Consider the following 144,179-nt stretch of genomic DNA (forward strand, 5'->3'; position numbering starts at 1 on the left):
GATTTGGCGGATGGCTCCATACAGCTGAATACCCTACAGTCAGACAATAGTTTTCTCTGCAGAGCAATGTGGCAGCCAACACATTTGTTGTGCCATTGCCTACGCTTCATATAAATGAAAAAGGCTGAATTTTTAATTCCACTAGCCAAGGTGGAGGAATTTGGTGACTCTATGATACTCTTTTAACTCAAAGTGGCGATTGCCACATGGCAGAATTATTTTCCTGTTCAAACAACTCAAAGACAACCGGAACAACATGAGGCTACAGCAATCAATCTGGCTAGTATGAGTGAAATGTGGCATTGCTTAGCTTGATTTTGGGTCACTGAGAAGCCTTCCTTTGTGAATGTTTTATGAGAGTGGTCACATGCATGGTCACAGGACTGCTTCTCAAGTAGATTTCTTTCTAGAAAGGCAGCAAAATCAACTCAAATGGCTTGTGCCCTTGTGCACTACATGTTGCCATTCACTCTGATTTTTCAACAGAGAATGTGCTTTCCTTTGTTGTTTGCCTACTTCAAATGCAGAAAGGAGTATAAGTAGTGGACCCAAAACCCCAGACCTGAGATTTCTTCAAGATCTCTTCTAGAACCAAGAGGAACCTCTGCCAAGGAGAAAAGCTGAAGAGCTGAGGTGGAGTGCTGCCCCGGCCTGTGACTGTGCTTTGCTGGGCTATCCTGCATTTGCTCCTTCTGTCTGTGAAAGAGGACAAAGACTGAAGGTTGTGGTATATTCCTCCTTGTGAAGAATCTCCCAGGGCTTAAACTGAGCTTGCCTCCCGGTTTGAAGTCTCAGTGCCATCAACAACTTCCTCTGCTAACATCTGGACTCTCTGCTGAGACTCCTGTCCTTCAAAGTGGTGTCCTATCCAGTCCCTGGGCCCTTGAAATGTGAAGTCGGCAGACAAGAGCTGAAAATCCACGCACAGAATGCCGTGCGGGGACATTTTCAATGCACCATCTGCAACGTGGCTGAAAAACAACGTGCCGTTGGCCTCGCAGCTAAAATCAATGCTCCTTCTGCATCGTGGCTGGGAGGTCGACACATCACGGCTGGAGAAATGACAAGCAACACCCGCTTGCAGTTGCTGATAACGACGCAAACCCCACGCAGTGCGGTTTTCTCACACCGTGCAACAGGATTTTCCACGCGTCGTCCCTGGGCAACAAATTCAACCAGACTTTGGGGGTTATTCCAACTTTGGAGGAGGTGGTAATCCGTCCCAAATGTGACGGATTTACCACCAGCGGTATTACGAGTTCCATAGGATATAATGGACTTGTAATACGGCTGGTGGTATATCCGTCACTTTACCGTCACTTTTGGGACGGATTACCACTTCCTCCAAAGTTGGAATAACCCCCTTTGTGTGGGTCCAGAAATCAACATATCGCTCTCTTACGAGGGAGAAAAACATCACCAACCTGACTGGAAAAGAAACAACGCATGGCCTCCATTACGAGGAAGGAATTGTTGCATCCCTGCCTTTTCAGATGCATACTCGCCAGTTATTTGGGACTCTAAACAGGTACTTTGTGCAAAATCAACGTTTCAATTGCTTTCTATGGAGTACAACTCTTATTCTTTTGAAAATTCATTTTTCAACTTGTGTATGTTGGATTTTTGTCATTTTGGTCTTGTTTGATTTAGATAAATATTACCTATTTTTCTAATCTGGTGTGGTGTCCATTTTGTAGTATTTTCATTGTATTACTGTCTGTGTTGGTACAAATACTTCACACATTGCTTCTGAGATAAGCCTATCTGCTTGTGTGAAGCTTCAAAGGGGGTAAGCAAGGGTTAAATAAGTGTGTTTCTCCATTACCCTGACTAGAGGGAGGGTCCTTGCTTGGACAGGGGGTGACCTGACTGCCAACCATAGACCCAATTTCCAACAAAAAGCATTTAGAATGTTGTGGGTACATGATGAAACAAGTATTGGCAGTGCAATGGGTTTCACATTTGCTCGAGTTAGAGCTATAAACGTTGTAGAGTTCAAAATGGACTTTTCTTGCCAGATAAATTGAAATTGAAAAGTAAAACAGTTGACATAAGCGAGCCGATTCAAGGTTCCACGAACGCCATAATCATGAGCGTGAAGGAGAGACACAAAAGGAAAAAGAAGTTTGCTCACAGTCAAATGTATCATCAATTGTGCAATTATCCATGTAACAGGGTCGATTGCCAAGGCGGTAACAAAACTGTCCCTAGGAGGGACAAACATAATTCATTTACCAATCATAACAAAGAATGTTTGAGAGGCAAGCCCATGAATGAGTGATAGTGATGAGCTTGAGGTGGGCGTGGTTAAATGCCCACAGATAGATGTAAACAGGCCAGAGCGCTGGCGTGCTTACCCTAAAAATGAGGGTTTGAGACGCTGATAGTTTATTGGTTTAAATCAGAAGCTGATTGCTGTCATTTCATTACTTGCAACCCTTTTTAATTGGGCATCATTATATATTTTCTAGTGGTGCATGCTTTTCTGGTAATCATTTGGTAAAGATCACTGGAGAAGAAAATAGCTGAGAAGAGAAGATACTTACCTCTTGTTGACTCCTCTGATGAGGGAGTGAGTCATCAAAGGAGACCAAAATCAATGCATGCTATCCCCCTGCAGAGTCTGACTTTATGACTTATGTGCAGTTTGATGCTAGAGTAAGCAGTAGCAAATGCATTAGCAGCAGAGAGGTCTACACATCATCATCACAGTAAAGATCCGACTGCTGCTGTAAATTCTACTTTCTCTGATCAAAAAGTATGTTGCTCTTCTACCCATCGTAAAGTGTTCAGCATGTGGAAAGCTATCCTATTCTGCATTATTTAAGAAATAACATGGGTAGTGGTCAGCTTGAGGAATGATTCTGGTTTTTACTTTAGCTGGCAGTGTATTAGACTTTGAGATTCTGCGCCTTCTCTTCATGAGAAGATAGCATTACTTATTATGTGTGAATAGCAAATTTGAATCATTATACAATCCCTTGTTACATTCGGAAGATCATTATGTGGACAAAGTTGTCATAATTTAGCCACAGTTATTTATTTTCCCACACACACATTGTAATCATGACTTCGATCATAGTTGACTTTGTACACAGCTATACATACCATTAGGAAATGATTCAGAATGGAATATTCACAGAGAAAACTGTAAGCTGTTAACTATTGTTGTGCATAGTAATATCACTATGTGGGGAAGATTGTTTCGCAATTATAAGAAAGAAAAAATATTGGCAAAGGCTGAGATGAACGTGGAAACTTTTCAACGCTGACAAAAGGTGAAAATTGAGCACTTTTCAAAAGTCTGGTGGAGTAAAAAAAACTTTGCACACCCTTCGCAATCATGAGGTCTAAGTGTTATACAGTTGAGGAAGATTAATTCATTTTTTAACCCAGAACACAGGACTTCAGGATTTTGTGGATGGCTCCATACAGCTGAATACCCTACAGTCAGACAATAGCTTTCACTGCAGAGCAATGTGGCAGCCAACACATTTGTTATGCCATTGCCTAAGCTTCACATAAATTAAAAAGGCTGAATTTTTTATTCCGCTAGCCAAGGTGGAGGAATTTGGTGACTCTGTGTTACTCTTTTAACTCAAAGTGCCGATTGCCACATGGCAGAATTGTTTTCCTGTTCAAACAACTCAAAGACAACCGTAACAACATGAGGCTACACCAATCAATCTGGCTAGTATGAGTGAAATTTGGCATTGCTTAGCTTGATTTTGGGTCACTGAGAAGCCTTCCTTTGTGATTTTTTAATGAGAGTGGTCACACGCATGGTCACAGGACTGCTTCTCAAGTAGATTTCTCGAATGGCGCGTGCCCTTTTGCACTACGTGTTTCCATTCACTCTGATTTTTCAACATAGAATGTGCTTTCAATGCAAAATTGCAGTGCACGCAGCACCAACAAGCATTTTTTCCGCAATCGGTGGAACTCCACGGAATCTCACTGATTTTTTAGTAACTCAGTGGAATTTCATAAAGTGAAATTCCACTGAGTTCCACCCACTAGTAATACATATTATTTGTACTCCTATATTCAACTATGTTGTGTTCTAGGATCTTAGAGCATGACATCAGTGATGTTTAGAGATTAAGAAATATTTATAATGGTGCCTGAAACTTAGATAACATGCAGATATGAATTTATTTCCATATTGTTTGCTTTGATAATATCATTAGATTTGAGTTATCAGGGGATTGTAGTCTTTGGAAGACAGAGGTACATCTTCAAATTGGAAGGAGTTGAAATGGAGCAGGCTCCAATCTTTCTCATAGAGTTGCCAGAACTAGATTGTGTTGTTCTCCTAAGGATGGTGAGCAGAGTGGCATTGATTAATACTCAGTCCCAGGAAGGTGGCAGGTGCTAATCCTTGGGCTTTGTGACCTTGGAGTTTAAACCCTGACACAGAATCACCTCTGAAATTAGGCGGACATCTACATCAAGACCACCCTTAAAGACACGTTGAAGGTTTGGGAGTGGCAAACATGTCTCGTTCACAATGATATTGTATGACAGCCCCTCTAATTACAACTGCCACACACTGCTTTCCCATCCAACACCCACAGAACATGCACAGTTTGCTTATGTGACAGAATGAAATCTTTTTAAATGCATTGACTCAATTTGTTTTTTACGGTACCTTAAAGCAAAAAGACTAAGGCCCATATTTATACTTTATGGCACAAAACTGCACAAATGCAGTTTTGCATAAAAAAGTATAGCACCGGCTTGCGTCATTCCTGCGCCCTAGCTGGGTGCCAAATTGATGGAATCCCGCAAGCCGGCGCTAAGGGTGGGCTAGTATCTGGGGAAATGACATTAGCCGGGTGGGGGTGGTGTAATGAGGAAGGGGGTTTTGCCCCCCGAAAAATGATGCTAGGCTGGTTAGAGGCAAAAAATGCCTTTAACCAGCCTAGCGTCATTTCCTGATGCAAAACCATCCATACCACATGACTCCTGTCTTATAAAAGACAGGAGTCATGCCCACCACCCCAATGGCAAGCACAGGGGACAAGAATCCCCTGACCATGCTCATTGCACTCAGTGCCATGTAAGGGGACCCTCTACTTACCCTACTGACCTTACCTTATCAATAACGTTCATCTTTCATGTCTCATATGTACACCAAGGCATAATCTTCCTCATTGGGAAATGTTAATCTGTATGAGTGACAAGAGAACACAAAATTGCTGAATGCTATGCTGTTTTCACAGGTTTCCAAGACCTTGTAAAACTGAGAATGCGCCAAAAAGATACACCTCCCAGGAAAACGTATAGAGGAGAAATGTGTTTATTTATCATTGTTTTTTTTCTGTTTCTATGTTGCTGCATTCTGCAGCACACATAGAAAGCGGAAAAGGCCTCAGCAACCATTTCATTAAACACCAAACAAAAAACTACCATTCCTAGAAACACTTTGGAATGGAATAACAACAATAGCCAATCAGCTGTCAGCAGTTCCAACCAAGGGGCATATATTTACAAGGAATTGGCATAGGGCAGCGCTGCAAGCTTTTCCGCTGCACTGCCCTATGCCAATTCAAAAGGGCAGAAATGCACTTAGTTACAAGATAAAGTGCATTTCTGTCCTTTCCCTCGTCAGCGGTGCACAAATTGCACAAATTGCTGCCTAGCGCCAACGCAGGCACCCTTGCACCATGGTGCAAGGGTGCCTGCATTGTCAGCAGGGTTGTTCTTGTGCTGGACGGAGCATTTTACTGCACAATAACAATCCAAAGTAGTATTTTCCTATTCTATGTGTGGTGCAGAATGAAGCACACATGGAAAGAGGAAACATCTTCTCTGTGGAGGTGTGCAGTTTTCACACATTCCCAGGTTTACAGATTCTTGTAAATCTGGGAATGTGTCAAAACCCATAGGTGTTGCATGGGAACACCCACTGCAACACCAATGGTACTTCTCCCTGATGTAGTGTAAAGCAATGTAAGGCAACTCGCCCTGCATTGCCTTACACTGTATCTTTTAGGCCATGAAAAGCCACTCAAAGTGACTTTTTGTAGGTTTGTAGATATAGGTCTGGACTATGCACCACCAGTACATCACAAACATTGATGCTGCAGTGGCCCACAGGGCTTGTACATGTTTGTGTTGTTACTGCCTCTTTAATCGCTCAAGTCATGTGCATCGGTCATTGTGAATCCTGTTTACCAGCATCAGACCCTAGGAATGAAAGAGTCATCAGCCAAAGTTTCCAAATAAGGTCACATACATGAAGATAATTATAATTTCAAACATAAAAATTGTCATCCAATTCCACTTCAGCATCATTGTAAAGTATCATTAATAGAATGATCAGAAAAAGCTATACTTACAAGCCATGTTGAGGGACATTCAACAAAGATTCCCACTGAGTGGGATAACCTTTACTTCCAAGTCCTTAAAAGAATAGAAACTTTCTTTTAAAATAGCTAGGAAATCTTTTGTTCTATATCAGGAGCGGATGCAAGGATTATGCTGGTTTAAAGCTTGCTCACCACCAAATGAGCCATATACAGCACCAACTTAAAAAAGAATGGTTTAAAGTTGGAGTCCGAGGACCAGTCTGCTGCATATGTCCTTCAAATGGACACTTAAACTGAATGCCTTTGAAGCTATAGTCCCCATGCTGAATGTGCCCGAAAGACCTTAGGGTCGATGCCAGCCTCCCGTTTGACCCATCTAACCCAGTGGGCCATGGTAAGAGAAGAGACTGCCCTATATGGTTGACATAGCGCAATAAGGAGCTGTCATTTGCCCGGTGGCTGAAACTCTTCAGACATTTCCTTGTATGTCTTGAGGCACTGCATCTACTGACTGTAAAGGACACCCCGGATGGGGAAAACATTTGCAGGATAGCAGGCAGAAGAGCATGGCCAACTTGGCTGAAAGCTCTTTTTGAGTTAAAAACCTGTTAGGTTGCCAAGACAAGAATAAGTTCACTTTATTCACATCACAGAGCACTGAGTAGCATGGATCTGGGAGATGGGACATGTGAATCACCTAAGGAGGCAGTGCACACCATGGTGCTCACCCACTGGGAAAGCCCGCCACTGGGGAGTGCCCTGACAAGATGGCCAAAAGGAAGGTAATAATTGAGTGACACACCAAACCCTCTATTGCCAGACTGGCAAAAATATTGAGTACCTGTACTATATATTGGTGACCACAGGATCAGCACCCCATCACAGACACCAATGTGTCTATAATGTCCAAGCCAAGCTGTACTGCTTCACTCAATCAATCAATCCATCAAAGAAATTTGTAGAGCGTGCTACTCACCCGTGAGGGTCTCAAGGTGCTGTGGGGGGGAACCGGGGGGGGGGGGGGGCAGGGAGGGTCACTGGTCGAACAGCCAAGTCTTGAGGTTCTTTCTGAAGACCAGTAGGTCTTTGGTTTTGTGAAGGTCGGTGGGGAGGGAGTTCCAGGTTTTGGGGGCGAGGTAGGAGAAAGACCTGCCTCCTGTGGTGGTGTGCTGGATGTGGGGGACTGCGGCTAGGGTGAGGTCAGCTGATCGGAGGTTGCGTGTGGGAGTGTGGAAGTTTACTCTTTCATTGAGGTAGGTTGGGCCGGTGTTGTGGAGGGATTTGTGTGCGTGGATGAGGACCTTGAATGTGATTCTCTTGTCTATGGGGAGCCAGTGTAGGGATTTGAGGTGTGGTGAGATTTGTTCATGGCGGGGGAGGCCAAGGAAGAGGCGTGAGGCTGTGTTCTGGATTCTTTGGAGTTTGCGTTTAAGTGTGGTGCCGGCGTAGAGGGCGTTGCAGTAGTCCAGTCTGCTGCTGATGAGTGCGTGGGTGACTGTCTTTCTGGTTTCTGGGGGGATCCATTTGAAGTATTTTTTTAGGGTGTGGAGTGTGTGGAAGCAGGAGGAGTTTAGAGCATTGATTTGCTGTGTCATGTAGAGGGAGGGGTCGAGGATGATGCCGAGGTTGCGTGCGTGGGTTGCGGGGGTAGGTGCGGGGCCTAGGGCGGTGGGCCACCAGGAGTCATCCCATGTGGTTTTGTTGGGGCCGAAGATGATGACTTCGGTTTTTGTTTGAGTTGAGCTTGAGATGGTTAGTGGTCATCCAGTTGGCGGTGTCTAGGAGAGCGGCATGTAGGTTGGTTTTGGCGGTGGTGGGGTTGCGGGTGAGGGAGAGGATGAGTTGGGTGTCATCTGCATATGAGAGGATGGTGATTCCGTGTGCTCGGAGAATGTTGGCTAGGGGGATCATGTAGAAGTTGAAGAGTGTGGGGCTGAGGGAGGACCCTTGGGGGACTCCGCAGGTGATCTTGGTAGTGTTGGAGTGGAAGGGCGGGAGGCGGACTCTCTGGGTTCGGTCGGTGAGGGAATAGGGGAGCCAGTCTAAGGCTTTGTGATGGATTCCTATGTTGTGGAGGCGTGTGCGGAGTGTGTGATGGCAGACAGTGTCAAAAGCTGTGGATAGGTCTAGGAGGATGAGTGCGACGGTCTCGCCTTTGTCGACTTTGGTCCTGATGTCGTCAGTGCATGCGATGAGGGCGGTTTCTGTGCTGTGGTTCTTGCGGAACCCAGATTGTGAGGGGTCAAGGGTGTTGGTTGCTTCGAGGAAGTGGGATAGGCGAGTATTGACTAATTTCTCTGCAACCTTGGCGGGGAACGGGAGGAGGGAGATGGGGCGGTAGTTGGAGAGGTCGGCTTGTTTTTTTTTTAGGAGAGCATTAATTTCCGCATGCTTCCAGGGGTCTGGGTAGGTGGCGGAGTCGAAAGAGGAGTTGATTATGTTGTAGAGTATGGGGGCGATGGTAGGGCTAGCTTTATTGTAGATGCGGTGTGGACAGGGGTCGGAGGGGGAACCGGAGTGGATGGAGTTCATGTTTTCTTCGGTTTCTTCGTGTGTGGTAGGGGTCCATGTGGATAGTGTGGTGGGGGGGTCTTGCGTGGGGGTTGAGTTGGGTGAGAGAGGGGTATGTGTGGTGGGTGTGTGTGATATGAAGCTGTTGTGGATGTCCAGGATTTTGTGGAGGAAGTGGTTGGAAAGGGCGTCACATAGGGGCTGTGTGTGTGTGTGTGTGTGTGGGGTCTATGTTGCTGGCTTTGGGTTTGGCAAGTTCGTTGATGATGGTGAAAAGTTCTTTGCTGTTTTGGGAGTTGTTGTCAAGGCGTGTCTTGTAGTGATCTCTTTTGGCGGTGCGTATGAGTTGGTCATGGGTTTGAATGTTGGTTTTGAGGGTGGAGAAGTTGGTTGAGGAGGGTTCTAGTCTCCATAGGAAAAGTGGACGCAGCGGTGGTCTGTCCAGAGGAGTTCGGTGGTGTGGGTGTAGGCTATGTGTTGACTTGAGGTGAAGATTGCATCCAGCGTGTGTCCTGCTGAGTGGGTGGGTGCGGTGACCAGTTGCTTGAGTCCGAGGTTGTTGAGGTTGTCTATGAGAGAGGTAGTGTTGTGGTCTTGTGGGTTTTCTAAGTGAAAGTTGAAATCACCGAGGATGATGTAGTCTGTGGAGGTGAGGGCGTACGGGCTGATGCTGTCAGCGATGGTGTCGCAGAAGGCGGGGCGTAGTCCGGGTGGTCTGTAGATTAGTGTACCTCTGAGAGTGGAGTGGTTGTTGATGTTGATGAGGAAGTGCATGTGTTCAGTGTTGTCGATAGTGTCTTGGGAGATGGTGGTGACTTTGATGGTGTCTCTGTGTAGGATGGTGATGCCCCCGCCTGGCTTGTTGAGGCGGTCTTTGCATTGGAGTTTGTATTCCTTGGGGGTGGCTATGGCTATGTCGGGTTCTGAGGAGAGGTTGGTCCAGGTTTCCGTGAGGAAGGTGATGTCAGGTGAGTGTGAAGTGATGAGGTCCCACAGTTCTATGGCATTTTGTGAAGGGAGCGGATGTTGAGTAGCAGGCTGTTCAGGTGGTTGTGGTGGGTGGCGTTGGTGTGGTGCGTGAGGGTGTTGTTGCGGGGTGTGTTCTGGTTGTGGGCAGGTGTGTTGTGGGGTTGGTTCGTGGGGGCAGGGTGGGTGAGTTTTGTGTTGGGGTGTTGTGTTTGTTGAAGGTGGGGTCGCTATGGTTGGTGTGTGGTGTGAGGGATGATGAGCAGGAAAAGTGGCAGGTGTAGCAGGTGAAGGGGCCATGAGTGTGTGTGGGGCTAGATGTGGTGCATGTGGGGCGGGCGCCTGGGTTGAGAGAGTGGAGGGTGAGGGGGGAGTAGGTGTGTCTGGGAGCGCCAGGGGTTCTGGCACTGGGGACGGTCCAGGCGCGGACGGTCGCAGACGGGCTTGCCTTTGGTGCGCCAGAGGCGCAGCCGCGTCTGCCATAAGAGGAGGGGAGGGTGGGAGTGGCTACTAGGAGGCGTAAGGGCCTGTCCAATGAGAGGCCTGGGAGGTGGGGCCGCAGGGGACTCAGCGGCGGAGAAAGAAGCAAAGAGGAAAAAGATGAGAAAAGGAGGGGGGAGGTGGGAGGGACCGCAGGGGATACAGCGGCAGGGAAAGAAGCAAAGAGAGAACGGAAAAAGGAGGTGGCGCGGAAGGCGGAGTGGGGAGCGACCTACCTGCAAGCAGGGTCAAAGGTTGCTCCATGCTTGCACGTCGCGGCTGCCATAAGAGGAGGGGAGGATGGGAGTGGCAGCTGGGAGGTGGGAGGGCCTGTCCAATGAGAGGGCTGGGGGTGGGGCCGCAGGGGACTCAGCGGCGGGGAAAGAAGCAAAGAGGAACACAGTGAGAAAAGGAGTGGGGAGGTGGGAGGGGCCGCAGGGGACGCAGCGGCGCGGAAAGAAGCAAAGAGGAAAACAGTGAGAAAAGGAGGGGGGAGGTGGGAGGCGGGCGGGGCCGCAGGGGGCACAGCGGTGGGGAAAGAAGCAAAGAGAGAATGGGAAAAAGGAGGTGGCGCGGAAGGCGAAGCGGGGAGCGACCTACCTGCAAGCAGGGTCAAAGTTTGCTCCCTGCTAGCGCGCCGTGGCTGCCATAAGAGGAGGGGAGGGTGGGAGTGGCAGCTGGGAGGCAGGAGGGCCTGTCCAACGAGAGGGCTGGGGGGTGGGGCCGCAGGGGACTCAGAGGCGGGGAAAGAAGCAAAGAGGAAAACGGTGAGAAAAGGAGGAGGTAGGCGGAAGGGGAAAGAAGCAAAGAGGAAAAAAGTGAGAAAAGGAGGGGGGAGGCAGGAGGGGCCGCAGGGGACGCAGCGGCGGGGAACTCATTGAACTCATTGAACTCCCATAGGTTGATAAATGGCCATTCACCCCCATCTCTTTTGTCCACCAGAAAGAGGTTGCTGATAAAATCATTGTGATGTGGAACCGCTGGACACATAGCCCCTTTGTCCAGGAGTGCATCAACGTCTGCATCTATAAGCTCAGCTGCCTGAAGTGAGAATTGTATCAGGCATGGATGAAGATCCTGTTAAAGGGAGCCATAGAATTCGATCTGAAACACTTGAACTGTCTGCAAGACCCAGGCGTCTGCTGTTGTAGATTTCCACGTATGGAAAAAAAGGTCCAGACTGTCCCGTACTTTTCAGAAGGAAGAAAGTGGTTGCTGATCAAATCAATGGGATGTGAAACCACTGGACATATAGCCCCTTTGTCCAGGAGTGCATCAACTTCCACATCTAGGAATTCAGCTGCTGAAGCAAGAATTGTATCAGGCGTGGACGGGAATCCTGTTGAGGGGAGCCAGATAATTCAATCTGAAACACTTGAACTATCTGCAAGACCCACATGTCTACTGTTATAGACTTCCTATGCATGGAAACAATTTGCCAGCCTGCCCCCTACTTTTCTAATGGAAGAAGCGTGAACACTCACCAGTATTGGAGGTGGAGGTGCTGTGTGCTCTGAAGCCTCTGCTATGGAAAAGCTGACCGCTGGTCGGCTAGAAGTTCTTGTAGTGGGACTGATGTTGCCAATGGCCTCGCCTGGAATTTTACCCTCTAGAGGGGTATTAGAGAGGAGCATGGCCAGCCAAGCAACCCATGCCATGACCAGCTCCATGAAGTGAATGTGGCCACAAACTTGGTCAGTTCCTTGATAAAGGCCTCCCAAGAGAATCCACACTGGGCCACTGCCCCCTCCTCTTAGGTTGCGAGGTCCCCAAGCTTTGGGTCCACCTTAATAAGCATGCAACAGTGATATTCTATGGATCGCGCCCAGGGGACATTGCCCAGAAAGATAATTGTATGCTCCTAACTAAGAGGACTTCAGGGGACATAAGGGAGCCTGAAGACTTCAACCATGTTCAAAAAGCTTTGTAAGAGGCCTGATTGTATCAAACAACTTATTTTGGTATGACCTCCAGGATCTAACTATGCCCTTCTTGGTGTCTTTCATGAATTTGACCACAAAGATAGCCATGTTGGAATTGATGTCAGGGCAACCGTACCCTCCAAAGCAGGACTGGATTAAGCCCATAAGTGGCTGCAAGCCTTCTTTACCAGTGGTTTTCTAAGACAACATGCTACATCAGTTGCCACCTTCTCCATTAGGGCCCACACAGAAGACTGAGGGTGGAGGATGTCATCAGGGTCCAACATGTCTGGCTCCACATCTAGAGAGGAGGGCTCAATAAGGAAAGGGACTGGGGAAGGGCACCAAGGCTTGGAACACCTACCTCCTTGTCAGAGTCTACATAAGAATCATTATCGGGCATGGCGAGCCCAGCTGCAGGGGAACCGGGACAGGCCTAGCAGGTGCTGGGTGGGGGATAGAGGGAGGGGGGCCTGGGCCAGAAAGGGCCTTTTGAAATGTGCAAATGTGTCATGATCCACCCTGGCTTCATTGTGTCATTTTGGTGTGGTTTGAGGAGGACCAGAAGACCCGGGGCCCATGCAGGAACCAGGGAGACCTGACGCATTCACACATGATTTGCCTCACAAGGCATTGTTATACAGGTCCATAGACCTCTGAGACTGCCCTGTAGATAAACTCATCTACCGCCTCATAGAACTCATCATCCCATAGTAAGAAAGCCAAGGGATCCCCTTCCATATGTGTTCTGTCAGAGGTCTCCATGACTTGAGTACAAGGGACACAACAAGGAAAATACCAGTAGGAATAGCACTGAAGCTTTCGTACTGGATGGCCAATAAAGATATCTGTGTGGGTCAAGCTACAGTCTTTGAAAGACCTAAGACTGTGACAATCCCATGTGCAGTTATCTGTGGGGAAAAAGCCTGAGATTGTGTCCCCAACTTTGGCCTGAGTGGCCTCTTAATGTATACAGAGCTCATGGGGCGTCATAAAAATCAGGCAATACTGAGTCAAAAGGGCACACAACTATAACATGCAGTAGTTGCGCACAAATCTGAACCCGTCTTTCAGGAGAATCGAAAGCCTCGTATCATGGGCCATGAGCACTGCTGATTACAGTGCGACCTTGCAGGTGGAACCACGGTTTGCTTCAACATGGTGTGGTCAAGAAAACGAGCCACATAAAATAGCAATTGGGTTTCCATGGCCCACCACACAAACAAGGGCACTCAGGCAAACAAGAAAAGTAGCCCCAATAGCTCCAAACAGTTAAATCGGAATAAAAAACTTTATCAAAAAAGGAGGAAACAAAAATATGATTTATCTCTGTAGCGAGCAGCAAAGAAAGAGGCAGTACCAACCCAAACAACAGAGTCAGGACTGCTGACAGCTGATTGTCTTTTGTTGTTGTCCCATTCCCAAGTGCGTCTGGGTCTGGTAGGTTTTTGGTTAGTGTTTAATGGAATCGCTGCTGTACAAATAAAGTGAAGGAACAAAGCACAATCCTCACTTACAGTCCTGGCATTGAATTGATCATTTTATTTAACAGAGTTGCAATATAATATAACATCAGAATAAATATAAAATCGAAGTGCATCAGGCTCAAATTGAGCACATAGGAACTTATGTAAATTTACAATCTTCTTCGAACATTTATAAAGATAAATCTACACCAGCATTGTCTACCAATTTTTGATACTGATATTTAATAGAAAGCAAATAACTCAGCCTTTGTACTATGCCCTTAAATCTTGCTATAGTTGAAAAACGTTAGGAATTTATTCTAAGACTTCTTTTATGTTTATGGATATTCACTTTAAAATGCCAAATAGTTATCTATATGAAAGAAAAAGGTGACGTTGTAGCTGACCAATTCTTTCCTTAATTATTTCTCAAAGTCACCAAAAATATTTTGATTGATCCCTTATTTATTGATTGGTGAATTCTGCATTTAAGCCAAGTGCAATGCTATCCCTAATCCTAGTTTTGGCATTCATACCTGGGATATTATTGATCAGAGAAATATTTGTTAATGGTGTGAGTATCTTGAGTCTAGCTTGTTTATGATTATCGGGTAATTGTTGGAAGCACAGAAATCCTTTGTGTGAATCAGTTACGATGTGTATTCAATGTATTAAAAGAGATATTATATTTTCTAACATATTTAGCTTCTTATAGTAATTTAGGAAAATCCTTTTTATATGGTCACCTTTTGTAGTGTGTAAACCTGTACTCGGGTCTGTGACGTTCTGTACCACATTGTTGGAATGTCTTTTTTATCTAAATTTTCATAGCAGTCCTCCTGCAAATTTGTACTCTTCCTATCAGCATTGCTCATTTGCTGATGAGTTGACAATATTGTGCTGTATGTAATGATAAATCCTGTTTGGTGTAATTTGTTTTCAGATGACCTTACGTGGGTATAGTGCTACTTTCAATTTAGCAATGATGCTTCTATTTTAAAAGAACCTACTTCTTTTTGCTGATTGTGGCTGTAAATGCTTTACAATTCTGCATCTAAAATTGATTTAAAGGCCTCTTTGACAACTGATAGATTTGCTCACTTTTTGCTTCTTTTTGCATAATCACCATCATATTTGAGAACTGATGCTGCTTCTTTTTTGAACATGTGCATTGGGACTCTGCTAGCAAGGCCCAGTGCATGTGCTCTGACCCCTATAACATATTGAATTGACTAAATCCCTACTTGGCACACTCAACTTACCTAAAAGTCCCCATTATATGGTATCCCAAGTACCAAGGGCTTATAAGGTAACTGTCACTATTGGAGAGCAGCACTGATTTTGCAGCCACCACGTGACAAGATAAAGCATATATCCATGCCTGCTGCTCCCTGGTGGTGCAGTTTTAGTTTGACCAAAATAAACCTTTAAATAGGCCTAAACCTTCATTTTTAATACTTATAAGTCACTCCCAAGGTAGGTCTTAAATACTCATGGGACAGGGTGCATGGTATTTAAAAGCAGGACTTGTTAGTTGTAATGTTTTACCTGCCCTGGTAGTCAATCTCCAAATTGTTCCACTGTGGCAAGGCAGGCTCTTCCACAGGCTAACCTTAAGTTATACTAAGGCAAAGCCTGGTTTACACTATTACATTTAATAAGTGCTAAATTTAGTTTGAGAACAGCTGTAAAAATAATTGACTGAATCATTTTAATTGTTATTGAAAATGCAATTTAATAGTAAGGTCAGATTTATATTACTATAAATGAACGTACACTTTAAAAAAGTTATCTTCTTTTCTGCTCAAGGCTAAAAGTATTTCTTGCAAGTGTCCAGCTGTCACCTGATGGCTCCCCTAGAATGAGATTTGGATTGCATCCAGACATTGGACAAAGGGTTTTGGGTGTAGGGACGTGTCTTTCCTCCTTGAGCAGAACTGCCTGGGTCTGTCCCCAGGGAGGCCTACCCTATCAGTGACAGATGTATCTCACACCTAGGTCATCTCCCCCTTTTGTCATCCTAATCAGGCTGCCTCCAATCACAGTGCGAGCTGTGCAGGAACTAATTTAGTTTGAACTGTGGGGTGGGTAATTTTGCCCATTTCCACAGCCACACTTGTGGTAGGCAAAGGCTGCTCCCCACAGGGGAAGAAAGGTTCTACCAATTTGGCTCTGGGCATTGGCATTGTGGGATTGTTTGCTTCAGGCAAACACATGATGCTGCAAATTTGGGTAGGGTTAAACCTGGGAATTGTTTCCCTACTGCTTAGAGAGGGGACAGGAGTCAACCCAACCTACAAGCTTGTACCAGGCATAACTGTGGCATCCCTGGACACATTCTTCACTACACTACTGGACCTCTGGAAGACAAAGGACCACACCTTCTGTTGAGACGTGTGGGCATAACCTAAATGATAGAACTGCCTCCATTTGTACCCAGAACAAAGAAGTGGAATGGCAGTGTCAACAGCTGACCTCCCCCTCCAGTTAAGCTACAGAGATACAATAGCTTTAAGAAGCCCACTTCTCTGCAAAACCCAGCTAATCATTTTCAACTGGACCTGCTGAGGATCCTGTTGGTGCCTTCCACTGGAGTGAGTGTTGACCGCAAAATGCTGTTCAGAGGTCCTGGAACAATTGGATGCTGTCAGAGTGTAGTCTTCCTGTCTGATCCTAAAAGTAGAAACTTGGCAACCTTTTGGCAACGCTTTTTCAAGAGAACCCACATTGAGCTCCCCACTGGCTTCAGCGTACAGCCTCTGCTGAGGGAATGCCAATCTTCAGAAAAGCACTAAAGGCTGACTGCAGACAACCTCATTGGAATCAATGTGGACTGACACTTTCAGGTCATTTTTTAGGCTGTTAAGACCATTTTTGGTACAAATCATGAATTTCTTCTGTTCAGCACCTTCACCGGTTCATGAACAGCCACACTGACACTCCTATAACCTATTGCTCTGCTTCCATTTCAGCCTGCTATCTTTAACACTAGCAATATAATTGATGATCCAACAATGGCCAGAACTGTTTCTAAGAAACAAAGGTAACTCTGCTAAGGACTAACCCAGTTCCTGTATCAGTCCAGCAATTGCCGTCAGCCTAAACTTTTGACACACCCAGGTGTACTCAACCAGTTGCTCATGGTTGGCACCATCATTTTTATGTACAATTTTGAACATTCATATATTCGGGTCGCCTTATTGGCTTATTGCTGTTTTTGTGTCATTTTGTTCATTAAAATATTCCCTATTGTTAACCTTAGGAGTGGGATCCTTATTGTTAGTTGTTTTCAATTTTTTAAATGATTTGTTATTTCTAAATGCTTAGCACATTTTCGTAAGTTATGCCTGTCTTCTCCGAGCCACAGCTACTAGAGGATGAGCTCAGGTTTAAACTATTAAAACGTTTACTTGACCTAACACAAACAGTGTCATTATTTCCTGTGGTGGACTATAATCCACCCCAACAAATAATCCACTTTCTCAACTCACAATGTCTTGAAAAAAACAATAGGATAAACAAATTTATGGTTCCCTACAATTAACATAGTACAAGTTTGTCAAAGAGTCATCTCCATAAGATGATTGTAGGTTAGATGACACCAAATTGTAATTTGAGAGAGTGGGGCATTAAGAAATAATCTATTCTGGAGGCAGTGATATCTTTCCCCAATATAAATTTGTTATCTAAAGTATCACGATTATTTGGGCACCAAGAATCAATCAGGTCAAATACCTGCTTAAAATGTGTCATAGCCGTGGCTGCTCCTTTGCTTTGATTAGTGTCTTTTAGAACTGGAGGAGTCTAATTTGGGACCCTGAAAGTTGAGTGGCCCACCAGCATTTCTGTGCATCTTCTGAATGAGGCAATGTGCCTCTGACATCCACTAGGATCCCACTGGGAGCCCTAGTCAGGACTGCAGCCTTCACCGGACCACGGAAGTGCCGACACAGCCAGAGGAGCCTCCGCTACAATCTGGGAGCCCTCTGGGACTGGGCCCTATTCACTCTAATAGACGCACCCGAGGATTGATTTTCATTTCTTCTGCCAGCAGCCTTTCTAAACCAGGACAACGTGAGGCCCCCAAATCACAACAACAGGACAGCCTATGTTTCTGCTTCCCTCGTGGGTGGAGTTTAAGGGAGTACAGTAAGTCTCTAGACCCCATACTCATTGCCTAATGGCCTAGATTTTCACCCAGAACTTTAACCTGGATTACCTTATCAAAGTATTGACATTTTGGCCGCAAAGCTTCGCAATAAAAAACAGGAATCCTGATACAACCTTAAACAAAAAAAATCCTTAACAAACTCAGCAACCCTTTAAAGAACTCATCAGCCCACTAAGGGATTTACAAAGTAAATTTATGGTGGGGGCATCCCTGATGTTTGGAGGCCATTGCGAGGGGGGATTCATTTACCCTGGTGGGACTGTCTGTCCCCGGGTTATTGTGACTGTTTCCCCATCTGAGATTTCTGCCCTGGTGGGACTACCTGTCCCATGGTGCCGTGCTGCTTCCTCTCCTTGCCACATTGATTGCACCTGTGCTAAGGAGGAGGTGTCTCATTGTGCGTATAACTCTGGCTCTTCCCCTGCAGTACGGGATGCCCCTGACATTTGGTGGCCATTGCTAGGGGCGATTCATTTACCCTAGTGGGACTGTCTGTCTCAGGGTTATTGTGCCGGCTTCCCTGCCTGAGAGTGCTGCCCTGGTGGGACTACCTGTCCCAGGGTGCCCTGCTGCTTCCTCTACCTGCTGCATTGATTCCACCTGTGCGAGGGAGGAGGTGTCTCATTGTGCTTATAGCGCTGACTCTTCCCCCACAGCGCGTGGCACCCCTGATGTTTGGGGGCCATTGCAAGGGGCAATTTATTTGCCCTGGTGGGACTGCCTGTCCCAGGGTTATTTTGCCTGCTTCCCCACCTGAGACTGCTGCCCTGGTGGGACTAGCTTTCCCAGGGTGCACTGCTGTTTCCTCTACCTGCCGCATTGATTCCACCTGTATGAGGGAGGAGGTGTCTCATCGCGCTAGGCTGGGACTCCCTCTTTAATTTTCAATTCTAAACTCCCCAATGGTTGTTGTGGACTTTGTTACCACAAACAAGGTATTTAAGGGCTTACTTGCATCTGGGCAAGTAATGGATCGACTGTCTAGTAAATCAATTGTGCAACATGGTTGTGAGACCCTATCAGGTGGTGCTAATTACCCTTCTTGGGGAAGATAACAGGGAAATACCAGTAAATAAGGAGTAGGTTATAGGAATAGAAAAGACGCTAATAACAGGGGCTGAGTAGATTGGGACCAAAGCTAATTAAAACAACGGATTATGGGGAAACGTAAAGCGGCTGAGCTTCCTCTGGTAAGGGGAAAATCCCCAAGAGAATAAGAAATGTAGGTGAAAATTGTACCATTTCTGAGATTGATGACCTAATAAAAGAGGTCGAATCCTTGTTATGTGTGAAGTCCAAAACACAGGAATCACCCAATAAAAAGATCATGTCCTCCTATACAAAAAAGATAGGGCCACAAAGGGCAAAAGTCACTGATGGAAGGGGGGATGCTGTCCGACAATCAATCCACCACAGTTCTGATATTATAATGGAAAGAGATAAAGATAAATCTGCACAGGCCCCACGCCAGCCCCCGGTCAAAGCTAAATAATTGAAGAAAAGGGCGCAGCACAAAGGTGCGACATAATTTTCTCCAACAGATATACTCTTCTGGTGGAGGATGAGTTAAATAATGCGCCTGACAAAAATTGTATAGATACTTACTCCCAATATGACCCGGTAATACAATTGACTAAGGAGGGAACTGCATCATTCCATCAAGACAGTACAACTGCCCGAAATGTAAGATGCAGAACAAAGTAGATCTACATGAGATAATTGGTAATGTAACACGAGAGGTTAAGGAGTTAAGGTGTCTGTTAGAAACCCTGTTAATTTATGCTAAGGATAGACAGGAAACGGGAATAAATAGACAGGCAGATATCAAAGGAAACTCACCCAGTCCCTTGCATTTATTAGGTAGATGCTCAAATCCCCCACGACCCATTGCACAGTTCAATCAAACTTCAGAGCAGTGCAATACTACTTAAATATCACATGGGCATAGATAATGGGATAATGATTGCAACAGCAGGGCACATGATTGTATTGATCTCCAGGTAGGAGCTCCCATAAGGAAGTTCATATTGAACTCCAGGTAGGAGCACCCCATGAGGAATTTAGAAAAACCGTTTGGAGGCCCGTTTTAAATCTTGGCCACTAGAGATAACAGCATGGTGTCCAACTAAACCACATATTATATCTCATGACAAAAGGACAACTAGCTCTGTAAACACCCAATATTCTGAGAGATGTTCAAGCACCTCAAGGAACATATAGTCTATTTAACAAATGTGCTGAAACTGCATCAATCATGTGAGGAAGATGGGGACTCCCTTAAAAATAAACTTACCCACTGGATTAGACATAAATGACAATGTTTATCATTTATTCACTCAGACATCGTGAAAGTAGAAAGGATGTCAGGAGGTAAGGGGAGATACAACGCTATTGCACTGACAGTGAGGGAGAAGAGACTAATCGATGGTTTCATTGCTATGTAGCTGAGATCTGGTGCATCCCCTGAAGCCACTATCAGATTTAGATTACACAACCTTTTTTTTTGCGACCCCTTAGTTTTGAGGAATAGCCAAAGAGGGATGGGTTGGTCAGTAATGACCAGAAGAGATACTGACCTTGAGATAGTAGATTGACTGACTCAATTGGGCCCGTTATCACAGGGCAAGAATGCAGGTGTAACAATAGATGGAACCCTAGGTAAGAACAACCAGCAGAATTTGAGTTCAGAGAGGAAAGAGGGGCTAACACTTGGTAGCAATGATCTTGCAATATGCCAGAGACCTCCTTGGTTCAATCAGTTAAGGATACTGTTTCCATGATCTCATGGAACGTGGCGAGTCTAATGAGCAAAATAATTGACCCTGATTTGCACAAGTATGTTGATCAATTCCAGCTCAGCCTTTTTCAGGAGACCTGGTTAATGGAACCACCATACAAGCTGGGCTACAAAACTTATTTTGTGAGTGCCACCCTGGTATCAAGGGGGAGACCATCTGGGGGATTGGTCCTATGGATGAAAATCTCCCTAAATGTTGAGCTAAATATGTATGACTTAGTCTCTCCTGATATTCTGGGGTGTCACTGTCAAAAACAAAATCTCATTCCACCTTTTCAACATTTATATAAGACGAAGGAGACAAACCCGGAGTCACGTGCAATATAAATTCTAGATGATATGTTAAAGAATATCTCTATAAGAGAAACAATATTAGTAGGAGGTTACTTCAATTGTAATTATGAACCCATAATTGGTCTAGAACAATTGGTAGTGGATGAAGACATGGCAAGAGGTATTCCCCTCCTGTCCTCCAAAGAGACAGTTCCTTGTACGGTTGCGGCCCTGCAAATTATGGAGCTCACTGTAAAACATGGGATTAGGGTCTGCAATGGTAGAATAGCACAGGATGGTTCCATTTTGGGTACGCTCAAGACTTGATTATTTTATGCATAGTATAACCACGTGGGATAGGGTAGCAACATCTAAAATAGATAATAGAAGAGAAAGCAACCATTTTCCATTAAGAATAGAGCTTAGGGGATGTCTTCTACATTTAAGTTGCATGGGGAGGGATAGGGTAGAACATCAACCTACTGTCAGAAATTACCGTAGGTCAGTAAAATGGCCTTCAGTACTGAGTAACTTGGGGGACATAACAAACATATATAATACATTCTCAGATCTACTGAACCCATATGTCCATAAAAGACCCACTGACATACCAATACTAGACATTCATCAATCCTTGATTATAGCTCTGAGGCCTTACCTTACTAAAACAATACAACAAAACAATACCAGGGCTAAGACATGGTATACGAGTGATTACAAAGAGGGGAACAAACTACTCCTTGAAGCCTTGAAGTTGAAAAATCAGATAACAGTACAGCAAGCAAGGGCTAGCTATAGGAAAATCTTGGCCAAGGTAGAGAAAAACTGGGAGGATCAAAATTGGGCTGATCTTCTCGCTGCAGTCAGGTGTAATGATACAGTAATCTTTTGGAGGATATTCGCCCATGAGAGCAAAGAGGGGATATCTATAAACAAGCACCATAAAGATCCAGGAAACCATTTCACCGATCTCTACTCAGAACCATTGGAGTACCATCAACATTCTCCTTCTGCCAGGGAACAAATAACATTGGCTACAACAACGGGTATTTGCTTTAGCCTGGAAGAAACAGTGGTGACCATATAGACCATCAAACTAGGCAAAGTCTGGACAAGATCCCAAGGGACCTATTCAGACATAGCACCAACCTATGGGTCCCATATATAAACGTAATGAAGAACACAATATCAAGGGGATACTCTGTCCCTGAGATGTGAAAAGGGGTGGAAATTATACTGATCTATAAAAAAGAATCCAGGCAGGAGCCTGGAAACCACAGGCCGATTATTTTGATTGATGTACCACAAAAAATCTATGCCAGGCAGTTGTTTAATAGAATAGCTGACTGGATGGGGGAGGGTAACATTTTAACATCTTGCTAATCAGGTTTTAGACCGAGAACCAGCACAATCGATCAGGTCTTCAGGCTCCTATGTATTATTTGGAAATACTTCAAACTGAAGAAAACTCATCTCTATATCGCGTTTGTGGACTTACGCGCTACCTTTGATCTGGTTCCGAGGGGCACCCTATGAGCCTCGTTAAGGAAAGAGGGTATCCCATAAAACCTTTTACATCAGATAATTAGGTTGCATGAAAACAACTATGCAAAGCTTAGGTGGGGTCCGAACGACAGGCTAACAGATCCTATTCTCTTCAACAGGGGCATGAGACAGGGATGTGTACTGGCACCAACCCTCTTCTCACTCTCCATTAATGATGTATTCGACCATCTTAACCAGTGCATCCATGATGCCCCGAGATTAAGCGGGGACTTTGTCCCCTGATGTCCCGAACCCCTATGGGGTTACAGACCGTACTAGAGAAGTTTAACAACTATTGCATGTTAAAAGGGCTAGACATTAATATAAATAAAATGAAATACTTCATTGTCAGACCTCAAAAGCTTCTTAAGAGGAACATTTTGATCCAAGGGCTAAAACTGGAATGTGTAAATGTTTAAATATTATTCAGGGGTAATGTTGGATTCCAAGTTACCCTGGGCTCCCCATGTGGACAAAGCGAAAGCTCTTCTTGTCCATAACTCTATAGTGGTCAGCAATAAGTATCGAAACTCAGGAGTAAAAGTAGTATCCCCTGTGCTCGAGGTCTACAGACATAAAGCGCAAGCTGCCACATTATACGGGGCAGAGCAATGGGGATCAGCTAATTCGAAACAACTAGCATAGCAAGAAAACAATTTTATGAGAGGCACATTAGGATTACCTGCCTCAACACCCCTGATTCCAATGTTCCTAGATTTGAATAGAAAGTAAATTTATTATATTTCATCTCTAAGGCCAATACTCTATTGGTGCAGACTGTGGACAACGCAAGACCTGGGCCATTATAGAGAAGCATTAATTGAGTTAGTGGACCTAGATAGATCTGTATCCTTCCCCTGGCTTCGTCATGTAAGGACCAGGGGACATATTTATGGAAAGTGGCGCTGCACCGAGTGCAGCGCCACTTTACCTGTGCCACTTAGCACCCCTTACCGCCACCATGTGTGTGCGTATTTAAAATACACCACACCATGGCGCATGGTAGGGGGCAATAGCATAATTTATCATGATGCCATTGATGTACTCTGCAGGAGTAGTGCCAAAATATCGGGCAGGCTCTTGAGCAGGCATTAAAAATGCCATAAAAATGGCACAAGGAAATCTCATAGATTTCCTTACGCCATTATTCCAGCTCCCCTAACGGGGAACACCCCATCTGCATACATTATGCCTGGTGCAGGCATAATGTAGAGCAAAGGGTTACAGAGTGACGCAATGCATGCATTGCACCACTCTGTAAATACAGCGCAGGGACTTCTGCCTCATTGGGCCACATTAACGTAAAAAACAATGACGTTAATGTTGCGAAAAGTGGCGCTAGGGGCTTATAAATATGCCCCCTGTTTTTTTAAACTCAGTTTCAAATCTTTCTGGGAGGAACCCTACACCCTTATGGTGCACTCAAAGGTTCATCTGAAGCAAGAGTTTTGGACTATCTCTTTTATAATCTTTACCAAAATTCGAGAATGGGAAGGTTGACCTCTCAATTTTTAAGCATCAAATGAAATCCCAGTTTTGAAGCGTGATTAGATATAATACATTCAAGGCGTGCAAAAACACTCTACATTAAATTCCAGTATAAAATTCTCCAAATTAGTCATTTATTGTTAAATGTGGCCTACAGAGGAATAAAAGAGATGATTTAATTTGCAGCTTATGCAATACGAGAAGTATCAAAACTAGAGAGCATGTGCTACTGTTATGCAAAGCTTATGAGAAGCATAAAAGGAAATGGATCCGCCCGATCTGTAACAATCTAGGAACTAGGAAGCAGAAGGAAGCTGTAAAAATCCTAAAGTCCAATACTACCCCTTACATAGTATTTGGAACACACCGCTTCTTATTAGAAGCTGCATACACTAGAGACAAAGCGTCCTTGAGCCTTTAGAGTACTGTAGGTTAGGCTACTTTTAAATTTTAACCTAAAATCACAATCAGTCTTTCATCTGATACAAAGTGAAGACACAGAATCTTACACAATATGAACTGAGAATATTGAATCCAGATTTTAATTGATTTGACTTGGACTTAGCACTTTGCACTCTATATTTTACTGAGGTTTCTTTTTACCTAGGTTTCTGACCTTATTGCTGCCCTTTCGACAAATTTGTTAAATACAATATACAGCATGGTGTTAGCACTTTCATTCTTGCTTTAGCTCTGGAGATCGCCAAGTGAAATAAACTAAGTATTTCGAGTTTAAACTTAGAAAATCGATGAATAATGGTGATTGTTATTATGGACTGTGAATACTGAATCCAGATTCAAATTGGTTTGATTTAGAGCCAGCACTTCTCACTTTTGGGAGGATTCTATTAAAGGTTACTAGTTGCGCCCACTATCATGCACTTTAGATTTTAGATCTTATTTAGAACGCTTACAGTATTTCCAACTCTTAGATCTGGAACAACGTTATGCGCAATGAATTTAGTATGCTAGACTTAGACCCAGGAAACTGTTATATGGTTGTTTACTATTTACCTCTAATTTGATTAATTGACTGATTTATGATTTTATTGTATTACTGTTTTTAGGAAGTGTTTTATTGATATGTATGTATATGTTTACTATTGTTATTGTGTTGCATTATCCTTTATTGTTCATAGTCGAATAAAGGTATTTTTGACTGGGTCACTATACAGCTAAAATCTATACACTGTTATGTTAGTTGATAAGGCAATGAATATTAAGCCATATAATATTGCCGGGTTATCTTCACTTATGCCTTATTAAGTGGCCACTGCATAGCTTTTGTCATCCTAATTAAATCCACACCTGTATCCCTAATTGATCTGCACCAGTGGCAATTATATCAATTTTCAAGCCAATCTATAAGAATTGCTTTCCCTCGCAGTGGAGAAAATAGAATGGTCAATCCATTTTCAGGAGATTTTTTTTTTTTTGTGATTGCAATGCTAGATGCATTTCTTGTAATATGTTAATGGAAGAGTTCTGGTTCCTAAGCTAGGACCCTATGGCTCTCTTGTTCTATAAATTGTTTAAGCCATTTACATTATAGCTCACTAAGCTATTTTGACTCATATCTTAAAACTCAACTATTGAGTAGATAGAGATATGTGGAATATTTTTCTTTATATTATAATTTTCGACAACTAGAGGCACGCCAGATATTGATTTTGACATTTCATTTTCACAAAATTGATTTTTTCACCATTTTATCTGCTCTATTATGTGATCATAGTACAGTTGTGGAACTGCTCACTCTAACACTTCTTATCAACCATCCTCCCTTGCCTCTCTATTGCCCTCCATCTTTCTCACTGTTCCTTAACCTTAGGGTGCTTAAGTCCTAATCATTATGAGATTCCGTCCCAGAATATCTTGTGGGTCAGACAGACACATAGGGCCAGATGTAGGTGGAAAACAAATTGCGACTTGCAATTTGCGAGTCAAAGCGACTCGCAAATTGCAACTTGCAATTCGCGATGCAGAAAGGTGTCTCAGACCCCATAGCGAGTCTAGGCACTCACGGGGATGGTGGCCTGCTGGAGACAGCAGACCACCATGTCCGTGACTGCTTTTAAATAAAGCAGGTTTTTTTTTTCTCTTTGCAGCCCGTTTTCCTTAAAGGAAAACGAGCTGCAAATAGAAAAAAATACCAAAACCTTTTGTTTCGGTTTTTTTCAGAGTAGGCGGTGGTCCAAAGGGCCACTGCCTGCTCTGAAAAAATAATTTCGTGAGCATTCACAAAGGGGAAGGGGTCCCATAGGGACCCCTTCCCATTTGCGAATGAGTTACCATCCACTTCAAGTGGATGGTAACTGCGAGTTGATTTGCGACCGCTTTCGCGGTTACAAATCAACTTACATTGCAGTGCGAGTCGCAGATAGTAAGGGAACACCCCTTCCTATTTGCGAGTCGGAAACACATTTTGCGAGTTGGTTCCGACTCCCAAAATGTGTTTCTGCTTCGCGTGAGGGCTTTTGCGCCTCGCAAACGGCGTTTTCCCGCCATTTGCGAGGCGCAAAAGCCCACCTACATCTGGCCCTTAATTTCCTAATTAAATTAAAGAAAATCAAGAGCAGCTGCAGAAGACAAAAAGAAAAACAGGCCAAAATATAATATACTAGTCATAAAAATAGTGCTTATCTGGCTGTTGACAAATATGCACCTCTTCGGTCTAAGCAAAAACAAGTGATATGTTCCTTGAATAACAATATATAAGCTATAGCAGAGTTGTACCGTAGCACCCAGAAGTAAAAAATAGCTTGAGATAAAGCAATTTCTTTAAGGTTTAGTTATTTATTGTTGAAAAGACTTTTAGTTTAGATAGTCAGACAATTGTTGCTTGGGTGCCAACTGCATGAAAGGGATCTATAGCCTGCTTTAATTCCCAGCACCTTTTATTTGTTTTGTATGATGTGTCAGAAAAAATACTGAAATGAAACTTATTGTTAACGGGAAAAGTTTTAGCTTGGGTAGCATTTTACAAAAGTATCTATTTGATTCTGAAATATTAAAAGTTAAATGAGATGATGTCTGGTTCCACATTTGGCTTTTGTATTTGACAATGTGCTCAATGAACTCTGGTAATAATCAATCCTCTGTAAAATGTTTGAAAACATATTCTTTAATTACATTGTTTGCCATTGTGGTGATCACATTATTATAATCTCAGTGCTAGGAGTGACAACCAGGTAGGGATCTTCTGGACCAGTTATGAAGGTCTTCTTGCCCATCATCAAACATTAAAACTCCTTCCTTTACCAATCTAGCACCCATATTTATATTTTTTTGCGCCGCATTTGGGTAATTTTCTGACGCAAAAGTGGCGCAACATACAAAATACATTTTGTTAGTTTGCCCCGCTTTTCCGTCAAAAAATGATGCAAATGTGGCACAAAACAAAGTATAAATATGCCTATAGGTATCTTGATACTTGTTCCATCATCAACACCAAACCCACCATGTATATTAACTAACCATTTCTCTGACAATCACTGACTTGCTATTCACATCCTTTCTAGCCTCTTTCAATACTTCATCCAATAACTTATTCTCTTGGGTTTGGAAACCTTGCACACAATACACTGATCTGGATAAGCTACCTATCCCTCTCATAAGCTCAAATTGACATTTCCAGTATCTATGAGTGGAGTTTCCCACTGCTTCATCTACCTCTTACCTTCTCATATAGGTACACCCAATATGTTCCATAGGCACTTGGTTACATTTTTCAACCATGTCATTGCTCTACATCTAATACAAAGGTGCCCTTAAATGTTTAATCCTACACCTGCCTAAAAACTCATTCGTGACATGGGAGGTAAATTGGACTACACAGTGTGAATGATATCGCAGACTCAGTCCTTAGAGGCCTCTTGCAAAAATCTGCATCACCCCTTTGACAGTGCCCATTCACATAAACGTAGCTTCAATCTATCACAACAAAGGATCTATCAGCACAATCATGTACCATAAATGAGTAGGAAGAATATAAAATGGGTCACGGACACTGAAACCCACCACTTATCAAATCCATCCAAAATGTGAGTTGATTTCTTTTTTAAGTGGCTATCAGTTTATATACACTCCACACACTCCTTAATTTTCTTTCCTATATCTCCATCAATCAATTAATCAATCATTCATTGACTTTGTAAAGCACAGCTTATCACATTGGGGTGTATTCAGGCACTCTTGGATGTGGCTGTCTGTCAGAGGCTGCTCCTCAAACGGCCAAATCTTGAGCTTTTTCCTGAAGTTGAGAAGGGTGTGCAAGGTGTGAAAGTGGGGGAAAGGTCATTCCAGCTCTTGGCGGTGAGGTAGGAGAAGAATTGTCCTCCACTGAGGCTGCGGCAGACACTCTGGACATGTGCGAGGGCTAGAGCTGTTAAACAAAGCTCCCTGGTTTGCTGATGGAAGGACAGTCTGTGGTTGATTAGCTTGGGTCCGATGTTGTGGAGGGCTTTGTATGCGATGGTGAGAGCCTTGAATTTGTACCTCTTGTGAACCAGCAGGCAGCGTAGACCTCTGAGGTGGGGGTGATGTAGGTCCTTCTGGGGAGGTCTAGGATGAGTCTTGCTGCTGTGTTTGGGATTCTCTGGAGGCGGCAGAGAAGCTGGGTGGGTAGTTCGACATAGAGGGTGTTTCAGTAGTCTAGTCTGCTGGTGATGATGGCTTGGGTGACTGTCTTTCTGGTTTTGATGGGTATTTGGAAAATCTTCCTTGGCATGCAGAGGTTATGGAAACTGGAGGAACCCACTGCATTTATATGCTTTTTTAAGGTGAGTTTGCTGTTGATTATGATGCTGAGGTTGCAAGCATGGTCTGTCGGGGTTGGCGGCTGACCGAGCATGGATAGCCACCAGAAATTGTCCCAAGGAGAGGGGTTGCTTCCAAAAATGATCATCTCCGTCTTGTCTGTTTTCAGTTTCAAGCAGTTGAATCTCATCCAATCAGTGACTTATGTCATGGTGTTGCTGAGGATCTCTCTGGGCATGGAGTGGTTTTTGGAAAGAGAGAGTATTACTTGAGTGTCATCAGAGTAGGAAATGATGTTGAGTCCATGGGAATGAGCAGTCTCGACCAATGGCGTCACATAGATGTTGAAGAAGGTGGGGTTGAGAGAAGATCCCTGAGGAATACTGCAAATATTGCTCTTACATTCTGAACTGAAGGGTGGGAGGCAGACCCTCTGGATGTGGCCTGTGATGAAGGCATGGATCCATTTGAATGCATTGCTTCAGATCCGGATGTGGTGAAGTCGGGAGATGAGGGTGAAGTGGGAGATAGTGTCAAACATGGTTGAGAGATTTAGGAGGATTAGAGCCGCTTTCTCCCTTTGGTCGATGTGGTACCTGATGTCGTTTGTTGTGGTGATGAGGACAGTTTTAGTGCTGTGGTTGGAGCGGAAGCCACATTGGGAGGGTCCAGTAGGTTGGGTCTTTCCAGGTGTTCCGAGAGCTGCTTGTTGATGGCTTTTTGCAGGACCATGGCTGGGAAGGAAAGCAGAGAAATGGGGCAGTAATTTGTTAGCTTACTGGGGGGATGAAGATTTCATCAGGACCACTTTGACCTCTGGTTGTTTTCATGCTTTGGGATGGTGGTAGTCTTGATGGAGGTATTGAAGATAGGAGTGTGGATGCTGCTGATTTCCTTCTGGCCCAGGTTGAAGATGTAATATGGGCAAGGATCATTGGGTATGGTGGATTGGGTTTAAGTCATGAGGATGACTGTTTTCTGGATGGATAGTGACTTCCAGTCTGTGATGAGGTGACTGGGGGAATCCCTCCAAATAGGTCGTCAAAACTCCTCCCTGATATGTTCCTGGTGAAATTGACATCATGCACGACATCAAGAATCTTGTACAAACCCAATGAGGGAACAAATTGTTAACTATGAAAAATGAATCCATTCACCTGAGAACTTATATGTAATTTTTGGATGAACCTCTTGGAGAAATGCCTTCTCTCTGGATTACACTCTGTCTGTAACAAAAATTGCACAATTTTAGCATTTCACATTTCTTTCATGTATTTGTTCTCTCTTATGTGTACTGCTGCATTTACATTTGGCTCAGCTATTATACGTTTCTCAGTTTCTCCCATTTGTCCCCTAAGTTTGATTCCAGGTTCAATGTTAATAAGTAATCTGCTCCAACATTTATCCAGAAGGGAATGACTCAGTCTGAAAATTGAATTCTAAATGAGTTGTGGCCTTCCTGGGAAGCCAATCTATGGTTCTCTTAATCTTGCACCCTGAGAACATATAACATAGAGGTCAGGGATCATATTTAAAATCGGTCTGCCCCACATATATATGCATATTTTGCCAAACCAATGATGCAACCCAGCATCTCTCTCACTATAACACTATGACATAGCATCTCTGTTCAACAGGCCTATGGATTTTTTAAGTGAAACCGTAATGAACTCATTCTGACCACCTATCTTGCTGAAGATACCCAGCTCATAAGCACATGTGCCTACGGTGATGTGACTCACCCTTTCACAAATCACTCATCAGTTAGGCTTTAGAAATCTTTTTTTTCCATGTTACAGTCATTCTGACATGCTCTGTCTCAAATAAATAGGGTTTATTTATTTTGAAAGACCTCTCAGTCACACTAGTGAAAGTCACATATTTCAAGGAAAGAGGGTAACTCATCATGATGCTTGGAATACAGAGCATTCACAACACCCTCAATCGAACACCACTTGAATGTTATTCAGAACTCTGTTGAAGCATGACCCAAAATGCTCTACCTTGGTTGATCTGAAAATACATTTGTCCTATGTCATGTTCCTCCATGCTCACACAAAATTTGAAGAATCTCCTCTAACATTATCATATTGTTGCAAATTGTTCCTAAATATCAAAATATAATTCTCAAACGCGACGACACATACAACACCCTTCAACATGTTTAAAATCACCTTCTAGAAGACTGATACTGCACTTGCCACTCCAAACAGAATGCAGTTAAATGTGTACGTACCAACTGAAGTAACAACTGTGGTGACAGTCTAGATTCATTATTCAATACAATTTGGTGATATTCTGATTTCAACTTTTTTGGTATACTTGTCCTGACTAGTAATGAACAATAAGTCTCCATTTCTTGCGAAAGGGAATCTCGACTCACATATCTTCATCTAGACTCCTTAGCTCAATACATAGGCATACTTTGCCTCATTTTCTATGAATCACAATAATCTGCAACAGCCAATGTCAGGCATACAGGCTCAATGATCTCTTGTTTCAATAGTCATATATCTTGTTGTCAAGTTCTCCCTGGACACTGAATGATATTGTGTTGTACACTGAAGCTCTTAGCTACATAACTAGCAAGCTACACCATATAAGGTGTGTGGATTGAAGGGTATTGTGCTTGTTTTGAGCCTTTGTGGTAAGTGTTTTATTTATGCTGTGCCTGATAACCACCAGGTTGAGATCCCTGGCTGTGTGAAGGCGGAAAGGATCTGAGAGACATATGTGAGAGACAGATATGCACATTATATAGGTAATAAGACTGTAACATATGGACACTTTACCAACCACAGCTTAGCCATAGGAGGAGTGGGATTTTGTGTATGTGTACACCAAAAAGGGATCACAAAGAGAAGGCTTGTTAATATATATGCAATATGTGCCAGGATTAAATAGTGTTAAATTGGTAAAGGATACCTGGAGCCAAGAATAAGAATTTGTGACATGAGCACCTATTAATTTTAAAGTCAAGAATACTGTCTACTGGTAGCAACCTCAGAAGAATCTACTCACTTTTCACAAGGTGAAGGTTCAACCTACTCGGGCTGGGTTGAAGCAAGCCAATTTTTTTAGCAGAGTCATGCCCCAGGCTCCTCTTAAGCTCCATAAGGTAGATAATGTAGCTTGCGTTTAGCTAGAGTCTGGTCACATTTGACCTTAATTGCTTGTTGATACCCTTTCAATTCACCTAATGTGTCTCTAAAACAACTTTATACTTGTAAGCCAAGATGCAACTTTGACATCATCCTTTAATGAATTCTGCTTTTAATCACTATCATTTTCAAGCCCTTTTTTGTATTATATATTCCCCTACATTCGACTGATCCTTGAATGAAATCAATCAAGAAAAGATCTTGTTTATGGAGATATCAAAGTTGCTGCATGAAGATGAAAACTGGTCCATACTGGCTATGTTACCAATTCAGAATTTAGTTTTGTACATATGAAAAGACCTTTTTGTGGTCGCAAACAGCTCACTTCTGCATTTTGGTCCCTTTGCAACCATAGAAAGGCTTTAAAAATCTGGCCCCAAATATTAAATACACACCTACATTTATGATCATAGCCCTTTTAGTGATACCTTCAAACCTAGTCACAACCTTATGAACCACTAGTGCTATTTCATCAAATTTTTACCCAGCTGGTTTGAGCATACCGTGCTGGGACAGAAGTACATAGGAACATCTTTGGGTGTTTCAGTACTCCTGGCTATAGCAAGAGCCATGTCAAGAGTTTGGTTTTTGCAGGTTATTTTTTATATGTTCTGATCGGGTAATAAAACCAGTAAAGCAACTGTACAACCAGCTCAATCAAAGCAGTAGAAAATACCATAGTACCAACATCAGTTATTGTAAGATTCAAGTTTGCAGTGGTATGAGTCCAGGTAAGAAAGTGTAGGCCCAACCAGAAGCTAAACAGTATGATTAATATTAACAAGCATTACACATGCCAGATATATGGAGATCCCGAATCTGAGCATGTGTCATAAAAGTGTGACCCATCAATTCTGCAGAACATAATATTATCATGCCTTACAAATAAGAAGCATGGTAAATGTACATAAATAAAGAAGAGGCCTAGGTGTGAACGCGTCAGCAGAGTGTCAGAGGCGGTGGTCTTGAGCAACATCATGACCACCCTTGTGCCATAAGGCAGGAGGGTATATCCTGACTTATAAAGATTTAAGATATGTGCCACTCAATTGTGAGGAAGAGAGACTGGATATTGGTAAACAAGTATACTTTGAGTTGGAGCCGATATGTGATCTGTTCGTAGCATGCCACCTTATACATTCCAGTCAAACATTAGTTGTGAGAGGGCACATGTGGTAAACCTCTAGTATTGTGATGTGTATAGTCTTTTAATGGCTATAGCAGCCATCAGCAGTTTACAATGATGACTCATGAGATCAGGTTGGTTATGTGTGTTGTGTAGTATGATTAGGGTTCTTGGCAGTGAGATGGGCAGCTCTAGGACAAGGCTGAACATGGTTCCCACTCAGGACAAAAAGCAAGAAATGTCAGGCCAGTCAGAGAGAACATGCATCATACAGCAGTAAGGCTGGACACACCTCCAGCATTGTGAGCAGTCGAGAAGACCTAAACCCACCAGTTTCTGGGGGTCCAGTACCAATTCTGGTTCATTTTAGAAAGGCAGAATTTCATTCTGGATTCACATTCCCCCCTGTCCAAGCATTCTACTATCTGTTAGAAATGGGGCAGTTGGCAGTCCAGTTACCCCTGTCCAAGCAAGGACCCTCACTCTAGTCAGGGTAAAGGAGAATCACCATCAGCTAACCCCACTCACCCCATTGGTAGCTTGGCATGAGCAGTCAGGCATAACTTCAGAGTCTAGGTGTAAAGTATTATTACCAACACACAGTAACTCAGTGAGAACACTACAAAATGACACAACACAGGTTTAGAAAAACAGGAAATACCTATCTAAACAAAACAAGACCAAAACGACAAAAATCCTACATAACCAAGTCAAGTTATTAATTTTAAAACCGAAAGATACATAAATCCTTTTGTAAACAGTAAAAAAACACTGTTAGTGTTGAAAAGTGCCTGGGTTGCGTCAAAATAACACACAAGGGCGAGTGTGCTCGAAAAAGGTCACCCGCAAGCGAAATCATGCATCGTTTTTCCATCTTGGGTCGGGTTGCTGTGCATCGGTTCTCCTCTTCGCAGGAGAGCAATGCATTGATCCGGGCAGCACTCAGGTCCGGGCATGCGTTGTGTCATTTTTCCACACCCAGCAAGGTTTGCATCGAAATTCCTGCCTTACAGTATTAGCAAAACTGCGCTGTGTAGGTTGCGATCTTAATAGCCTCCGTTAGCGGTCTGGCTGGTCGTTTCTCCAACCGCATGCGTCGATCTTCCATCCGCACTGCAGGCGGTGCGTCAATTTCGGCCACAAATCCGGCGGCAAGGCTTTTCTTCAGCTGCGTCTTGGAGGTAGCGTAGGAAATTTCCCTGCACGGCAGTTGGTGCATGGATTTTCAATCTTGGTCTGCCAGCTTCACCTATCAAGGTCCCAGGAACTGGATAGGGCACCACTTGGCATGGCAGGAGTCTCAGCAGAGAGTCCAGGTGCTGGCAGGGGAAGTCTTTGATGGCCCTGAGACTTCAACAACAGGAGGGAAGCTCAGGACAAGCCCTTGGGGATTTCTTCACAAGCAGGAATGCACAACAAAGTCCAGCCTTTGTCCCCTTTCACCAAGCAGAAGCAGCAACTGCAGGATAGCTCCACAAAGCACAGTCACAGGCAGGGCAGCACTTTTCCTCAGCTCTTCAGCTCTTCCCCAGGCAGAGGTTCCTCTTGATGTCCAGATGTGATCTAAAGTCTGTGATTTTGGGTGGCCTTCTTATACCCATTTTGGCCTTTGAAGTAGGCTTTCTTCAAAGGAAAGTCTCTCTTGTTTGTGAAATCCTCCCTTGCCCAGGCCAGGCCCCAGACACACTCCAGGTAGTTGGAGACCTCATTGTGTGAGGGCAGGCACAGCCCTTTCAGGTGTGAGTGACCACCCCTACCCTCCCTCCTAGCACAGATGGCTCATCAGGATCTGGAGGCTACACCCCAGCCCCTTTTGTGTCATTGTCTAGAGAGAGGTGCAAACAGCCCAACTGTCAAACTGACCCAGACAGGAAATCCACAAACAGGCAGAGTCACAGAAGGGTTAAGCAAGAAAATGCTCACTTTCCAAAAGTGGCATTTTCAAACACACAATCTTAAAATAAACTTTACTAAAAGATGTATTTTTAAATTGTGAGCTTGGAGACCTCAAACTCCATATGTCTATCCACTCCCAAAGGGAATCTACGCTTTAATCATATTTAAAGGCAGCCCTCATGTTAACCTATGAGAGGGATAGCTCTTGCAACAGTGAAAACCGAATTTAGCAGTATTTCACTGTTAGGACATATAAAACACATTAGTATATGTCCTACCTTAAACATACACTGCATCCTGCCCATGGGGATACCTAGGGCCTACCTTAGGGGTGTCTTACATGTAAGCAAAGGGAAAGTTGAATTGACACTTTAAAACTGCACACACAGACACTGCAGTGGCAGGTCTTAGACGGGATTATAGAGCTACTAATGTGGGTGGCACAACCAGTGTTTCAGACCCACTAGTAGCACTTGGTTTACAGGTCCTGGGCACCTCTAATTCACTGTACTAGGGACTTACCAGTAAATCAAATATGCCAATCATGGAGATATAATTACATACACATTTTATATAGGAGCACTTGCACTTTAGCACTGGATAGCAGTGGTAAAGTGCCCAGAGTAACAAAAACAGCAAAAACAGACTCCAGCATACATCCAAAAACTGGGAAACAGAGGCAAAAAGTTAGGGGAGACCACACCAAGGATGCTAAGTCTAACACATGTTGTCCCCAGCTGCAAGTGGGGAGCAACTACCCAACCTCATGGGAGTTCTCATCACTAAAGCGGAAGAATCTGGACAGACTATAAGCAGTGGCGTGTCCTGTACCAGGGCGGTGTTCCACCATAAAGTCCATCCCCTGTAGGGAAATGGACCACCTCAACAGTTTTGGATTCTCACCCCTCATCTGCATTAATCATCTGAGGGGCCTGTGGTCGGTCTGAACCTGGAAGTGAGTCCCAAACAAGTAGGGTCTTAGCTTCTTCAGCGCCCAGACTACACCAAAAGCTTCATGTTCTGTGGCACTCCTCCTACGTTCACTGGGAAGTAACCTCCTGCTAATGAAGGCCACAGGTTGATTTAGGCCCTCTTCATTAAGCTGTGGGAGTACTGCTCCAATACCATGCTCTGAGGTGTCTGTTTGACCAACAAACTCCTTGGAGTAGTCAAGTCCCTTCAGCACAGGTGCTGTGCACATGGCAGCCTTTAGGGAATCAAAAGCGGTCTGGCAAACCTCTGTCCAGATCACCTTCTTTAGTTTCTTCGTAGAAGTCAACTCTGTCAAGGGGTAGCAATGATACCATACCCCTTGACAAACCTCCTGCAGTAGCCAGAGGCCTAAAAACGCTGTCACCTCAGTCTGGGTTTTGGGAGGCTCCCAAGCCAGAATGGTGTCAGTTTGTGGCTGTAGGGATGTCACCTTGCCGCTCCCTACCTGGTGTCCCAAGTACACCACAGAACCCAGCCCTATTTGGTACTTGCTTACCTAAATAGTGAGGCCTGCCTTTTAAAGGGCCTCCAACACTTTGCAGAGGTGTTGCAAATGTTCCTCCCATGTGGAACTGAAGACAGCAATGTCATCCAGGTAGGCGGCACTGAACTCATCCATCCCAACCAACATCTGGTTGACCAACCTCTGAAAGGTGGCGGGTGCATTTTTCATCCCAAATTTCATCACCTTAAATTGAAAGTGCCCATCTGGGGTAGAAAATGCAGACCTATCCTTGGCCCCTCAGTCAAGGCAATCTGCCAATTCCCAGACGTTAAATCAAACGTGCTGAGTTAGGTGACAGCCCCAAACCGATATATGAGCTCATCAGCTTGGGGGATGGGGTGTGCATCAGTCTTACTGCCCCGATGAGTCCACGGTAGTCCACACAGAACCGGAGTTCTGGAGTGGCACCAGGTACAGCAGCCTTTGGGACCAATACCACAGGGCTGGCCCAAGGGCTGCTGGAATGCACAATTACCCCTAGGGTTAACTTCTTGGATACCTCATCCTTAATGTTAGCCCTGACCTTGTGAGTCACCCTGTAAATTAACTGTTTAATGCGTGTACTGTCCACAGTGGCCACATCATGTGTGCACAAGTATGTGACCTTTGGGATCAAGGAAAACAGTGAGGCGAACTGTCCCAACACCTGGCAACAGTCCCTCTGCTGCTGTGCAGTCAGGGACGGGGAGAGGATCACTCCCTCCACTGACCCATCTTTCTCTCCTGCATACAGAAGGTCAGGAAGAGGCTCACTCTCCTCCTCCACCCTGTTATCTGTTGCAAGGAGCATGGACAGTTCAGTCCCCTCAAAGTGTGTGTTAGTTAACATGCAGAACCCTTAAAGGGTTCCTGGGAGTCTGCAAGTCCACCGGGTAGGTGACTTCACTCTTGCGCTCCACCACCTGAAATGGCCCAGTCCACTTGTCTTGGAGTGCCCTAGGCTCCAATGGTGCCATCACCCACACTTTCTGACCAGGTTGAAACTCAGCCAGAGTGGCCTTCTGGTCATAACAGTGTTTCATATCCCCCTGGCTTTCTTCCAGGTTCTCCTGGCAGTGGGCAGTCTGGTTTCTCAGAGCCAGCATATAACTGAATACATCCTGGGGGGTTTAATAGGAGCTTTTTTCAAAGCCTCCTTTACCAGACTTAAAGGTTCCCTCACAGGGTGGCCATAGATTAGTTCAAAGGACGAAACCCAAGTCCCTCTTGAGGCACCTCCCAGTAAGCGAACAGAAGGCATGGCAAGAGGACATCCCACTTCCACCTCTAGGTCTCTAACAGGCCCATGATCATGCCTTTCATGAATCTCTCAACCAGACCATTGCTTTGGGGGTGGTAAGATGTGGTGAACTTGTAGGTTACCCCACACACCTTCCACAGAAACTTCATATATGTAGCTATGAAGTTGGTACCCCTATCAGATACCACTTCCTTGGGGAGCCCAATGAGGGTAAAAACCCCCATCAATGCACGTCCCACCACAGGGTAAGTGATTGACCTCAGAGAAATGGCTTCTGGATACCGGGTGGCATGCTCCACCAAGACCAGGATGAACCGGTTGCCCATGGCTTTCTTTGCGAACCAGAGACTCCACAATGTCAATACCAACCGCTTCAAAGGGGGTACTAAATACAGGAAAAGGTTGGAGGGGAGCCTTGCATTTTCTCCCACTCTTGCCACTTTCCTGACAAGTTTGGCAAGACCTACAATGAGCATCTGAGTGCCTGCACATTTGGGGACAATAGAAGTGGGTGACAAGCCGCTCAAAGGTCTTGTCCTGCCCCAAATGTCCTGCTAAAGACACATCATGAGCCAACTCCAGTAGGAAGGCCTAAAGCACTGGGGTACCACCATTACACGGGCTGACCCGGGCTCAGGAACCTTAGGCTCACTTTACAGGAGGCTATCCTCCAGTAGATCAGGTGAGATCCTGGCTCCTTGCCAGCTGCATGGTCTGCAGCCTACTGCCCAAACCTTCCACAGTAGGGCATGTCTTCTGTGCCTCACAGAATGCTTGCCTGGCGGACCCCCCTTCCTGCTGCCACTGCAACAGCTCAGGGACCTCTCCCAGTTCAGCCACCTGTTCCCCTGTAGGCTCTGGGACGTCACCCTCAGGCTCCTCCTCCTCCCGGACCGTGGGAACTTCTAGGGCCAGTTTCCCACGCCCCCTGCCTTTACTCTTTTTGATGGTCTCCTGGGCCACTGTTTCAGGCTCCAGGGGCTTTTGACCACCCTGACGGCCTGCGATTGACCTGGTAGATACACATACCCATTCAGGCAGACCCAACATCTCCAAGTGTGACCTGTGTTCCACCTCCTTCCAAAGGGAATCCTCCAGGTCATTGCCAAGCAAACAATCTACAGGCATGGTTGGACTCACAACTATCTTCAAGGAACCTGAGACCCCCCATTCAAAGGGAACCTTCGCCAATCTACACAGGCGCTCTGTGTTGTCCTCTGCAACTACTTGGTGAAGTACACAGGGATCAATCTGCTCTTCAGACACCAAGTGACTCCTCACTGTAGTCACACTGGCTCCTGTGTCTCTCAGAGCCTCCAGCCTCTGTCCATTGATGGTCACCCACTGCCTGTACTTCTTAGTGTTCTCAGGCACTAAGGTTCTCTGGACCATCTCACTTTCCCCTAGTGAAATAAGGGTCATCTCAGCTGGCTCCCACCCACCTGGAAAAAAACTCCTCTCCAAGTGCTTCAGTAGCCAAACCTTGGGATTGCGCACCAGTGGGTGCCAGTTTACTCTTGGGACATATCGGGTCCCCCTTCAAATAACCCTCTGGGTCACATGCATAACACTTACGTGGGGGGGCCCTGCCACTGGTTTCCCTTTGGATAACCATGGCTTCTTCTTACTGTGGGGCTGGGAACCCTTCCCCTGGGAATCAGATTGGGGCCCTTTAGAGAACTCCCCCTGCTTACCCTTGCACCCCTTTCTTCTGAGAGGGACCCTGCCCACCCTTGGCGTGGTCTCCTCCATACCTCTTTTGGACCCTAGAGCTCTCCCAGCAGTCCGCTTCTTGCACAAGATTCCTGGGGTCAGTCAGCTTGCTGACAATTAGGTGCTATTATTTTACCAAATGAGGCAACCCCAAGTATCTATCTAGGCCTTTCTTGTCTTGACACAGAATCACATGCACCCTCGTTTCCTTTAGGAAAGCTCTGTAAAACAGGACAATTCTCTGTATTTAAATCGCTAAACTCACTCTATTATTTCAAACAATCAATCATCTTAATCACTTGTTTGTTAGAGTGCACATCAGCATAATAACTCGCTTTTGTAACAAATAGAATCTCCTTTTACAACAGTTTTATAAACCATTTGAAAATTAATTAAGCGGGTGCCGAATTTATCCAAATGCTCCTATGGTAGTATGAGAACTAGATGATTAGATTTCTTTGCTCAACACGTTGAAAGTCATGTGAATAAATGATACTTACTGATATCTAAGTACACAGGGTGCTATATAATAGTTAAATATATATAGTCATGAGATGTAAAGAGATATTGATAAAAAATAACAATTGAGACCATAAAAAGATATTAATTCGCATTTATTAATAAAAAATCAAAGTGAGATATTAATTAATTGCCTTACTATGCAGTTTTATTTATTATATTTTTAGAAAAACGCTATTGATTAGAAGACATTAATGGAAATTAATGGAAAAACTCTGCAAAATAGGTGAGTGGTGTCTTTTGACTCCTAATTGGAAGAGAAAATTCAATTAAAGATATAAACATTGAAGAGATGACTATAAAAAGAAAAAAAAATATTTCTGTTTCTACCTAGGTGCGACCGACAAAAAACTCTTAGTCCTGAAGATTTTCCGTTAACTAATTTTGTACAGGGTTGAAACATTGACCATTAAATTAAATTAAATGTGCTTTAATATATAAGGTGACTTCAAGACACCTGGAGTAAAGGGGTCCTTTTGAAGTTCACTGTTCTTCTTGGTAGTTTTTAGCCACATTTTTGCAAATATTGTATAAAACACTATGGCACTTTAATTATCACTTTAATCACTGCACAGCACCATTACATTTTAGGAGTACCTATGTTTGAAAATGTATAAGCTTTTTATAATTGAAGAAAGATTTGGTCTGGATGATAAAAATAAAAGTAATTTGTACTAATTTAAGGATGGCGTGTTTGGTTATCAATAGCCTCTGAATAAAAAGTTAAGAGTGCCGTGGAAGTGTAGGCATATACTCTGCTACCTGCCCTTGAGACTCTCTCCCTAGACATAAAAGAGCCACCCACTATACCATTGTGAATGGATTGCACCTCCTCCTCCTCATCATCATCCTCCTCCACCTCTGTATACCCCTTAGATTCTTTAGCTGTCACCCAAGCCCTCAGCGCCTTTTGCAGCTCCTCCTTCTTGGCAGAGCCCTTAATGAAACAGGCGAAGCCTTTACAGAACTGCTTCAACTGAGCTACAGTATAGCTCTCTAGTTTCCCTAGGTCAAAAGCAGCTTCAGCTGATGCATCTCCAGATTGGGACATGATGAAGGGTCAACAAAGTGCAAAGTTTCAAAGGAAGAAACAAGTTCCCAGTGAAGTTCAAGAAAAGTCAATGAAGGGATCCGCAAAAATATGGAAATAGAACAAAAAAAGAGTTCCACAGAGAAAAAGCAAATATCACAAGACAAGTAGTATGTGGTCACGTAGTGGTCTGCACTGAAAACAATAGTGTACACTTAATCATTGTATGTCAACTACAAATACAAGTCCAATCCCAACCGCTGATCACCAATGTTAGAAATGGGGTCTTTGGTTGGCAGCCAGGTTACATCCTGCCCAAGCAAGGATCCTGACTCTGGTCAGGGGTAAAGCAGAATCGCCCTCAGCTAACCCCGCTCACGCCCTTGGTAGCTTGGCATGAGCAGGCAGGGTTAACTTCAGAGTCTAGGTGTAAAGTATTTGTACCCACACACACAGATACTCAGTGAAAACACTACACAATGACACAGCACAGGTTTAGAAAAATAGGAAATATTTATCTAAACAAAACAAGCCCAAAATGACAAAAATCCAACATACACAAGTTAAGTTATTTATTTTAAAACCAAACAAGTCTTAAATCCTTTTGTAAACAGTAAAAACATTGTTAGCATTGAAAAGTACCTGGGTAGCGTCAAAATAACACGCACAGGCATGTGTGCATCAAAAACATTCAGTGATGCGTTGATTTCTCACCCGCAATCGAGACCATGCGTCATTTATCCTTCTCCAGTCGGGTTGGCATGCGTCAGATTTCCTCTCCACAGGAGAGCGATGCGTCGATCAGGGAAGCACTTGGGTCCGGGCAGGCGTTGTGTCATTTTTCTGTGCCCAGCAAGGTTTGCATCGAAAATCCTGCCCCACGGTATTAGTAAAACTGCGCTGTGTGGGTTGTGATGTTACCAGCCTCCGTTAGCGGTGTGGCTCATCGTTTCTCCTGCTGCGTGCATCGATCTTCCAGCCGTGCTGCAGGCTGAGCATCGATTTCAGCTGCGAAGCTGGTGGTACGTCGTTTCTTCAGCCACATCTTAGAGGTTGCATCAGAAATTTCCCCGCACTGCGGTCGGTGCATGAATTTTCAATCTTGGTCTGCCAGCTTCACCTGTCAAGGCCCCAGGAACTGGGTAGGGCACCACTTGGCAGGGCAGGAGTCTCAGCAGAGAGTCCAGGTGCTGGCAGGGGAAGTCTTTGATGGCCCTGAGACTTCAACAACAGGATGCAAGCTCAAGACAACCCCTTGGAGATTTCTTCACAAGCAGGAATGCACAACAAAGTCCAGTCTTTGTCCCCTTTCACCAGGCAGAAGCAGCAACTGCAGGATAGCTCCATAAAGCACAGTCACGGGCAGGGCAGCACTTCTCCTTAGCTCTTCAGCTCTTCTCCAGGCAGAGGTTCCTCTTGATGTGCAGATGTGATCTAAAGTCTGTGGTTTTGGGTGCCCTTCTTATACCCATTTTGGTCTTTGAAGTACGCTTACTTCAAAGGAAAGTCTCTCTTGTTTGTGAAATCCTGCCTTGTCCAGGCCAAGGCCCAGACACACACCAGGGGGATGGAGACTGCACTGTGAGAGGGCAGGCACAGCCCTTTCAGGTGTTAGTGACCACTCCTCCACTCCCTCTTAGCACAGATGGCTCATCAGGATATGCAGACTACACCGCAGCTCCCTTTGTGTCACTGTCTAGAGAGAGGTGTAAACAGCCCAACTGTCAAATTGGCCCAGACAGGGAATCCACAATCAGGCAGAGTCACAGAATGGTTTAAGCAAGAAAATGCTCACTTTATAAAAGTGGCACTTTCAAACACACAATATTAAAATCAACTTTACTAAAAGATGTATTTTTAAATTGAGAGATCAGAGACCCCAAACTACACATATCTATCCACTCCTAAAGGGAATCTATGCTTTAATCATATTTAAAGGCAGCCCCCATGTTAACCTATGAGAGGGATAAGCCTTGCAACAGTGAAAAACAAATTTAGCAGTATTTCACGGTTGACATTTAAAACACATTAGTATATATCCTACCTTAAACATACACTGCACCCTTCCCATCGGGCTACCTAGGGCCTACCTTAATGGTGTCTTAGATATAAGAAAAGGGAAGGTTTAGGCCTGCCAAGTGGGTACACTTCCCAAGTCGAATTGGCAGTTTACAGACACTGCAGTGGCAGGTTTGAGACACCATTACAGAGCTACTAATGTGGGTGGCACAACCAGTGCTGCAGGCCCCTTAGTACCATTTGATTTACAGGCTCTGGGCACCTCTAGTGCACTGTACTAGAGACCTACCAGTAAATCAAATATGCAAATCATGGAGATCCAATTACATTCACATTTGATATAGGAGCACTTGCAATTTAGCACTGGCTAGCAGTTGAAAAGTGCCCCAGTAACAAAAACAGCAAAAACAGAGTGCTGCACACTTCAACAACCTGGGAAACTGAGGCAAAAAGTTAGAGGAGGCCACGCCAAGAATGCCAAGTCTAACACAATTTCTTTTCATTTCTCATCTGTGTACTGCACTTGAACAGTATTCTGCCAGGCGGGGTGGTGTATGGCCTGACGGGGCGGGAAATGAGACATTAAACCAGCAAATTGTACAATCCCACCATGAGCCCCTCCAGTGGGTCATGTACTGTTAAAAAGGAAAGCTTGGATATCCAACAGTCTAGCAAACAGGACAGCATAGAAGCAGTGTTTCAATTGCAAATAGTGCCAGGACTGTGAGTGGGGCAGGTGCAAGTGTCCAGCTTGAAGAATATGGTCCAGGGTCATTATCTCCACATTTTTCCATTCCCTCCACATTATCTGTCGATCAGCCACATGGAAGGCTGAAATATGTCAAAGGAGTGCTTGACTGTATAATCGAAGCATGGAATTGCTATATCTTATGATAGTGATTCTGGACCCTCACTTTAGTCTGTATCATGGGGTCGGTAGTCAGTGCAGCAGGCGACTCAGCAGTAAAGGAAGTATTAGCCAGAACGGCTGGGTACAATGTTGCGGTCCAATCGAACCCAGAAGGGGGGAGAGATCTGCCCCAGGCCCCACGGAGGAAACTAATGCCAGGTTTAGGGAATTGTAATAGTGTTCTATTGGTTTTTTGAAAGTTTACAATTACTCTCATACTTTACTTAAGTTGCATCTAACAACTAACTGTCTTTTATTAATTGGGAAGTGAAATCCTCACATTCATAAATTCCTGTCAGTACTCTTAAAGCAGTAAGAGAAACAACCAGATACTTTGCCCCTCAAAATATTTTCCTAATTGTTTAACCCCAGTCTGGTTCGAATCTAACTTGTTCTCCTACCTTAGTCACACATGCAGATGATGTTTGTAAATAACTTCACCTTCCTGGGCCAAATGATAATGCAGCATTTTTTCTGTGTGGTCTATACTTTTGACTATCTATAAAAATTTGACATGCCTTAAAGTATCATATCAAATAGCTTCATCTAAATGGGAGCTTTCCTGGGTTTTGTGGGATAGGTAAAGGAGCTGTGACATTCTGCATGGTAAATATAATGAGGCTACATCGTAACATAGCATACACACACTCCCATAATAATATGGTGGCAAAATTACACAGTAGACGTTCAGCTGAAATGCGCTGTGATCAGAAAGATAACAGAAAACCAAAACATAATTGTCAAAATGTCACAGTGTATAGATCACTGAGTAGAAGAACTGATGGTCACAAATCTTCAAATGATAGATCTATCAAAAGAATTCCATTGTACAAATCACTGAACTGAGAAAGAGATCTGTATTAATGATTTCTAAGTCAAAGTACATTAGAAAATTGAGTAATTCCTAAAAGAGCTTTCTTGCAAAAGAGCATACGAGGTTCAGCAGTAATAAATTATCAGAAAATATCAAGCAATGTAGTGAAAGAATATTGAAAAGGAACAACCATCTGAGAATCAGTCTAGCCATTAAACACATAAACAATGCCGTATCAGACTCTAATAGAGAATAGTCTAGCAGAGAGTAAAATCTGTCTGACAGTTGAAAAAAGTTTCAGAGTCTTGCTCACAGGCACGTCCTGTCCTGAATGTCTGAATATCGAGCTTGCTATCTGTTGTTTCCCTGGGACACTTTTAAAGCACAATGCAATGGAAACAAATTATAATAAATGTTTCAGATGAGTAGTATAGTTGACTAATAAATAGATGAGAGCATTGTGAGACAGGAACAGTTTCCGTCAAGATGGTAATTCTAACAAAGAATCTTCTACACACAAGAAACATTCAGCTACATTTCCACAAATTTGCTACATTCAGGTGTATTCACATCCATTTGATTTCTGAAAGACAAATCATTCATATAAGTTTTATGTGCAAACAGCTTATGTCATTTTGATTCTCATACATTTTCACACTAAAAGCCTATTTATAAAAAAGCACATTTAAGATTAGTTTAGCAATTCCCAAAATTCCAATGCAGGTCATCGGTTACAAATAATAGAAAAATATAAGTTTCTTTGTTAGCATAGGACGTTTGTTTCATGAAAAAAGGCCATGCAGGGGGCGTGGCTTCGGCATCGGGGGTGGATAAAAAGCAGCCGGCTAATGCGCTTCTGAGTGGAACTGCTTGGGAGTTGGCTGTGCCACTCGGATGTGCTGGAAAGGCGATGGGGTTGACGCCGGATCCGCCAGCCTGCAAATCACAGTGAAGGGAGCAGCCTGCCCAGAAACACTCGAATGCATGGGGTCCGAGGTAACTCAATCACTGTGATTGCGCCACCGGTCCCAGATGAGGTGACGTGGGTGGCACTGGTCAGGATGAGATGGTGATTGCGGCGTGCTGGATCCTGTGGGTGGCGTGATCCGCCTACCTTGATCGACGGCTAATCCAGCTCCTATCGCATAAAATAAACATCACTCTTGGAAAGGGAACTACCACTGGGTCCGGAGGTGGACACTGTGGTGGGCAAGGCTGCAGGAGAAGGGAGTGACCCTGCCTTGCCTGCCTGCCCCACCCTGTAGCTTGTGCGATCGCACTGGGGCAGTCGGATGCTGAGGTAGATTGCCACGAGTGGCTACCAAGCTACTCCCCTACAGCGCAGACACAGCAGAGAAGGAGGCCGCTTGTGCTGCTGCGCTTTTCCCGCCATGCTGCACTTGCAAGTGGGCCGCCCCCACCCCTACCTCGGTCGACTACTGAACTGGCTCCCATCGCTTATAACAGCCGGCACTACCGGGATGGGGACTGCCATTGAGCTCATAGTAGGACACGTGGTACACAAAACTACGAGAGAGGAAAGTGACCCTGCTTTATCTGGTTGCCCCCTCTTGAGCCTTCTCCAATCATGCTGGTGCAGTCAGATGCTACTATTATTTGTCACTGGAGTGGATACAAAACAACACCCCAGTGACGCGATTACAGCGGAGAAGGAGGCTGCTCATGCTGTTATGCCTTTCCCACCACGCTGCGCATGCAAGCGGGTCTCCCACACCCCTACGAATTGAAATCTGACTTGCTTCTGCAGCTACAGTCTGTGCTGGTCCACATCGCCCCCTCACCCCACACAATGGCAGGTGTGGTCCGCCTTCGTTCAAGTACTAGAGCTAAGTCACTGACAAAGGCCCTCAAACCGGACAGCCACAAATTGGACGCAGTGCAAGCAGCTGTGGAATGCATAGGCACCTCCTTAGATCAGTCTCAGACCTCACTGGAGGGCAAGATTGATAAGGTGGCCAGCAACCTCACCTTGCTCCATGCAGATCACCGCAAGCTGGTAGACAAAACACTCCAATTGGAGGACCAGCTCCATGACCTTGCACCTAAGACAGATCATCTGGAGTCCTCACTACAGAAAGCACTGGACCAGATAGAAATACTGGAACATTGTGTAGAGGGCGCTGAGGGACGTACTAGGAGGAATAACATTCGTTTCATAGGCCTCCAGGAAGGCGTGGAGGGCCTGGATGAGGTCACCTATTCTGAAACCTGGCTCCGGGAATTGGTCCGGGAGGGCTCCCTGACACCTTTCTTTTCCGAAGAATGAGCCCACAGAGTCCCCACCAGAACCCGTCAGCCAGGAGCTGGTCCGCGTCCCTTTCTACTTTGCCTGCTACACTACACGGACAGAGATATTATCCTCCGCACAGTCAGATCGCTCCCAACAATCCAAGTGGACAACACCCGGTCATGCTATTCCCAGACTATACGATTGCCGTAAAAAGAGAACGTGCTTCCTTCTTACCAGTAAAACGCAAACTACGTGCCCTTAACTTGTCATGCACCCTCATTTTTCCAGCCAGATTATGAGTAGCAACCGATGGCAAGACACACTTCTTTGACACACCAGAAGCAGCCTGGGAATAGCTAGAGTTCATGGATCAGATCAGCAGGCGCAACGCAGCAGTAGAGAAACCATCAATACGGGGTTTGCAATCCCACAAATGGAGAAATTGTAAAAAACCTGTGATCGCCCTGAGAGAGGTGAGACATGCCCCCGATCTGGAACAAATTATACAAGAGCACCATTGTGCACTGCAGTCTGCAGCAGCCATTAATATCCTACCAATTCTCTTGGATGCAGAGGTGGAGCTCTCACAATCTAACAGAGAGGATTTTTCTTCCCTCAAAACCTCTTCTAAACTGGGATCCTCCGCTCATCCCGCAGTGACGCCACAGACAGCAGACAGAACTAATCTAAACCTATTGTACTGACTCACAACCAACAAACCTTCGGTTAACGGTGGAGCTGCATGGGGGACCTGGGAGGCCCCACTTTGTTGCAATCCACATCAGTCTTAACGGTGTCCTGGCTGTCTTCCTCACGATCTTATGGATGGCTCGGTGGTGCCGATACCGGCTTTGAAGTCTCCTATGGCCGGCAGATGGTCCTCAGATGGCGCACTGCCCTATGCCTCCTATACACACTGCCGTATCCTGCTGCTGGTGGCCCCCTGTGCTTATGCTGAACTAGGGGTCATGCCCTAGTTTTTGTCGAACACACCTCACCTTGCCCATTCCACTCCCCTATAAGCGGGGACCTCTTCCTTACATTTGTTTCGATAAATAAACGAGTTGCTTTGTTTGGGCAGACATCAGTTGTTCCTCTGCTCTAATGGTATTTTATCTGCTTGTTATTGAATGGAGTCTAAGATCCTCTTGCCTGCTGACCCACAGGAACCCCGTTGCTGGTTGCACAACATCCCCTATGGCCAAGGGTTGGACTACTGGACACTATCAACACAAAGACTCACCACGAACTCCTTTGCCATCCTCACATGAAATGTGCTAGGCATACATATGCCAGCATGCAGATATTCCATATGCTCATATCTTAAAGACACTCAATTCATATAGTGCACTTGCAGGAAACTCACCTGGTGCAACCAGAGGTGGCTAGACTACAGCAACTCTATGTGACAGGTAGCTATTGTCTGGGTCAGATTGGGCATTCCTTTTGTGGCACATGGGTGATATGCCCTGGTATGTGGACACCTTGTTGGCCGTGCAATGGTGCTGGGTTCTATATATGCTCCGAACACAGATCAGGCCTCAATCCTTCATTCGCTATTTAGCCAGCTTTCTCGTTGGAGTGACCTTCCCTGGTTATTGGGGGGTGATTTTAATAGTGTACTGGATCCTTATTTGGACCAATCTTTGCCACCATTAGACACTGCACCTGCCGTGGTGTCTGCACATGCATTAAGTAAATGGCTCCAGAGCTGCCGATTACTGGACATATGGTGCTAACCTAATGCTAATACCAGAGTCTATTCATATTTTTCTGTCCCACACCAATAGCATGTCCGTCTAGATAGAATACTATATACAACTAACCTGTATCCTGCAGTGCTGGGGTCCGACTATTTGGGTTGCACTCACTCAGACCACAATCTACAACTTCTGCACTTGGGATGGGAGGTATCTTCCTCAAGCATTCCTACTTGGAGAACTTGCCCGGAGCTATTAGAGGACACAGCATTCAAAGCATCACTAGACTAAGCGATTCCTGAATACTTTCAGCATAACACTGGCAAGGCTTCTTCTGGCTTGGTTGAATGAGAAGCATTTAAAGCCTTCATCAGGGGCCATTGTATGGGCACACATTGGAACTTGCGTAAATCCATCGAATGTGACCTTACTATAGTGGAGCGAAGCCTGATGCACCACGAACAGTACGCTGCCCAACACTCCTCAGAGCCAACACAAATATCCTCTGCCCAGGCAGAACATATATCCCATTTAGAGAGATTACGCTGTTTAAATTATGCAGCCCACTCAGCACGCACACATGCCTCTGCTGACAGATCAGGCAAGGTGTTAGCCTTGCTGATTCATCAAGACCATGACTGCAGTCCTATCACAGAACTCCGCTCGGCAACTGGGAATATACTCCACACATCCCAGGTAATTTACTCTGAGCTCACACAACATTACAAGTCACTTTACAGCTCCACTGCGACAATAGACCAGACGGAATACAACAACTTTTTTCCTTGATCCTCTTGCTTTGATTGACAGACGACCAGCGTGGAGAACTTGAGGCGCCCCCGATGCTCTCTGAAGTGCAGGATAGCATACATGCATTGTCTACAGGTAAAACCCCAGGCCCAGATGACCTTCCATCCGACTTTTACAAATCCTTCTCTGTAACTCTCGCCCCTCGCCTTCTCTGTCTCTACGAGGAGGCACTATAGACAGCATTCCTACCGGCATTGCACAGAGAGAGCCACTACTGGTGTCACTCCCCAAACCTGGCAAGGACCCGTTAGAGCTCGGCTCTTACAGACCAATGGCAACGCTCAGTACTGACTATAAAATCTCGCCTAGGCCTTGGCATTGCGGTTGACGCCCCTGGTCCCACAGCTGGTTCATTCAGATCAGAACAGTTTCATACCTGCACGGGACACTTCCCACAACATTAAATATCTATTTCGAGTCATGAGATATTAAACATGGGATTGGCCTTGAGCAGGATGTCTGGTACTTGACTTGGAGAAAGCCTTTGACTACTTAGAATGGCCTTATCTGTTCGAGTCACAGCAATGATTTGTCCTTGGCCCCTATTTCCTTCGTATGGTGAGACTGTTGTACACTTAGCCTCGGTTCAGGGTCAAGGTAGGCATGATCATAACAGGGCTGCCCTCTGTCTCCATTACTGTTTTCCCTAGTGACAGAGCTGCTGGCTGTGGAGCTTCACAAGAGAGGAAAAGACTGGAGCATCCTACTGGGCGACGGCCCACATTGCTTATCTTTGTATGCAGACGATCTCCTGTTGTACTTCAGAGACATTGATAACATCCCTCCCAAAATTACGGACATTCTGCAACAATTTGCCACCCTATCTAGCCTGCGAGTTAACTGGGTGAAATCATGCCTCTTCCCCTTCAATCCAAATCTGCTAGGTCCGTACTTGCATCTTTCAGGAGTCAGCATTCCTTTGCCAACCAGGATGTTCCGTTACCTGGGTATACACATATTCCACAGGGAGGAGGATCTTCATGATGGGAACCTCAGAAAGGCAGTATCATTCATTCGCTCCCAAATTACCTTTTGGCGAAAACTGCTACTGTCAGTGGCAGGAAGCATCACCCTTCTGAAGATGATAGTGCTCCCTCGCTTTATATATTTCTTCTCCAACTTACCATACTATGACCCAGCCAGCTTCTTTAAAGAATTTGAGCCCAGAATAAGGGAATTTATCTGGAACAAAGGCTGATGCAGAGTGGCGTTGAAAAAACTCTATTTGCCTTTAACTCAAGGCGGCCTCCCGGCGCCAAATATGGAACAGTATTATTTGGCCTCTCAACTTCAGTGGGTGGCGCGATGGCTGGTGGGTCTTCAGCTATCTGACACGGCAACTAACTTCCTGGCCTGGACACGTGCGCAGATCATGCACCTCTTCACTCACTCATGACTGCGAAACCACCTGTAGAACTCTTTTTAAATGTGGCTCATCGTTGCTACCCCAGATGTTTACGCCTCACAAATGAAACCATTCCCTATGCCCCGGCATTGGCACTGCTAGGTACGCAACGCGGTACAAGGATCACAACTGCCGCTGAACTAGGGCCTTGGCATGCTGTAGATTTATACACACTAGGCGACCTCAATAGTGACAATAGGCTCACATCATTTAGTGAACAGACGGCAGAAACTGGCCCGCCCGGCAGGACAATTTTTACTATACAACTCATTGGTGAGGGCATTGTCAAGCAAGTGGGGGGAACTGGCAACTGAACCCCCAACTCGTTTACTTGTACAATATATACAGGTTATAGGACAAGGCAAGCATCTGCTACAATGGTTAACTGAAGAGCTTAGAATGCATACACCACATACCAACACTGCGCTGCGCACCACCTGGGAAAGCGATTCAACTAAACCGTTTACTGATGCAGCATAGGGAGCAGCGCTAATATCCCCCACAACGCCAGATTCTGCTGTATCTAATTTTATATCATTCACAGAGCATACCTCACCCCGGCCCGCATTAATAAATACTTCAACAGCATACATGTTGCTTGTCCCCACTGTAGGCTAGTGTGGGTGGATATTCTCACATGCTGTGGTCCTGTCCCTCCTTAAGCACCTACTGGCACAAAATAGCATCATGTCTATCAACATGCATGTCACACTCACCATTGACTGATTGGGAATCCTGTATCCTTGGCCTCTGTACCAGAGATAAAAAACAAAAAGCCTCCACCAGATTCCTAGACCTTTGGCTTCTAACTGCTAAGCGTCTAATCACTCAGAGATGGAAAGCCACTGAACCCCCATCTGGGCTGGCGTGGAAGAACTCTTTTCTAAAATGGGCGGAGGCTGAAAGAGTAGTGCTGAGACACGAAGACGCCTTGGGTGCGCGCAAATATTCCCTATCTGCTAGCTGGGACGTGATGCAGTGTTGTCTATGCGAACCGGAAAAGGACACAAACACTAGTGAAGCAAATGCACATGGCACAGAAACAACTTTGCAATAGGCAATTCATATGCTAAGATTGATATCTGAACCCTTAATAGCTTATCTATTTCCTTATGCAATGTATGGTCAAAACATGATATTGACAACCTATTTTAAAGTTTAACCCTGGACCCAAGCGAAGTGTCAATTATGCAGTTACACTAGAGGGCCTTCGGGCTGGGGGTTGGGGGCATTTAACTCATACTACAAGTTTTGTTATATCACTCTTCTGTTTTATATTGTTCTGTGTATTATCAATGCCGAATCTACCAATTATCAGTGAACCCATGGACACACTATTTATACTGAAGCTAACATGTAGGGTTACATGCTCCATGAAGAGACATCCACTGGGTTAAGAAAATGGAGTTTAACCAGGACTTCTGCCCAATTGCATATGTAGTATAAAACAACTTCAGTTCCACTCTGTAGCTCATCGCTGTCAATGAACATAGGCAACATTTGTCAATTTCTCTGGAGTGAGTTTCAAAGGGATAGTAATTGTATCCAAAATGTGAACCTATGTAACAAATTCAATTACCATAACTGTATCAGAAAAGCTTAAATGGTTAAATATTAATAAAAAGATTCAAGCAAAACAAAATTTAAAAAGGCCATGCAAAGGTCACAATAGAAACATTACTGCTGAGCTAAAGCAGTATGGAATTAGTTAAAGTTAGCAAGTGAGGAAGTCAGGCAAATGTGTATCGTCCAGTGTCTAGAAAGGAAAATGCACATTTAAAGTACAGCATTTGGTTAGTTCTACATTTTACTCATATATGGATAAACTCTCTAGCAACTTCCCCGATCTGATGGTTTGAAACCATCACAAAAAATACATTTACAAATGTATAGTTAGAGTTCACTTTCACCTTCTTCTTCAGTAGCTCACCTTTTCCATTTTAGATTTTCTCTTTCTTTCAATCTCTTATATTATTCATTCACTCTGTCACATAATTCAAAATTCATTTTTTTTATTCACGACTCTTGCCCATTTCTTTACTATTTTCATTTTTAATGCCTTATATATTGCTAATGTAGGAAGGGAACAAGCTATCTCTATTAATACAGGAATTAAAATAGTTTTGAGAACTCCTTCTTCTACAGCCTCATACCTGTTAGCTACTAAGGTGAACACTTTTTAAGTTTTTTGAAGATACTAGTAGTTCCAAAGGTTCCAGATCAAGCTTCAGTTCAGAGGTATTTTGTAGCATATTATATTATCTTTCTTCTCCTGTTGGATAAGTAGGTGCAACAATTTTCAATTTTTTGCATTTCGCAAACTCTGCCTTTCACTGCAAGTAGGATATATGAGGCTTAGCAATTCTGAAAAACCATAGATCTAACTGCTACAAGCTCAGTGTTTTCTACCAATTAAGCTGTATATGTGCTAGTGGCTATTCTATCAACTACAGTTGAAAGTTTTCTGATTTTCTCATCATTCAAGACTACAAGCCTATTCCTACAGCAGGTATAATTTTGCCATATATGTCTCACGCTAATAGTGTTCCCTCATTCAAACTGTGTGCATATCTTCTGTGATCAGTAGTCATAGGCAATGCATCTAAGCTCTGTATGTGATATATTGTCAGAAAAAGTAAGCCTAAATAGCAGATACCCTCCCAGTAAGCAGACAACTTAAAATATGCATTCTCTCCACATATGAAATACACTCCAGGTATTGTAGGATTGTCTTCTTGCAAAATTGGCCATGAGCCTCCAGACAGTTCAAACATATGCTCATAATTACTGTTTCCCACTGACATCATTCTCCAGTTTATTCTTTTCTTAAACACACATACTTTCCGTTTGTGCCTTTTACCTAATTCAGGCTTAGGGACATACATCTTTCTTCTAAATTCATCCTCTTTTTTCCATACATTCTTTTGCTTTTGAAAATCCCTTTTCTTATATGCATCTTTTGCAAATTGCTCAGTTCTCTCTTCCAACATTAAAATAAAAGCTTTCTCTTGTGAGTTTATTAAGCATGTTAGGTTTCTTCCATGTGCTTTAACAGTACCAATAGGAAGAAATGTGCTAAACTAATGCCATGGAGCTCCATTTCTCTAGCTTGTGGGTGTAGATTCCTACTCTTCATTAGTGGAACTTTAGAAAGGTCCATGTACATGTTTGAGTAATGATATTCAAAATGTTGCTGTCTACAGACTAAAGTAAGAAACATACTGCATGAGATAACATAGGAAAGTGGAATATGGTGATATGAAACCTTATTACCTGGTTTAGATGCTGCAATCACAAATTCTACTACAGCCTTTTCTGTGAAATGTATTAAGGGTAAAAGTAATACTATTGCTACCTCTACTAAAACTTTAAGCATAAATAAATACTCAAAAAATTGTTTATCCCTAGTTCTATTAGATGTACATATTTCTCTACAATCAGATCAATTACCAATAACTATTTGTAACAGCAAAATATGCCTTCCTGTTAAAAATGAACAATATCAATATATTCTTCTTCAGGTTAAATTCTCCTTGAGTTAGTCTTCTTTTTTAATTGGTTTTTATTTTTCTTTAGTCTTTTTGTCTTTGTTATTGATAATATCTTCATATAGACACTCCTTAACACTACTCTGTATTCCTCTAACATCTTATTCCCACTCTTCAGGTGCTCCCTCGAACCTAGGTACTCTTCTTATATTCTTTTCAATTTTTTATTAGTCTTTTTATTTCATAAACAGTTTAGAAAAATGTATTAGTCTCTATTTCTCTGTTCTCTCGATGGCATGTCAATATTTTTTCTGCAATCAAGCGCTTTCTATGTTTGACTTTCTCAAGGAGGTTCTAGGTGTTCCTTGCTTCAATGAAGCAAGTCAGAAATTGGAACATTCAAAACTTGACTAACTTAATTTGTCTGTTCAGGTGACAAATATCTTTGAAAAGGTACCCCGAGTCTGGTTGACCTCCAGAATGTATTTTGTTATTCTTCTGCATCACTTATATATTGTGACTCTGGTTCTTCTTTGATTGTCGGTGGTATAGATTCAGCTCATACACTCAATCTTAATTTCTATCTACCTTAAGCTTTTAGCCATCTAGCATTTTGCTGAAAACTTCTTGTATCTGTTCCAGAACACATTCCTTCCCCTGGATACTCAACATTTTCTACTTATTCAGGGACTGATCAGGAAGTTACTTCTTTAACTTGAGTTTTTGGTTCTTCTCCAGTACCAAGAGCTCTGACGCCATTCTGTGAGATGTCCGACAGTTGGACCTCTTTACCTGTCAGATATTCTTCAGCCTTTTCTCTTTCTTGCTTACTCTGATCACAGTATTTTCTCTCTTGAGTATGATCTCATACAACTTGCAGTGGTGCGTACACCAGTGCTCTCAGTACTGGCTCATAGAACACTATTTCTTAATTAGGACCCCTCATTCTCTCGGTATGGGAAGCATGTAATCAGTTTGGGATTCCAACATACATAAATGCTGTATTCATAATAAGAATTACTTGATAGGGGCCTTTCTAATGTGGATCCAGATAGGACATACTCATGTGTTTCTTAACTAAGACCCAGTCACCAGGACTAAGGTTGTGACATTGCACCTGGTGTGGATTTGAGGTAACAACTTCAACCTGTCGAGAGACAGAATGTATCACATTAGCCAATCCCTTACAGTAATTGAGTGCCATATCATCTGCAATATTCATGAGTGCATTTGTTGGAATTGTAAGTAATATAGGCGGTCATTCTGACCCTGGCGGTTGAAAACCGCCAGGGCAGAGTGCAGCGGAAGCACCGCCAACAGGCTGGCGGTGCTTCATGGGCAATTCTGACCGCGGCGGTAAAGCCGCGGTCAGAAAAGGGCAACTGGCGGTTTTCTGCCGGTTTACCCCTGCCCCAAAGAATCCTCCATGGCGGCGCTGCTCGCAGCACCGCCATGGGGATTCCGACCCCCTTCCCGCCATCCTGGCGGTAAAAACCGCCAGGAACAGGATGGCGGGAACGGGTGTCGTGGGGCCCCTGTGGGCCCCTGCACTGCCCATGCCACAGGCATGGGCAGTGCAGGGGTCCCTTACAGGGCCCCATAATGATTTTCAGTGTCTGCGTAGCAGAAACTGAAAATCGCGACGGGTGCCACTGCACCCGTCGCACCCCTTCAACTCCGCCAGCTCCATTCGGAGCCGGCTTCATTTTTGAAGGGGCTTTCCCGCTAGGGCCGGCGGGCGGCCTTCTCGTGGTCGCCCGCAGGCCCAGCGGGAAAGTCAGAATGACCGCTGCGGTCATTTGACCGCGGTAAGGTCTTCTGGCGGTTCCCGCCAGGCGGGCGGCTTCTGCCGCCCGCCGGGGTCGGAATGACCCCCATAATTTCCCAGCCCAATAAGACCCCATGTGGCAATAAACCAGTTTTTCTATCAGGTGTACTTCGTAGACTCATCAACACTAGAGCCAAAGTATCATGCCATTTCAGTGAAGAAGAAGCACGAAAGTTTGCCAATCTTGATTTAATTGTCCCATTAAGTTGCTCTACTATGCTAGAAGCCCCGGGAAGGTAAGTGCAATGCACCTTCTGTTCAACGTGTAATGCTGCCTGTAACATTTTTATAATCTCACTGTTAAAATGTGTACTTCAATCTGACTCTACAGAACTGGCAGGCCATGCCTGGGTACTAACTCCCTCAAAAGTAACCTTGCTACAGTGAGACTAACATTTCTCCTTGTTGGATAAGCTTCCACCCATCTGGAGAAGATGAAGACAGTCACAAGGACATATTTCAACCCATTCAAAGGGGTACTTCAATGAAGTCCATCTGCATCCTGTTGAAAGGGCCTCCTGATCTCCCTTTGTGACTCGATGTGACATATGTTTACTTGCCTACATTCATCTGTTGACATGCTACACATCATTGACACAATTCTCTTTTAATATGGGATTAAACTAATACTGTTCAAAGGCTCTTATCATTGTATCTCTTCCCAAATGAGTCAGCCCACGGACATGTCTTGTCATTGGAGATAGCAGACTGTCTTGCAATGCTGGTCTTCTATCTACTGAAACCCAAACATTGTACTCATCTATGCCACATCCAGCTCTGGTTCAACTCTGATTCTCTGTGTCTATTGCATGTTCTTACTTTTTTCTCACTTCATCCCAAGTATCAATCACTCTCATCAGCATGGAAACTATGTTTTCTCCCTGATTTGTAATAGTGAATCATCCATTAAATGTAAAGCTTCAAAAAAGAGGACTTTGCCTGGACTCTATAGGATGCAGGAGTGGACTCCCTGTAAGTTACAGGTACAAAGGAGCTTCCAAGAGTCACCTGCATTCAGGGTTCAGTGGACTTTTAAGAATTTGGCCAGGTGCATTGTGGGAATTGTAGTCCCAACACCCCAAGGAGCAACTCAGAGTTTCTAGAACCTTGGATTGATATTGTGCTCCACTTTCCTGCATCAAGAAAAACTACTGGAAGTAAGTGTAAAAGTGTTACATCCTGAAAGACTGGAACTCTTGAATTTGTCACGGTCCAACACAACATTTTTTAACTCTTTGAGTGCTATTTGCTTCTAAGCACTAGTTTTACTTTTAATCTTCATATATTCATATCTCTGGTCACCTATATTGGATTTTTGCAGTTTTGGTGTCATTTTAAAAATAAAAATATTTCCTATTTTACATAAATTAGTGTTGGATTTTTATTGTGTGTTGTGACTTATTTTTTTAACATGTTAGTCTTTCAAAATGCTTTGCACACCTGCCTCCTAAATTAAGCCTGCATACTCACTGATAGCTACCAGGGGCTGAAGAAGGGATTTATTTACTGAGACCTTGAGCGGAATTTATATTGTGATTGTGGCCTTATTACTAGTGGTGGGTAAGTACCAAACCTTACTAATAATCACTTTCCAACATTTGGTGTACAGCAGTGAGGATGCGTACTTGTGTTTAAACTACACCATGCAAGAATTAAGTAAAGATCTTTAAATCTTTACAAATCCTCTAAATTAACTTAGAACAAAAAAATATTTTTTTACATTTTTAAATTTAGAACAAACTGTTTTAAATTCATTGTTGATTTTTTTCTAAATTGTTCTATCGCTCTGATTCACAAAGTTTTTTTGTTTTGACCCAAAACTAGAGAAACCATGGAGCTCGCTAGTCTATCCACACTGACAGTAGCTGAGCTTAGGGTACAGTGCAGGTCCGGGGGCTACCTGCTGCTAACTGTATTAGGAAAGCAGAACTAATTACATTCCTTAAGGCCTGGTCAAAGACAGCTCAAGAAATTGAAGGGGAGGGGGGATGACCCCTCCAACGACTTCCACCAAGAAGAAGAGGATGACAATCTGCTCATTACTTCCAGTACTAGGTTCATACTTCTAGCTAGGGGAGGGAGAGGAGGCTCCACCATGGGAAACCAGAACTGTCCCTTGAAGAGATAAAGCTTCAGGCTCTGTTGGATGCCCTGGCTATAGATAAGGAGAAGCTAGAACTAGAGAAGAAGAAGTGGGCAAGGAAGGTAGAGCGAATAAATTGTGGCAGCAATGAAGAGGAAGATGCTAAGATATCCAGGGGTGGTTGGTTTGATTCCAGGCTTCCAAGGGAATTGTTCCCATGTATGTAGACAGGAACAACATTGACAGATGGCTGACTGTATTTGAGAGGGCCCTTAAAATTAGAAGGGTCCACTCTAAGCATTGGGTTCACTCCCATGGGAGTTAATTCCAATAGCTGGGAGGAATATGCTTTTGACCATAGAGGGGGATGAAGCAGAATCCTACACACACATGAGTAAATGTCTATTCAGGAAGTGGAGTCTTAACTCAGAACAGTACAGGGTAAAGTGCAGGGAGAACCAGAAGGTAAAAACACAGTCCTGAGTGGACTTTGTAGATGTCTCAGTGAAGGCACTAGAGGGCTTGATTAAGGGTAACCAGATCAGTACTTATGAAGGTCTGTATAATTTAATTCTTAAAAAGCAAATCCTGACATATTGTGTACAAGACAAGTCACATCAGTATCTAGTAGACTCAAACTGGTCTGGTCCCAGGGAACTGGGGGAGACAGCTGATGAGTGGGTGAGGACCCAGGTTTCCAATCAGTAGCAAGGGATGATTAAAAGAAAGGAGGACAGATTCCCCTCCCAGGGGAAAGCCCATGGAAAAGATAATCAAGCAAGAGAGCCCTCACAAGGCCCACAAAAACCTGCACAAGATGGGGAACCCTGAGCCATCCATTTCCAACGGGAGGGAGTATCAGGGGAAGAATTTTGATCCTAAAAAGCCTGGGAAGCTCCTTGAGCTTTTGAAAGCAGGGATGTGTTATGACTGTCATCATTCAGGACAAAAGAAATGAGATGCTGTCTGCATAAAGAAGCCCACCACTGGTAGGCAGTCCACAGGGATTGCTAGTGTAGGTGTTCGGGTGGAGATTGTCCCAGAGATGCGTGAGGGGTTAACAGAGGCAGCCTTAGTTCCCCTGGGTGGGGTGGAAATTACAACCCCTGGCCGCCTTGCCTCCCAGCATGAAGAGATACAGGCAGAGGCCTAAATTCAATGTAACTGAGATTGAGGCTCTGAGAGATACAGGATCCAGTGTACATATGGTCACAGGGTAACTGGTTTCTCCAGAGCAGGTCATGCCTGGTGTGCATCACCAGGTAATCTATGCAGACAGTAGAGGCAAACTCCATCCCATGAAACGGGTGAGTTTGGAATGGGGAGGTGTGACATGCCTTAAGAAGGTGGTTGAGCCTTCTCCATACCTAGTAGATTGCCTACTGGGAAATTATCTTGAAGTGTCTGACTGGTCAGGGGTGGAGAGAATGGCAGATGCAAGGATGTTGGATCTCCCTCAGTGGATGTGTGCTGTGATCAGGTCACAGGCTGCTCAGCAGGAAAAGGCTGGATACTTGGACTCTGGAATAATGGGACAAGCATCCAATGATGAGATAAAGGGCACTAGCTCTGGTGAGCCACCCAGAGAACTCCAGAGGTGCAGGAGGAATCTGACCCTGAGGGGGAGGATCTGAGCTCTGATGGTGGGACTTCACCCCTGCAAGATCTGTCTGACTTGGCAGAATTGATAGGAGCTGGTAGATCAACTAGAAAGGACAAAAAGAGTGTCCCAGTCTTGAGGACCTGAGGCAGACCGCCTCTAGGCAAGAGGAAGGTGATGAGAGTGGATTCCACAAAGTCTACTGGGATGAGGGAGCCATATACACTTAGCCCAGAGGCCTCAAGGAGGGAGCCACTAGGATGGTGGTGGTCCCCCAAATGAATAGAGAATTCCTCCTCACACTGAGTCTTGACATCCCCTTTACAGGTCATTTGGCACAGTACAAGACTTGGAACCAGTTGGTTAACCATTTCTATTGGCCCAACATGTCTGCCAAAATGAAGGTGTTCTGTAACTACTGTGCAATCTGTCAATCCAGAGGCATGACAGAGGCCAAACCAAAGGCTCCCTTGATACCACTGCCAGTGGTTGGGACTCCCTTTGAGAGACTGGGGGTGGACATTGTTAGCCCCCTAGACACACCAACTTCCTCAGGGAACAGATATATATTTGTGGAAGTAGACCATGCCACACAATAGCTTGAAGCAATTCTCTTAAAGGCAATCACTGCTCCTTCAGTGGCTAGGGCCCTATTTGGTGTCTTCACCGGAGTGGGTTTCCCAAAGGAGGTGGTTTCAGATAGAGGTACAAACTTCATGTCTAGGTATCTGATAGTGATGTGGGAAGAATGTGGTGTTACCTACAAGTTCACTATCCTCTATCATCTCAAGGCTAATGGTCCGGTGAAAAGGTTCAATACGACACTGAAGGGCATGATTGGGGGTTTGTTTGATAAACGCAGAAGGAGATGGGAGGTTCTCCTCCCAATCCCACCATTTTCATACAGGGAAGTCCCACAAAAAGAGGTTGGCTTTAGCTCTTTTGGATTGTTATTTTGGCACCCCGTAAAAGTCCCATTGTACCTGGGGAAGGAGTATTGAGAAAAGTCTCTCAAGGAAGCCAAGGACAATGTTTTGGACTATGTACTAGGCCAGGAACCTGCAGGTCAGCCAAGAGCTCATGAAGCTCTGGTATGACCAAGAAGGCTACTATGCCAGAGTAAAAACCAGTGAAACACAAAAAGAGAGTACTGGGAGTATTGCTAACCCACACCGTCTCCCAAAAGAAATCTATATAACCACTAAGGGTGTGGGGTGGTAGGGATTGAGGGTGGAACTTGACCAGTGTACCCTCAATGGGCGGTATCAATTAGGTCGCCTTAAGATACAAGATGGAGAAGGCATGAGTGAAGAGTGTCCCAGGTATGGAAACTGTGTTGTCCTAGGGTGGTGGGAAAAGGGGGGGAGTTCCCATACGGACTAGGTGGTCTCACACACATAATAGTGTCTTGCTTCATCATTTGACCACCTAGCCCCACCCAAGTAAGATGATACTACTTGGGTGGACTCAACATCTTGGTTTAAAGAACCCGAGGGAGTGCTGAAATTAAACTGGCTGGATAAATTACAGGGATCCAGATGAGGTAGAAATAAAATTACCATACATGTCACCAATAAATACTAGTTAAATTTAATGGAGGTGCATGTCGGTAAGGTTAAAAACTGGGGAGGAGGCTCACTGGAGAATAATGTCTCTTAGAGTCTAAAAAGGAGTATATATGACCAACGTGTCTCTGCCCTCTCAAGGTGATGGTAGGTCAGGGGCATTCGTCAGGGTCTAGGATCCCGGAGCACTAACAATAAGTGAAGTGCTCAAAGTGAATCATAAAGAGCCTACCTGAACGGGTGGTTCATGGTGTGGTAGGTCTGTAATGGCTGATAAATGAACCATAAATTAATAAGAGTGAGAGGTGGTACACCACTGCACACAACACAGCAAAAAAGACGTGATAATGGTTTGAACAAGTGAAAAAAACACTCACACAGACATGCACTACTAGCTTACCCCGGAGTTAGGGGTGATTTGCCTCTGGTCTGAATAGCGCCAGGGGAGGGGTATTCCCTTGTAGTCACACTCTTAGGAGAAGGGAGGAAGGGAGATGTAAGGTTAGGGCGAACTAGTGGAAATGGAGCGCTCCGGCCGCGTCCAGTGTGGACGGCGCGGTCGGACGCCTAGAGATGCCGCGCCACGGAGTGAGCGGCGCGCAACGCTGGAGCGGGGGACTCTGGGAAAGAGAGTCCCGCGGTTAGGCGAGCCACGCTTATCGTGGTAAATCATGCCGAGGGATGTGGCGAGGCGGGGGTGGAAGGGGAAAAGGGGGGGTATGTTGGGAAAGGGGAAGACAAGAGGGAAAGAGGCGGTGGCCGTGGGAAGGGTGGGAAGAAAATGAGGGGGGGAAAGGAAGAAAAAAAGGGGGGAAAAAAAGAAGAAGGGAAAAAAAGAAGAAAAGAAGGGAGAAGACACAGGCCAACGTGGGGATGGGAAGATCTAAGCAGAAGGGAACGAGAGATGGGGGAGAAAGGTGAAGAGAGAGTAGCAGAAAAAGACGTGTACAATAGAGACTCACCCGAGGGCAGGAAGGCGAAGAAGGGTCGCGGGAGGGAGGGGGGGGGAAAGAAAAAGAAAAGAATAAAAAAGGGGGAGGGAGGAAGGAAAAAGGGGAGAAGAACAGAGAATATGGAAAAATGATGGTGGAGACAAAACAACAGAGGAGAGGAAGAGGGAAGAAAAGAAAGAAAAGACAATAGCTAATCAGGGAGTTGTTAGGTTGAGACAAGGACATTAAGATGCTCGATGACAATAGGTGGTTATCATGGCAAGAAATTCTGGAGTTGAGGACATAGTAGGTAGTTTGAATACTGCCGTTAGACAGAAGGGTGATCTGCCGGATAGAGATTGGAACTGTGCATGGTATATCTCAGTAAGGGTATCTTTTATGAAAAAGCCATTAGCCTAAGGCTGACCACTGGATATTGTCATTGAGTCCCATGGTATCGGTCCGTAATCTCCATATCCATCTCTGTTCGTACAGTAAGAGTTTCTGTTTAACATTGGTCGCTGTTGATTTTAGTTGGTCCAATACCATCCATTGCATGTGGTCGGGATGGTGAGTGTTGGTGATATAGTGGTCTGTGAGTCTCGTGGCATCTCTTTTGCAGCGGATGGTGCTTCTGTGTTCGCAAATGTGTGTACCGACTCTTCTTGTTGTCATCCCAATATATCTTAGGCCACAGGGGCACGTGATCATATAGACTACATTTTTGCTATTGCAATTTGTTAGTTGTCTTAATTCCCATGGTGTTTGTAGGCCCAAGTCAACTGCGAGGGTTTTCTTGGTATAGGCACATACACTACAATTGCCACATGGGAAGTGGCCTTTGGGTGGGGGAAGACCCCAAAGGGTCTTTTGTCTGCTCCCAGCAATGATCGCCCGCGGATGGGTATGTATGATCATATCCCGGATGCTCTTAGCATTTCTGTAGGCATTCATAGGTGCCTGAAAAGGGAGGCCCCCAGAGGTAAGGATTTTCCAGTCCTCGTTTATTATTTTCTTGATCATGTTGGATGCTGGGTTGAAAGTGGTCACACAGATCAGTGTGTCTCCTTTATTGGTTCTGGTGGTGGGTTGGAGTAGTGTTTCCCTAGGGCAGACGCCGGCACGTTTATCGGCTCTCCTAAGGAGGTGATCTGGGTACCCTCTTGCTCGGAGTTTGTTTGTGAGCTGCTGTGCATGTCTTTTGTAGTCTATTATTTTGGTACAGTTTCTCCGGAGGCGGAGGAAATGGCCCACTGGGAGGTTCTCCCTGAGAGAGCGTGGGTGGAAACTTTGGAACTGAAGCAGGGTGTTTCGGTCAGTACGTTTATAGTACACTTCTGTTGCGAGGGAGCCATTCCTTTCAGTTATTAGAAGATCAAGGAAGGAGACTGCTGGGTCTCCCAGAGTGGCTGTGAATTTTAGAAAAGGTTTAAGGGTATTTAACCATGTGACAAAGGTCGTTGCTTCTTCCCTTGTGCCTTTCCAAATGATCAAGATATCATCAATATATCTTTTCCATAACCTGATACTATTAATGTAAGGGTTATCTTCTGTGAGTACCAATTCTTTTTCGAAATGGTCCACGTGTAGGCATGCCAGGCTTGGTGCAAAAGTACTCCCCATTGAGGTACCCTTGATCTGTAGAAAGAAATTTTTGGCAAACTCAAAGACATTTCTGGTCAGGGCCAGATGGGCTAGATCCAGGATAAATTCCGGAGGGGTAATGTAGTTCCAGACATTCTTGTTCAGTAACTCACTGATCACTTGTAGGGTCGCCTCCTGTGGGATATTGGTATATAATGACTCCACATCCAGGGTCATTAGTTGTTCCTTGTTTATGTCAAATTCGAGAGTACTTAATAATGCAAGCACGTCTGTGGTGTGTTTGAGAGACCTGGGAATCTGTTTTACAAACGGTTGGAGGAACCAGTCGCAGAATTGAGACAGTGGTTCTAAAATGGAGCCGATCCCGGAAACTATTGGTCTTCCTGGGGGGGGATGTTTATTCTTGTGGATTTTAGGTAGGACATAGAAGTATGGTATTTTAGGGTCGGATTGCATGAGGAAAGCAGCCTCATGCTTGGTGATCCAGTCATTGTTAATACCCTTGTTGACCAGAAAAGTGATTTCCTCCTTGATATCTTCTGTAGGATCCTTTGATAGTCTCCTATAGTGATGGTTGTTGTCTAATAGACGTAGACATTCCGCATTGTACATAGCCGTAGGCATTATCACTATTGCCGCGCCTTTGTCAGATGGTTTAATGGTGATAGAGGGGTCATTACTTAGGTTGTTCAGGGCTGTAAGTTCTTCTGTGCTAATGTTGTGGAAGACCTCCCTTTGTTTGTTCTGTAGATCATCGATTTTCCTGCCCACTGATTTTTCGAAAGCCAGGACTTCCGGTGGCATTAGGTGGGAGGTTGGGGTGAACTTAGATTTTGGACGCAGCCCTGTATTCTTTCTTTGTTCAGCATTAGGTTTGGGGTTTTGGAGAAAGAAGGTTTTTAGCCTGATCTTGCGGAAGAACTCGGCCAGTTCAATCCTTAGCTTAAAGATGTCAAGTTTGGGAGTGGGGACGAAGCCCAAGCCTTTCTCTAATGCCTGAAGCTCACTTTCATTCAATATTCTGGTGCTCAGGTTTACAACCGTAGTTGATCCCCTACTTATGTTCTGCTTGTGCTGGGGATCTCGTTGTCTGTTGGTCCCTCCTTTAGGTTCCAACTTACTCCCTTTTTCCTTCCTCTTCCACGTCCGGGGCCTCTCCCAAAAAAAGGAACATTTGGGTAGGTCCAAGTCGTCGGTGGTTGGGGGTATAGCGGGGTTTGAAATTGGTCGGGTGGCCCATAGGGTGAGGGCCAAGTTCAGGGTGGCATGTTGAGCAGTGGGGGCGGATGGCCTGTGAATGGAGCAGGCCAGTTATTCCGTGGATTCCCCCTCCTGCTGCGCCTTGGGCGTGAGGATTGTGTCCGGCTATTGTCGGAATCAGAGCTAGAGTAACCCCGGAAGATGTGTTAGAGGATAAAGAAGGTTGGGCTGCAAAGTCTTCCTTTGAGTAAGGATGTACTTTCTCTAGAGAGAACATGTCCAGGTCTTTCTGGAATTTAGCAATCTTGCGTTGAGTTAAATAATCTTTGATTTCGCTGATTGTTTTATTTGTTTCCTCTAGTTTCTTTTTAAAAGCAGTGGTTGTTAGACCAGTTTTTAGGTTGCTTTCAGCTGCTTTAATTTGGATCATCAGGGTCTCTGAAAGTCTGTAGGCGGTCTTGATGATTAGGATCAACCAATCTCTGGTGCACTTCCAGGCTATCAGTGACCAATCTTTTCTAAATTCTTTGTCATCTAGGAAAATACGTGGCTCGGTGGTGACGATCAGTCCGTTGGGTGCTGCGTTTTTTCTCAGATACTCTGTTAGGACAGCCCGATGTAGTATTGTTTTCACTTGTGTCCTTTTTAGTTCAATCAGTGTGTCCCAGTCCCCTAATAGGGCTATTGTCTTAGAGAGAGAAGAGTCTCCTAAAAGTGAGGGTGCTGCGAGGATGGCCTGGAGCTCTTCCCCGCTGAAAGCTAGCCCTTCAGCCATGATAGGGTAGAATAAGAAGGGCTTATAATACTCCTGTGAATGTATCACAGGATTAGGGTAAACAAGTGTATAACATAGACTCTCTCAGCTGGCCGCTGCGCTAACTCATGAAACACAAAAAGAGAGTACTGGGAGTATTGCTAACCCACACCGTCTCCCAAAAGAAATCTATATAACCACTAAGGGTGTGGAGTGGTAGGGATTGAGGGTGGAACTTGACCAGTGTACCCTCAATGGGCGGTATCAATTAGGTCGTCTTAAGATACAAGATGGAGAACGCATGAGTGAAGAGTGTCCCAGGTATGGGAAACTGTGTTGTCCTGGGGGGGAGAAGGGGGGGAGTTCCCTTACGGACTAGGTGGTCTCACACACATAATAGTGTCTTGCTTCATCATTTGACCACCTAGCCCCACCCAAGTAAGATGATACTACTTGGGCGGACTCAACATCTTGGTTAAAAGAACCCGAGGGAGTGCTGAAATTAAACTGGCTGGATAAATTACAGGGATCCAGATGAGGTAGAAATAAAATTACCATACATGTCACCAATAAATACTAGTTAAATTTTTATGGCGGTGCATGTCGGTAAGGTTAAGAACTGGGGAGGAGTCTCACTGGAGAATAATGGGGGTCATTCTGACCTCGGCGGTTAAAGGCCCTTACCGCCGGTCAGAAGTCCGCCATTCTACCGCTGCGGCCGCGGTAAACTGCCACGGTCATTCTGACCACCAACTGTGAAACTGCCAAAAATCCGACATCCAAGGAAGGCCGCCACATCAGCGGGCCGCGGAAAACTGGAGATGACCAAACCTCCACCGTCACGCCAACACAAACACGCCCATGCCATTCTGACCCACGAATCCACGCGGCGGTCTTTCAACCGCGGTATTCCATTGGCGGTACACACCGGCGCGGTCAAAATACACACACAGCTCCAAAACACTGCCACATTGGACATTTTGAAATAAGCACACCTGAGACACATACAAACAACCCACCCACACATCCAATCAACTATAAAACACACACCCACATCACCCACAAACCCCCACTAGTTGGAAATCGGAGCGAAGGCGAGAGCAAGAGAGATAGAGATAGAGAGAGCGAGCACAGCAATAGAAAACCCCAACACACACAGGAACCCAACTTCATCACCCACACCACATCTACGCACACATCACCACATATCACCACGCACATCACCACAAACACCACCCCACACCTCATCCACACCACCCCATGGCACCCCAAAGACACCCAAGGTTTTCGGACCAAGAACTCCTGGTCATGGTGGAGGAAATCATGAGGGTTGAGCCCCAGCTCTTCAGCACACAGGTGCAGCACACCACCATAGCAAGGAAGGCTGAGCTATGGCAAAGGATCGTAGACAGGGTCAACGCTGTGGGACAGCATCCCAGAAATCGGGAAGATATCAGAAAGCGATGGAACGACCTACGGGGGAAGGTGCGCTCGATGATCTCCAGGCACAACATCGCTGTGCAGAAGACTGGCGGCGGACCCCCACCCACTCCACCCCAATTCACAGCATGGGAGCAAGAGGTGGTAAACATCCTGCATCCTGATGGCCTCGCTGGAGTAGGCGGAGGAATGGACTCTGGTAAGTCGAATCTCAACTACTTCACCCCCCCCCAACCACCAGCATGCCAACCCCCCCCTCACCCCCAATCTCACCCCCCAGCACATAACCTCCCTGCCAATGTCTCACCAGCACAACCCACCCTAAACAACACCAACCCCTGAATGCCAACACAAACCATAGACAGCCACCACCAAAGCAGGACCATTGCACATACCCATACACCCCCCCCCCAAACCCTCACAACAACTCCCACAAGGGAATGCCAGCACTGGGGGCCAAGGGCACTCAAAATGCACGCCATGGCACACACAGAAACAATAACCATACTCCTTTACCCCTGCAGGGCCCGAACGGCAACACACCGCCACGGAGGGTCCAGATTTGTCAATCCCACCCCCAGAACAGGCCCCCAGCGAGGACAGCAGCTCTGTCGACCTAGAACCTGACGACCACCCCGGACCATCGGGGACCTCTGGACAGTCGGTTCCCCACACACAGACACAGGCCACAGCAGACCCAAACCCCTCTGGGAACACCAGCACAGCTCCCACCCAGCGGGCCCATGCCTCTGTCTCGCGGACGCGTCAATCAGCGGTGTGTTCGCCACTACAGGGCACCCAGGCTGACCCAACACCCCAACAACAACAGGGACCTGGGGGCAGTGGTAGTGGGCACACCGTCCAGGGGACAGAGGCCCGGGGAAACAGGGCAACTGGGAGGGCTGCTGTGCGACAGGGGGGGGAGGACAGGCCCAGGGAACCGACTCTCCAAGAGGCCCTCACCACCATCATGGGAGCATATCATCACTCCCAGGAGACGATGGCGACGGTACTGGCCAGGTTCACCGAGATCCAGGCACAGCAGGAGGAACGGTACATGGGGTTCAGCAATGAACTCCGGGACATCGCTACCATAGTCCATAGTCCATAGTCCTGGCCCTCAACCGGATAGAAACCACATTGCGGGACCATGTGGCACCGCAAAGGGCCCCTGTCACTAGCCAGGAACAGCCTACCACCTCCGCCGGTGCTAGTGGTCAGGAGGCCCCCACAGAACGACGGGCCACCAGAACCCCACCTCCTGCTGAAGAACAACCACCCCGCAAGAGGAACCTGAGATCTCAAAGGAAGACAGAGTAGGATGCCAAGACCCCCGCCAGCCTAATATCCCCCCGGATGTCATTCCACTGTCCCACAGTGTCACCCTGTCCAACCTTGAACTGCCCCTGCTCCATCCTTCCACAGCCCGATGAACAATGCACCTGTGCGACCGAGAACTGGACTCTGCCATGGACATAACTCCACCCCCACCCATCACCGTTTTAATATCATGTACCACAATATAGCACTAAAAATATTTCACTCATTGCACAGAAATCATTCTGGAGTCAGCCTGTATTATTTACAAATGTATAACACATTACTTATCAATAATGTTCTGTTATTTATGTGTGGACAACATACCGATGTCAATAAGCATTAGTCCATGGGCTAACCAAGCAGAAGTCACGCAGTGGGTCATACAGCACTGAAAAGGGAAGGGAAAAGTAAACTTCAGTTTAAAAGAACTGGGGGGAAATACACAAAGTAAAGATGCAGGGGGCATTCAGTAAATGTTAAATGGCGTGGGTGATTCCTACCTGTGTGCTACTGAAAATACTGTTGGATAACTCTGTCCCTGTTGTCTGGGTCGTCCTCTTCGCCTTCCTCCTCTTCACTCTCCGCAGGCTCCACAGCTGCTTCAACACCACCATCTGGACCATCCTCCTGCAGGAAGGGCACCTGACGTCGCAATGCCAGATTGTGAAGCATACAGCAGGCCACGATGATCTGGCACACCTTCTTTGGTGAGTACATCAAGGATCCCCCTGTCATATGCAGGCACCTAAACCTGGCCTTCAGCGCCTTCTTTCAATGATCCTCCTAGTTCGCCCATGGGCCTCATTGTACCGTTCCTCTGCCCTGGTCCGGGGATTCCTCACTGGGGTCAATAGCCAAGGCAGGTTGGGGTAACCAGAGTCACCAATTAGCCACACACGTTGTCTCTGTAGCTGTTCTATCACATAAGGGATGCTGCTATTTCGCATCACATACGCGTCATGCACTGACCCAGGGAACTTGGCATTCACATGGGAGATGTACTGGTCAGCCAAACAGACCACCTGGACGTTCATCGAATGGTAACTTTTCCTGTTTCTGTACACCTGCTCATCGTCTTTTGGGGGTACTAAAGCCACATGGGTCCCATCAATTGCACCAATTATGTTGGGGATATGTCCAAGGGCATAAAAATCACCCTTCACAGTGGCCAAATCAACCTCCTCAGGGAATACTATGTAGCGCCGCATGTGTTTCGCCAGGGCAGACAACACTCTAGACAAGATTTTTGAAAACATAGGCTGAGACATTCCAGATGACATGGCCACTGTTGTCTGGAATGAGCCACTTGCCAAGAAATGGAGGACTGACAGAACCTGCACTAGAGGGGGAATTCCTGTGGGTTGGCGGATGGGGGACATCAGGTCTGGCTCCAGCTGGGCACACAGTTCATGTATAGTGGCTCAGTCAAGTCGGTATCGTAGTATGATGTGGCGTTCTTCCATTGTCGACAGGTCCACCAGCGGTCGGTACACGCGAGGATTCATCCTTCTCCTCGCAAGTCCCAGCGGACGGTGCCTAGGAAGGACAACATGGCGCACAGAGTCAAGCAAATCACAGGTACGTTCACCACTGCATGCATAGCACACGATTATCTATGTATTGAAAGGCGTGTATGTGTGGCAATGCAAGGCCTAGGCCTGTGTGACGCAGTACAAATAATGCCATGTGGGCCCTTGAAATGGCGGCTGCCTGACCTGTGAAGTGGGACAATGGGATGTGAGGTCAATGCGCTGGCGTGGCACACCGTGGCGGTAGGCGGTCGAAGACCGCTATACGAAGCCGCATTGGCTAACATTGAGGCCTATGGGTTTCAGGAGCCAATGACGAGGTGCGCCGGCGGTCGCGGTACGCACCACCGCGGGCGTGACCGCCATTTTCTATCTGCTTAATCACTCGAGACCTGATCATCCACAGGAGAGGACCTATACTGCAAGTGCTGCTGTGACCTCGGTCTGGAAGTGATAATGGCTGCTGCGACTGGGAAAAGGACCCCTGCCTTCACGTCTGAGGAGTTGGACAAACTTGTGGATGGGGTCCTCCCCCAGTATGCGTTACTCTACGGTCCTCCAGACCAACAGGTAAGTACACTGGGTGCAAATTGAATGGGCTATGCCTGTGTGGAGTGGTGTGGATGCTAAGTTGGTGGGGTGGGGGACGAATGAGGAGTGCAACGCACGACAGATGAGAGCATGTGCCATATGGCAAGGTTGGGGAGGGGGGGCCAATCGCATCTAACATGCAGAAAAATGATGATTTTTCCTTCCCACCCTGTACATGTCAAATAGGTCAGCGCCCATCAGAAAGTGGACATTTGGCGTGCCATCGCCAAGGAAGTCCGGGCCCTGGGGGTCCACGTCAGACGGGGCACCCACTGCCGCAAGAGGTGGGAGGACATCCGCCGCAGGACCAGGAAGACCGCCGAGTCACTGCTGGGGATGGCCTCCCAACCTAGGAGGGGTGCCAGTCGTACCCTGACCCCCCTGATGTCCCGGATCCTGGCGGTGGCCTACCCTGATTTGGATGGGCGCTTGAGGACATCACAGCAGACACAAGGGGATGAGTATCAGCACATTCTGCTATCTCTCTGCGCAGTGGAGGCGTCTGGGTGGGGGAGGAGGGTTGGGGGTGACATTAGGCCAGGGTGCTTTCTGTAGTGTAATCCTCTCCTTTAGGCATGGGCCTGTGCTCCCGGCCCCCACCTCTGTAGGGTGACAAGTACAGCTATCGATGGTCCAGCATCACACATGTGCGCCTTTGTCGTCTCTAGACCTGTTGTCCTAGTCAGAAGTACTGAGTAGTGTACCCCGAATGCGCGGCTTAGTGCATGAGGCTCCTGTGTCTGTCCTCTCCGCCAACGGTGTTGACATTGCATGCACTCATCCTGGTCTTCGTTTTTCTCCCCCCACCCTTCTTCTTCGTCTTCTTGTGCATCTGTGCATTAGCATCATCAGGCGGAGGAGAATTGGCATCGGAGCACGAGGGAGCTGCAAGTCACAAGGCCCCGGTGGGACCAGGAACAGACACCGAGGGCACCAGTGATCCGGAGGGCGAGGGGAGCACCACAACGGGGACCGGTGGTGACACCAGCGACAGCGACACGTCCTCGGATGGGAGCTCCCTAGCGGTGGCGGCAACATCCGGGCCCCCCGCCTCTCCAGGTACAGCCGCCATCCAGCGCACCAGCCCCGCCCTCCCAGCAGCCCCTCAGCCTACGCTCCGTGCCCGCTCGCCCAGGAAGGCGGGCGTCTCCTTCGCTTCAGGCACCTCAGCCCCTGCCCCTGTTACCCCTGCTGCCCTCAGTGAGGAGGTCATTGACCTCCTCAGGACACTCATTGTTGGGCAGACTACCCTTTTGAATGCCATCCAGGGGGTAGAAAGGGAGGTGCATCGGAGCAATGCCTACCTGGAGGGCATTCATTCGGGTCAGGCTGCCCATCAACGATCGTTCAATGCTCTGGCCTCAGCACTGACGGCAGCCATTGTCCCTGTTTCCAGCCTCCCTCTTCTGACTGCCTCCACCCTGTCTCTGTCTCCTGTTCCTCAGCCTATCCCATCCACACCATCAGACCAGCCTGCACACACCTCAACACCCAAGGGCAGCTCATCCAGACACAAGCACCACAGAACCCACAAGCATTCACGCAAGCAACACCCAGATGCAGACATTCCAACAGTCACTACCACCTCTGTGTCCCCCTCCTCCTCGTCTCCCTCCTCCCTCCCTGTGACGTCTACACTCACACCTGCATGCACACCACCATCAGCCAGTGCTTCCATCACCAGCACACCCTCCAGTCCAGTCCGCACACGTGCAGTCACCACCCCCACTACCATTTACACGTCCCCTGTGTCCTCTCCCACTGTGTCTGTCACCCCCTCTTCCAAGACACACAAACGCAGGCAGACACCCACCCAACAGCCATCCACCTCACGACAGCCTCCAGCACAAGCACCTGCACCCAAAGACAGCACACCTGACTCTCCTACAATCACATCCTCTTCCTCCACTTCCATCACCACTTCTCCTACCTTTTACCTTGGTCCTAAGAAAGTTTTCCTTGCTAATCTTGACCTCTTTCCCTCCACTGACCCACCCCCTCCATCTGCAAAGAGTCCCAAGAGCACCTCAGCCACCACCAGCCCAGCTTCGAGTGTCACTGTGGTGCATGGGTTCTGGAGCCCACCCTTTGCCAGCAGTGACACTTCAATCAGCAGCAAGGGGACAGCCAGCCCCCCACCAGGCAAGAAGACCAGGAAGCTAAAGGGCCGCCGTGAGAGGACTGACACGGCTGCCCCCAAGGAGCAAAGTTCGCCCACTTCACCAGCCACAACATCTAGGGGAGGCAAGGGCCCGAGAGCCCCATCTAAGGAGCGAAAGGGCAGCAGGGCGGAAAAGTCAGCCAGCAGGAGCGCGGAGCAGGAGGGGCCCACAAGCCCCATCCCGGGTGTTAGGAAGGACACCAAAGGGCCCAGGACTCCGTCACCGAAGGGTCCAGCAACAGCACGGTCGTAGGGTGTCTGAGCAGGGAGTCCAGGCCAGGTCTGGCTCCCTTGACCTACTGGACGAGCACCGCTGAACAGGGCCCCGCCGTGGAGAGGAGCACCGCTGAACAGGGCCCCGCCGTGCAGAAGAGCACCGCTGAACAGGGCCCCGCTGTGGAGAGGAGCACCGCTGAACAGGGCCCGCCGTCTCAAGCACCGCTGAACAGGGCCCCGCCGTGCAGAAGAGCACCGCTGAACAGGGCCCCGCCATGCAGAAGAGCACCGCTGAACAGGGCCCCGCCGTGGAGAGGAGCACCGCTGAACAGGGCCCCGCCGTCTCAAGCACCGCTGAACAGGTCCCCGCCGTGCAGAAGAGCACCGCTGAACAGGGCCCCGCCGTCTCAAGCACTGCTGAACAGGGCCCCGCCGTGCAGAAGTGCACCGCTGAACAGGGCCCGCCGTGCAGAAGAGCACCGCTGAACAGGGCCCCGCCGTGGAGAGGAGCACCTCTGAACAGGGCCCCGCCGTCTCAAGCACCACTGAACAGGTCCCCGCCGTGCAGAAGAGAACTGCTGAACAGGGCCCCGCAGTGCAGAAGAGCACCGCTGAACAGGGCCCCGCCGTGCAGAAGAGCACCGCTGAACAGGGACCCGCCATGGAGAGGAGCACCGCTAAACAGGGCCCCGCCGTCTCAAGCAGCGCTGAACAGGTCCCCGCCGTGCAGAAGAGCACCGCTGAACAGGGCCCCGCCGTGCAGAAGAGCACCGCTGAACAGGGCCCCGCCGTGGAGAGGACCACCGCTGAACAGGGCCCCGCCGTCTCAAGCACCGCTGAACAGGTCCCCGCCGTGCAGAAGAGCACCGCTGAACAGGGCCCCGCCGTGCAGAAGAGCACCGCTGATCAGGGCCCCTCCGTGGAGAGGAGTACCGCTAAATAGGGCCCCGCCGTCTCAAGCACCGCTCCGCTGGGCCCCGCCGTCTCAAGCACCGCTCCGCTGGGCCCCTTCCTGTCAAGCACCGCTCCGCTGGGCCCCGCCGTCTCAAGCACCGCTCCGCTGGGCCCTTCCTGTCAAGCACCGCTCCGCTGGGCCCCGCCGTCTCAAGCACCGCTCCGCTGGGCCCTTCCTGTCAAGCACCGCTCCGCTGGACCCCGCCGTCTCAAGCACCGCTCCGCTGGGCCCCGCCGTCTCAAGCACCGCTCCGCTGGGCCCCTTCCTGTCAAGCACTGCTCCGCTGGGCCCTTCCTGTCAAGCACCGCTCCGCTGGGCCCCGCCGTCTCAAGCACCGCTCCGCTGGGCCCTTCCTGTCAAGCACCGCTCCGCTGGGCCCCGCCGTCTCAAGCACCGCTCCGCTGGGCCCCGCCGTCTCAAGCACCGCTCCGCTGGGCCCTTCCTGTCAAGCACCGCTCCGCTGGGCCCCGCCGTCTCAAGCACCGCTCCGCTGGGCCCCGCCGTCTCAAGCACCGCTCCGCTGGGCCCCTTCCTGTCAAGCACCGCTCCGCTGGGCCCTTCCTGTCAAGCACCGCTCCGCTGGGCCCCGCCGTCTCAAGCACTGCTCCGCTGGGCCCTTCCTGTCAAGCACCGCTCCGCTGGGCCCCGCCGTCTCAAGCACCGCTCCGCTGGGCCCCGTCGTCTCAAGCACCGCTCCGCTGGGCCCTTCCTGTCAAGCACCGCTCCGCTGGGCCCCGCCGTCTCAAGCACCGCTCCGCTGGGCCCTTCCTGTCAAGCACCGCTCCGCTGGGCCCCGCCGTCTCAAGCAGCGCTCCGCTGGGCCCCGCCGTGTCAAGCAGCGCTCCGCTGGGCCCTTCCTGTCAAGCACCGCTCCGCTGGGCCCCTTCCTGTCAAGCAGCGCTCCGCTGGGCCCTTCCTGTCAAGCACCGCTCCGCTGGGCCCTGCCGTCTCAAGCACCGCTCCGCTGGGCCCCGCCGTCTCAAGCACCGCTCCGCTGGGCCCCGCCGTCTCAAGCACCGCTCCGCTGGGCCCCGCCGTCTCAAGCACCGCTCCGCTGGGCCCCTTCCTGTCAAGCACCGCTCCGCTGGGCCCCGCCGTCTCAAGCACCGCTCCGCTGGGCCCTTCCTGTCAAGCACCGCTCCGCTGGGCCCCGCCGTCTCAAGCACCGCTCCGCTGGGCCCTTCCTGTCAAGCACCGCTCCGCTGGGCCCCGCCGTCTCAAGCACCGCTCCGCTGGGCCCCGTCGTCTCAAGCACCGCTCCGCTGGGCCCCTTCCTGTCAAGCACCGCTCCGCTGGGCCCTTCCTGTCAAGCACCGCTCCGCTGGGCCCCGCCGTCTCAAGCACTGCTCCGCTGGGCCCTTCCTGTCAAGCACCGCTCCGCTGGACCCCGCCGTCTCAAGCACCGCTCCGCTGGGCCCCGTCGTCTCAAGCACCGCTCCGCTGGGCCCTTCCTGTCAAGCACCGCTCTGCTGGGCCCCGCCATCTCAAGCACCGCTCCGCTGGGCCCTTCCTGTCAAGCACCGCTCCGCTGGGCCCCGCCGTCTCAAGCAGCGCTCCGCTGGGCCCCGCCGTGTCAAGCAGCGCTCCGCTGGGCCCTTCCTGTCAAGCACCGCTCCGCTGGGCCCCTTCCTGTCAAGCACCGCTCCGCTGGGCCCTTCCTGTCAAGCACCGCTCCGCTGGGCCCTGCCGTCTCAAGCACCGCTCCGCTGGGCCCTTCCTGTCAAGCACCGCTCCGCTGGGCCCCGCCGTCTCAAGCACCGCTCCGCTGGGCCCTTCCTGTCAAGCACGGCTCCGCTGGGCCCCGCCGTCTCAAGCACCGCTCCGCTGGGCCCCGCCGTCTCAAGCACCGCTCCGCTGGGCCCCGCCGTCTCAAGCACCGCTCCGCTGGGCCCCGCCGTGTGAAGCACGGCTCCGCTGGGCCCTTCCTGTCAAGCACCGCTCCGCTGGGCCCCTTCCTGTCAAGCACTGCTCCGCTGGGCCCTTCCTGTCAAGCACCGCTCCGCTGGGCCCCGCCGTCTCAAGCACCGCTCCGCTGGGCCCCACCGTCTCAAGCACCGCTCCGTTGGGCCCCGCCGTCTCAAGCACCACTGGCACAATGACAGTGCCTGATCTGTCTCGAGCTACTGTTCACGGTTCACTGTGCCCACCATGCCTCCTCCTTGACCGGTGGAGACTGTTATCCACCTGATGGACTGTGGCTTTGCAATCCCCAGGATGGCCGAGTGGGCAAGCCACCCACTGTAGAGACTTGAGAGACTGTGGCTTTGCACTCCCCAGGATGGCCGGGTGGCCAAGCCACCCACTGTAGAGACTTGAGAGACTGTGGCTTTGCACTCCCCAGGATGGCACAGTGGGCATGGTGGCCCCTTCGTGGATCTGGCGTCGTGGAATCATGTGGCTGTGGTGCCCCCCCCTTCCCTTCCCCCTGAGGTGCCTGTGGTTTTTTCATCAGATGCCCCTGCAGTGTTCTCTCCAAAGGACTCAGGTCTCCTGTGTGGGCTTTGCCCTTGTGTTGCTACAATTTGGCCCACGGACACTTGGAATCTCGTTAGATGTGCAGGACTTATTGCCTCGGTTTATCGTATGCACTGGATATTGAATTGGTATATTTGAATTGTTATTGCTATTTGACCGTGACTTATCAGTGGTTTTTATTTCCCATAAATTTCGAGTCACAATTTAATTATGTCCTTGTTTTTTTTACGGGGGTTTGGGTGGTTTCACTGTGACTTGTTGCTCTGCATTGGTGTGTACATGGTTTGGGGGGGTGGGTATATCGCGTATGTGTGTGCACGTAACCTTTCGTCCTCCCCCCTCCCCTGTGTCGTAGGTGCAGTACTCACCGTTGTCGTCTACGCCGGCGTTCGTACTCGTGGTAGATGAGCAGGTAGACGAGAGCAGGTAGGATGTTTAATTCGGGTTCCATGCTGTCCTCCTTCCTCGTGGAGTGCGTAGAGGTGCGCGTTTTCCCGTTCGTAGTCTGTTTCCGCCGTGTTTTTATCGGCGGTGCTCCCGCCCCCGAAAAGGTGGCGGATTGGCTGGTCATGATAGTGTGGGCGGTACATTGTCTGCCGCCTGTCTGTTGGCGGTGACCGCCGCGCTGTTTGTCGGTCCCGCCGTGGCGGGCGGAGTGTTAATGTGGCGGGCTGTGTTGGCGGTTCCCGCCAGGGTCAGAATTCCATTTTTTGGACCGCCGGACTGTTGGCGGGTTGGCTGCCGCTTTATCACCGACCGCCAGGGTTAGAATCACCCCCAATGTCTCTTAGAGTCTAAAAAGGAGTATATATGACCAACATGTTTCTGCCCTCTCAAGGTGCTGGTAGGTCAGGGGCATTCGTCAGGGTCTAGGATTCCGGACCACTAACAATAAGTGAAGTGCTCAAAGTGAATCATAAAGAGCCTACCTGAACAGGTGGTTCATTGTGTGGTAGGTCTGTAATGGCTGATAAATGAACCATAAATTAATAAGAGTGAGAGGTGGCACACCACTGCACACAACACAGCAAAATAGACGTGATAATGGTTTGAACAAGTGAAAAAAACACTCACACACACATGCACTACTAGCTTACCCCGGAGTTAGGGGCGATTTGCCTCTGGTCTGAATAGCGCCGGGGAGGGGTATTCCCTTGGAGTCACACTCTTAGGAGAAGGGAGGAAAGGAGATGGAAGGTTAGGGTGGGAAAAAGGAAAAGAAAAAGGGCAGGGGGTTTGTCTGTAGGAAGAGGTGAAAGAAGAATCCAAAGAATGCCATGAAGAGCAAACTTACCACTCCAATGGGGTTACCAAGGAGAGTACCTACGTGCCGGTGCCAGACCGCTCTGGTGTGGAGTGAGGGGTTGGCACGGTATTTATGCTAGTGGAGGAGCCAATTACTGAAAATCAGGTGTCGGCGTATAATTAAGTAATTAACCAACCGAGGTTCCGGTGTGGCTGGCGTCCAGGTTCGTGCGAGAGGCCGGCGTTCCGACCGCGTCTTGTGAGTGGGGCACGGTCGGGCGCCAGGTGGTGATGCGCCAAGGGGGGTGTGGCAGATGACGCTAGGCCTCGGGATTGTGGTCCAGGCCCAGGAGGGAAAACTAGTGGAAATGGAGAGCTCCGGCCGCGTCCAGTGTGGACGGCGCGGTCGGACGCCTAGAGATGACGCGCCGCGGAGTGAGCGCGCGCAACGCTGGACCAGGGGACTCTAGGAAAGAGAGTCCCGCGGTTAGGCAAGCCGTGCTTATCGCGGTAAATCATGCCAAGGGATATGGCGAGGGGGGCGGTGGAAGGGGAAAAGGAGGGGTGTTGGTAAAGGGGAAGACAAGAGGGAAAGAGGCGGTGGCTGTGGGGAGGGAGGGACGAAAAAGAGGGGGGAAAAAAGGAAGAAAAAAAGGGGGGAAAAAAAGAAGAAAAGAAGGGAGAAGACACAGGCCAATGTGGGGATGGGAAGATCTAAGCAGAAGGGAACGAGAGATGGGGGAGAAAGGTGAAGAGAGAGGAGCAGCAAATGACGTGTACAATAGAGAACCACCCGAGGGCAGGAGGGCGAAGAAGGGGCGCGGGAGGAGGGGGAAAAAAGAAAAAGAAAAGAGTAAAAAAGGGGGAGGGAGGAAGGAAAAAGGGGAGAAGAACAGAGAAGATGGAAAAATGAGGTGGAGACAAAACAACAGAGGAGTGGAAGAGGGAAGAAAAGAAAGAAAAGACAATAGCTAATCAGGGAGTTGTTAGGTCGAGACAAGGACATTAAGATGCTCGATGACAATAGATGGTTATCATGGCAAGAAATTCCGGAGTTGAGGACATAGTAGGTAGTTTGAATACTGCCGTTAGACAGAAGGGTGATCTGCCGGATAGAGATTGGAACTGTGCATGGTATATCTCAGTAAGGGTATCTTTTATGAAAAAACCATTAGCCTAAGGCTGACCACTGGATATTGTCATTGAGTCCCATGGAATCGGTCTGCAATCTCCATATCCATCTCTGTTCGTACAGTATGAGTTTCTGTTTAACATTGGTCGCTGTTGATTTTAGTTGGTCCAATACCATCCATTGCATGTGGTCGGGATGGTGAGTGTTGGTGATGTAGTGGTCTGTGAGTCTCATGGCATCTCTTTTGCAGCGGATGGTGCTTCTGTGTTCGCAAATGCGTTTACCCACTCTTCTTGTTGTCATCCCAATATATCTTAGGCCACAGGGGCACGTGATCATATAGACTACATTTTTGCTATTGCAATTTGTTAGTTGTCTTAATTGCCAAGGTGTTTGTAGGCCCAAGTCAACTGTGAGGGTTTTCTTGGTATAGGCACATACACTACAATTGCCACATGGGAAGTGGCCTTTGGGTGAGGGAAGACCCCAAAGGGTCTTTTGTCTGCTCCCCGCAATTATCGCCCGCGGACGGGTATGTATGATCATATCCCTGATGCTCTTAGCCTTTCTGTAGGCATTCATAGGTGCCTCAAAAGGGAGGCCCCCAGAGGTAAGGATTTTCCAGTCCTCGTTTATTATTTTCTTGATCATGTTGGATGCTGGGTTGAAAGTGGTCACACAGATCAGTGTGTCTCCTTTATTGGTTCTGGTGGTGGGTTGGAGTAGTGTTTCCCTAGGGCAGACGCGGGCACGTTTATCGGCTCTCCTAAGGAGGTGATCTGGGTACCCTCTTGCTCAGAGTTTGTTTGTGAGCTGCTGTGCATGTCTTTTGTAGTCTATTATTTCGGTACAGTTTCACCGGAGGCGGAGGTACTGGCCCACTGGGAGGTTCTCCCTGAGAGAGCGTGGGTGGAAACTTTGGAACTGAAGCAGGGTGTTTCGGTCAGTAGGTTTATAGTACACCTCTGTTGCGAGGGAGCTATTCCTTTCAGTTATTAGAAGATCAAGGAAGGAGACTGCTGGGTCTCCCAGAGTGGCTGTGAATTTTAGAAAAGGGTTAAGGGTGTTTAACCATGTGACAAAGGTCGTTACTTCTTCCCTTGTGCCTTTCCAAATGATCAAGATATCATCAATATATCTTTTCCATAACCTGATACTATTAATGTAAGGGTTATCTTCTGTGAGTACCAATTCTTTTTCGAAACGGTCCACGTATAGGCTTGGTGCGAAAGTACTCCCCATTGAGGTACCCTGGATCTGTAGAAATACATTATTGTCAAACTCAAAGAAATTTCTGGTCAGGGCTAGATGGGCTAGATCCAGGATAAATTCCGGAGGGGTAATGTAGTTCCAGACATTCTTGTTCAGTAACTCACTGATCACTTGTAGGGTCGCCTCCTGTGGGATATTGGTATATAATGACTCCACATCCAGGGTCATTAGTTGTTCCTTGTCTTTGTCAAATTCGAGAGTACATAATAATGCAAGCACGTATGTGGTGTCTTTGAGATACGTGGGAATCTGTTTTACAAACGGTTGGAGGAACTAATCGCAGAATTGAGACAGTGGTTCTAAAATGGAGCCGATCCCGGAAACTATTGGTCTTCCTGGGGGTGGATGTTTATTCCTGTGGATTTTAGGTAGGACATAGAAGTATGGTATTTTAGGGTCAGATTGCATGAGGAAAGCAGCCTCATGCTTGGTAATCTAGTCATTGTTAATACCCTTGTTGACCAGAAAGGTGATTTCCTCCTTGATATCTTTTGTAGGATCCTTTGATAGTCTCCTATAGTGATGGTTGTTGTCTAATAGACGTAGACATTCCGCATTGTACATAGCCGTAGGCATTATCACTATTGCCCTGCCTTTGTCAGCTGGTTTAATGGTGATAGAGGGGTCATTACTTAGGCTGTTCAGGGCTGTAAGTTCTTCTGTGCTAATGTTGTGGAAGATCTCCCTTTGTTTGTTCTGTAGATCATCGATTTTCCTGGCCACTGATTTTTCGAAAGCCAGGACTTCCGGTGGCATTAGGTGGGAGGTTGGGGTGAACTTAGATTTTGGACGCAGCCCTGTATTCTTTCTTTGTTCAGCATTAGGTTCGGGGTTTTGGAGAAAGAAGGTTTATAGCCTGATCTTGCGGAAGAACTCGGCCAGTTCAATCCTTAGTTTAAAGATGTCAAGTTTGGGAGTGGGGACTGGGGAGGGCAGTAAAAATAAGGCCCTTAGTGGCCATTCACCTCACCTTCCACAGATGGTCCTCTCTTGTCTACCTCTAAGATTGCACCAAGCATGCAATCGGCCTTCCTTCTCAGGCACCATCATTGTGAGGTGCCTGTCTCTAATATCTCAATGTTGTAAATCATGGGAAACTGTTGTGCTGCATTTTGATTTTGCATCTGCATCAAATTTCTCACTATTTTTGGCAACTGATTCTGATTTAATCATGCATTGCTTACATTGGATAGAACAACAGGTGCTTGTTGCATGAGTATCATTTGAGTTTGATTTTGAATCAGTATTTGCATCTGTTTCATGGAAACATTTGCAATCTGCATTTGGTTTACTCCCTGCATCTGATTATTAATAGTTCTATCAGGATTTAACCTAAATTTAACACATTGAACAGTGGCATGTATGGGGGTCCAAATTAGGCCCTCCTATGCCACTTTAAAAAAATAAAAAAATGATGCTTACCCCAACTTACCTGTACCCACCTGGGATGGGTCCCTCCATCCATGGGTGTCCTCCAGGGGTGGGCGAGGGTGGCAGGGGGTGTCCCTGGGGGCAGGGAAGGGCACCTGTGGACTGCTTCCATGGTCAGAGATCATGGAAGTGAGCCCACAGGTCCCTTAACACCTGCCCTCACCCAGGTGTTAAAAAATAGCGCACATCAGGCTGTGCGCCGTTTTTTAAGGCCCGCCCCCTCCAGTGCATCAAAATGATGCAGGAGTATAAATAAGGCGCACAGGCCTTGATTCAATTTTAAATAATCCAAATTCTTAGGTGGAATTCTGCCCTTGTAGAATATTATTGCCTTATTATACTAAGCCATTACCACAGGTGAAGGCACATTTTTGACAGGATCCCTCACTGGTACTGCACTTAGCCATTGAACAGCAATCTTACATTCTGCCCACAAAACACTCAGAACCGCAATATAAATTTTTTTATTTAAATCAGTCCAATACTTCTTTAACATTTTTTAAAAATCTATTCACTTGTGTATATCACTGCATTGGACTTTCTCTCAATTTTCGAAAATGTTTGTAAATAGCACAAGGTCCCCCCTACTTCATGGGACCTGTACATACCCTCCACCTGGTAGTTCATTAAAGGAGAAGCAGTAGTTGCCTCTTTCTCCTTTGTGCAGTTTGTTTTCTTTTCTCCTCAGCATTTTCTGCCTGTTTCTTTTCATCTTTTTATGACCATTAACTTTCAAATTTGTCAAATTCACTCCATTTGTGTACACATTTTATTAATTCAGTGAGATGAATTTGCACTAAGTGCTTCAAATTCTGTAGGGCTGTGAAATGGCTTAAATTCATACAATGTTCTTGTAATCTGCCTATGATCCAGAAATGAAATGCCCGCCATCTAGGAAACATCAATACCCCTTCTTTTTCACTGATCTTAAATCACTGACAAAGCCAAACACATGTATGTAACCCTTCTTCAACCATCATATGATACGCTGGCGTACACTCAGGAGGTGCTTCCTTACCCTCCATAGCTGGGACTATTACATCACCTCTCATTAGACTCCTTACAGCTTTGAAAAGTTTCATAATTTCAAATGTATTTTGACAGACTCGACAACCAGAATTACAGCATCTCAATTTTTTTGAAATTGTTCCGCATACGTCAAGACACAGAACCCCTTTATCAGATCACAATACAGCTCTGTAAATCAATCATTCAATGATTTTGCAACCTTTTCCAAGATCCAACCAATCGCAGTGCAGCACTACACCATCCGATCAAAACCAGTGTGGCACAATATGCACAACAAATCGCTCACTACACTGGCTAGCCCTCCACTGCAATTTCCTTTGTGCGGGGCAAAAAAGACAAAACTAAGCAACATCAAAAAATAACATCAATTATTGTCTACTTCTTTTAAAGAAAACTAATACCTCAATCAACAATCAGAACTAGGTTATGCACATTGTGATTCTCAATGAAAAATAATTATCCACTCACTATGATGAATTCTCGACCTGCAAAAAGCATCTAATGTTTTTGTCACCTTTCTGTATCAGGCTTCACAAACACTAAACAATATTAGTATAATCACAACAATTATCATGTCCCTAAATTTTTGTGTTGTTGACATCATTACACAACTTACACTTCTCTTAGAGTAGACAAGAATATCTCAACCTCTTATATGTCTGTCCCGGGATCTTAAACTGTTTCATAGACCAATACCCTTTTAGCTTCTTTGACAAAGCACAAATAACACAAAGACAAATAACAATGTACTTCAAAACAACATCACAAAGTTTTCAATAAATCACATCCAAATTCATCAAACTTTTGATGCATTGGCCTATTGATACTCGCACCCGTCAATTTCACCAGTTCTTCACCTGCATTCTGCAACCACTTCAGAAACTGCACAACGTCAGTCTTTGCAACCGGGATCTAGGCAATCGGGCTTTATCTAAATGTTGGCATTTTTTTATTATTCTCATTTTAACCATCCTCTGCTATCAATGTTTTGAGTCAGCAGAGAACCCTACTTTTTTAAACACTCCACAACTCTTAGATACCCAATTGGGGACCTTGGAAAATAGCTGTAGAAATGAAACTGCAGTTCTAACATCAATACAAAGTTTCCATAAACTTAGTATGTTTTCAGGAGACAAGAATAAGAGTTGTATTTAGAATTTAAAAGTTTTATTAATCATAAGATTTTTTTAAATCCCTTTCTCTTTATTTGTCAAGCATGAATTACAGAACTTTCCATAAAGCATGTCCCATAAACTAATCCCTATTGTACGTTTCTAAGTCAAAGTACACTGGAAAATCAAGTAACTTCTTCAAAAAGCATTCTCACAAAATAGCATACAGGGCTCAGCAGTAATAAATCATCAGAGAATGTCAAGCAATGTAATAAAAGAATAACAAAAAGGAACACACATCTGAGAATTAGGGGCATATTTATACTCTGTTTGCACCGAATTAGTGTCATTTTTTTTTACTCTAATTCAGTGCAAAACTAACTCCATATTTATACTTTGGTGCTAGACCCCTCTAGCACCAAATTTATGGAGTTAAAGTCATTTTTTGAAAGTGGAGACCTACTTTGCCTTAATGAGATGCAAGGTAGGCGTACCCGTGCAAAAAATGACTCTATGGCCTTAACGCCATATTTAGAGGCATATTTATACTCTGCGGCATATTTATACTCTGTTTGCACCGAATTAGTGTTATTTTTATTTTTACTCTAATTCGGTGCAAAACTAACTCCATATTTATACTTTTGTGCTAGACCCATCTAGCACCAAGGCCCTGATTTAAACTTTTTTTGCACCGCATTAATGTCATTTTATGACGCAAAAGTGGCGCAAACTTACAAAATATTGGCCCTTATTTATACTTTTTGCTGCAAAACTGCACTAACTCAGTTTTGCGCCAAAAAATTTTGCACCGGCTTGCACCATTTCTGTGCACCAGCCAGGCACCATATTTATGGAATGGTGCAAGCCGGTGCAAAGGGTAGGCTAGAGTTTTAAAAAATTACTTTAGTCGGGTGGGGCTGGCAGTATAGAAGAAGAGGGTTTAGCACCAAAAAATGGCTTTAGGTAGGTTAGAGTAAAAAAAAATGACTCTAACCAGATTAGCGTCATTTTATGGTGCTAAACCTACCATGCCACATGACTCCTGCCTTAGAAAAGGCAGGAGTCATGCCCACCTCCCCAGTGGCCAGCACAGAGGACAGGGGTCCCCTGGGCATGGCCATTGCACCCTGTGCCATGTATGCTGACCCATTTCAGGGCCCCCTATGGCACTTTCAAAAATAAAATGCACTTACCTGTACTTACCTGGGATGGGGTCCCCCATCCTCGCAGTCCCTCTAGTTTGGGTGGGGGTGCCCCTAGGGCCTAGGAAGGGCACCTCTGGGCTTATTCCATGGTGTTCCACCATAGAAATAGGGCCACAGGTCCCCTAACGTCTGCCCTGACCCAGGTCTTAAAAAATGGGGCAAAGCAAGCTTTGCCCCATTTTTTGACCCCTCCTCCCTCCGTTGCACTATTTTTACATGGGAGTATAAATATGGTGTTAAGGCCATAGAGTCATTTTTTTGCACGGGAGCGCCTACCTTGCATCTCATTAAGGCAAGGTAGGTTTCCACTTCCAAAAAATGACTTTAACTCCATAAATTTGGTGCTAGACGGGTCTAGCACCAAAGTATAAATATGGAGTTAGTTTTGCACTGAATTAGAGTAAAACAAAAATTACACTAATTCAGTGCAAACAGAGTATAAATATGCCCCTTAGCGTCAACAAATGAGGCTAATCTGGTCAGAATCATTTATTTTGACTCAAAACTGCCTAACGTAATTTTTTTTTTAAGCTAGCCTACCCTTTGCACCGGCTTGCACCATTCCATAAATATGGTGCCCAGCTGGTGCTAAAAAATGGTGCAAGCTGGTGCAAAACTTTTTGGGGCAAAACTGCCTTAGTGCAGTTTTGCACCAAAAAGTATAAATAAGGCCCTTAGTTTAGCCATTAAAGCTACCAATACTCATAAAGAATAAAGTATCAGACTCTAATAGAGAATAGTCTAGGCAGAGAGCAAAATCTGAGAGAGAGTTTCTGAGTCTCACTCACACACATGCTCTGTTGTGAATGTCTGAATGTATAGCTTGGTATCTATTCTTTCTCTGGGAAACTTTTATAACAAAATACAATGAGAACAAATGATAAAAACATTTTCAGACAAGATGTATAGTTGGCCAATAGATGGTTGAGAACATAGTGAGATGGGAACGTTTTCCATTAAGGTAGCACGTTCCAAAAAATAGTCTTCTACCCATAAGAGACATCCAACTACATTTTAACAAAGTTGCTACATTCAGATGGTTTCACATCCATCTGATTTCTGAAAGACAGAACATTCATGTAAGTTTCATTAGATTAGTTTTGCAATTCTCTATATTCCAATGCAAGTCAAGCGGTTAAAAAGAATAGAAAAATATAGCTTTGTTTTTCAGCACAGGACATTTGCATCATGAAAAAGACCATGCAGAAGTCACAATAGAAACACTACTGTTGAGCTAAATCAGTTTGGAATTTGTTAACGTTGGCAATCAAGCAAGTCAGACAAGGTAAATGCAGAATTTGGTCAGCCCTACATTTCACTCATACAGGTTATTAATGAAATGGATTTTATTTTTAATTAAAACTCCAGCAGTATGTACATGACATCTGATAGCTGGTGATGAAGTCTTGAAAATCTCTGAATAAAGGTGACTACTCAAGTCAAAAGACAACTAGAAACCAGTGCAGTCCAGGAAGTAGACACCTGCTGTAACGAAAATCACCATGGACTAGAAAGTTGCCCAATGCACACATGATTATAGAGAAGAATGTGTGTAAGACACAGAGAAGGGCCATCTTGCACTTCTGGGATGAAGTAACAAGATGTAACATTGGACCAGGCAAAGCACTGTGAAAGCTTTCTGAGGTCATATATATATATATATATATATATGGCTACAAAAAATACTCGAAATATGATCTCAATCAGCCCAAAGGGGTGGTGCGAGAACCGGCACGAGCAAGCCGGTAATTAATTAAACAAAAGGAAAATGAATATAATACTCGCACACTCGGATTTCAGGAACAAAAAAGATCAGTTTAATCTACACACAACGCGTTTCGACTGACACAGCAGCCTTGGTCACGTGATAAACATCACCACTAAAATACCATTTAAATACCCTGTTAACATAGACATAGAAATAGGACATTTAAAATGTGCAACCAATAAAAACACACACTACTTAGCAGATGTTATCGTAATAATACTCTTAGTACTTAGATCAGTTCATGCCCCTATATAATACCAAATATAGTTCAGATATAATTATTAAATTACAAATCATTTCCCCCAATATTATTAATAAAATTAATAAATTCATATTATCATAATATATATATATATATATATATATATATATAGCGAGTGTTCATCGGAAAGGCACAGATGCGTGAATTCCTTTCTCACAAGGGAGGCCGTACATCATTTCTTCTCTGGTCAGGACAGTGATGCATAATTTTTCTCCCTCGCAAGAGAGCGATGTGTTGGTTTGCAGACGGGGCACCTCGGATCTGCGTAGAGCCGGGATGACTTTGACGCCCAGGGACAATGCATGGAAAATCCGGACGCATGGTGTTAGAAAACCACGATGCATGGGGTTTGCGTCAATATCAGTAGCTGCAAGAGGATGTTGCACATCATTTCTCCAGCCGTGATGCATCGATCTTCCAGCCGCAATGCAGGTGGAGCATCAATTTTAGCAGCAGCAAATCGTTTATCAGCCGCGTTGCAGATGGTGCATCAAAAATTTCCCCGCACAATGTGCGTGGATTTTCAGCTCTTGTTCTGCCAACTTCACCTTTCAAGGACCCAGGGGCTGGATAGGACACCACTTGGAAGGGCAGGAGTCTCATCAGAGAGTCCAGGTGCTGGCAGAGGAAGTCTTTGATAGCTCTGAGACTTCAAACAAAACAGGAGGCAAGCTCAATTCAGGCAGCACTTCTCTTCAGCTCTTCTCCTTGGCAGATGTTCCTCTTGAATCCAAAAGTGATCTAATTTTCAGGGGTTTTAGGTCCAATACTTATACCTGTTTTTGCCTTTGAAGAAGGCATACTTCAAAGGAAAGTCTCTGTTGTTCACAAGATTCTGCCTTACCCAGGCCAGGCCCCAGCCATACAGCAGGGGGGTAAAGACTGCATTGTGAGAGAGCAGGCACAGCCCATTCTGGTGTAAGTGACCACTCCCCCCTTCACTCTAGCACAGATGGCTCATCAGGATATGTAGGCTATTTCCCAGCTCCCTTTGTCCCCCCTGTCTAGAGGGGAGTCATAAACAGCCCAATTGTCAAACTGACCCAGACAGGGAATCCACAAACAGGCAGTCACAAAATGGTTTAAGCAAGAAAATGCCTACTTTCTAAAAGTGGCATTTTCAAACTAACAATATAAAAACCAACTTTACTAAAAGATGTATTTTAAATTGTGAGTTCAGAGACCCCAAACGTCATATTTCCATCTGCTCTCAAAGGGAATCTGCACTTCAATTATATTTAAAGCAGCCCCCATGTTAACCTATGAGAGAGATAGGCCTTGCAACCATGAAAACTGAATTTAGCAGTATTTCACTGTTAGGACATGGAACACTCATCAGTACATGTCCCACCGTTAACATACACTGCACCCTGCCCATGGGGCTACCTAGGGCCTACCTAAGGGGTGTTTTACATGTAGAAAAACTGAAGGTTTAGGCCTGGCAAGTAGGTACACCTGCCAAGTCGAATTGGCAGTTTGAAACTGCACACACAGACATTGTAGTGCCAGGTCTGAGTCTTGTTTACAAGGCTACTCATTTGGGTGGCACAATTAGTGCTGCAAGTCCACTAGTGGCATTTGATTTAGAGGACCCTGGCACCTCTAGTGCACTGTACTAGGGACTTAATAGTAAATAAAATATGCTAAGCATGGATGAGCCAATTACACGTACATTTTACATAGGAGCCCTTGCATTTTAGCACTGGTTAGCAGTGGTAAAGTGCCCAGTGTAATACAAACAGCAAAAACAGAGTCCAGCACACATCAGCAACCTGGGAAGCAGAGGCAAAAAGTTAGGGAGACCATGCCAACATGCCAAGGATGCCAAGTCTAACAATACATATATATATATATATATATGTATATATATACACACACAGACATATATATATGTATGTATAAATATATATATATGTATGTATGTATATATGTGTGTGTGTATATGTATGTATGTATATATATATATGTGTGTGTGTGGTTCAACCCATATGTACATGTAGTTCCTCATCTTGATTAATTCCTCAAAGAAATATACTATTCAGTTGATAATATACTCTGATTCCAATCATCTCAAAATGAGCTCCCTGTCTTCTCCTCTCACATTTGTCCTCACCCTGTCAATCCCATAGAAAGATAGCTCATCAGGGTCCAGTTTATGTACTTAATTACAATATCTTAGTAATTCAAATCATTATCCCTCATTGCATGAAAATGTTCAAGAATCCTTTTCTTAACTGGAAACACAGTACTCCCCACATATTGAAGACCACAAGAGCCAACCAAGACACACACCACAAAGTCCATGTTACAATTCAGAAACCCTTGATCCTGACTTTTCAACCCGTAGGTTCGGTGTATGTCTTTCTGTTCTTACTATGACCAAATGCCTTACATTTCTTACATGTGAAAAACCCCTGTGATTCCTTAAGCCAAACACTGTTTTTGTGTAGAGCAACTGTGTACTAACATGTCCCTCAAGGAACTACACCTTCTGTATGTGATGGAGAGATAAGGACTGACCAATTTACCTTTCACTCTTTCAGATGTGATCAAGTGCCGTTACTTCTTAATGATTCTGTTGATTCCAACTGATTCACTGTTGTAGGTAGTGATAACCTTCACTTTGTTTCCCTCAATAGCTTTCACTTAGGTGTAAGGAGAGTATCCCTACTGACTCTTGAGACCTTTTCACAAGCTACCTTGATTACCTCCCTAGGCTATCCTCAGGACCAAAATATTTTAGTCATTATGTCTTCTTGTGTCAGAGAGGCCTCTTGGGTGCTACTGTTCCTTTTTGCCCTCAGACATTCCCCATATGGGATACGCCACTTAAGATTAGGCGGATGATGGCTTTAGGCATAAAGGGCCAGATGTAGCAACCCGTTTGCGAGTCGCAAACGGTGAAAATCGCCGTTTGCGACTCGCAAACGTGGGTTTGCTATGCAGAAATGCATTTTGCGAGTCGGATCCGACTCGCCAAATGCATTTCAGACTCGCTAATAGGAAGGGGTGTTCCCTTCCTATTAGCGACTCGCACTGGTATGCAATTCCATTTGCGGCCGCGAAAGCGGCCGCAAATGGACTCGCAGTAACCATCCACTTGAAGTGGATGGTAACCCAGTCGCAAACGGGAAGGGGTCCCCATGGGGCCCCTTCCCCTTTGTGACTGGACCAGATATTAATTTTTCAGGGCAGGGAGTGGTCCAAGGGAGCACTCCCTGCCCTGAAAAACCGAAACTAAAGGTTTCGGATTTTTTTAAAGTGCAGCTCGTTTTCCCTTAGGGAAAACGGGCTACACTTTAAAAAAAAAAAAAACTGCTTTATTGACAAGCAGGTCGCTAACATGGAGGCCTGCTGACGTCAGCAGGCCTCCATGTTAGCGAGTGCCTATACTCGCAATGGGGCCGCAATTTGCGACCCACCTCATGAATATTCATGAGGTGGGTCATTGCGACCCCATTGCGAGTTGCAGTCGGTGTCTGAGACACCGTACTGCATAGCAATTTGCGAGTTGCAAATTGCGAGTCGCAGGGACTCGCAATTTGCAAGTCGCAAATTGCTTTTTTCGTACATCTGGCCCATAGAATACTATTTTCTATTTCTGTGGAGGCTGGTATGCATCATACCTTCCTCCACTGTGACAAGAACAACAAATATCCCATCATTTTTTAATGTGTATTATATATGAACTTTAAATTCAGATCGTTATCGTTGACCCAGGACAAGAATGCATCCACAGTGCACTTCAGCCCATCCCATATTATGAAGAGGCCATAAATGTACTGTTCCAAAAAAATAAAGTGTTGTGTCCACATCTCATTTTCGTCTGTCCAGACGAACTGTAACTCCCACCACCCCATAAAGATACTAGCATAAATGGGAGCAAAGCAGATTCTCATCACTGTCCCAGTCTGTTGCCCATACCACTGATCTACAAATAGAAAAAAATTATGTTGGAGACTGAATCTTAACATTGCGAAAAGCATCACAGAGTGGTCGTATAGACCTAAGGATTTGTCACAGAAGAATTCTATACATGCCTGTATACCGAATTTATGATCAATACATGTATTCAAGGACACAACATCAATCGTAATATGATAATGTTAGGTTTCCAAGGAATTCCCTGAATCTTGAAAATAAAATCCATACTGTTCCTACAATATGCTGGTAAGCTCAAAACATAGCGACAAACAAAATGATCCAGGTAGATAGACGTGTTTTCAAAAGGACTGTTAATGGTGACATCATAGGTCTTCAACTGGGGGTCAGTGCCATGTTTGTGCATCTTAAGAAGCATGTAAAAGCATAGTGCAGTTAGTTTCCTAGTTAATAAGAACTGAAATTCCTCCACTGAAAGAAGACCCCTTTTATGTCAATCAGAAAACCTGATATGGTATTGTGTAACAGTTTGTTTGAATGCTCCTAGTGAGGATTTGTCATAACTGTCTGACCGAATTAGCTGTCTTTCTGCCTTCTGTCAATAGTTATTCACATCCCATAAGACAACATTACTACCCTTATCTGCATGTTTTATGACAAGGGAGGTAGCTTTAGTAAGATTACCTGCAGCTATACGTTGCCCTGCTGTGAGAGTCCTTGCAACAGTTTAGCCAGAGTTTCATAAATTCCAAAGACACTACCTTATGAAATGTTTCAATATTGTCATGGGGTAATTGGATTGCATCTTGACGTCAGCCCAAAATTATCCTTTCCTGATCTATCAATTTCTCGGCACAAATCACGTAACAGATCACTATCTGTATCCCAATCTCTGGCCCAACAATACAATTCGGTAAGAGCTCTCAGGTCTTCAATGTTCCCAATACACTCATTTTCAGCAATAATATTGTTCTGTTCCTCAGTAGCAATCTCACTGTTAGGCAAAGATTTACACTTCTCCTGCTGTTCAGTGTGCACTAAAGTTTAAATTTCCTGTTAAACAAAAAAAGTCTATTCTAGTTCTAGAGTAATTAAAGTCAGCAGTAGTACAAAATGACAAGCCCAGATCTAACAAAATAATGTTTATCAGCAGTTAACTCATGGGTGGATAAATTAATAAGTGTTAAATTGTTCTCACCCATCATTTGTTCCTTTTGTTCTTCTGAGGATTCTTCCCATGCAGCAATTTGGCTCTTGTTGTTGGTATCCCCTCATCTGTTTTTATGCTTTCTTCGGCGGTGCCTTCTCTGCCTTTTGGAGGTTTTCTCCCGGGAAGTTGATTTTGCTGTAAAAATTGTATTTCTCAAAAGTTGTAAAAGGATAGACTGTAGACCCAAATTGATCCTGGATATCCTCTAAATCAGAGAAGTTATCTGAACTGGATTCGGAAGACACCAATTTCTGTTGCCTCAGGGAGGACAATTTCCGAAATACCTGTTTGGCTGTGTCAAAATTCCACCCAAACGTGAGGAACTGGCAATTTGCATAGTCAATCTTATCTCTCAGAAATTCCAGTGTTTTCGTTGTCTTGATTATCTCTTCTTATTTGCTCAATCTCACTTTCATCTCCTTAAAAAAGGCTTGAATCTCCTCTTGTGCATGATGTTGGTCCACAACGACTTTCAACTTCCTGATTTCTTCACTCACTTGCTCCAATTCTGTTGTTGCATTTATTGAAAGCAACCTAAATATACTCCTGCATGTTGCCACCATGAGCGCCGACCATTCCTCCAGCTGCTTCAGTTGGGGATTCTGATACATAGGTGTTATCAAAATCCTCAAACCATGTAGTACACTGCCAACCTCAATGTAATTATCCAGGGATTTCACTTCCCAGCTTCTATTAATCTCCTTCCTTGAAAGTTTCACATACAGAAACAATTGTTGTTTCAAAGTCTGACTTCTCTCTTCAGCATCCGGGTATTCCACTGTTGTGCTGCTACAAAGACTGCTACCCTGCTGAACTGCGGTTCTGGAAGAACTGCTTTTCTGCTCTGCAGACCTGCTGCCCTCCTGACCTGGGGAGGAAGAAGTGGACCTGCACCTTGATCTGAACCCTGGACCCCATAGTGACACCAAGGGCTTGCTGGCTTACCTCCTGTTCTTCTGAAGTCTCAGGGACTCAAAAGGCTTCCAACTCATCACCCCCACCTCCTGGCCCCACCTTCAACAAGTTCCTGATCTACAAAAGGTACTGCTCTGGTCCTGCACCCTTGAAAGTTGTTTTGGGGCTCTTGAAATTCAGCTTTTAGGCTTATCACAACTGTGAACATGCCTGTTTGTGCCAAAACCGTGCACTTCACCTGAAGAATCAGAGTGAGCCATCACAAGTTTCTGTCTTCGCATAGCACGCATCGGTCCAGTTTGCTCATCCGTGACACCCAGCCGACTCTTTTCACTTGCGGACCACCACAAGGGATGTTCTTCTTGCTTGCTGTGATCTTCTTTTTCCTGCAAACGGGCTCAGTTCTTGAGAAGGTAAACTTCAGCAGGACTTGTATGGGACCACGCTCCATTACTGTTGGCCTGAACTTTTGCATTTAACTTAGTCTAGCACGACCAAACAGCCCCGGTTGGTGCTCTATTTTTTAAGCACTACATTTCAGTTTATTCTTTAAAAATTCATATCTTGACTTCTTATTTGATTTTTTTATTTGGTTTAGTTTTGTTCATCTGAATATGAACTATGTTCCTAACCTGGTCTGAAGTATTTTTGTGATGTTTTCACTGTGTTACTGTTTGAAGTGCTACACAAATACTTTACAAATTCCCTCTTAAGTTAAGTCTGCCAGCTCTGTGCCAAGCTACCAGAGGGTGAGCACAGGTCAATTTATGGTGTGTAGCTGGCTTACCCTGGTTAGGGTTGTGGTTTCTGCTTAGATAGGGTGCATAGCTCTGCCAACCAGAAACCCAGTTTCTAACATATGAACAAAGTGATGAATATTCAGAACTCGAAATGGGCTCTGTAGAAAAACTAATATTTCCTAGTGTGCTCTAGATGAGAGCGTAACTCCTCTCCTTTGATGGCAGCACTGAACAATAATTATTTGGATAGACATGAACCTGTGTCTAGATAATTCTACTGCTGTGTAATGCAGACATCCAAATACTTTTTGACCAATCACCAAAGCACAAGGAAACAGAGGTGACGTTGGCAATCAGTTAAAAGTTCTAAGGCAAGACAGTACTTTTGTCATCAGTGACCATTTCAACCAGATTTTTTTTTTTTTAGGCAAATTCCTAGCGCTATCACAAATTGCACCTATGGGCCCAAGAAAGAGAGAGTCTCTACTCTCCACCCAATCAGCTGACATTTTTTTTAATTTATTTGCCAGTTCATATACATAAAATCCATGAACAACACACACATAAGTTCGATGAAAATATTTTACATTTGCAGTTGCCAGACTGCTGAGACTTAAGAGGTTCGGACTCTCTTTCAAACAAGGCCATATAAGGAAATGACCCACTCCTGCCAGGAATAGCTCATCTTATCATTTATTAAGAAAGCAACAGTTTTAACATCCATTTATTAATTGTAGATTAGGAAAGGATAGGTGCTAGCACCAAGTGATCCTCCTTGCCATTTCCTCAATGTTGCATGGACTTGGTAAAAACTTAAAGTGGCCTCTTAATTCCGATGTAGAAACAACTGAAATCTTTGTGAAAATGCAGGGGAAAATAAGGAATTACTATGGCAACTTAACCCAAATTACTGATTCTGCTGTAATGGCTCATTTCTTAGTGGGCCCTGAGGATCAAACTCTTAATGGGCCGGATTTTTCCACCATCTAGGATTCACAGTACTCCCATTATTGGTAGCTTCCGGTTCTGGTTATCCCTGGTATCAGTAACACTGGTGACCATTGGGAAATCTGTCTATTTTCTGGGACATTCGTAATGAAGGCCTTAGGGCCATATTTATATTTTTTTACGCAAAACTGCGCTAACGCAGTTTTGCGTCAAAAAAATTAGCGCCGGCTAACGCCATTCTGAAGCACCATGTGGGCGCCGTATTTAATCAATGACGTTAGCCGGCGTTAGCCGCCGGTGCTGCCTGGTGTGCGTGGAAAAAAACGACGTACACCAGGCAGCGCCGGCGTAGGGGGATATGGAGCTTGGGCGCCAAAAAATGGGGCAAGTCAGGTTGAGGCAACTGTTTCGCCTCAACCCGATTTGCGCCATTTTTTTCGACTCCCAACCCCCATAGAAATGACTCCTGTCTTAGCAAAGACAGGAGTCATGCCCCCTTGCCCAATGGCCATGCCCAGGGGACTTCTGTCCCCTGGGCTTGGTCATTGGGCATAGTGGCATGTAGGGGGGCACAAATCAGGCCCCGCTATGCCACAAAAAAAAAAAAAAAATGACTTACCTGAACTTACCTTAATGTCCCTGGGATGGGTCCCTCCAGCCTTGGGTGTCCTCCTGGGGTGGGCAAGGGTGACAGGGGGTGTCCCTGGGGGCATGGGAGGGCACCTCTGGGCTCCTTCAGAGCCCACAGGTCCCTTAACGCCTGCCTTTTCCAGGCGCTAAAAAACGGCGCAAAAGCGGCCGTACATCATTTTTTTTGATCCGCCCACTCCCGGGCGTGAATTTTGCCCGGGAGTGTAAATACGGCGCACATGCCTCGGAGTCAATTTTTTAGACGGGAACGCCTACCTTGCATATCATTAACGCAAGGTAGGTGTCCATGCTAAAAAATGGCGCAAACTCCATGGACTTTGGCGCTAGACGCGTCTAACGCCAAAGTATAAATATGGAGTTAGTTTTGCGTTGGAATTGCGTAAAAAAAAACGACGCAATTCTGGCGCAAACGGAGTATAAATATGCCCCTTAGTGTCAAACATATTAGGAACAATGTAACCACAGTTAGCTTGCATCAAACTTATAGGAAGTTGTACTAGGGAAGGGGCATAGTGCATTGGTAGACAAGGTAAATGCACTATAGTAGGTCTCCAAGAAGGTGGCCCAAGAACAGCGGGTTCTGAAACAGGCTTTCTTCCACTAACGGTTGTGTGTCACTATAACACTGATCAAACAATAATCTTCCACAAAAACACAATATCCACTCTGACTTTCTTGTCAAGATAAGTATATGTAGATAAGTATAGAATAACCATTCATAGCTCAACATCTATTTTCCTTGATGATATAGGGATAGTCGCATTATAAATGTGATACTTTGGCAGGTCGATATTTTGTCCATGATTTTCTCATATAACACCATGCTATGTAATTATGAACAACTAAGGGCCAGATTCACAAGGCCCTAGCACCTCCTTGCAGCACATTAGTGTAATTAGTTTTTACTTTGCGACCCCTTGGACCACGTTATGCCTGTGCCAGGAATAATGCATTCAAGTGAGTTGTTCCGGTGTTAGGAGGCCCATAAAAATGATGCAATCAAATCTACAGGATTTCATTTCACCATTTTTGGTGTCATTTTTAAGGCTTGCTCAAAGCAGGCGTTAAAGGACACACCAATTGAAATCAATGAACCTCCTTTCACTTTGCTGCACTAGCGCCAAACTTTTTGACACTGGTGCAACAAAGTGCCACAATAGCGTCAACAGCTTTGACACTATTGGCATAACGTGAGCCATGGTGTGCCATATTGTAAATACGGCGCACCCATGGTGTTGTTAGGTGGCAGTGGGTGTGTCGCAAGAAATCTAGTGCATCAGCACTTATGGGCCATATTCTCGTAAATCTGGGCCTAAGATCTCTAATAGTTGTGTTCTCTAGGTATGTGCACTTTAAAACCTGCTTTTGATATGTGATTGATTTACGATGATGTTCTAAATGCTGCAAATTACTTTTTAATATTATGACCATAATTTGTAATAAATCCGATGTTAAAATGGCAGGTACGGTGATCTTTCTAGTTCTAATAATCAATGAACCTGACCAGAAAATGAGGAATAATTAAACGTACTAATTGTTAGGTTAATAACGCCTTTCCTAAAGAGTATTACATCTTTTTTTAGCTTTGCATTTTAGCGTGTAATTCCCTGCAAATTACTTTCAAGAGGTAATAACTAGGAGCATGATCAGATTATCAACGCAAATATAATATTGCCAGGATAGCAAAGCAGGGTCAGATTATCCTATTGTAAACCTGTACCCCACCTTGTAAAATGTGCCTTCAACTGGACATCACTAAAAGTCTGCCACTTGGATAATGCCCGATAGCATTATCAAACATTGTAGTAATGATTCATGGGATGTCTTTTATGTTTGCCTAATCAGTATCACATTTTCCAATTTGCCTAGATCATTACCTCTGGCATGTGTCACCCTGCTCCTGGGACCTTGGAATTTAGCTAACAGTTCAGAAATAAAAAGCATCACTTGCTGCCAAACCATTCCTTCCTTTGCCCTAAAGCAATCAATAGGCTGTTTTAAATAGGAGCCTGAAATAGTACATTATTTCACAGAGGATGGCTCTAGCCCAGTGAACATCACAATTTGCAGAATGGTTTTAGTCCAGTGAACACTGGAATGTCCAAGTTAAAACAGGCAGGCTGTCATGCTTTGCATGAAGCTGTTGTCTGAACTGCATGCTAATCGAGAGATTCATTCCTATCACTGATGTTTTATCGAAATAACCGGTATCCATCGGTGTTCCTTACAATGGCACGTATTCTCCAGGAATTCTGTGGCAAGATTTGCGACTGACATGGCAGCCATCATTTTGCATGCATAACAAATTCTCAGATTTTTTAACGTTTTTGCAGCTAAGGTACAAAATAAAATTGCAGACCATGTTGTACAGGTTCTCAATCCCGAAATAAAGAGTTTCAATTCCAATATAAATGGGCTCAATGCCGAGGATTTGCCCGGAGGTAAAACTGTGCCAGGATACATCCGTCACCGTACCTTGCTGATTTCCCCACAGCAATTGTACGGCTCTACTTCAGATTGTATAGAGAAAATTTATGCAGAATCGCAATTATCGCACAGGCATCTGGGCATTTTCACTTGTTCTGACCTATTTTCCACATGAGCATTTCATCAGATATCACATTGAGGAATATTCATTGGGAAAAATCACAGAATGCAAATTTATTTCACAATTCGGAATCCTGGCATATGGCACAGCACAGCACAGAAAGGGAGAGAGCAGAACAGCACCATGTCTACATAGAGATGGTAAGTTTTTTCCTCCTACCCTGCGTTAGAGCACTTTAGCTTGCCATCAGCCCATGACACACCCTTGCAGCACAGTGCAATGATATATGCATTCTCTTAAGAATGGGTTTTGTGAGGGAAAAGGACCTTTCTAATGCAAAATGCATGCATTAGTAATGTTCCTACTTTGTATATGTGTTGTACGATGTAGCACATCGTAGGAAAAATGTTGAGGACTTCTAAACTTGCTCCACTGTTATCCTTGCTTCCACAAATCCGTGTCTATAAATATTTGTAGATAGGGATTTATGTAAAAAAAAAAAAAGCTGGTGCATGGGAATGCTCTTGTACCACTAATGGTATGCCCCTTGACATATAGATATCCAGAGTAGGTCATTGAGCTACTTTGTGCTACTTCAGGCAACTTTCCAAAGCAAATCATGATTTGTGTTGGACAAAAAATCCTACAACACAGGGCTTGTTTTGTATCATTTTTGTGACTCACACCTGGTGCACTGTTAGTAAGTCTTCCCCAAGTGTTTATACTCGATTCTGATATTTATACATCACTAAAAAAGATGACCACCATTTTAAAGGAAAAACGCATACTGCATGCAAACTTAATTTTTCCATCACAGTGCAACGTAAAGCAATGTGTGCTTTTTGGCCCAATCAATTATGTAAACAACAAATCATACGGGGTGCAAGCTTTATTAGCCACTACCTCTACCAAAAATTACATGCATTCCGCAGGGCCTATTCAATGCAGTATTTTTTTAAAGGAACTGCACCTTAAAGTTTTCATTATGAGATCCAAATAATTTCAAATCCGGTCCTAATAAGTCAGCGAAAAAAGCCCCAGAATGTAGCAAAAATATCCATAGTTCAGCGAGGACATATAGGGGCTTATTTACAAGGCCCTTGCTCCACAGCAGATTCGTTTTTTTTATGCTGCGGTGGCGCAAAAACAACTCCAAATCAATATTACCCCTGGGCACCAGGTAGCGGCAGTGATATGCTAGGTATGTGATCCCAGGCATAAAGACGTCAAAAATGTAACACCTGCTCAGGGCAGGCATTATACGAAGCAGGGCTTTTTCCATGGAAGCCTTCCACGCATTGCTGGAGCAGCATCATTTTGTGCCATGGAGCTCTGTATTGTAAATACAGAGGCCCGTATTTATACTCCCGGGCAAAAATCACGCCCGGGAGGTGGCGGGTCAAAAAACCCCGCATTTGCGCCACTATTTAACGCCTGGGTCAGGGTAGGCGTTAAGGGGCCTGTGTGCTCAAAATGAGCCCACAGGTGCCCTCCCCTGCCCCCAGGGACCCCCCCTGCCACCCCTGCCCACCCCAGGAGGACACCCAAGGATGGAGGGACCCACCCCAGGGACATTCAGGTAAGTTCAGGTAAGTATAATTTTTTATATTTTTTAATTTTTTTTGGGTGGCATAGGGGGGCCTTATTTGTGCCCCCCTACATGCCACTATGCCCAATGACCATGCCCAGGGGACATAAGTCCCCTGGGCATGGCCATTGGGCAAGGGGGCATGACTCCTGTCTTTACTAAGACAGGAGTCATTTAAATGGCGTCTGGGCGTCGAAAATAATGGCGCAAATCGGGTTGAGGCGATTTTTTTGCCTCAACCTGACTTGCCCCATTTTAAGACGCCCTAACGCCATTTTCCCCCTACGCCGGCGCTGCCTGGTGTACGTGGTTTTTTTCCACGCACACCAGGCAGCGCCGGTCTGCTAGCGCCGGCTAACGCCATTCCATAAATACGGCGCCCGCATGGCGCTTCAGAATGGCGTTAGACGGCGCTAAATTTTTTGACGCTAAACTGCGTTAGCACAGTTTAGCGTCAAAAAGTATAAATATGGGCCAGAGCATCTATGACGTTGTTAAGGAATCGCTGAGCAGCTCAAGGAATCTGACGCATTTGGCTGATGCATCAGTTTCTTGTAAATGAGGCCCATAGTTCTCTGCAGTAACTTTCCATGCCCCAGAGACAATGCAGTAATGGTGTGGGAGTATAGCACTCTGAAGTCAGTCACCCATTGACATTTGCATTTCCTGGTGCAGTATTACTACATTAGGAGCCTGCAAAGCTCATAATGACGGTCTCAAACTTAAAGAGCAAGCATGGTGGCATAAAATAGATACAGATCATCCTTTGCATTTCTTTTGGAAAGTGTTCAGTTGAAGCCCTCACCCATTTTATTTCTTCCAGGCAATGATCAAGTCATCCAAAGCAGCCCAATGCAATATTGCCAAACTGGGGGCAGGACACTCTTGTCACTACCCTTAACACTCACACAAGTCCCTCAAGAACACATATGACGTGAGGTAGAGTGGAGCATTTACTACTATTTCTTTGACCTGTCTGTGCCATCTTGTTGGCTATTTAGCTCTAGTCGGAGGGTTCATGTGGGAGTCATCATCATTATCAATGCCAGCACATTTCCAGATTTAGGCCTCACTGTATGCATAATGATGATGATGTTATGGGGCTCTGCCTATTCGGAATTTAATGTTTGCTCCCTGGCTCCCAATTGCAGAATTTGATGAATCACTTTCATAGTCCTGAAGGGACAACATGCTGCCTTAGTCCACTTTCAATTATTTGCCACCCAGCCACATGTGTTGGAATGAGAAAGAGGCCTTCACTGTCTTTCTGATGGAGACCAATTGACAGGATGCTACATGATTGGCTACAAAGTCATGGTCAACACTGGAGTGGTCTAATTGTGGTCTAATTATGAGCCTTACTGAGCTCAGACACATTGCAGGGTACCAATGAAAAGGGTAACCTCCCATTTTTGGTTCTTGGCATGCTTCCTAAGCAGAGAATTTGGGACCAGATGTAGCAATGTCCGATATTGCGAATCGGAAATTGCGAGTCGGTGCGACTCGCAAGTTCCGAGCCGCAATATCGGATGCAGAACGGTGTCTCAGACACCTTCTGCGAATCGCTATGCGGTCGCAAAGACCCACCTCATTACTATTAATGAGGTGGGTCACATTTTGCGACCCCATTGCGATTCCCTGCACTCACAGGGATGGTGGCCTGCTGGAGACAGCAGACCTCCATGTCTGTGACTGCTTCAAGGAAAACGAGTTGCAATACAAACAAAATAAGGAAACAATTTGGACCACTGCCTGCTCTGAAAAAACATTTCTGGCAACATTCACAAAGGTGCAAAGGTTGCGAATGGGTTGCCACCAGTGTGACACTGGTGGTAACTGCGAATTACTTTGCGTTCGCGGTCACAAAGTAATTTAGCATTGCGGTGCGAGTCACAAATAGGAAGGGGACACCCCTTCCTATTTGCGAGTCGCATTCACATTTTGCGAGTCGGTACCGACTCGCAAAATGTGAATGAGCATCGCGATGCGTGTTTTGCTTGGCGCAAACTGTAATTTTCACAGTTTGCGCTATGCAAAACGCTACCTACATCTGGCCCATAATGTTTTCACAATGAAAGGCTACTAGAGGGCATAAGAGAAAAGAATGAGCTTGACAACATCTAAGATAGCCAATTCCACCCAGTGCTTTCAGTGACCTCACGGCAACTTTGCTCTTATTCAAAGCTGTGTGGAGCACCTAAAATTCCCCCCATGATATGATATGGGGGGAGTCAAGAACAGAATGGCACTGAGGGCCTCATTTAGATCTTGGCAGATGGAATACTCTGTGACAAATGTGACAGCTATCCCATCCACTGTATTACAATCTCTTATTGGATATAATGGTATCGTAATATGGCAGAAGGGATATCTGTCACGTTTGTGACAGAGTTTTCCCCTCCTCTAAGATCTAAATCAGGCCCTGATTCATCAGAAATGGCAGAGGTGCAGAGATGGAATGAGCAATGGATTAATTTTCTCCCCCATGCACTCTACAACAAAATGAAGAAGGTACAGAGAGAGCGCTACCAGGGATACTGAAGTAGTGACACCTGTTCTGCAGCAGATACAGGAATCTGTGCTGGGCTCGACGACTACTCCTATACTATACTGTCAGTGTTGCTGGAGGTGCTGCCCCTCTTAACCTGTGTTAGGAAGAAAGGGGACCTCACCACCCGCATGAGAGGTGGGAGCATATATGGTCATGAGAGGCCTATTATGCTGTACCAGGATCAATGCTGGGGCTCTGCCCCTCTTCATGGGACCACATGAGCTGGAGAGGAAGTACGCAGAGAGGAAAGAATTAGAAGGTGTGACTTCTTCTTTCTCTATGACCTGTTACAACAGCACAGTGTAATGTAAGGACTACACACACTACTCCCCTCTTTGATCAGCATTTAAGACCTACTTCTATTATTTGGCTTATGCAATTTAGAAGAATTGTGCAGTTGTATATTCCCTCTGTTCAGCATACAAGACTTGAATGGTGCCTTTTCCAAGTCATCCCCTTTGCTATCGACCTCTTCTGACAGACTTTCTGTGACTGTCCAACTATTGCCAATCCTGTGATTCTCAACCAGGGAAATCAGAGCTACTTCATTGCCTATGACACTTGCAGGCATATTACTCTGGCCTCTCTCACAGTTATTATTGGCACCTTTCCGAGGGTGTAACTTATTCCTGTTTCTCGAATGTCTCTCTAGCGATGTGAATATCAGAGCTGTGATTCTCTACTACATGACTGGCTGTTTTGACTAGGAACTGGAGTATACCCATATTCCTAGACTACAATCATATCGAAACACAAAACTTGGTCATGAATGACACCCCACACCCAATGATAGAACCTTTCACTTAGAAAAAGTCCTCTGACTTTACAGTTTCCCAACAAATCTTTTTTACTGTGGTGATAACCAGAAAAGCAAAGTAAGACCAACTATCCAAAAGGAGCCATATCATGTCACATCACACTAAAATTAGTGTTGAAAGAATTTGCTTCAATTCATTCCTTCATCTATGTACTGCAAGGGAGCACTGATGAAACAAATGCAAACATAAAATCCCTACACACAGACCTCTCTTTTCAAAATAAGCTCAACATGAGGGAATGTTCCCTTGTTGTAATGGAGGAGGAACTGGAACAGATAGTGCAGCTGCTGAACTGGGACCAAGAGTTATGACTGCTCTGCAAGAAGACTGTGGACTTGGAGGATGGATCTAAACTGTCGAACCAACTTTCAGATTACAGGATTTCTGGAAATCTATGAATTTGATGACATTCGAACATTTCTAGAATTGTTCCTCCACAATCTACTTGGTCAGACATTATCATATTATCACTTCATCACTAGTTCCAGGTAGTGCAAAGATGAGACTCCAAGGCCTATAGTGGAACCCTCTTTTGTCACCAACAAGCCAGGCAGTGTTTCAAAACACCAAATAAATGGTTACTCAGTTTTTAAATCAACAATATACTCAACTGAATAAAATGGGGCATCCACTAGAGCCGCCTGGAATCGGCAACAATACTGGTCACAATAGATGAACAAAATAACGAATTGTATGAACAGGCAAAATAGAAAACAATGATTCTGCCTCAGTGGATACTTCTCAACCAGTCATCTCCGCCAACTGCACCAACACTGTAACAGCTAGAGGGCCTACTTCCAATTTCATAGCCAGGACTGAATACAGAATTAGAATGAATAGAATCAGTTGCAGGACATGGAACCGTTAAAGATAATCCACAAGACATAACAGAGAATAGAAACAGAGATAAATACAAGCTGCACATTAGGTCATGATTTGATAACTGTAGCAAGTGGTCTAGGTGAAAATCCATAGCTTGTGGTATGCATAATCTAAGTATTTGGTACTTATCCCATTTTAAGATTATTGAAGGTAATTTCTTTAAAATATAGGTTTTCTCTCTGGAAAGAGGATTTAAACTAAGACTATAGAACTGAAAGTGCCCAGGAGCCTGCTAATCAGACCCCAGTGTGAGTGCTCTCTCCCTAATGTATGAAGCATGTAAATTGGTAACTCCAGTCAGCAAGAACTTTAACCCTCTTATAATTCCTGTGTATGATTTACCAGTGATACTCAGGGCAGTTAAGGAGTTCACCGGAGACTTAAGCACTGACTGTGCCATCCTGAGTGACCCAAGTAAACTGATGACAGCAGCCCTGCTAATGCAAACTGCATGAGCAGTGCAAACTCCTCAAACCTGACTTTTCCCTCAACATGAGTGGCAAGGTCACTATTTTTAATATAAGTCTGAGACCCCTACGTTAGGTCTCCTGAGCCCAGGAGGCAGGGTGTATTTTATTAGAGGTCTGGGCATAGAAGTGCAAGGTTAAATTTCCATATAGTAGCACCTTTCCATTAAGGGCTAGTATGAGTGTTCAGAGGGCCATAGGATAACATGAGCTGGCACGTAAGCAACCCAAGATTGCCAGATCCATTATGGTCCCACTGAAAATTATCATTTTGGTATGATAAAACTTGCTTCTCCTCAAACCCAGCTTGTTCCCTAAGTCAGATTTAATGTGACATGCACCCAGGTGCTACCTTAAGGGTTGCCAACCTGGTTGTCCCAGCCTTTCCTGTGCCCTGACTGACAGTCTGCAGCTGCTGCCACCAAGACAAGAATCTGACCCCTGCTAGGAGATATGAACTCTCCCAGGAGTCAGAAACAAAAGCCTGCCTGGGTGGGAGGATTCATCACACCTCCCTGCAAATAAATGCACCTGTAGCAATCACCCTGCAACTGCAAGACTATGACTCATCTTGGACCAGAGACCGGTTCCAGAGAAAAGAGAAACTCCCTATGCAAGCCAAAGGCAACTCCGGAACTCACTTGGACTAGAGGTACTAGTCCCCTGCAGCCTCCAGGAACTTGCCCAAAAGTAAATGATCCAGTACATTGTGGGAAATGTAGTCCTGACTTCCAGCAATTTTCAGGCAGCTACTGTTTTCCCTCAGACTCCAAAATAACCAAAGGTTGAGTTTGCTACTACCAAGGCTTGTTCATGGTCAGTCGGGCAAGCACTACCTATCGATCCTGCAGCATCTTCAACCCAATGCCTCAGTGGCTCTCTTGTTGAGATTTTGCATCCCCTTTCTAACCTTTCCTCACCAGCACCATCCAAGCAGCAAAACCAGCACCCACAGCTACCTCATTTACCATGATGGACAGCCAGGACAACTCTCTACCCTGGTCCTATGAGACCGATAAAATTCAGCTGACTGTGAGACCCTGGTCCTGGGACCTGCCTCACCTTACCATCCAGTAGTTTACATTGAAATCTACCTGCAAGTGGTCAATTGTCACTAGTGTGTTTTCCGCTGACTGCAACATTATCATTTAGCAAAAGTTAAATGCACTGATTTATTTTCCCTCTAAAAATCCATAATGGCGGTTATACTCATCTGATTGTCTTTGTTTTGGATTCTAAAGGTATAAAAAATTCCAATATATTTTTATAAATTGTTGTTGGTTTTTTGTTGTTGTTTTAGTTGTGTTCATTACGTATTATCCATGTTGGTACTCTGAAATCCTTAACACATGTTCCTATAGTGAAGCCTGACCTCTTCTGTACCACACTACCAGGACTGAGCTAGGGATTCATTAGTGTGAATTCAAAGGGCCTATTTGGGGCAATGAGAGAGTATTCCATAGTTATTTTATGCCAAAACAGCCTCACTGCAGAATGCACCCACTTTCCTACATAGGGATACACCATTATCATTTGTAATAGTGAAATTGTTCTTGTTGAAATGAATCTCTATCTTCCCTCTCTCCTTACTCTTTTCAAACAATGTACACAACCTTTTGCACATCCATTCTCTTACAGATGGCTTTTCCTAACCAACGTGTAACTCACACTCCCAATCTGATCTGAGGGATTTAGCTGCAGGGACTTCCCCCTTAGCATAATAAAAAATACTGCAGGATAAATACTCAAAACTATTTTAAAGAAAGTAAATGATGATGCAGCATTTTTTTTTTTCTGAATTTAAAATAAGTGTGTAACATTAAATTATATTCATATTTGCAAGAACAATAATATTACAATGTTTTTTCAAGTTTAATTTTTTTTCTCTTCTTTATATTTTAGCATAGGGAGATACCTTCCCCACCTGGGCGCTGGAGATCTCCCTATGATAGAATGTCAAGTTGTAGCATTTTGGAGGAAGAAACAGCAAAGGTTATAAACATCATGAGATCTGGGAAATCCCCACGGGATAATGGATTCCAAGTAAACAAGACTAGGATTTCAATGCTGCACTATTTTGGGCATTTAAGAACACTTAGGTTATCTGTGACAAAACTTCAATTATGCAATAATTTTGCTTATTAGAAACCAGACAAAGACTTCCTACCCTATGCCACTTTTCTGAAGCTATCTTTCTATTGAACACAGATGTGAAAATCTTTGCCAAATTTATAGCCACTCAACATAACTCAATGATTTCCACTTTCATACATCCAAGTCAGTCATGCCTCATAGCTGCAAGATCCTCTGGTTATAATATGAGAATGCTGCTAATCCTACCAAGGCAGATTGTTAGACATGGCATCATTGGTGTTATTTCTTCTGTCTTTTTGCCTCTACTTCCTGTATTTTTAACTGTGCACTGTCATTCATTTTTGCTGGTTTTGGTTATCTTAGGTATCTTACCACTGCTGACCAGTGCTATAGTGCAAGTGCTCCCTGTGTAAACTGTATGCGCGATTGGCTTTTCCCTCATTGGTATATTTGATTTACTGGTAAGTCCCTAGTAAAGTGCACTAGAGGTGCCCAGGGCCTGTAAATAGTATGTTTCTGGGGGGCCTGCAGCACTGATTTTGCCACCCACATGAGTAGCCATGTAAATATGGCTCAGACCTGCCACTGCCGTGTCTGTGTGTCTAGTTTTAAACTGCCAAGTCGACTAGGCAAGTGTACCGACTAGCCAGGCCCAATCCTTCTACCCTTTTACTACATGTAAGTCACCCCTAAGGTAGGCCCTGGGTAGCCCCATGGGCAGGGTGCAGTGTATTTAAAAGGTAGGACATGTACTGGTGTTTTTTACATGTCCTCAAATACTGTGAAAGACTGCTAAATTCAGTTTTCACTATTGCAAGCCCTATCCCTCCCTTAGGTTAACATGGGGACTGCCTTTAAATATCTTTTAAGTGCAGTTTCTCATTGGGAACAGATAGGGATATGGGGTCTGTGGTCTCTGAACCCAGAATTTAAAAATGCATCTTTTGGTAGGGTTAGTTTTCAGATTGGCAGTTTGAAAATGCCACTTTTTAAAAAGTGGGCATTTTCTTGCTTAACCATTCTGTGCCCCTGCCTGCCTGTGGAATTCACGTATGGGTTGGACTGACAGTTGGGCTGTTTGGGAGTTCCCTCCAGACAGTGACACAAAGGGAGCTGGGGGAGTGTCCTGCGTATCCTGATGAGTCTCCTGGGCTAGAGTGGGGAGGGAGGAGCTGACACCTGCACCTGAAAGGGCTGTGCCTATCCTCATCCAATTCAGTTTCTAACCTGCTGGTGTGTATCTGTGGCCAGGCCTGGGTAAGGCAGGATCTTGTCAACAACAGCGATTTTCCTTTGAAGTTTGCCTTCTTCAAAGGCGGAAATGGGTATAAGTAGTAGACCCAAAGTGCCAGACTTTTAGAACACTTCTGGATCAAGAGGAACCTCTGCGAAGGAGAAGAGCTGAAGAGCTGGAGGATGAGTACTGCCCTTTAGCTGTGCATGCTTTGCTGGATTGGTCTGGAGTTGCTGCTTCTGCCTTGGAGGAGACACACACTGGACATTGCTGTGTATCCAGCTTGTGAAGTTTCTCCAAGGGCTTGGACTGAGCTTGCTCCTGTTAGGAAGACTCAGGGACAGCAAAGACTTCACTTACCAGCCTCTGGGTTCCCTTGCTGTGAACTGCACCTCAATAGGTGGTGCCAATTCTAGTTTTCCGGTCCCTGGATGTGAAATCTGGTTAACAAAAACAAGAAAAACTAAGTGCACTGATGCCGGACGATGCCATGATGATGACGTTGCCTGATTCCATGACACCACCTGCAACCGAAATTGTGGTTCCTGCCGGAGTACGATGACCCTTGCTGACATCGCAGGCCTGATGCTGCCACAGCCACACTGACGTTCCGTGACTCCGTGAGTCCGGGTGCTGTGTCACCGCTGCCTCTGACACCCAACACTGCCATGGCACATGCAGCCCTGTGGCATGACCGCGACCCCGTGAGGTTCGCCCCACAGCCTTTTGACCCTCCAGACAATAACCTCGCCGGAGTGTAAGGAACCAACACTTTGCACCAACGCTGCCTCATCTCCACTGTTCTGCAGCAAGGAGCTTACACTTCGCTCCAATGCCTCTTCTCCACTGTTCCGAAGTAAGGGATCGACGCCAACATGGATCCAGAAATGCCTTGCTTCCTCGAATCCATGCACTGGCTTGTTTCCTCACTTTCAAAAGGTACTGTACATGGGGGTCCGTGCGACTCCGTGACCGGAGCCATTGACGTTGGTTTGTGGGGATCAACTCCGTCACGACGCTGTGATAACCCAATGGAAGCATTTGTATTTCTAAGCGCTATATTGAAGTTTAATTTATGAAAATTCATAACTTTGCTTTTGTATGTTGGGTTTTTGTCATTTTGGTCTTGGTTTACTCAGATACATATTGGCTATTTTTCTAAACTGGTGTTGAGTACTTTTGTGGTGTCTTCACTGTGTTCCTGTGTCATTGTACAACTACTTTATACATTGCCTTTGAGATAAGCCTGTCTGCTTGTCTGCTTGTGCCAAGCTACCAAGGGGGTGAGCAGGGGTTATCCTAGGTGTGTATCTTCCTTGCCCTGACTAGAATGAGGGTCCCTGCTTAGAGAGGGTGCATAATGACTGCCAACCAGAAACCCCATTTGCAACACAGATCAACAATGATGGTGAAAAAAGTGGGGTCTATGCCAAGGACACCAAAAAGGCATCCAAGCATGTGATGAAGGTGCTACATTTTCAGGAATTTGGAGAGGGCTGGATTGGAGGCAGACTTTCAGAACAAAGTTCTATTTTTCTATAATCAGTGGGTCAGAAATTACATTAGGCTAATTAGCAGCAAATATCTGCTGCTAGTCAGTCTAGCATCATTTTTTGATGCACAAGCAGCCAAAAAATTACTCCGGTCCAAGTTTAGACATGAGTCATTAACCCTACCCCAATGCCCACCACAGGGGACCAGTGTCACCTGGGCAAGCCCTACATACCCAATGCTAGACAGGGGCCCCATGTAAGGGGCCCCCAATGGCACACCACACACAAACACTTATCTGCTACTTACCCTCCTCCTGTTGTGTCCCTGTGGTGTGGGTGGTGGTGTTGCTGGGGGTTGGGATGGGCATCTCTGTGCCCATTCCATGGTGTTTACTAATGGAAATGGGCCTACCTGCACTTAACGCCTGGTCTGACCAGGCGTTAAATAATGATGCTAAACGGCTTAGTGCCATTATTTAGGCCTGCCTCCCAGTTGCACGTTGTTTCTGTGTCGGGAGTTAAATATGGCGCTGGATGGTTAGCGTCATTTTTAGGAAGGGAACCCCTACCTTGCATCTCATTGACGCAAGATGGGTTTGCACATCCTAAAAAGGGCGCTAAATCCAATATTTTGATGCTAGACAGGTCTAGCATTCAAATATAAATATATAGTTAAGTTAGAACCACTTTACCACCAAAATAAATGGTGCTAAGGTGGCGCTAAGCTTCCATAAATATGGGGCTGGGTATGTTAGTGTTTGCTTTGGTGAGTGAGTGGATGTATAAGTTGGTGCATAGGTGACTGAGTGAGCGTGTGACTGGTTTTATGGATGTGGTACAGGATTTGTAAGTGAGAGAATTGGTGAGTGAGTGGGTAAGTGGGTGAGAGGTTAAGTGGGTGTATCAGTGACTGTATACATAACTGACAGGCTGTATCAGTAACTATATGGATGAGTAAATGGATGTGTGAGCTGTTTTCAGGCAGAAAGTGAGTTGGTGTCTGCATGGGTGACTGACTCTGTGTGTCAGTGATTGTACGGATGAGGATGTTGTTGTACAAATGAGTTACTTTGTGTGTAAGTGTCTGTATCGACATTTCAGAGAGTGAGTAGCCTTGTCTCTGACTCAATAGCTGAGTGTGGGTGTTTGACTGCTGCTATGGGTGGCTGAGTGGGTACATTAGTAGCTGTGTAGGTTTGCTACTATTTTTCTGTGAGTGATTCTTCAGGTGTATGACTTGGTGTCTGAGTGGCTATATGAGTGTGTGAGTTGGTGTGTGAGCAGCCCTGTAGCTGTATGAATAGCTCCCTTAGTAATGTATGGTGAGTGAGTTGTTGTGTTATTGACTGTGTGAATGAGTGACGATGTGTCTGTCAGTAGTCTTATGGATGTATGATTAAGTGTGTGAGTAATTGTGTATGTGGATTTACAATTATATGTATGGAAGTATGAGTAGATGTCTTTTTTTGTGGATGATATAATCAGTGATGTCATCAGTGATGTCATATGAGATGTCATCAGTGATGTCATTTGAGATGTCATCAGTGATGTCATTTGAGATGTCATCAGTGATTTCACTTACCATGTCATGAGTGATGTAATATGGGAGGTCATAAGCAGTGCATTATGGGGCTCAAGTTATAGTTAACTAAGGTAGCTATAACTGCTGAATGTCAATAGTTTTGAACGTGTGAAATGTGAGCCTAACTATGATGTCTCTGTAACCTTTGGTCCCTTCAAAGAATTTCTATTTATTTCTAAAGACCTAACTATAACGTCCCCTTAACGTCTGTTTTTTTTCAGTGAATTTCTGAGTTTTTTAAATACGTTCACCTAACCATAATGTCCCTTAAACCTCTGTTTTTTTCAGTGAAGTTCCATAGTTTTTTGAAAATTCTATTTACTAACTATAATGTTTCCTGTACCCTCTGGTTTTTATATATACATTTGTATAGTTTTGTGAAATCTGTCTACTAACTGTAACATCCCAATAAACCTTTATGTGTTATATTCACATTCTTTCCTTTTTCCATTACCAATTATGAATTAATAATCTTTATTGTACAGTTAATTAAAACCATTACAATGGTGTGCCATAACTTGCCAGCGTAAAATGTAAAAAAATTATATATAAAACAATGCATAAATTTTACACGTATTAAATAAATACAGTATAAAAGGAAAAAAAAATCCATAACCGTGGTCTTTGTTTGTCCCCCTCCTGTCTCATCGTTCCATTCATTTCCCTAAAAATTTCTTCTCAGCCTTCTTTAAAATTTCACCATATGTGAGTTCAGGATTGGGTCACCTGGTTTTAGGCATGCTATTACTGCTTGTCTGCATGTCCTCATACGTTGATTAAATAGCGATTTTAGCAAGCATTTTCTCTCTTGCTCTAAGGCAGGGCACAGGCATAAAAGGTGAATCATATTCCTCTTCCCCTTATTACATAACCTTCAAATTTCATTAGGGCTCTCCTTCCCCCCTGAATAGTCTTTATTATCACCAGGTAACTTTCCTAGTCAAATATACAGAAATTCCATTCTTAGAACACAGGACCAGCCTTCTTCAAAATGGAGCTGCTGTCGTAGGCATTTATACTCATTTAGTACCCGCCAGGCATGCAATCTTTTCGATAATATTTCTTTGTCCTTCAATAGAGATAGCATCTTGGTTTTGTTCTTTACTACTCTTTTGAAACATGCTACTTTCCCAACTTTCGTGCAGCCCTAAATCATTTATTGCCTTGTTCAGATAGAGCGCATCTGGATGCTCACTATTTCTTTTGAGTTCTTGTCACAGAACCTGACACAGTTAATTCCTCTTATTAGTTATTATTCTATGTCAAGTTTTCATGTAGGCCCCTTTTCTACCTATTGTCTGGTTTATTAGCCTGAACTCCAGTCGTATCTGTGCTGGCGATGCATTTGGAGGTAGGCAAAATAGCTGTCTATATGTTCTTATTATATTTGTATTTAGACATTGTGCATTGCGCCCTCGCAGTGCAACACTGCCATACGTTAAGCTAGGTGCCAGTTTGGCTGATAATACCTTTAATGGTAAGATGCTAGGGCCATTCAAGGTTCTTTTTAGGGTTGAGAGCGCTATGCGCAGTGTTAGACTTTTCCTTTTTAACTTCTCCCTATGTTGGGTAAAGCACCCCTGTTCATCAAACCGTACTCCCAGGTAGCAACAGGAATGAACTAATTCCACCTATTCCCCGTTCATGAACCATCTATATTTTTTATTTATCCTACAGCTGTATTCCATTACCTTGGTCTTTTACAAGTTTAATATCCGACCATTTTGCTTTGAGTAGTTTGCTATCCCTACCAGTAGTCTTTGAAGCCCAACCTGAGTATGGCTTATCAGAACAACATAATCTGCATATCGCAGATTAGATATAATTATTCTGCCTGATCTTGGTGCGTGTGAGTTTACTGCTTTTAGGTCTTGTGATAGGTCTGCTAAAAACAAATTAAAAATATAGGGTGCCAGGACACAGTCTTGCTTTAGTCCTTGAAAGGTATCTATTTTTCTTGACAAGCCAGACCCGTCCCCTATCTGTATCCTCACCCAAGTATCAGTACACAGGAGCTGTATAGCTTTAAGAAGGCTGGATGGAATGCCCAATGCTGTGAACTTCCTCCATAGTACATTTCGATTTACAGAGTCAAAGGCTGATTTAAAATCAATGAAGCAAAGGAACATTGGTAACTTCTTTTGAGTTTGTTTGTCCATTAACAAGGATAATGCTAATATATTAGTTTCTGTTTCTACTCCTTGTGTGAATCCAGTTTGATTTAGTGGGTCAATCTTTCTCTCCATTGTCCGTTCTCGTAGTTCACTTAGAAGTAGGCTAGCAAAATACTTAGCTTCTATATCTTGTAACATAATTAATCGGTAATTTTCTGGTGCATCTCTGTTACCTTTCTTGTAAACAGGGTTTATTATAGAACCCCGCCATGAATCAGGTACTATCTGCTGTTGTAGCACACAGTTATAAAATGTGGTTAATACTGGTGTCCATAAATCTGTGTTTGACAAATGCAAAGCTTGAGGAAGCCCATTTGGTCCCGGAGCACCATCCTTTCTGGATTTTAATACTATTTTCCTTATTTGATTCTCCTGGAAGCTGTCTATAATGCTATCTTTGGTTTCTATAGCCCCCTTCCCGATGTCTTCACTTTTAGGCATTTCCTTTCTAAGCCCTATTGCTGTAGGTTTAAATATTCTGTTTAAAAATTGGACCCATGTCTGTTCTGCTATAATGGAATTTACTACTGGTCTGTGTGGCCGATTTATTCCATTTACACTTTTCCAGAACTTCCTTGCATTTTTTTGTTTAGCCAAAAATAGCATCTTTGCCCAGAACTCATCATTTTGTTCCCTTTTTTCTTCCCAGACCAGTCTTTGAAAACTCCTATTTACTTTACGGAAGATATGCTGTAGATCTTTATTTTGTGGGTCTTTCCTAATTTTCCTTTGCAGAGTGTTCCTTTCTTTTCGTAACTTCTGAGCAGATATGGATAGTTTTATTCTTCCCCGGGTCTCCTCCACTTGTCTTCATTGCGGGCCCTTATGGGGCTTCTTTGCAACTCCCTTTTCTTTTATACTGTTTAGGAAAATCCCCCACTGTTGAACTTTATTGCCATATCCATTTGCTAGGTTTTTTTTTTTTTTAATAAAGTTACGGCTATCTCTTTTACTTGGGCGTTCACTTCACTAGACCATATTAGCCTTTGGTAGTTTATTGTGGTATCTTCCCCCAACCACATGGGTATCTGTTGGTGATATTGTATTTGTGTTGAGAGCACCATTCTCTGTTGTGCATGATCGCTACTTGATGTTTTTTTTATAGTAAAGGATTTTTTCCTTCCCCAAAGATTTAGCGTTACTATTGTGTAATCTATTATGGAGTAAGTAGAGGGTGAGAAATAGGTCCACTCCGGTGGGGTGTCTGATTGAAATCTCTCATTCAGAGTTCTCATACCTAGGGACTCCAAGCCCTTTATTAAGGAGTTTGCCCTTTTATTGTATGTTCTTCTCAGATGGCCCCTATTACTTTGGGGGGAAATTGACCATACGTAATCTTGCTGGATTACGTGTTCTTCGCTCTTCGAAATATGTATCAAGTCCATATTGAAGTCTCCTGTTAATATTATGTCTGGTACATTTGGTTCCCGTAATACGCCCATTATAACCTCACGTAACTCATAAGCTATAGTAGACTTTATGTTTTCATTTGGGGGAAAATACACATTCATTAAATATAAAGGAGTGTTTGTGTCTTCTCTCCAATTATTTAGTTTTAGTACCAAAATATTATTATTTGCTATGGGTACCTGGATTACATCTATTCTGAGCACTATTTCTATAAAAATTGCTAAGCCTCCATTTGGTCTTCCCTGTTTTTTTATTTTTGTTGCCGGTCTATAATGTCCTGCATACCCTACTATATTGAAAGGTTCAGTCGCCCATGTTTCCTGGAGGCATATTATTCGGCTTCCTTTTAGCATCCCGGATAAATATTTCTTCTGGGAATTAGTTTGGGCTCCGTTAATATTCCATGAGCTAATGTCTAAAATGTCATGCCATCTATTTGCCTCATTATACACATTAGTTCATGTCCTACACTTTCTATGTAGAGCCGCAGCTATCCAACCTGCCTTTACTATTATTGGTCTTTCCTTTCCCTCTATGTTGTATGATTCTTGACTCTCCTCAAGCTTTTCCATCCTTCCTCTCGCGTCCCTAAGAACTGAATATAATTGACCTCCCCATTCTTGGTTCTTACTATCATAAACGGTTCTGGATACATATCTTTTGGGGGTAATGATAATTGTATCCCCCAGGCTGCAAAAATGGCTTTTTCTCTCATCACTGCTTGGGCCAGTGTGCTATTTTGAAATGAAGCCATAGTGGCTTCCTGCACACTCCTCTCTGTGAGATTCAGACATTCAATTAACACTATGGGGGTTATTACAACTTTGGAGGAGGTGTTAATATGTCCCAAAAGTGGCAGTAAAGTGACGGATATACCACCAGCCATATTACGAGTCCATTATATCCTATGGAACTCGTAATACGGCTGGTGGTATATCCGTCACTTTTGGGACGGATTAACACCTCCTCCAAAGTTGTAATAACCCCCTATATCTATTTGTCAGTGATGGAATTGAATGCAGTAAATTTAATATGTTACCCCTGTTCAAAATGTCATGTGCACCTCTAGACTTATATATGTGGGTATAAAAAATCATTTATCTGAAACATTCAGACTTTCTATGTCATTGTTCTGATCTTCCCTTTCCCTTGAACTTCTCCCTGGACCGTCTTTCCCAACTCCTTTTTCCAGTTTCCTGCTTCATTCCTCTTCATAATCCGGTAGCCGGCACATCATGTCTTTTCCGATTATACTTTGTACTTTTAATGCATAATCATTTGTGCCCGAAGTTTGCATATTCCATTCCTTATTATTCTCTCGCTGTTTGTCTTCTGAGGTTGGTAGTCGATTCCTTTTTTTTCCTGTGGTTCCCATAATTTTAGGAGCTTCGATTAGTTGCTGTTTTTGAGGGGTCAGTTCAGAGATTATGTCATCCCTGTTTCTTGAGGGAATTGTAATAAGCGACTGCTCTGGTTTCATTGTGTTCTTTGCAAGACCAGTTCCCCTAGTTGCTTTTACATCCACTATCTTTCCGGTATTATCCTCATTTTTCTTCTTGTGCCTTTGTAAGATTGGAAAGGATTTTATTCGTTCTCTCTCCTGTGAAGCCATTTCTGATGTCGTCTCACAGGTATTTTCTGTCTTTTGCCTCGCAATTACGAATTCTAATTTTGCTGAGCTTATTTGTTGCTTATTTCTTGCTTTATGCAATTTGTTTCTCTGTTTTTTTGTTGTTACCCCTGACGGTGCATGTTTTTTTTCTTGCTGCTGGAGTACCATGGGTTTTCCCAGAGTTCCTGCTTCGTTGTTATGTTTATTGATCTCCTCGATTCCTATATTGTTCTGCTTAGCTCCTATATTGAGATTTCCAGGGAAGTCATCTTTATCGACTCTTGTTACTTCATTAAAATCCATTATTATTTCATAATCTTACCTCGTTGGATAATAGCACGTATCCCTTTTGTTCTCTGTTTTTCTATGCCCTGTAAAATTATTTTTTTATATAATCTATGATAGTACTTAACACTTCAGGGATTTGTTTCAGTTTTTCCACTATTGGGGCACACGCACATTCTATATTTGTTGTTTCTGCCAGGGTTTGTGCTCGAATAATCAGATTATTTAGATCTACCAATTTCTGATCAATACCTGATATTGAGGTTGCTATTATGTTTAATAGATCTATCTGGACATCCATTTTATTTCATTGGTATGTCAGTGCCTCGAGTGTCAGTTGTGATGTTTTAAAGGCCACTTCCCACACGTCTACCCTCTTACTTTGTTGGTCTATTAAAAATTTTCTTAGCTAATGTGTGCGACCTGCATCTCTTGTTGAATCTTTGCCAGTATGTTGTTTTGGAGTTGTTTATGTTTTTCCATTTCTTTGTTCTCACCCTCCATTTTCCTTTCAGTTATTTCAGTATTATCCTTTCCCTCTGATTTTATCACTTGTCCCTTTGTTCCCCCTATCTTGTTCCCAGCCACTTCCACGTTCACTTCTATAGGTGCAGGTTGTCCATTTATCAGCAGGGCGGTTTTATTCTCCCTTTTGTTGCTTTGCTGGAATGGTAACTCTGGTAAAATTGATAAAAGATCTGTGTCACTTACTGACCCCCACCCTAGCATTGCACTATCTTCAGTTTCCTCCTTATTTTCATGTTCTTGCTTGTTTGAAGAAGTCTTTAGCTCACTTTCCTGCAAGTTCTCTCTTACATTGCCCTTTTGATCCTTCGCCTGCACTGCGCTGGATTTTATTGGAGTAATTGGAGCAGTAAGTAAGTTTGTGTCCTTTGGGGTAGAGAAGATTATTTCTACTGGGTCCTTTAGGAAATAAAATTTTTCCGGGATTTTCTGTACCTTGTCAAACATTCTTGCGACGGTTGATATTAGAGCTGTATTTTCCCTTGCTACGTTTTCCTTTACTTTTTTTGACGTTTGCCCCGTCCGAATCCCTCTCCTCTTGTTTACTCGTGTAGTAACTTGTCTTTCACTTCCTGATCTAATTTCCATTCCCAATTAATTATTTTAATGTCTGTGAATGAAAGTACTGTTTTAAGTTGAAATGTGATGTCAGCAGCACTGAGTGTCACCATAGTGTGTCTTGTAATGTAGACATTTTGCAAAACTATGTAACATACACCTTTGTATTGCTAAATAGACCTATTGTGAGAATTATATCAAGTACAGGCTCAGTGTTTCCAGTCATTTTATTCTGCTAACCACACTGTGTACATTGTAAATCAACTCCCATGTAAAATACTAATTGAAATCCACCTTGCCATAACGTAATCGTAAACAAAAATTATGTACGGAAGTGACAATAGGGGAATGAGTAATAACTTGGTGCTAATAAGACCTACATCATATATGAATTAATAATATTGTTATATTTCTGCCATGGGCCTTCATGCTGAATTAATAGTTTATCCACTACTATTAATAATAACGCTTTTCTTTATGAAAAATGTAAGAGTCGCATACTATATGTGAATTTTCATATATACTGCGCAACTCTAGCCTGAATCATGTTTGCAAAATACAATTATATGCAATATATTAAAACTGAGTTTTACATGGCTAGTTTAATAATGTTGTCTTTTTACTTTCATATAAGTAATCAAGCATTGTTTCAAACATGTTTGTAGCACTTTTTAAAAAGTTGAGATGGCATCGCGCACCATCCCTGTACGTATTTCCAGATTCGTGCATGTTACCAAACCCCAGTGTTTTTGAAAAAGCACATTATACACATATAGGGGGTGATTCTGACCCCGGCGGTCACGGACCGCCGGGGCCAGGGTCGGAGGGAGCACCGCCAACAGGCTGGCGGTGCCCCGCAGGGCATTCTGACCGCAGCGGTTTGGCCGCGGTCAGAAAGGGAAAACCGGCGGTCTCCCGCCGGTTTTCCGCTGCCCTATTGAATCCTCCATGGCGGCGCAGCTTGCTGCGCCGCCATGGGGATTCTGACACCCCATACCGCCATCCTGTTCCTGGCGGTTCTCCCGCCAGGAACAGGATGGCGGTATGGGGTGTCGCGGGGCCCCAGGGGGCCTCCTGCTGTGCCCATGCCAATGGCATGGGCACTGCAGGGGCCCCCGTAAGAGGGCCCCAAAAAGAATTTCAGTGTCTGCTTTGCAGACACTGAAATTCGCGACGGGTGCAACTGCACCCGTCGCACCTTCTCACTCCGTCGGCTCAATTCTGAGCCGGCGTCCTCGTGGGAAGGGTTTTTTGCACTGGGCTGGCGGGCGGCCTTTTGGCAGTCGCCCGCCAGCCCAGTGCAAAAGTCAAAATACCCTCAGCGGTCTTTCGACCGCAGAGCGGTATTTTGGAGGGGGGAAGTCTGGCGGGCAGCCTCCGCCGCCCGCCAGACTCAGAATGACCCCCATATACTCTTATTTAATGTTTGTATTTGATATAGGGGTTTACTGCTGTGTCCTTAAAACTAATTTTTCCAACCAAGAAATATGTTTTATGCAATATTTTAATGTTTTTCTGGCTTACTTCATGGTGGAATCACAGTGGCATTGCACATCCTGTGACCAAGTAAAATGGAATTATATTGGCTAAGATCAATTACATCTTTTATAGTGTGACAAGTCCCACCCATTGCAATTTACTCTGGGACTGGCTGTGTGGTTTCATACTTCGCTGGCACACCCGTAGTTCATACTTCTGGATTTGTACCTGTGTTTCTCTCCTTGTAAGAACATGGCAGCATCACAACAAGAGCAGGAGGTGGAGGATCCAATGTTATAGAATAAAGAAGATGAAGTTCCCCAAAAATAAGGAAAGTATTGTTTGGCAATGTTTTACAATTCCTGAGGGGGATAAAAGTGAATGGAAGAAAGGTGACCTGCAGCCTCTGCAAGAAGATTCTATCTCAAAGAGTGAGCAGAAGTACTTTTGTGGTACTTCACGCATGTATAAACATCTTAGTACTATTCACCATACTCGGTTAGCTCACACAGAAATGAAGAGACTGGAAAATGAGGGGGTGCTACTAATTCTGGAGGACAAGCTGGACCATTATCTGTTTCAGATGTGCTTTCTCAAATTCCTCAAACTATTTCTGAATCTGGGAAGTAGACATTGTTAGAGATGGGCATTCTGGTTCGCTAGGGTATGCACCTAAGCCAGGCAAAACCCACCCACTCTAGTCAGGGCAAGGGAGTTGCACATCCAAGTTAACCTCTGGTAGCTTGGCACGAACAGTCAGGTCTAATCCGGAGGCAATGTGTAAAGCGTTTGCACAACACACGCAACACACATGATGCAATACCACAAAGGAAACACAACACCAAGTTATATAAAAATAAACTATATTGTACACAACATCATTAGACCAAACCAGTATCAGGAATACCCTGCTACCCAAGCAGTTAAGTCAGAACGTTAACATTACTGTCACTCTGCAGAAATCAGCAGCACTCACATACAACACACAGGTTACTCATTATTCTGCAACATAAGCAGTACTCAGGGAAATATTACTAAAGAAATGCACTTGTCATAAAAGTATCATAAATGCCCATACCAGGAATATTAGAAAACACATGACAAGTCACAAGAAGCACATCATCATAAACTGTACAGGTCCTAATGACCACTGGTCACCTACCAGGTCACATAGCATTAGGAATGTACGCCAGTATCTTCATATGGCACAGAAAATAATGGTAGGGCTGCACATACAAGGGAAACCTATGTCCCCAAAACAGCATCACAGGATGCCCAGTCCACCCTATTTACCAGGGAGCTCCACAACTCTTTCCAGGGGAAGACAGGGTGTGAGGACCGGTGACCCCACTCCTTGCTCGAGGGCCACCTCATCTCATCGGCCCACAGCCAGGTGGTGTCTCTCCTGCCCACCTGCATGAGCTCGTGAGCTCCAATCGGCCCTCTATGCATTCTTCCTTTAAAGGTGGGGAGACCAGCATGAGCATGGGGGGCACATGCGCTGCCCACAATAACGGGGTGACCTTTTGGGGTCTCCTCTCTGCTGGGCACAATCTCCCTGCTGCCGCTCGCCCCAAGGTGAGAGCGGCTCCTTACTTCTGCGGCAAATGCCTCCCAGAGGGCCTCATTAGTCCTCTTGAGCTCCTTAGGTGCCCAGACACGCACCTGGCCAAGGGGGAAATCCTCAGTCAGCGGGTCCTCCAGACAGGGAGACGCACTCACTTTGCGATCCAAGCTGTGGTGGTGATCTCCTTCAAAGATCCGTCCCTATTGGTGCCCCAGGGGCGCTACTGTAAGTGCTCTGGCACCCCAGAGGCACTGATTACAGCACACAGTTTGTGCGTGTTGCGATTTCTCCTTAAGTAGCTAGACAAAGCTAAATGGAAAGAGCTCTTTCCGTGCTACCAAGAAAAGGAGGGCAGAGCTCTCCTGATGTTTGAGGCAATTAAAACCTCTCCTTCTTGGGTTCTAAGGAAAACAACAAGCACACCTATGCTGTGAAACAACATGGTACAGGAGGGCAGGGACCACAGCGCCCAGCCCCTGGAGACACAAGGGGGAAGCACAGGGCTGCCAGGCCCAACAAACAAGCCAGGACAAGGGATGCAGATAGTGGCAGATCCTCCTAGTGAGCCAGCAGGCCACAGGTCAGCACAACAGCAGCAGTCCAAGGCAGTTCCTGGTGAGTTCATCCAGCAGTGTTCTGTGTCCAGTTCTAAGTATGTTTCTTGTCTGTCTTTATGGGGAAAAATCCCATGTGCTTATACTCAGTTTTGCAAAGCATTTTCAAAGAGGGGGAGAGGAGGTTCCAATCAGTTACCACTGGTTTTGAGAGTGCCCACTCTCACCCCAGCACAGGCTCCAAACATCTGTTGGGGGTAAACAAGCCCTTTGTGTGAGGCCAGGTGACAGCCTTTACAGATGCAAGTGTGCCCCGCCTCCCCTTCTCTCAGCCCAGGAAGACCATTCAATATGTAGATGCACCTCTGTGACACCTCTACCCTCCCTGTGTACAGGTTGTCTGAAAAGTATGCACAGAGCCCAACTGTCACTTTGCCCACACAATCTGAAGACAACAACCAACATGCACCAATGTTGACATTTGTTTTATTTTTATTTTTGGGTTCTCTGAAACAGAAATCATTGTACTTGCTTTTGCAAGTAATGTTCATTTTTTTTTAAACAAGAATTGAAAGCACAACATTTTTCAAAAACAGTTAAAAAACACTAAACTTACAAAAAAACTCGTTCATGTTGGCACCTCATCTTTCTTTTTTAAATATAAATGTGATGACTGGTTTAAACAGTGAGTGTGTGAGTACAAAAGTTAGTTCTTGATTGAGTGACTATGAGGGTGAACTACTACTTGTGTGGGTTAGTGACTGGGTGCATGAGTGTCTGTATGGGTGAGTGAGTGCATGTATGAGTAGCTGTATGGATGAGTCACTGGCTGCGTGCATGGCCGTATGGATAAGTGAATGGGTGCACGAGTGCCTGAATAGGTGAGTAACTGAGTCAGAGAGTGGCTGTAGAGGTGAGTGACTGGGTGCATGAGTGGCAGAATGGGTGATTGACTGGGTGTGTGAGTGGCTCCAAAGGTGATTGACTGGGTGTGTAAGTAGATGTATGGGAAAGGGCTGGATGCATCAGTGTGTGCATGGGTGACTGACTGGGTGCATAACTGTCTGTATGGTTGACTCCCTGCATGTGTGAGTGGCTGTATGGGTGAGAGACTGGGTGGAGGAGTGGTTGAATGGGATAGTGACTGGGTTTGAGAGTACTTGTAGATGTGTGTAAATGGGTATGTGAATGCCTGTGTGGATGAGTGTCTAGATGCAAAAGTGTGCGCATGGGTGAGTGAGTGGGTGCATGACTGTCTGTATGGTTGACTGACTGCATGTGTGAGTCGCTGCATGGATGTGTGACTTGGTACATGAGTGACTGTATGAGTTAGTGACTGAGTGTATGAGGACCTAAATGGATGAGTGACTGGGTGTGTAAGTACTTGTATGGGAGAGTGAGTGGGTGGTTCAGTGAGTACATAGGTGAGTGACTGGCATGACTGTCTGTATGGTTGACTGACTGCATGTGTAATTGGCTGTGTGGGTGAGTGACAGGGTGCAATAGTGGCTGAATGGGTGAGTGTCTTGGTATGAGAGTGACTGTAGAGGTGAGTGGATGAGTGTGTGAGTGCCTGTAAGAGTGACTGACTAGGTATATGAGTGGTTGTATAGACAAGTGACTGGCTGCTTAAGTGGCTCTGAGGGTCAGTGACTGACTGTGCACATGTCATTGGGGTGAGTCACTGGCTGTGTAGGTGGCTGTATGCGTGGGAGGCTGGCTTTGTGCATGGGTGTATGGGTGACAGACTGGGTGTGTGAGTGGCTATGTGGTTAAGCCACTGGCTGCATGCATGGGTGTATGGCTGAGTGACTGGGTGCATGAGTGGCTAAATGGGTGAATGACTGGGTGTCTGAGTGGCTCCACAGCTGAGTCATTGGGTGAGTGAATAGCTGTATGGATGAGTGATTGGATGCATCAGTGCGTACATGGGTGAGTGACTGGGCGCATGGCTGTCTGCATGGTTGAGTGACTGCATGTGTGAGTGGCTATATGGACGAGTGACTGGATGCATGGGTGGTGAATAGGTGAGTGTATAGGTGTAAGAGTGGCTGTAGAGGTGAGTGAATGGGTGCAGGAGTACCTGTATGGATGAGTAACTTGGTGTGTCAGTGACAGTATGGTTCAGTGACTAGGTGCCTGAGTGCCTGTATGGGTGAGTGACTGCATTTGTGAGTAGCTGTATGAGTGAGTCACTGCTTGTGTGTGTGGCTGTATGGGTGAGTGACTGGGTGTGTAAATAGCTGTATAGGTGAGTGACTGGATGTATCAGCATCTGCATCGGTGAGTAACTGGGTGCATGAGCGTAAGTATGGGTGAGTGAGTGCATGTGTGATTGACAGTATGGGTGAGTGTCTGGGTGCATGCATGGCTGCATGGGTGACTGTAGAGGTAAGTGAATGGGGATCTGGATGAGTGAATGACTAGCTGCATGACTGGCTGCATAGGTGAGTGTATGGGTGAATAAGTATCTTTATAAGTGAGTGAGTGGGCGCATAGCTGTCTGTATGGGTAAGTGACTGGGTGCATGAGTGGGTGTATGGGTGAGTGGAAGGCTAAATGAGTGACTATATGGATGAGTGACTGGGTGCATTTATGTATTAATGAAGCAACAAGTAATTGCTTACCTTCATTAGTTCAAAAAATGGTACTTTTATCTGTATTAAAAAGAAAGAAGGCAAATAATAGTTAAAGTTTGAAATAATTATTCTGGCCTTCATTATGACCCTGGCGGTAAGTGATAAAGTGGCGGTAATACCACCAGCAGGCTGGCAGTAATTACTAGAAAATTATGACCATAGCGGTGATAACTCCCATAGACAGCCAATGTACCACACCATCCCCCAGGGCGGAAACACCACACACGCCAGCGGTCATCATCAAGAGCCAGGTAGGAGACAAAGTACCACCCACCATATTAAGACCCGGCAATCCGCCACATTTTCCGGGGCGGTACCAACGCCATCAAAAGCCTGGCAGAAACACATCACTGAATAGAAAAGACTCACCATCAGAGACACAGGGAAGAACAACGCCGCCATGGAACCCGAACTGCAAGTTTTTCCGATGATCTTCTATGTTATGCTCCACTGGGAACACAAAACCGACGAAGACGACGACGGTGAGTACAGCCACCTAGCACACAAAGAATGGAGGGAGGAAAACAAGAGTGACACACACACACGCACAACACACACCCGACACGCACCCACCATACACACATTCAGCTGCACACGAAAAACAATTTGCACCTGATACACAGCAGAATATTGCAAGGACAACAGGAATGCACCAAGGTGAATGTATTAATATCAATAGCTAACAAATATTCAAATTGACCGTGAAAAAGATATGTACACATGTACACAAAGGGACACTGCCCAGTCCAATGTTCAAAGGGCCCACATGGCCACAGGGCACAGTCCAAGGCCCAACTCGAATCCAGACTTCATCTGGAAAGAACTCTGCAGGAGCATCATTTTGCAAGTGGGCAGGCACCTCAGGGGGATGGGGTGGTACCTCAACCGAAGTCGGGAACAAGCCCACTGGTTCTGGAGGGGGTTCCATGACCATTTCTCTGTCCTGGGGTGTGCAACCCCACAGTCTCTGGAGGGGGTGACTTTCCCACTGGTTCTGGAGGGGGCACTTCATACAGCACCCCTGAAGGGTGGCCAACATGGCTTCTGTTGGTGATGATGGCTGCAGTGTCGCCTACATGGCTTCAGCTGGTGGTGATGGCTGCAGTGTGGTGGCAGATGGAGATGCCTCCTGGGCAGCCTCTGCTGGTGGTGATGGCTGCAGTGTGGTCGCATATAGAGGTGCCTCCTGGGCAGTCTCTGCAAGTGGTGATGGCTTCACTTCCTCAGCTGGTGGTGTGGGCCCCGTGACCACTGGTGGTGGTGGAGTTGACACCCTGACAGCCTCCACTGGGCTTTGTCCTCTCCATGACAGGGGTTGATGACTTCTTCCCCTTCATAGCAGGTTGTCCGTGGTCCTTAGCCCCTCTGGGCAGGAGTCAAGAGCTTCTTCCCCTTCAAAGCAGGAGGTGCAGGCTCATTCCCCTTCTTGGCTGGAGGTGCAGTCTCCTTCCTCTTCTTGGCTAGATGTGCAGGCTCCATCCCCTTCTTTGCTGGTAGTGCAGGCTCCTTCCTCATCTTGGCTGGAGGTGCAGGCTCCTTCCTGGCTGGAGGTGTGGCATCCTTCCCACCATGACTAGGTGGTGCCACCACTGTCCCCGTGGACTGTTTGGCTGATGTGCTGGGCTTGGTCATTGGGACCCTGCTCTTACAGGCAGGACAGGGGAGAGGGGGAGGGAAGAGGTCAAGATGGGCAAAGAAAAGCTTCTATGGGATGGTGGGGCAGGAGGAGGGAGGAGTGATGGGAGTGGAGGTTGAGGAAGTGGTTGTAGGAGGTGTATATTTGCTGGATTTGGGTGCAGGTGCATGGGCAGTATGCTGATGTGAGGTGGATGGCTGTTCGGTGTGTGAGTGCTTTCGTTTGTGTCCTTTTGGAGGAGGGACAGACAGGGTGGGAAAGCACACAAGGGACGCATGCATGGATGTTGTGGAGGCATCTGCTAGTGAGGTGTGTGTGCTGCTTGCTGTGGTGATGCTGGTGGTGGATGTTGATGTAGTGCATGTAGGTGTGAGTGTGGACGTGACTGGGAGGGAGGTGGAGGAGGAGGGGGAGACAGTGGAGGCAGTGGATGTTGTCGTGTCTACAACTGTCTGGTGTTTGCATGTGTGCTTGTGGAATGAAGTGTGGTGCTTGTGTTTGCCTGTGCCACTCTTGGGTGTTGTCTTGTGTGCCTGCTCGTCAGTATGTATGCCTGGGATGGGTTGGGGTTGAGGAGAATGGGACTGGGAAGTGGTAGTTGGAGGGGGGACAGTAGAACAGGCACAATGGTTGCCATCAGAGAGGAGGCCAGAGCCTGAATCGATCTCTGTTGGGCCACCAATCCACTGTGAATGCCCCCCAGGAATGCATTGCATTGCTACATCTGGGATGCCAGTCCCTGGATGGCATTCACAATGGTTGATTGCCCTACAGAGATGGGTCTCAGGAGGTCAACAGCCTCCTCACTCAGGGCAGCAGGGCTCAATGGGGCAGAGTCTGAGATGCCTGGGGCAAAGGAGATGCCCACCCTCCTGGGTGAGAGTGCATGGGCAACTTGCTGAGGGGCTACTGGGAGGGCGGTGCTGGTAAGGGGGCGGTGGCTGGACCTGTAGCTGAGGTGGTCACAGAGGTGTCTGCCACCAACAGGGGGCTTCCATCGGAGGAGGTATCTGAGTCTGTGTTGTCCTCTCCAGTCTCCGCCGTGTGCTCCCTTCACCCCCTGTCCCACTGGTTACCTTTGCGTCAGTAGACTCTGCCTCTTGAGTCCTGTGGGATGCAGCTCCCTTTGTCGCCGGTGCCCCTGCTCCTCCGCCAGATGATGCTAATGCACACAAGGACAGGATGACAGAACAAAAAAGGGGGGGGAGAGACAAAGGAAACACTGGGTCAATGACTACACCAACACCACAGTTGGCATACACAGCACCGTCACGCGCAGTGAACAGGCTTAAGCATTATGCATTGCACTGACAGTGATATGGCTAGATGCTAAAGGAAGATGAGGGCCACACACCACCAACTGCACCCCTCCTGGGACCCACAAAGCCCTGCCTGAAATGGAATGCTAACAAGCTAGGTTACCTGCATTTGATATACACCCATTACCCTAGAGTTGACCCATGCAGCAATGTTTGGCCTGGCCTTAGGGGCACCCACTAACTCTCATCCACCACCCGGATCCCACCCCACTTGCCAGATTTTGTAATGATACCAACTGTACTCACCCCCTTGTGGCTGATGTGATTCCCTCAAGCACCCATCCACCTGTGGGTAGGCCACCGCCAGTATGCGGGCCATCGGGGTCAGGTTATGACGGGCACCCCTTGCTGGTTGGGAGGCCACCCCCAGCTGGGCCGCCATGGTCTTCTGTGCCCAGTGTCTTAGATCCTCCCACCTTTTCCGGCAATAGGTGCTCTGCCTTCCATAGACCCCAGGGTCCACATGTCATTGGCAATGAAACACAATAATCCCTTCTTTTGATGGTCGCTGACCTGCAGAGGCAATACAGACAGGAGAACACCATTAAACAAACAGTCCAGCTTGTCACACAAATGGCCCGCATACCCATTTCAATCACCATTGGCACACACATTGCCTGGCGCACACCATGTACACCACCACAAGACATTCCCCCCGCCTCACCCATGACACGATGCTTGCACACCCATCCCCATGCATCCTTCCCACATGCATCGTGCCCAATGTGCATTCACATGTTGGTCTGGAGGCCCATACAGCAGTCCATACTGGGGAAGGACCCCATCCACCAGTCACTCCAAATCCTCTGAAGTGAAGGCATGGGCCCTTTCCCAGGTCACACGAGCCATGGTGGGTTCCGGATACAGGACACAGCAGCACACGCAGTGTAGGTGTTCTCCTATTGAAGGTCAGGAAACAAGTGAGGAATCAGATAGAAAATGGCGATCATGTCCGCGGCGATGTACACCGTCACCCCCTGCGCAGACCCCCATTGGCCACTGTACTCCAGAGAGCCCCATATTATCCAATGGGGAATTGAACGGCTGTGCAAGACCGCCTTCCGCCACGACGCCCAACGTCAGTGGAATTACCTCACTTCTACCAGTCCCTACATACAAGACAGGCAGTCGCCATTTACGGGGGAGGAAACAATCATATCGACATTAACTGCATCACAGGTTAGATTGCACATACGTCACCATTATCACTGTCCCATTACATAAGTGCACCGAGTATACTGAAGTTGTGGTTCCATTGTACAAATTGTGACAGCTTACTCACTCTTGTATCCCTTAGATACCTACCACTGCGGATGAATAGGAGGTGGAGATATACCCCTGTGTACAGACCCCTTGTGGACAGCTACACTAGAGGACAGGCACATTATCCTCACCTATAGGCTGGACAGGGCCACAATCACAGAACTGTGTGCCCAATTGGAGACAGACCTGATCTCATCTATCCGTCATTCAACTGGGATTCCCTCTCTTGTGCAAGTGCTATCAGTGCTCCATTTCTTGACAACTGTTTTTTTCCAAGTGACAGTGGGCTTGGCAGAAGGAATTTCACAGCCAATGTTCTCAGTCGTGCTGACAAGAGTCTGCCCTGGTGAAACACATATGCAGCTATATTGCTTTCCCCTGGGTGGAAGATTTGGCCACTGTGAAGGCTGGATTCTATATTATTGGGGCGATTGACGGTACACATATTGCTTTTGTTCCACCCTTGCCAGAATGAACAGGTGTTCAGGAATCGTAGGAGTTTCCACTCCCTGAATGTGCAGATGGTGTGCCTGGCAGACCAGTACATCTCCTACGTCAATGCTAAGTATCCTGGGTCAGTGCAAGATACCTTTGTTCTGAGGAATAGCAGCATCCCAAATGTGATGGCCCAACTACAGAGGCACAGGGTGTGACTAATAGGTGAGCCTTAGTCCCCACACACTGTATGTTAGTGTATGCCTTCTGATGGTAACCCCATAGGATTGTGTGATGCTAAATGTTGTCCCTCAATACTTGCAGGTGACTCTGGCCTCCTAAACCTATTGTGGCGGCTGACCCCTGTGAGTAATGCCAGGTCAGGGGCTGAGGAACGTTATAATGAGGCACATGGGTGAACCAGACGGATCATCGAGAGGAACTTTGGCCTCCTGAAGGCCAGGTGCCTCAATCTGTCAGGTGGATCCCTGTACTACTCACCGAGAAGGTCTGCCAGATAGTAGTGGCATGCTGAATGTTGCACACCCTAGCCCTCAGACGCCATGTCCCTTTTCTGCAGGAGGAGAAGACTGGAGATGCCCTTGTGGCAGCAGTATACCTTGAGGACAGTGAGGATGAAGAGGATGAGGATGAGGACAACAGAACATCAGTCATCCATCATTACTTCCAATGGCCCACAGGTGAGACAGTGCAACTGCACATTCCTGTGACTATTGGTGTTTTCTGTGTGGCTGTACCATGAAGGCATTAACTTCCTTTGCATCTCAACTTACTGTCACCTATGGTTTGTCATTTTACAGATGCTGATGATATAACACCTATTACTGATGTGCTGACTACAGACAATTACAGTTCATTATTTCTGTGCTCTCACAGTGTACAGTTCATTTGCACTAGATGTGACTGTTTCCATAAATACACATTTTCAATACATAAAATACTAGTAGTCAAGTTGTGTTCAATGGTGTTTATTGTAGTGCTAAGAAATTGAGGGGAAAGTGTAATGGAATGGGGTTATGATGGAGGAAAGTCCAGGGTATTGTTCCAGTCTGTTTGTAGCACAGGTGCAGTGTCCAAGGGACAATAGGAAGGGGAGCAAAAAAGGCAGTTCAAAGTGGCCAAGGTGACTGAGTGGGACACAAGGGGGACAATCAGGAGAGTCTCATTTGCTGGCAGTGGTCTTGGCAAGTGTCTCTGGCTTTGATCTGGTTTGCAGGGAATGTTTGCGGGGTGGTTCACCTTCTGCAGGGGAAGGGGTGCTGGTGGCCTGTGGGTCCTGTGGTGGGACCTCCTACCCACTAGCTGCAGCGGAAGTGGAGGGCTGGTCAATGGACTGGCTAGTGGTAGGGGCCCACTGGTGTGCTGTTGCCTCACTTATGATGTTGGCCATGTCTGCCAGCACCCCTGCTATGGAGATCAGGGTGGTGTTAATGGCCTGCAATTCCTCATTGATCCCCTGATACTGTCCCTCCTTCAGCCACCTGTTCTCTTGCACATTGTCAAGGATCTGGCCCATCATATCATGGGAATGTTGGTAGGCTCCCAGGATCTCAGCCAGTGCTTCCTGGAGAGTCAGATCTCTGGTCCTGCCTCCCAGTGTCCTTGTTGGCCTGTGCCTCTGTCCCCTGAATAGTGTGCCCACTGACATCAGGTCCATGACTGTCTTGGGTATGAAGTGTGGCCTGGGGTCCCTGTACAGGTGGGCACACTGCTGATTGATGTGTCCTGGGGACAGAGGTGTGGGTACACTGGGTGGGTGCTGTGGTGTTGGATCCTGATGGGGGAGGCTCTGTGGTGGACCGTGAGTGGGCTTGGGTGACCAGCTGTCCAGTGGTCCCTGATGGGTCAGGTAGATCATCCAGATCCAGAAGTCCAGAGTTGCTGTCATCACTGGGGGCATTGTCTGTTGGGAGACTGGATAGTTGTGGGACCTCCTCTCTGCTGACATAGGCTAGGGTACCTGTGGGGATGTAATTGATGTATTATGCTTCATGTGTGTGACATGTTGCACATCCCTATCTTCCCCTCTATGGTTGCTTTTGCCCTGCCAACTTTGAATGTGTATAGTGATGTATTGTGGGATTGTTAGTTCCCCTATGCTGTGCATGCTTTGGTGATGGGTATCCATGCAGGGCTGGGAGGGCTGTCCATGCATTGGCATTGCATTCAGGGCTTGGCATTGTGGTTAGTCATATGTGTAGGTGCAGTTTGTGGGATGGAGTGGAGTGATGGGAGTGAGGGTGTGAGATGGCATGCAGGTATGGGGGTAATAAGTATTAAATATTGACTTACCAGTGTCCAATCCTCCGGCTACTCCAGTGAGTCAATCAGGATGCAGTATTACCAAGACTTGCTCCTCCCATGCTGTGAGCTGTGGGGGAGGAGGTGGGGTCCACCGCCAGTCCTCTGTATGGCTAGCTGGTGCCTTGCTGCTATGGATGTACCTTCCCCCATAGGTTGTTCCACCTCTTCCTGATGTCGTCCCTTGTTCTTGGATGCTGTCCCACGGCGTTCACCCTGTCCACGATTCTCCGCCATAGCTCCATCTTCCTTGCAATGGATATCTGCTGTACCTCTGCTCCAAACAGCTGTGGCTCTACCCTGACAATTTCATCCACCATGACCCTTAGCTCCTCATCAGTGAATCGGGGGTGCCTTTCGAGGACATGGGTGTTGTGTGATGTGTGTTGGTGACAGCATGTTGAGTGATGTGGTGGGGTGTGTGATGTGAGTTGCATGAACCATGTATGGGTGTAAGTGGTGTGTGTGTGTCGAGTTGCACAGTGGTCTTGGTGTCAGTCTTGTGGCAATGATTTGTATTCGTAAAGGGTTGTGAGTAATGTGGGTGTGTGTTTTTCAGTGGTGTGGGAGTGTGGGTGTGGTGTATGTATGAGTGTCAGGTGCGTGCCTTTAGTATTGGCCAATGTGGTGTTGTTTTGTATGCGGGTGTCCATTCTGAGTGCGGCGGTATGTACCGCCAATGGTTTACTGCCATTGAATGTCCATCGTGGTGGTTCGTGGGTCATAGTGTGATGGGTGTTGTTCTGTTGGCGTAACGGTAAGTGTGTGGGTACTGCCACTTTATCACTGACCTTTGGGCTGGCGGATTTGTGTATGTGGCTGAATTCTGTCAGATTGGTGTGTGTGTCATAATATTGCGAACAGATATTCGCCACTGCGGCTGTATGTTGGCTGCCAATGTCATAATGAGGTCCTACATGTATTAAAGCTTGTGACGTGCAATATCAAATGTATTATTAACAAAACACACGCATCTTTTCATTTTTAATACAGCAATTACACCAATTGTGTAGAAATGTTATACTTCCTTGCCCACTATTCTCATTTACTATACTTCGTTTCTATAAAAGATGTGTGTGTAGCTGCTCATCGGTGAACAGTGGGGGGAAAACAGTCATATGGACTTTAAAAAAAAAAACAAGCACATAGCATGTTAGTTAAAATTAACAATACTATTCATATTAAGTGTAACTAAGAAACATTTCTCTTCAAATAACTATTATTTGCAAGTACTACAATTTCTGAGTAGAATGTACTTATCCTACAATTACTGTACTAAAATAAAGTACAGATTCTATAATCATGTTGTTAGTTATTATGCATGGTACAAAACTATTTTTGTCATAGAAGCAGTATCAAGAACTTCATCCACAGTTAATTTTTCCGTAGCTCTTTTTGACATCTCCCTCGATAGGCCACATTATATCTTCATCAGTGATGAATAATGAACACAGAAGGCTGTGTACCTATTTTGTTTTGTGAAAAGTATTAGAATACATTTAAGCAGACAATACTTTGTCAAATGGTTTTGAAGACATCACCCTTGTTAGGCCGAATGATGTCTGAGATAGTAATGATCGACATACAAAGAAGACTGTATCCAATGCTATCCTACTCATCTGTCTGAGAACTTTAGCTGAAGAAACAATATATAAGAATTAGGAAGTTTGAAAGGTAGTTTCTGTTTAAATTGGAGACTGCTATCATTGCATTCTGTCCATCCCTTTCAGTCTTCAAATATATGATGTAATGTCCAGAAGTAATATTTTTATAGCCAAAGTACAATATGTTCTTCCAGAAATTGATACTGGCCCAGCTTTAAAGTTTGTAATCTTGGTATCCAATGTTGTTCCATCTGCTCTGCAGTGTTGCAACACGCCTCTGTATAAGCAATGTAGACAATACATTTGATTTTCATGTTGGACACATCATATTTTGGTCACTCTTTTTTATTAATTTTTCAAAAGATATACTTTTACATCCGGAAGACTTAAGTACAAAAATTGCTCTGATTGGTTTTTAGTGTTACATGAGAAAGAACAATCTTCACACTTATGTTTTCATGTGTAACTGAGTCTAAATGTATCATCAATATTCACATTTTCTTCTATAATTCCAAGAATCACCATAGCAAATTCCTGTGCATCTTGTTGAGCATTTACAGTAAATACAATAGACCTGCTATATTTATCTACTAGTTCTCGAATTCCTGAAGCAGATTGTATTAGTTTTGTTTTGTGATAACCATTGAAGGCAATTAAAAAGTGCTGTACACTATGTGTTCCATGGCTTTTCTTAGACTGCATTTACTACATGTGCTAGATGGAAGATAACACTGAGAACAACATTAGCATAAGAGTTAACACCACTAGTGTAATCCAACTGGTAACCAAAAATATCTGCATACTTGTCCAGTTTTCTTTTCTTCCCACCTTGCTTTCTATCTTATCTATAGTCTTTTTTTACTGTTTTGTGAGTTTCCATTTAGGTTATAGTATTTGTTTATCATAAACAGGGTACTATCCTAAGCGAGGAGCATATTTACTTCTTAGCCTGTTATACTCTGTCACACAATTGACATCTGCACTTAGCTTTTTCTCATCAAAATCAATTAGAAAGAAACCAGCTAATGTGCGAACTCGTGACAATGCCACATATGACATTCCTTCTTTAAAAACAGTACTTCTGATATTAACTAATGCAGAATCAACACTTAAGACTTGAGATAGTTGGATCATTAAGGCATACGCAAGACAAACTGGAAACTAATTTAATCAGACATACAAATCTTTCACAAGCAAAAAGCGTACAACACATAGGCCCTCATTACAACTTTGACGGGCGGCGGAGGCCGCCCGGCAAAGTTGCGCCGCAGGAATACCGCACCGCGGTCTGAAGACCGCGGCCGGCATTCTGAGTTTCCCGCTGGGCGGGCGGGCGGCCGCCTTAAGGCCGCCCGCCAGCCCAGCGGGAAACAACCTTCCCACGAGGACGCCGGCTCGGAATCGAGCTGGCGGAGTGGGAAGGTGCGACGGGTGCAGTGGCACCCGTTGCGTATTTCACTGTCTGCAATGCAGACAGTGAAATACAAAGTGGGGCCCTCTTACGGGGGCCCCTGCAGTGCCCATGCCATTGGCATGGGCACTGCAGGGGCCCCCAGGGGCCCCACGACAAGCCATACCGCCATCCTGTTCCTGGCGGCCGAACCGCCAGGAACAGGATGGCGGTATGGCTTGTCAGAATCCCCTCGGCGGCGCAGCAAGCTGCGCCGCCTTGGAGGATTCAAACGGGCCACGGGAAACTGGCGGGAGACCGCCAGTTTTCCTGTTCTGACCGCGGCGTTTCCGCCGCGGTCAGAATGCCCTGCGGGGCACCGCCAGCCTGTCGGCGGTGCTCCCGCGTGCCACGGCCCTGGCGCTTCTATACCGCCAGGGTCGTAATGAGGGCCATAGTCCTATTTGCTTCACACCATCAAACTGATCAAACTTTATAGCTAATAATTCAACTGATCATTAAGGAAAATGAATGAAATCAACAACTATACACATGGCACCATTTACCAATCCTTCTTTTACAGTTAAATAATGGCTTAAAATTACTCTACAGTTTCTGCAGACACGTAAACACTTCTCCAGTACAGCAGTCCTCCATACAGATTTTTCCAAAGAGTTAAATTTATCTTGTAATTTTCCACTTAGCAGTACAGCTACTCATTGGTGTTCCATTTAGTCAATAGCATTAATCGCAATAATTTCTTAATTCTCAAGTTTTAACAGTTGTTCATTAAACACAGCACACTCTTGAAGTATAGGAATCAAAGAAACTATGGCGGAATTTACAAAAAAGTGCTGCAGCACAGCAACAAAATTTGCAGCTACACAGTACGCCACTTTTGAAACACAGGGATGTGCCTTATTTACAAAAATGCGGCGTATCCCTGTGTTTCCCCTTGCACCAGAGTGGAATTTAGCAGCCTGTGGCAACACAGGCATCCTTGCACAATGTTGTAAGGGTGTCTGCGTTAAGGGGATTGATTGTTTATGTGCAGGAAGGTGTTCCTTCCTGCACATATTCAATCAATAGTGGTGATTTGGCACTTTTATGTGTGCTGCAGAATGCCGTACACATAGATGTACCAAAGCGTCATTTTTGAACTATTGTTTATGTGCAGGAAGGGACACCTTTGTGCACATGAACATTCATTCATGGACTTCTGGTCCTTCGATGTGTGCTGCAATATTAGAGCAGTTCTCCATTTTTTATCAGGAACTATATGGCCAATCCCAACAGAACAGTCTGTTTGGGCTTAACACATACATCCAAGGCTGCGGACTATCATGCTTCAAAGGTGCGCTAGCTGCTCTGCCATCGGGTAAGGTGACTGGGGAGAACCATTATGTCCCGGCACCGGAGCAAGCGCTAGCGCTCCCTCTGTGGTCTTCCCCCCACACCCACATGGCAGGGCTAGAAGGGGAATCACTTCCCCTTCCACCCAACCCTCCCAGTGACGTCTGATGACTCCAGCACGCGATCGTGCGCTGACCTCATCAGAAGCCGCTTCCCATCGCGCTGGAAGCTGAGCTTCCAGAACGATCGGAAGAGAAATTTCCTTCCCTTTGATGACTCTCAGAGCATTTCAGCAGCTGGATCATGAAACGATCCGGCTTCTGTAAAGCCCACTAGACACCAGGAATAATTTTTCAATGTAAAAGTGGAATAAGGGGAGCGACCCCTTGAGCACGGGTTGCTCCCCAGCGTGGCAATTCTTTTCAAGGCCTTTTCTGCCCCCGCATGGGAAAACCTCTAGGCACCAGGGATCTTTTTTTTTTCCAGACGTGGGGAGTGACCCCTCAGGCAAGGGTCACTCCCCTGGGGCGAAATTATATTCAGGCCATTTAGATCGGCCTATTTTTATTAGGTCAATCTGCCCGCAAGGGGGCAGAAACCACTAGACACCAGAGATTTGAAGGTCAATTTCATGAGAGGGGAGCAACCCCTTAGGTAAGGGTTGCTCCCATGGGGGGGGGCAATTTGTTGTACGCCATTTCTGCCCCCCTTCGGGGCAGTACGGCCTACTGTAAATTTGGTTGATCTGCCCCCAGGAGGGCAGAAACCCCTAAACACCAGGGATTTTTTTATTTTATTTTTATTTTTTATATGATGGGAGCAACCCATTAGGCAAGGGTCACTCCCCTGGGGGGCAAAATGTCTTTGGCCATTTCTGCCCCATTGGGGCAAATCGGACTATTTTTATTAGGCCAATCTGCCCTCAGGGGGATAGAAACCACTTAGGCACCATGTATTGGTGTATGTGTGTGTTTTGTTTGTGGGGGCAGCCCCTTGGGCAATGGTCGCTCCCCATGGGGGCACATTACTGTTAGCCATATCTTCCCCCATTGAGGGCAGATAGGCCTATTTTTGGAAGGCCCATCTGCCCCAAAGACCACCAGAGACCAGGGAAGATTTTGTTTTCAAAATAAGAGGGTGGGGGTATGGCCATACCTCCACCCCAAATAAATGGGGCCAAAGTTGTTCTGTCCACCAGTGAGCAGATGGGGCAGTTACCCCCGATCCACACCCTGGGAGGATAGAGAGTCTATTAGTATCGGTCTGGTTATGCCCCAACCCCAACTGAAGGGTGTAACAGTCTTTCAGCTCTCCCCCCACACAATAAAACATATTATCCCATGAAAAGGAAGAGGACATTTGATTATTTTGGGTTTTGGTTTTACATTTGGGCCATGAGAGCTTGGCTAACTCTCAAAATCGTCCCACCTGGAATGTTGTGGGCTGCACTTTTTGGTCTTTGGGACGTTGCCATGTAGAAAAATCCTCAAGACCTAGACACATCTGAAAACTGAACACCTATGTGATTCCAGGGTGGTGTGCTTCACATGCACCCCGCAACATTTTCTTACCCACAATGCCCTGGAAACCTCCAACTTTGCTGGAAGTCACACATATTTCCTACATATTTGTGATGGAACCTTCCAGAATCTGCAGGAATCCACAAAATTCCTACCACTCAGCATTGTCTCACCTATACCGATGAAAATTCTTCCCCACTTGTCAGCCTAAATTTTTTTTTTTTCAAACTGCCCTTTTAGACCCACTTTGGTTCTACCTCAATTTTTACAAGTTTTAGCTCTTCCCTGTCACAGGAACTTGGCCCACCTACACAAGTGAGGTATCATTTTTACCAGGAGACTGAGGGGAACATTCGGTGGTAGGAAATATATCCCGGTGCAGTTATCCGACACAGAAATGTGGGAAAATTGTGATTTTTTTTAGCTAAATTTGAGTTTTGCTGAGGATTCTGGTAGGAAAACACTGTGGGATCCACGCAAGTCACACCTCCCTGGACTCCTCGAGTTTCTAGTTTTCAGAAATGTCTGGGTTTGGCAGGTTTCCCTGTTTGGCTGCTGAGTCCAGGACCAAAAAACCTCCAGTGCCCCCCCCAAAACAGGTATTTTTGTATTTGATAATGTTGATGTGACCAGATAGCGTTTTGGAGCATTTCCTTTCGCGGGTAGGTATACTGACACAAGTGAGGTACCATTTTTATTGGGAGACTTGGAGGAATACTGGGTGGAAGGACATTTGTGGCTCCTCTCAGATTCTAGAAATTTTTGTCACCGAAATGTGAGGAAAAAGTATTTTTTGGGCTAAATTTTGAGGTTTGCAAAGGATTCTGGGTAACTGAACCTGGTGAGAGACCCACACGTCACCCAATCTTGGATTCCTCTAGGTGTCTAGTTTTCAAAAATGCACAGGTTAGTCAGTTTGCTTAGGTGCCGGCTGAGCTAGAGGCCAAAATCCACAGCTAGGCACTTTGCAAAAAACTGTTCTATTTTCTTTGGGAAAATGTGACGTGTCCATGTTGTCTTTTGGAGCATTTCTGTTGTGGGCACTAGACCTACCCACACAAGTGAGATACAATTTTTATCAAGATACTTGGGGGAATGCAGGGTGGAAGGAATTTTGTGGCTCCTCTCAGATTCCAAAACTTTCTGTCACTGAAATGTGAGGAAAAAGTGTTTTTTTTGGCCAAATTTTGAGATTTGCAAAGGATTCTATGTAACAGAACCTGGTGAGAGCCCCATAAGTCACCCCATCCTGGATTTCCCTACATGTCTAGTTTTAAAAAATGCACAGGTTTGTTAGGTTTTCCTCGGTGCCGGCTGAGCAAGAGATCAAAATCCACAGCTAGGCACTTTGCAAAAAAACAGCTCTGTTTCCTTTGGGAAAATGTGATGTGTCCAAGTTATGTTTTTGGGTATTTCCTGTTGTGGGCACTAGGCCTACCCACACAAGTGAGGTACCATTTTCATTGGGAGACTTGGAGGAATGCTGGGTGGAATGAAATTTGTGGCTCCTCTCAGATTCCAGAATTTTCTGTCACCGAAATGTGAGGAAAAAGTATTTTTTGCCCATATTTAGAGGTTTGAAAAGGATTCTGGGTAACAGAACCTGGTGAAATGCCCACAAGTCACAACATATTGGATCCTCCTAGGTGTCTGGTTTTAGAAAATGCACAGGTTTGGTTGGTTTCCTTAGGTGCCGGCTGAGCTAGAGGCCAAAATCCACAGCCAGGCACTTTGCAAAAAACTGCTTTATTTTCTTTGGGAAAATGTGATATGTCCATATCGGGCATTTCCTGTTGTGGGCACTAGGTCTACCCACACAAGTGAGGTACCATTTTTATTGGGAGACTTGGAGGAATGCTGAGTGGAAGGAAATTTGTGGCTCCTCTCAGATTCCATAACTTTCTGTCACCGAAATGTGAGGAAAAAGTGTTCTGTGGCCAAATTTTGAGGTCTGCAAAGGATTCTGGGTAACAGAACCTGGTGAGAGCTCCACTAGTCACCCCATCCTGGATTTCTCTAGGTTTCTGTTTTTCAAAAATGCACAGGTTTGTTAGGTTTTCCTAGGTGCCGGCTGAGCTAGAGATCAAAATCCACAGCTAGGAACTTTCCAAAAAACATATCAGTTTTCAATGTAAAAATGTAATGTGTCAATGTAGCATTTCCTTGTCGCAGGCATTAGGCCTACCCACTCAAGTGAGGTACCATTTTTATCAGGAGACTTGGGGGAACACAGAATAGCAGAACAATTTTATTTCCCCTTGTCGTTTCTTTTGCCATTTTTTCCTTCAAAATGTAAGACAGTGGCCCTCATTACAACCCTGGCGGTCGGTGTTAAAGCAGCAGTAATACCAGACACAGGGTGGCGGGAAAAAAATTGAATCACGACCATGGCGGAAACCACCAACATAGACAGCCACTTTAACACTCCGACCGCTATGGTGGTAGAAACAAACACCGCAGTGGTAACCGCAAACAGACAGGCAGAAGACAAGGTTCCGCCCACTGTATTACAACACGCCTATCCGCCACCTTTTCCGGGGCGGTACCAACACTATCAAAAGCACGGCAGAAACAGGACTTGGAATGGAAACCACTCACCTTTCCACACTCAAGGAACAACCAGGATGCCATGGAGCCCGAACTACAGGTCCTGCCCATGCTGGTCTACTGCCTCTTGTATCAGGAGCAGGAAAGACGCCAGTGACGACCACGGTGAGTACTGCACCTAGCACACAGGGGATGGGGAGGGAAAAAAGAGTGACACACACACACAACACGCAACACCCCCACCCCCCACTTTCACCCACAACACCATACACACAAATACTTGCAGCAACATTACATACACACCCCGTCACCCCCTGGAAGAACGCAAGGAGAAAAGGAAATGATTGTAACAAGTGTAATTTATTAAATATCAGATAGGCCAAATTCAAAAATTTGTATATACAAATGTGTACACCAACTGCACAAGTCCGGATAGAAATTAAATCATTGTCCGTGGATCAGTGTCCCAAAATGCATGGGCGAAGCCCACACAAGATACCTGACTCGAAACAGAGAGAACACTGCAGGGGCATCAGATGAAAAATAAGCAGGAACCTCAGGGAGAGGGGTAGGGGGAAACCTCAGCTGGATAAACAGATAACACCACTGCTCCACAAGGGGGCTCCGTGCCCACTGCATTATCCTGGGGAGTGCAAAGCCACAGTCTCTCAAGTCTCTCCAGTGGGCGGTTTGCCCACTGCATTATCCTGGGGAGTGCAAAGCCACAGTCTCTCAAGTCTTTCCAGTGGGTGGTTTGCCCACTGTATTATCCTGGGGAATACAAAGCCACAGTCTCTCAAGTATCTCCAGTGGGTGGTTTGCCCACTGCTTTATCCTGGGGAGTGCAAAGCCACAGTCTCTCAAGAGAATAACCATCTCTACTGGTTCTGGAGGGGGCTCTGTGCCCAGAGTGCTTCATCCTGCCAAGGAGTGAGGTAGCGGATGTGAATCTCCACTGGTTCTGGAGGGGGGCTTGGTGCCCAGATTGCTTCACATGCAGTGTCCCATTCCCTCACCTGGGTGTGTGTGCCATGAGATTGCCTGGGAACAGGTAGCATGATACTCCATGGAGGCAGGGACACACTCCACCCTGCTGCGACTTTCCCTGCCACCTGCAGGTACAAACAGTGCTGGGAGTCAAGCCTCATGTACGCTGGGCAGGGTCCAGGACGTCTCCTGCAGCCTCAGACGGCTGCCCAATCGGGATGACTGTGTAAGCACTTTGCAGGGCCGGTGGCGGTGCTTGCTGCGGCATCTGTGGCGGAGGTGCTGGCGGTTGTGCATGTGTCTGCACCTGTTGAGGGACACAGCAGGACATCTCCTGCAGCCTCGCATGGCTGCCCACCTGGGATGATGCTGGGGACTGTTGCTGAGGCAGCAGACGTGCAGGTGGCGGTCTGGTGGCGGTGCAGGTGGCAGTGCAGGTGGCGGAGCAGGTGGCGGTGTCCACTGCCGTACAGGTTGATGTTGTTGACAGAAGGGGTGACTCTGGTCCCTCATCCGCAGCCACCGTGCCCTGTCCTGCTCTTCGGCTTGTGTCCCTTCCCCACCATTGATGTCGCTGCTGGTGCCTTGCCACTGTCCCTTTTTAGCTAGGAGGAGCCCTTGCTTACTAGGTGCAGTTTATCCCTCTGGAATGTGGGCACCTTCTTCACCTTGGCAGGTGGCAGAATGGCCTGCTCCTTGGCCTCGCTAGGTGGCACACAGCAGCCCTGATGGGTGGCGCCCAAATGAGACCGGACTTTGTGGGACCACTGTGCTGGAGGATTTGGTGGCTGAGGTGCTGGGCCTGGACCTGGACAGCCTGGCACTAGGGGAAGGACAGGGGAGGCGTAAGGAAGAGGTCAAAGTTTGCGAGGAAGAGTTTCTTAGACACACTGGGACGGGAAGATGGAGGGGGTTTGGGAGTGGAGGAAGAAGTATTGGTTCTAGGAGGTGTAAGTTTGCTGAATTGGGATGAAGGTGCATGGGCCGGAGGCTGTTGAGAGGTGGATGGCTGTTGGGTGGGCGTGTGCCTGCGTTTGTGTAGTTTGGGAGGAGAGCTCACATACACACTGGGTGAGGACACAGGGGATGGGGTGGTGATTGTACGTGAGTGGTGTGTGGTGATGTGCGTGCTGGTGATGGAGGTAGTGGCTGAGGATGTAGTGCATGCAGGTGTAAGTGGAGATGAGACAGGGAGGAAGGAGGAGGACGTGGAGGAGGGGGACAAAGTGGAGGCAGTGGATGTTGGTGTGTCTGCATAGGGATGGTGCTTGTGTGAGTGCCGGTGGGATGTGTGGTGCCTATGTTTGCCATGTCCACTCTTGTGTATTGATGAGTGCATGCTGGTCTGATGGTGTGCTTGGGATAGGCTGAGGTACAGGGGGTTGTCTCTGGGTAGAGGAAGTTGGAGGGGGGAGGCTGGACAGAGGAAAAATGGCTGCCATCAGTGCTGAGGCCAGAGCCTGAAATGCTCTCTGTTGAGCCGCCTGGCCAGAATGAATGCCCTGCAGGTATGCATTTGTTTGCTGCAAATGCCTCTCAACACCGTGGATGGCATTCAAAATGGTATATTACCCAACAGTGAAGGATCTCAGGAGGTCAATAGCCTCCTCACTGAGGGCAGCAGGGCTGACTGGGGCAGGGCCTGAGGTGCCTGGGGCGAAGGAGATGCCCACCCTCCTGGGTGAGCAGGCACCGGAAACTCAATGAGGGGCTGCTGGGAGGGCGGTGCTGATAGAGGGGGTGGCAGCTATACCTGTTGATGTGGTGGGCACAGAGGTGGCCACTGCAAGGCAACTCCCATCAGAGGAGGAGTCGCTGTCGCTGGTGTCTGCTACTGTCCCTGTCGTGGAGCTCCCCTCACCCTCCGTCCCACTGGTGCTTTCTGACTCCGTTACTGCACCCTCCAAGGCCATGTGGGATGCAGCTCCCTCCTGCTCCTGTGCCACTGCTCCTCCGCCAGATGATGCTAATGCACGCAAGGACAGGGTGACAAAACAAAAGGGGGGGAGGACAGAGGGGACACATGGTCAATGCATGCAACACCACTACTGTTGGCTGAAACAACACACAGGGAGCAGCCCTGTGCACTACGCCATTCAGTGACAGGGCAGGGGAAAAGCACATGCCCAAGGGGACTCTGTATAGACCCATTTGATGCACACCAAGAACCCATGTGATCCTGACTAGGTGTAGAGGGTAAATACTACCTTTAGGGTTGGAGTGGGAATGAGCCTGCAAATCAATGTATCTACCTTTGCGCGTCTGCCCTGGCTTAGGGGAACCCACAAACCACCTCCCCACCCAGACACCCCATCAAGCGCGCAGAGTCAGCTAAATGAGAGTGTACTTGTATTAAGAATCTCACCAGGATCAGCTTCACCATTGCCATACAACAATTGGCTTGAATATTGAACACGCACAGTCTTTCTTCTCATGGAGCAATCCATGGTCAACTGTGGCTGTCACTTCCATATATATATCAATTTGCTCATCATTTAGTTGTCCAACTAAATCTGCCAACTCAATTGTTTCCTATTCTGCTTGCTCCATTGCTGTCTCCACCTCCTTCATTTCAGTAGCAGCCTCATTTTCATTTTTTGGCTGCCCAAGTAGGTCCTGACTTTGAGGACCTGAACTTTGGCTGCTTTGTAAACACTTCTCAGCTACCTCAGCAGCAATTGTATCTTCCTCTTCAATGTCATAATTCAACATTTTCAAGTAGTTAGGAAATGCTGAGTACTACATGCCATTCTTTGCAGCACTGGAAGATTGTCCATAGCAGTCAAACTCTCCCAGTAATTTTGATTCAGAAAACCAAGGTTTAAACAGCTACAACAGTACCAAACAGAAAATGTCTCATTTCTCACCAGTCTGGTAATTCAGTTTTCTATAGTTAATTAGGCTGCCTTTGTTATGTCGGACTAAACACCCAATACAACCAAGTACTGCAATTGTTCCTTTATCTACACTTTCTGTATAATTTTCAATGTGTGCACTCCTTTTTAAATAGTAAGGCCCATATTTATACTTTTTTAGTGCTGCATTTGGGCCGCGTTTCGACGCTCAAACAGCGAAAACTTACAAAATACGCAAAATGACGCAAATGCGGCGCTAAAAAAGTATAAATATGGGTGTAAGTGTCCAACATGTTCGTTTTTATACTGCCTGCATTATCCCTCTCAAATTCCGGAAGATATTGAATTTCTTGAAAAGATTCAAAAAATCTATGTTTCGAGTTAATGCTAGGCCTGGACTCACCCAAACAATTCTCCTTGACTTAGACTATAAAGTAGCTGAACTCAAACGATCACAGCATTCATAGGATCCAAATTCACTGTGTAAAAGCTTTTTCAAACTGAAGCTGTACAATTTTTTGTTGGTGACTTTTCAGCATAAATCTCTTCCCACACACCTTTGATCTCCATTTTCTCAAATTCTGTTATTCACCAAGTTATATAACAAGCAACAGCTGTAGAGTTGTCTGCCACAAACTGAATATCCATGTTAGCATTCCACATTTTTGGAATTACAGGATTGTAGCCATTGATATATTTTGAAGTCTCTGTTCTCCTGAGGTTGTAGGTATTTTTGCGTGATTTATTGGGTGATTGTCTCTCTGCAGACATAAAACTGTTATATCTTTCTTTCGAAATAACAGGCCTTGGAAATTCAAAACAACATTTTGTGTAAAATTGTCCTTTTGCTCTGCATTTCCACTAACAGTAAATAGCTAAATCTGTGAGAATGACAATGCAATACTTGCTGCCTTATGCTTTTTCCCTCAGTGTCATTTGGGATGCTACATGTAATGTACTGATACATGAAAGAAAATACCAACACATCTGTGTCTGTTCCAAATCTGGGTGCATATTTTATACACAACAATATAAATAGGAGGAGAACATCATGTTTGGTACTCTTTTCACCAATACAAGTCAGTTACTTCTCCAAGAGGTAGATTTTGTGTTGCTTATAAAGGATAATAGAGCTTGAAGTCTGTTGTTAAAGTACCTGCAAACATTTGCAGGATCCAAGGAGCAAAGTTCTCCTAGTGTCTTCGATTCGATACCTGTAATATTAGAGTTTGATTCTCTCAAAAACGTATGTAAATCATCCCATGCATACTCTGCACAACTCAGTGTTGCAAACCAAGGTGGTGCAGCTACATTTCAAAGCATACACTTGAGCCCACCATGACAACAATACTAGTATTCATTGGCATGCCATCATATTTATCAAATTGTACTAAGCTTCTCATCTTTTCCATTAACTTTTTCAACAAAGTCTTTTGCCGACGTATTTTGTAAATTACCTTTTGTCTTCAAAATATTGTTAACAGCGTATGACAGTCCAGACAAATCATTGTGAAATAACAGATGGAGTACATATGGAATACTTTGTAGAAATATAGGGTCC

This window comes from Pleurodeles waltl, chromosome 2_2, assembly GCF_031143425.1.
Source record: "Pleurodeles waltl isolate 20211129_DDA chromosome 2_2, aPleWal1.hap1.20221129, whole genome shotgun sequence".
NCBI lineage: Eukaryota > Metazoa > Chordata > Amphibia > Caudata > Salamandridae > Pleurodeles > Pleurodeles waltl.